This window comes from Zingiber officinale, chromosome 11B, assembly GCF_018446385.1.
Source record: "Zingiber officinale cultivar Zhangliang chromosome 11B, Zo_v1.1, whole genome shotgun sequence".
Classification (NCBI taxonomy): Eukaryota; Viridiplantae; Streptophyta; class Magnoliopsida; order Zingiberales; family Zingiberaceae; genus Zingiber; species Zingiber officinale.
Window position 1 is genome coordinate 50,709,551 of NC_056007.1, and position 144,179 is coordinate 50,853,729.

General features: G+C 40.6%; 1 pseudogene; it reads left to right on the forward strand.

Moving 5' to 3' along the window:
• Positions 1-9,521: 9,521 nt before the first annotated feature.
• On the forward strand, positions 9,522-100,069 carry LOC122033911 (annotated as a pseudogene).
• Positions 100,070-144,179: the final 44,110 nt, after the last annotated feature.

Sequence of the window (144,179 nt, forward strand, 5' to 3'; positions counted from 1 at the left end):
GAAGACTGGGCCACACTCATATTAGACTCATTTCTAAAATGAGTCAAAACGGCTTAGTCAGAGGATTGCCCAAATTAAGAAATCTAGAAAATACAATTTGCCATCCCTGTCAACAAGGAAAACAAACTAAGTCAACCCACAAGTCAACCAATCTAGAAAGAACCAACTCCTTACTTGAGCTCCTTCACCTAGATCTATTTGATTCACATGGAGCCAAGTCACTAAGCAAGAACCAGTATTGCTTAGTTATAATTGATGACTACTCCAGGTTCACCTGGGTAAAATTTCTAAAAACAAAAGATGAAACTTTTGAAGTCCTTAGTAATTTTTGTAAATTAACATAAAATTAAAAAGATACTAAAATCAAAAGGATTAGAAGTGATCTTGGGGGGGGAATTTGAAAATCATAGATTTATCCAATTTTGTAAAACCAACGGATACAAACACGAATTTTCATGCCCTAGAACCCCCCAACAGAACGGGCTAGTAGAACGAAAAAATAGAACCTTACAAGAAGCCGCTAGAACCATGCTAAACGAATATAATCTAAATCATCAATTTTGAGCTGAAGCAATAAATACGGTAAACTATATTCAAAATCAAATTCTAATTAACAAACTTTATAATAAATCCCCCTATGAAATTTATTATAATAAAATTTCCAACTTAAACTACTCAAAAGTATTTGGATGTAAAGTTCATATTTTAAACACTAAAGACTACTTAGGAAAATTTACACCCAAATCAAACCAAGGAATCTTCTTAGGGTACTCTACAACCAGTAGGGCCTATAGAGTCTATAATCAAAATACCCTAAAAGTTGAAGAAACAACTAATATAATATTTGATGAAGAAAATAATCTACCAAATATAGATCAAAATATTAACATTAACCCAAGAATTATAGAAGACGATGAAATGCAACTTAACACTAGTAAACCAGAGGAACTAAATCCTAACACAAATATAAGACCAACAAGAATAGGTACTTCTCACCCACCTGACCAAATTTTGGGTGACCCAAACTTAGGAGTTAGAACTAGATCCTCGTATAGGAACCTAAGTCAGATTGCCCTTATTTCAAAGATTGAGCCTAAGACTATAGAAGAAGCCCTACCCGACCCAGACTGGATCATTGCTATGCAGGAAGAGCTAGCACAATTCGAAAGAAACCAAGTCTGGGAACTTGTACCTAAACCTATAGATAAGTCCATAATTGACACCAAATGGGTATTTAGAAACAAATTGGATGATCATGGTGAAATAGTTAGAAACAAGGCTAGACTAATAGCCAAAGAATTCAGTCAAGTTGAAGGTTTATATTACGACGAAACCTATGCACCAGTAGCTAGACTCGAATCTATTAGGATGTTGCTAGCTTATGCAGCACATAAAGGATTTAGATTATACCAAATGGATGTCATGTCAACCTTTTTGAATGGACTTATTAAAGAAGAGGTATATGTAGGTCAACCCCCAGGTTTTGAGGACTTAGATCATCCAAACCATGTATTTAGATTAAAAAAAGGCCTTATACAGACTAAAACAAGCACCTAGGGCATGGTATGAACGATTATCTAATTACCTAATATCAAAGGCCTTTAACCAAGGTCAAATAGACCAGATTCTATTCGTCAAAACTGTTAGGATCTTCGGATGGCTAGAGAAGGGGGGAGTGAATAGCCTCCTCTGAAACTTAACTAAATTCTTCAATCAAATCGTTAGCGCAGCGAAAATATGCACATGAAAATCTAATACAAGGAAAAGAAAGACACACACCACTAACACCAGTATGTACGAGGTTCGGGGATAACTTGCCCCTACTCCTCGGCGTGTCCGTAAGGTGGACGATCCCTTGATCTTTCGGTAAATCACACCCTGGATAGATACCGGCTAAAGATTTCTCCTTCTCGGTGGAGTAACCTCTCCACAAAGTCACAGAAGATATGTAAATAAAGCACAAGTCTTACAGATCAGTGGCTAAAGAGAATGAAGAAAAACGCTCACAGCCACGCGAAGACAACAGTTAAGCAGAGCATAAGAAGGAAGCACAACCAAGAACTCAAAGCTCAGCACCCTTGCTTGATCGACCGAGAGTTCTCTTCTCGAACCTCTCTTCATCCTTCTTCTTATGCCTCTGCTTCCACTGCGTTCAGCCTGTCCCGAATTGCTGTCAACCTGCACCGAATCCCTGCTGCAAGCTACGACGTCGCCAATCACTCTTCCTCCTCCTCTGGTTCTCTGAACTCACACCAATAGAACCCATGGTCTTCACTGGGGTCTCTGAGCTCGAACCAATGAGCAAGAGTCAAGCTGATTCCCAACTGATCGTAGCCAGATCACAGCCTGATTGCAGCCAGTAACCGTTGATGCTCCAATTACACCATTTGCAGTGAAACATAGTAGAAAGAACCCTTTGTCTTATTCTTCTAATGGAGCTTAATTTGAATTTAAGCATTGGCATGATACCTGCAACCTGCAACTTAAAAAGCTAACAGCATATGGTTAAATCAGATGGATCAGAAGTTGCAGAGAAACAGCAGAAACTTCAGACAGTATTGTGGATCGGTCAACAGATCGATCCACAGCTTGTTGGACCGATCAGGCTATGGCCTGATCAGTCCAGGAGAGCTCTGATCGGTCTGTGGTGTAACACCCATGGGGTCCTTAGCAAAATTCTAGAATATGTTATCATGAATAAAGAAAAAATATATATGTTTTAGTTAAATTTTGCTCCTAGCCGAACACTTAAACAAATAAAATAAAAATAAAAATATATAAGGTCTAGGACTTGAACTCTAGATCTCTCATTAAATGCCTGAATAAGATAACCACTAGACCAAGAGAAATTATTGTTAGAAAAGAGAGGGAAACCATAATTGAATGTAAGAAGAAAAGGCTCTTCTCTTAGAAGGAGAAGTGAGAGTTGTCTTCTTCCTCTCTAATGAAGAGATGCTCTAGAATATTCTTTTCTTACTCACCAAGAAGGGATGTATCTAGACTTTTCTCTTAATTATGAAGAGAGTAAAGGAAAGGAGGAAGAAAAATATATTTTTCCTTCCTCCTCTCATGATGAATAAAAGGAGGAAATTAAAATGAGTTGGCATTTTTCCTCATTCACCTTCCTACTCCCTCCTCCTCCACCGTGACCTCTTCTTCACCATTTCCTCTTCTTGCCAAGACCAAGGAGCAAGGAAGCTTCCCCTCTCTAGGAAGGATCCACAACAAAGGTTAAATCTCGAAGGAAAACAAGCACAAGGATGTGAGTATCCCCTCACTGCAGTACAAGTAGCTTCGGTTTAAAATGTTTTTCGAAACTCTAAAAATTTTCTTGAAAGAATGTGGTCAAGATAAAGAATAGGTAGTCACTTAGGGTTAACAAGTGATAAGAGATGCTTCATGTTATAGAAAAAGAAAAAAGAGAAATTTAGAGCCTTATTGCATGTTTCGGCCAAGGATGGAAGAGAGGACCTAGAACAAGTTTTCTTTGATCACATGCTTAATTTTTCTACTCTATGATATATGAATTTCACATGTTGTTAGTTAAGTCTTCATTCTTCATGTTGTGAAAAAAAAAAAGAGATACCTTTCTATATGGTTCGGCCAAAATTGATTATAAGGCCTTAGGTCAAGAATTTTAGATAGAAACCATACTAGCTGTACCTCTTTGTGATGTATGAATTTTTACATGTTTATAACCAAGGTTTTTATGCTTCTTATGGAATAAAATGGTATGAAACCCTACTGATATGTTTGGCCAAATTGAAATAAATGTGTTAGGGTTAAAGTTTTGAACTCAAATATGCTTAGATCATGAAATACAATACCTTGTATGCACTTAGATTAAATGGGCTTGTTATATGTTTAAGTTTTATGTTCATATGGAACCAAATGATATAAGAACCCTACTGATATGTTTCGGCCAAATTGAGATAAATGGGTTAAGGTTAGAGTTTTGAACTCAAACATGCTTATTCATGAAGTATAATGCCTTGTATGTGCTTAGATCAAGTTTACATGTTATGTGGATAAGTTCTATGCTTCATATGAAACCAAATGATATAAGAACCCTACTGATATGTTTCGTCCAAATTGAGATAAATGGGTTAAGGTTAGAGTTTTGAACTCAAACATGCTTATTCATGAAGTATAATGCCTTGTATATGCTTAGATCAAGTTTACATGTTATGTGGATAAGTTCTATGCTTCATATGGAACCAAATGATATAAGAACCCTACTGATATGTTTCGTACAAATTGAGATAAATGGGTTAAGGTTAGAGTTTTGAACTCAAACATGCTTATTCATGAAGTATAATGCCTTGTATGTGCTTAGATCAAGTTTACATGTTATGTGGATAAGTTCTATGCTTCATATGGAACCAAATGATATAAGAACCCTACTGATATGTTTCAGCCAAATCGAGATAAATGGGTTAAGGTTAGAGTTTTGAACTCAAACATGCTTATTCATGAAGTATAATGCCTTGTATGTGCTTAGATCAAGTTTACATGTTATGTGGATAAGTTCTATGCTTCATATGGAACCAAATGATATAAGAACCCTACTGATATATTTCGGCCAAATTGAGATAAATGGGTTAAGGTTAGTATTTTGAACTCAAACATGCTTATTCATGAAGTATAATGCCTTGTATGTGGTTAGATCAAGTTTACATGTTATGTGGATAAGTTCTATGCTTCATATGGAACCAAATGATATAAGAACCCTACTGATATGTGTTGGTGCAGGTAGCACTAACGATTTAACCCAGGTTTTGATGAATGACAAATCAGGTTAAGTTAGTTTGTTGTTGTCTGACACTTTGATCGAGTGTGCAGGAGAAGTCCAGACAGGTCGACGGGCTGACCGGATGTCTGGCACGAAGTCCAAGCGGGTCGACGGGCTGACCGGACGCTTGGCGAGAAGTCCAGCTAGGTCGACGGGCTGACCGGATAGCTGGCGAGAAGTCCAAGCGGGTCGACGGGCTGACCGGACGCTTGGCGAGAAGTCCAGCTAGGTCGACGGGCTGACCGGATACCTGGCGAGAAGTCCAGACGGGTCGACGGGCTGACCGGACATCTGGCAGGTAAGTGAGGTAAGTCACTGGAGGGGAGTGACTGCGAGGACGCGTTCCCGGGAAGAGAACATTAGGCGTCGATCCGGCTTAGATCTATTTCGGATATCTAAGTCGAGATCGTGACTAGATTCAGGTCTCGGAAAGACAGAATCTAAGTCATACTTCTTATACTGAACTCATAAACTGTGCTAACACTTTATTTTGCAGGATCTATTTGTCTCAGACTAACCTTGTTTTACAGGAAAGCTGTTCGCTGGAAAAAGGTGGTCCGGACGCCCGGAGGGGATCCGAGCGCCCGGAGGTCCGGGCGCCCGGAAGGGATCCGGGCGCCCGGGAGGCAAACTTCATCCAAACTCGCGCGTCGCCACGTGGAGCATCTCGGTTTGAGCAGCTACGTCACATTCCAGGCGCCCGGAAGGAATCCAGGCGCCCGGAGCAACATATAAAAGAAGCCCCAGGCAGGAGCTTCAGAATCAACTCAGAATTCAAGATCTGCTGCTCTGTGCTCTTGCGACGTCACGAAGAGCTCTCCGACTCAGTGCTGGTTTTGTTTTAATTCTATTGTCGGTATTTTCTTTATCTATCAATTCTTGTACTTAACTCTGTAATATTTGAATTGATAGTGATTGCCCAACGAAAGTACTCACGGAGTACGGGCCTTCGAGTAGGAGTCGTCACAGGCTCCGAACGAAGTAAAAACCTTGTGTCTACTTTACTTTTCCGCTGCGCTTATACTCGTTGTTTTTCGAATCGATATTCACTCCCCCCTCTATCGAATCTAACGGTCCTACAATATCTTTCGGCCAAATTGAGATAAATGGGTTAAGGTTAGAGTTTTGAACTTAAACATGCTTATTCATGAAGTATAATGCCTTGTATGTGCTTAGATCAAGTTTACATGTTATGTGGATAAGTTCTATGCTTCATATGGAATAAAATGAGGTTGAAACCTACTGATATGGTTCGGCCAAGATGGATTAATTGGGTTAGGAAAGAGTTTAAACCTAACCAAACATGCTTATGTATTTTCATGATATGTAGCCTTGATATATAAGTAGATTAAGCTTTCATGCTTTATCATGTGATGAAAATATGCTTTACGATATGTTGCATTTCTATGTCTTATGATAAGATGTGCCATGTTTATGATATGATATGATAGACTTATGACATGATAGGCTATGGTCATGATATGATATGCTAGACGCATGATATGATATGCCATGTTCATGATATGTTATGCTAAGTTCATGAGATGATATGCCAAGTTTGATGATAAGAAAATAACATGTTATACTTTATGTTATGATAAGAACATATTATATAATGCATGTGTGAATGGCTTATGTAAGAACAAAAGCCTAAAGAGTTGCTTCCCTTAAGTTGGGACCAAGAGCATTCTTCATGTTATGAAAAAGAGTTGCTTCCCTTAAGTTGGGACCAAGAGCACTCTTCATGTTATGAAAAAGAGTTGCTTCCCTTAAGTTGGGATCAAGAACACTCTTCATGCTATGGTAAAGAGATGCTTCCCTTAAGTTGGGGATCAAGAGCTCTCTTCATGATATGACAAGAATTATGACATGCATGATATGATGAGATATTATATGCATGATATTTTACTTTGTATGGCTTGTACCAAGGGTGGGCTCCATAAGCGCCCCGGGGTCGACGGACTATGAACGGACCTCGTTAAGGGATGGACTCCTCAGTACGCCCCTAGGTCGACGGACTACGAACGGACCTAGATCCCTAGTAGGTTCGGGGCTAGCTACCCTATCCTAGGGATTGCGCGCATTTATGTTTACATGTGGTACAAGCCGGGGCCCTTCTCATGATGATGATATGATATTCAAGTATGTATACTATATGTTTTGAAAGAAGCATGATGCATATGTGCATTCCATGATACATGTTTTAAAAATATACATATTGCATCTACATGCACATATTATGAAATTATGTTTATGCACCTTTATGAATAGGTATGAGTTATGATACATGTTTACATGATATGATAGGCTTCATGATATGTGCTTACAGAATGTGATATGAATCATGATATACACTCACATGCTATACTCTGATATGTTATGCTTCTTATGTGATATGATATATTATGTTCTGTTTTCCCTCATGTTATGTTATGAGATGTTATGGTTTTTACATGATAAGATATGTTCTATGTTATGATTCTCCATGCTATGTTATGCTATGCTATGGTTTCTACATGTTATGTTATGTTATGTGTTTTTCGGATTTATGGGTAGGCAAGGATCTCACTAAGCCTTTGGCTTATAGCTACACGTTTTCCTTGTACTGTAGATAAAGGCAAGGAATGGATTGTTTAAGGGGAGCAGAGCAGGAAAGGCAATGAGGATGTGTGTGGAAGTGCTGGTGGATAGATCTATTTAAGTTTTTGAATTATCTAAGTTATGCATGTGAACAATGTTGGACCTATGCTTATGATAATGTTCAGCTAGTATGATATCCTACTCATGTTATGTTGGTACGTTTGACTTCACATGCCATGTTAAGAGAACTAGATGCATATGGTATATGTTATGATATGAAAAAAAAACAATTATATATATATGTCTTCCGCTGCCACGAATCCATATGCATTAGTATAATTGATGTCCATGTTTTAGTGACGTCCGTCCCTCTGGGGTGGCCTTAGTGCTACCTGGAAGGGCGGGCGTTACAGTTTGGTATCAGAGCAGGTCTACCTTCCACTACACACACATCAAGCCTTTATCCTGCCGCTCCAAGTAAGAATTTTATGCTTAAATTTTATTTTGATGTGATATTTATGCTTGATCTATTTCTTTATGATGTTTGATAATATGCATGCTTATTATCTTATTTATTTAGTTATCACATTTTTAGCTTAGATATATATGATGGTAGATTAGGAACAATAACAACCTTAGGGTAGCCTGGTCATGAATAACGATAACTTATATTAGTTTATTGTGATTTATGAAGATAAAGCATGGTTAGAACACGAAATACCCGAGCAGATGAGACGGTACCTCCACCCGATCTGATGCATGTGATTACCGAGCTCCAGCGTCAGGTCACAGAACAGCAACAAACGATCACTGCATTGATGAATCAGCAAGGGAATCCTGTTACCCCACCAGGGAACCCGAATGCGATACCTATTATACCTGCGGCTGTACCAGTACCTCCGGCACCGGTACCACCGGTAGTTCCTATTCCAGTGGTCCGACAAGAGGCATACCTGATTCAGTGGCAGAGGCTGAAGCCAGAAGCCTTCTCCGGAAACTGTGAGCCATGGGATGCTCAGGCGTGGCTTAAGACTGTGGAAAGCATCGTGGAGCTTTTAGATTGGCCCGAACACGAGAAGGTTAAGTGTGCATCGTTTTGCCTTACAGGCGATGCCAGAATGTGGTGGGACCGAGTCAAAGCAAGGAGATAGGTGAATCAGATGAGATGGACAGACTTCGAGACTGAATTCCTTGAAGAGTTCTTCCATATGCGGGTGACCAATAAACACTACGACGAGTTCACCGAGTTCCGGCAAGGTGACCTATCAGTGAATGAGGCCGTGAAGAAATTTAACTGATTAGCACGCCTATGTCCAGAGCTGGTCAGTACAGAAAGAGAAAGGGTCAGACTTATGCTGAAGATGCTCAGACCCGAAATAGCCCTAAATGTGGCCGGCGGCGTTAATAGACCACCGAGGAATTTATTAGCAGTGCTCTGATCACTGAACACTATCAGAAGGCGATGAATGAGGGTAAGAGTCAAGCTCAGAAACCTCAACATATCAGAACCAACTGGAAGGGAAACTCCAACGGTAAAAGAAAACAATGGAACAGTTCTCAGGGTGGTTCAGCGAACAAGCAACCTATGTTTCCTCAGTGCACCACCTGCGGAAAGAAGCATCCGGAAAAATGCCGTGTGGGCACGAATAAGTGCTACAGCTGCGAATTGGAAGGACACTTGGCCAGAAATTGTCCTACTCAGATGCAGACACCTCAGCAACAGAATATTCAGAATAGAGGTGCCCCCTCACAGCTACATCTAATGCAAGTTGCACTAGAAGGCCCTCAGATTGGCTAAGGGAGACTGGAAGCCCCGCCAGCTATGACGAATGCCAGGATCCACTCCCTCACTAGAGAAGATGTGGCGAACGCTTCGACTGTTGTCACAGGTCAGATACTCATTTTCAATCAGTATGCTACTGTATTATTTGACACTGGGGCAACACACTCGTTTATCTCTACACCCTTCACAAGTAAGATAGATATGCCACCGCAAGCCTTAGATGGCAAATTTTTAACGACCCTGCCTTCAGGAGAAGTAATGTCATCCACTCATATGCTGCGAGCCGCACCTATCCGAATCGTAGACAGGGAACTATACTGTGATCTGATAGTGCTGGATATGCAGGATTATGATATAATATTGGGCATGGATTTTTTGAGCAAATACGGAGCTTCGATTGAGTGCCGTAAAAGAAAGGTGGTCTTCCGGCCCGAGGCAGAATTGATATTTGAATTTAGCGGAATGCCAAGGGGAGAGACTGAGAAATTCCTATCAGCTCTGGAAGCACGGAAGCTATTGGGCAATGGATGCACGGGGTTTCTAGCACATGCGGTCGATGCAAGTAGAGCAGAGGATCAGAAGCTAGAGAATGTCAGAGTTGTATGCAACTTTCCAGATGTCTTCCCCGATGAACTGCCAGGGTTAGCACCTGACAGAGAAATTGAATTTGAGATCGAATTGATTCCTGGTACTAAACTGATCTCTAAGGCACCCTACCGTATGGCGCCAACTGAATTGAAAGAGCTACAGGAACAGTTACGGGAGTTACTTGACAAGGGACTTATTCGCCCTAGCCACTCTCCATGGGGAGCTCCCGTACTATTTGTGAAGAAAAGGGATGGATCTATGCGAATGTGCATAGATTACCGAGCGCTGAATAAGGTAACAATCAAGAACAGGTACCCTTTATCTCGGATTGATGACTTATTTGACCAATTGAAAGGTGCCACCGTCTTCTCCAAGATTGATTTGAGATCTGGCTATCATCAAGTGAAAGTGAAACAAGATGATATACCAAAGACGACCTTCCGAACGAGATACGGACATTATGAATTCGTAGTAATGCCCTTCAGAGTTACAAATGCTCCTGCCCTATTCATGGAATTGATGAATCGAGTGTTCTCGGAATATCTCGATAAATTTGTGATAGTCTTCATCGATGATATTCTTATCTACTCGAAGACCCAGGAAGAGCACGCTGAGCACCTGAGCATAACATTACAAATTCTCCGGGAGAGACAATTGTATGCCAAATTCTCAAAGTGTGAATTTTGGCTTGACCAGGTGTCATTTTTGGGTCACGTGATCTCTAAGGACGGAATTATGGTAGACCCAAGCAAGATAGAAGCCGTGAGTAACTGGAACAGACCAAAGAATGCCAGTGAAATCCGAAGTTTCCTCGGACTAGCCGGCTATTATCGAAAATTCGTAGAGGGTTTTTCCAGAATTGCAGCCCCCATGACGGCCCTCACCAAGAAGAACAAGAGGTACGAATGGACGGAGGATTATGAGAGAAGCTTCGCGGAGTTGAAGAGAAAATTGACTAGTGCTCCAATTCTCACTCTTCCAGAAAGTAACGAGGGATTCGATATGTACAGCGATGTTTCCAGATTGGGACTCGGAGCTGTACTTATGCAGAATGGAAAAGTCATTGCGTATGCCTCTCGACAACTCAAGGAGCATGAAAAGAATTATCCCACACATGACTTAGAGCTAGCCGCTGTAGTCTTTGCTCTCAAGATATGGAGGCATTATCTATATGGGGCCCAGTGTAAAATTTATACAGATCACCAGAGTCTGAAATATTTCTTTACACAGAAAGACCTAAACATGCGACAACGGAGATGGCTCGAGCTAGTCAAGGATTATGACTGAGAGATCTTCTATCATCCGGGAAAAGCAAACAAGGTAGCAGATGCGCTCAGTAGGAAGTTCTGAGTTACCGGAACTTTTTTTTTAAGTTCGAGGATGAACTTTTATGAGGTATGGAAGACTGTAACACCCATGGGGTCCTTAGCAAAATTCTAGAATATTTTATCATGAATAAAGAAAAAATATATATGTTTTAGTTAAATTTTGCTCCTAGCCGAACACTTGAACAAATAAAATAGAAATAAAAATATATAAGGTCTAGGACTTGAACTCTAGATCTCTCATTAAATGCCTGAATAAGATAACCACTAGACCAAGAGAAATTATTGTTAGAAAAGAGAGGGAAACCATAATTGAATGTAAGAAGAAAAGGCTCTTCTCTTAGAAGGAGAAGTGAGAGTTGTCTTCTTCCTCTCTAATGAAGAGATGCTCTAGAATATTCTTTTCTTACTCACCAAGAAGGGATGTATCTAGACTTTTCTCTTAATTATGAAGAGAGTAAAGGAAAGGAGGAAGAAAAATATATTTTTCCTTCCTCCTCTCATGATGAATAAAAGGAGAAAATTAAAATGAGTTGGCATTTTTCCTCATTCACTTTCCTACTCCCTCCTCCTCCACCGTGACCTCTTCTTCACCATTTCCTCTTCTTGCCGAGACCAAGGAGCAAGGAAGCTTCCCCTCTCTAGGAAGGATCCACAATAAAGATTAAATCTCTAAGGAAAACAAGCGCAAGGATGTGAGTATCCCCTCACTGCAGTACAAGTAGCTTCGGTTTAAAATGTCTTTCGAAACTCTAAAAATTTTCTTGCAAGAATGTGGTCAAGATAAAGAATAGGTAGTCACTTAGGGTTAACAAGTGATAAGAGATACTTCATGTTATAGAAAAAGAAAAAAGATAAATTTAGAGCCTTATTGCATGTTTCGGCCAAGGATGGAAGAGAGGACCTAGAACAAGTTTTCTTTGATCACATGCTTAATTTTTCTACTCTATGATATATGAATTTCACATGTTGTTAGTTAAGTCTTCATTCTACATGTTGTGAAAAAAAAAAGAGATACCTATCTATATGGTTCGGCCAAAATTGATTATAAGGCCTTAGGTCAAGAATTTTAGATAGAAACCATACTAGTTGTACCTCTTTGTGATGTATGAATTTTTACATATTTATAACCAAGGTTTTTATGCTTATTATGGAATAAAATGGTATGAAACCCTACTGATATGTTTGGCCAAATTTAAATAAATGGGTTAGGGTTAAAGTTTTAAATTCAAATATGCTTAGATCATGAAGTACAATACCATGTATACACTTAGATTAAATGGGCTTGTTATATGTTTAAGTTTTATGCTCATATGGAACCAAATGATATAAGAACCCTACTGATATGTTTCGGCCAAATTGAGATAAATGGGTTAAGGTTAGAGTTTTGAACTCAAACATGCTTATTCATGAAGTATAATGCCTTGTATTTGCTTAGATCAAGTTTACATGTTATGTGGATAAGTTCTATGCTTCATATGGAACTAAATGATATAAGAACCCTACTGATATGTTTCGGCCAAATTGGGATAAATGGGTTAAGGTTAGAGTTTTGAACTCAAACATGCTTATTCATGAAGTATAATGCCTTGTATGTGCTTAGATCAAGTTTACATGTTATGTGGATAAGTTCTATGCTTCATATGGAACCAAATGATATAAGAACCCTACTGATATGTTTCGGCCAAATTGAGATAAATGGGTTAAGGTTAGAGTTTTGAACTCAAACATGCTTATTCATGAAGTATAATGCCTTGTATGTGCTTAGATCAAGTTTACATGTTATGTGGATAAGTTCTATGCTTCATATGGAACCAAATGATATAAGAACCCTACTGATATGTTTCGGCCAAATCGAGATAAATGGGTTAAGGTTAGAGTTTTGAACTCAAACATGCTTATTCATGAAGTATAATGCCTTGTATGTGCTTAGATCAAGTTTACATGTTATGTGGATAAGTTTTATGCTTCATATGGAACCAAATGATATAAGAACCCTACTGATATGTTTCGACCAAATTGAGATAAATGGGTTAAGGTTAGAGTTTTGAACTCAAACATGTTTATTCATGAAGTATAATGCCTTGTATGTGCTTAGATCAAGTTTCCATGTTATGTGGATAAGTTCTATGCTTCATATGGAACCAAATGATATAAGAACCCTACTGATATGTTTCAGCCAAATTGAGATAAATGGGTTAAGGTTAGAGTTTTGAACTCAAACATGCTTATTCATGAAGTATAATGCCTTGTATGTGCTTAGATCAAGTTTACATGTTATGTGGATAAGTTCTATGCTTCATATGGAATAAAATGAGGTTGAAACCTACTGATATGGTTCGGCCAAGATGGATTAATTGGGTTAGGAAAGAGTTTAAACCTAACCAAACATGCTTATGTATTTTCATGATATGTAGCCTTGATATATAAGTAGATTAAGCTTTCATGCTTTATGATGTGATAAAAATATGCTTTACGATATGTTGTATTTCTATGTCTTATGATAAGATGTGCCATGTTTATGATATGATATGATAGACTTATGACATGATAGGCTATGGTCATGATATGATATGCGAGACGCATGATATGATATGCCATGTTCATGATATGTTATGCTAAGTTCATGAGATGATATGCCAAGTTTGATGATAAGAAAATAACATGTTATACTTTATGTTATGATAAGAACATGTTATATAATGCATGTGTCAATGGCTTATGTAAGAACAAAAGCCTAAAGAGTTGCTTTCCTTAAGTTGGGACCAAGAGCATTCTTCATGTTATGAAAAAGAGTTGCTTCCCTTAAGTTGGGACCAAGAGCACTCTTCATGTTATGAAAAAGAGTTGCTTCCCTTAAGTTGGGATCAAGAGCACTCTTCATGCTATGGTAAAGAGATGCTTCCCTTAAGTTGGGGATCAAGAGCTCTCTTCATGATATGACAAGAATTATGACATGTATGATATGATGAGATATGATATGCATGATATTTTACTTTGTATGGCTTGTACCAAGGGTGGGCTCCATAAGCGCCCCGGGGTCGACGGACTATGAACGAACCTCGTTAAGGGATGGGCTCCTCAGTACACCCCTAGGTCGACGGACTATGAACGGACCTAGATCCCTTGTAGGTTCGGGGCTAGCTACCCTGTCCTAGGGATTGCGCGCATTTATGTTTACATGTGGTACAAGCCGGGGCCCTTCTCATGATGATGATATGATATTCAAGTATGTATACTATATGTTTTGAAAGAAGCATGATGCATATGTGCATTCCATGATACATGTTTTAAAAATATACATATTGCATCTACATGCACATATTATGAAATTATGTTTATGCACCTTTATGAACAGGTATGAGTTATGATACATGTTTACATGATATGATAGGCTTCATGATATGTGCTTACAGAATGTGATATGAATCATGATATACATTCACATGCTATACTCTGATATGTTATGCTCCTTATGTGATATGATTTATTATGTTCTGTTTTCCCTCATGTTATGTTATGAGATGTTATGGTTTTTACATGATAAGATATGTTCTATGTTATGATTCTCCATGCTATGTTATGCTATGCTATGGTTTCTACATGTTATGTTATGTTATGTGTTTTTCGGATTTATGGGTAGGCAAGGATCTCACTAAGCCTTTGGCTTATAGCTACACGTTTTCCTTGTACTGCAGATAAAGGCAAGGAATGGATTGTTTAAGGGGAGCAGAGCAGGAAAGGCAATGAGGATGTGTTTGGAAGTGTTGGTGGATAGATCTATTTAAGTTTTTGAATTATCTAAGTTATGCATGTGAACAATGTTGGACCTATGCTTATGATAATGTTCAGCTAGTATGATATCCTACTCATGTTATGTTGGTACGTTTGACTTCACATGCCATGTTATGAGAACTAGATGCATATGGTATATGTTATGATATGAAAAAAAAACAATTATATATATATGTCTTCCGCTGCCATGAATCCATATGCATTAGTATAATTGATGTCCATGTTTTAGTGACGTCCGTCCCTTTGGGGTGGCCTTAGTGCTACCTGGAAGGGCGGGCGTTACATGTGGACCGATCAGGCTATAGGTGGATCGGTCCACAGACCGATCCCCTATACTCTCTCCCGAACTTCATTTCCCCCTGATCGGTCTCCAGACCGATCAGTAAATCTCACAGAGTGTTACTGATTGGTTACTGATTGGTCTACAGACCGATCAGTAATTCTCACAGTGAGTTACTATTGGTTACTGATCGGTCTGGTGACCGATCAGATAACCATAGTATCACTGGATCAGTCAACAGACCGATCAGATATCCTTAGTATCACTGGATCGGTCAACAGACCGATCCAATGCCTATGTAGGTAGATTTAGAGCTTCCCAGCCCTAAACCCTAAAGCCTTCCTGGTCTAGAGAACGAGCTACCGAGCCCTCTCTGACCTAGTCCGGAGAACGAGCTACCGAGCCTTCTCCGACTTCGTCCGGTCCAGAGAACGAGCTGCCGAGCCCTCTCTGACCAAGTCCTTGGACTTTTCCCTTCCACCTGATCAACATTGATCAGTAATCAATCTGAGTTTAATTAATATCTAATACAAACTTAAATCAGTGTCAACATTAAAACAACAGCCAGGTCAGACCGTATCAACAATCTCCCCCTTTTTGTTGTTTGACAACACGATTTAAGTTTAGATCAGAAATGCTCATATTTCCCTAATTTTAGGGGAATCAAGATCCTCCCCCTAAGACGAATACAACACTAAGGAAGTCAATAATCCTCAAGGTTATCCTCTACCCTAAAATAAAAACTTCATTCATCTCTAAACTTAGTCATCTTCTCCCCCTTTGTCAAACACCGAAAAGGTGTGAATTAGGTAATAAGACTCAAAGGACTCCCTCTTAACCCATACTGTCTCTTTCTTAATCCACATAGAATTCCCTCTAAGTGTAATATCGGACAGTAAATAAGAGACAATCAAGATATGGCATATGAAAAGTATATAAATAGTCAATAAGAACTCAAAAATAAAAAGAAGCAAGTAATAGAAAAACGAGTAGCATAAACAGCTAATATCCAGGTCAGACACAGTATCTATCAAACAGTATCTGAAACATAGGCAGTCAAAATGACCAACATAAAACAAAGTGTATCGATCAACATCCTCAATATGAGGAGCATCATCATCATCTGTTGGAGGAATGAATCCCTGAGGCGGCATGCCCGAGGGTGGATAGCCCGAGTAATACTGCAGAGGTAGGTAGCTGGCCATCCATCCCAGAAGCACCTACTGCGTCGCTAACTGCTGACTGCGTAGACCATCGTAATGCTGGTCAATCCGAATGCGCAGCCCATAGAGCTCAGCAGCCAGTAGCTCATCGTGCTGATCAATGCGGCTCTCTAGCTCAGCAATCTGCCAGCGCAGATCAGGATCTGCCTCTCCATACTCAGCAGCAGCAGGAGGAGGAGCAGCAACGGGAGCAGCATCAACCTGTCGTGGAGGTGCCCGTGGTAACTCACCCAGTGCTCTCCCGTCCTTCCAACGAACCGCCCTATTCTGTCCTATGATGCCAGACTTGGAAAATGCACGTTTTCCAAGTCTGCAGTCCTGCCTCACCATCTTGTCTATCCTTCCTTTGGAGACATCAATTTGTAGGGTCTCGAGTCAATCCGTAATTATATGCCCATAAGGCATATAAACTGTGAAGCTGTTAGGCTCACTATAGGAGATGATAGAAGAGTAAATGCTCGACATGATGTCAAAATTGAGATGCCAACACAATCCATAGAGCATCAGGCAGTGATATGGTCGGATCTCTGACAAGGGCTTGGATGTGATTGGCAGAAGGCAATTTGTGACAATCTTAAAAAGAATGTAATCTGGGGCAAATAGTCTCAGGGCTGCAAAGGTAGGAAAATCAACATCTAACTCATCCTGTCCACCCGGTCTAGGATGTTCGAAGAAATACTCATAAATGGAGTCAGATGAGACATCAAATGGAGAAGGTAAAGGGTCTGGTAAATCAGGATATATGGAAAAGATATTTCCTGAACACCTTCGGCTGGCTAGATAGTTAAAGAAGGCCGAGAAAGAGAAATCAACAGTTTGCTTAGCAACTCTAGTTCTATAATTAACATCATTAGTTTGATGAAGATTATTATAAAACTCGGATACTAATCGTAATTGATGTCCCGTTCTAAGTAGACTAGAGAATCAAGTTTGTAATAGGCAATTATTTCTGACACAGATGGACGGAATTCATCCATGAATTTTTGATCCACAGACCTACAAGGAAGCAGTTTGAAGGTTCTTTGTTTAAAGGCTTCTTCAAAGTGATGGTTTGGAAATCGTCCAGAAACGGATGGTTGAGGTCGGGAGGGAGCCTTAGATTTGGATTTCTCAGTTGACGACTTAGAGGTTCCCTCACCAGCTTGTTTCTTCCTAAAGGTTTAAAAAAAAGGATGTGACATGGACGGGGCAAATAGGTGAGCACAGAAAGCACCAACAGCCGAGAACCAAGCCAATAACACAGATATGATGAGAAATGAAAAATGAAGTGCCAAAATGAGTAGAGCTCGGGGGTATGTGCCATATCTCTCGGAGAACGAAGAGAAGAGTTAAGACGTAGGAGGGTGTCGGCTAGGGCTTCGGCGTGCAATGGGAAGAGAAAGGATCGGGAAGAGTTAAGAGGGATGGGATCGATCCAGGTGTTGATTGATCGGACGGCTGTCCGATCAGGATCTCCCTTGGTCTCCTGAATACCCTGATCGGTCGGTGGACCGATCAGGGAATCTCCCGATCGGTCCCTGGACCGATCAGGATCCTCGCTTGGTCTCCTGAATACCCTGATCGGTCAGTGGACCGATCAGGGAATCTCCTGATCGGTCCCTGGACCGATCAGGATCCTCGCGTACCAGAGTAATCTGATCGGTCCCTGGACAGATCAGGGAGAGTATCAGCAAGCAAACAGAGAGTTCTGGATCGGTCGATAGACCGATCCAGCCTCTTCTGATCGGGCTGTAGACCGATCAGTGTCTGACAAATTGAAAATTCAGGAATTTCAGTAATCTAAAATTCGAAGAAGTTTTAGGGTTTCTAAAAACTCAAGATTCAGAACTCAATAAGTTCAGAAACTTCCAAATTCAGAACCTAGTACCTGAAGAATCTACAAACATGAATATTTCCGAAAGATAAGCTTTTACAATCTGAAATTGCTTAGAACCCGAAAGTTCCAAACCTTTAAAAACTTAGATCAACTCCAAACGCATAGAGTTCAGACGTTTTTGAATCTAAAAGTTTCAAAACCAGAAAAACTTCTGAAACTATGATCTATAGTGGACCAAGGTATTAATCAAGACTTAGGCTCTCTATTACCTGGTTCAAAACATATCCTTGCTATGATCAGTTTCGAGTTTGTCAAAATATATCTAAATTTCTATCATTACTTCAACAACTTGTCCTATTTTCAATCAAAATCATGAAAGGTATCGATCAAAGGTATCAATCAACACATCATCCATAGTTAGATAATTTCTAGGTAAAGGTCCAACCAAGTTTCCTTGGTTGGAATATATGAGTAAGATCTAGGAACCAAATACACATGAATTATGTAATGGTCTTCCCCATACTCAATTTATGTCTCTTCAACCTAATTATTCAAGAGATTCATGATACATTTTGAATAATTTGGCTGATCCTAGCATCTCACCCCATTTCTAGCAAACAAAAATAATTTGTTAAACCTTATAGTTTGTGTGAGATGTCCCCAAGTTTCCCAAATTAATTTCCCAATTTCTCTTGTCATTTTAATTGTCCTTATTGATCATGATGAAGTCCTAATGGCCTATTGAGCCAAACACATTCTCAATTCTCTCCTTAAATGACTAAATTTATTTTCCGGAAAGAGTTTGGTGAAAATATCGGCTAGGTTTGATTTTGACTCAACATATGTGAGCGCAATGTCTCCCCTAGCTTCGTGATCTCTAATGAAGTGATAACGCACTTCAATGTGTTTGGTCCTTGAATGATGGACTGGATTTTTCGTTAGGTTTATTGTGCTGATGTTGTCACACAACACTTGCACTCCCTTATACGAAAGCCCGTAATCTTCTAGGGTGTGGATCATCCACAACAATTGTGATACACTCTCTCCCATGGCAATGTATTCAGCCTCGGTCGTGGAGAGAGCAACGCAATGTTGCTTCCGACTTGACCAACTAACCAATGATGAACCTAAAAATTGGCAACCCCCACTAGTGCTTTTCCGATCCAATTTGCACCCAGCATAATCGGAGTCGGTATAACCTATCAAGTCAAAAGACTCCGTACGAGGGTACCATAGACCTACTCTAATTGTGCCCTTAAGGTATCTCAGGATTCTCTTAACTGCAATTAAATGAGATTCCTTGGCACAGACTTGATATCTAGTGCACATGCCCACAGCAAAAAGTATGTCCGGTCGACTAGCTGTGAGATATAGAAGACTACCGATCATGCTTTTATATTGCGTTAGATCAACTGGTTTTCCATTCTCATCATTGTCAAGGCGAGTGTTTGTCGCCATTGGAGTGGATACTTCCTTAGAGTCACTCATTTTGAATTTCTTGAGCATCTCTTGAGTGTATTTCGTCTGATGGACATAAATGCCATCTCGAGTTTGTTTGATTTCAAATCCAAGGAAGAATGTCAATTCTCCCACCAGACTCATCTCAAACTCACTTTCCATGTGAGTGATAAATTCATTCAAATAGCCCTTGTTATTTGAGCCACAAATTATGTCATCGACATACACCTGGGCTACAAATATGTTTTCACCATCTCTACGCAAAAATAGTGTTGGATCTATTTGACCTCTTACAAAACCCTTTTCTAGTAAGTAAGTTAACAACCTTTCGTACCAAGCTCGAGGTGCTTGTTTAAGCCCATAAAGAGCTTTCTTGAGCTTGTACACGTGGTTTGGAGCTTCGGTATTCACAAACCCCGGTGGTTGTTCAACATAAACCTCTTCTTTAATGAAACCATTTAAGAAGGCCGATTTAACGTCCATTTGATAGAGCTTGAAGCCTCTATGTGTAGCAAAAGCTAGCATCAAACGAATGAACTCTAATCGGGCCACGGGAGCATAAGTCTCATCATAATCGAGGCCTTCGACTTGACTATAGCCCTTGGCTACAAGTCTTGCCTTGTTTCTTACGACTTCTCCATTTTGGTTTAACTTATTTTTGAAGACCCATTTGGTTCCAATAATGGTGGTCTTCTTAGGTCTAGGAACTAAGTCCCACACTTGGCTCCTTTCAAATTGACCTAACTCATCTTGCATAGGTATGATCCAGTCAGGATCGTGCAATGCCACATCAACTATTTTTGGTTCGATTTCTGAGATCAAGGCGACCTCATTAGACTTATTTCTAAAGAATGATCTAGTCCTAACCCCTTGTTGGATGTCTCCAACAATCTAGTCTTGGGGATGACTAGAGGCCATCCTGGATTGCCTTGGCGTCGGCGGTGCCTCATGAGTGGTCTCACTAGGCACAGGCAAAGACTCAGTATCAGGCAAAGGATCAGCCTGAGCCCTTTGTTGCCTTTGCTCATCGTCATCGGAGTCAACTTCGACTCTTTCTATGTTTTGATTATTCAAACTTAGCCTTCTAAGTTCAAATTGAATTTCTCCTACATCCCTCGATTGATCATTTGATTTAGGGATTTCTTCAAATGCTACATCCGAGGACTCTTCAATCTATTTAGTCCTATTATTGTAGACTCGATAGGCTTTGCTGATGAGAGAGTACCCGACCAGTATCCCTTCATCAGCCTTAGCCGTGAACTTTCCAAGATGATCCTTGGTGTTCAAGATAAACACCTTACAACCAAACACCCTAAGATGTTTAATTGTAGGGGGTTTTCCAAACCAAAGTTCATGGGGAGTCTTTCCTAAAAACCTATGTATCAAGACTCGGTTTTGCATATAGCAAGCTGTATTTATAGCTTCAGCCCATAAGTAGCTCGGTAGTGAGTACTCATTGAGCATGCCTCGTGCAGCCTCTTGCAAGACTCGATTCTTTCTCTCCACAACCCCATTTTGCTGTGGGGTCCTTGGAGTAGAGAACTCATGCCTATATCCTTTTTCTTGAAAAAATTCTAAAAATCTATGATTTTGAAATTCTCCACCATGATCACTTCTAATTGTTTTAATTGTTGTTGATTTTTTATTTTCAGTTCTTCTACAAAAGGAAACAAAAATATCTATGGTTTGATCCTTAATTTTCAAAAAGAAAGTCCATGTATATCTAGTAAAGTCATCAATGATCACTAAGCAATATCTACTTCCATTCAATGAAATGACATTACTACAATCAAATAAGTCCATATGCAATAAATCTAAAGCAGTAGAGGTACTTACAGCGCTTTTACCTTTATGAGATGCTTTTGTTTGCTTACCCTTTTGACATGCATCACATAATTTTGTCTTTTGGTACTTGATGCTTGGTAGGCCTCGTACTAATCCTTTGTTGGCCATCTTTCGAATATTCTTCATGTTTACGTGGGCCAACCTCCTATGCCAAAGTCATGATTCTTCTTCTTTTGACATGAAGCACTTAGCATAGGCATTAGTAGCACTTTTAAAAGATACTTGATAAATGTTATCTACCCTTATGCCTAGTAGTACCGTTTCAAGTGTGTCAATGTGTTTGATCAGACATTGACTTGAATGAAACTCAATTGTGTAACCCGTATCACATAATTGGCTGACACTTAGGAGATTAAAGGTCATCCCCTTGACTAGAAGGGCATTCTTGATTTGGAGATATTCGGATATATGAATGTCTCCAACTCCTATAACCTTAAGGCTACCATTATTACCAAATGACACATTACCTCTATTTTTGTTTTGAAGGGTGGTAAAGAGTGACTTGTCCCCGGTCATGTGTTTGGAGCATCTACTATCAACAAACCAAGTTGATAGATGCTCCCCCTTGACCAATGCCTACAAGACACGAAAAATAGATGTTTTAGGTACCCAAATCTTGGGACCTAATGCATCTACAATGAAAGACCTAGGAACCCATACCTTGGTCACAACCTTTCTAGTCTCATGAACCCTAGAAGCATGTGATCTATGAATTTGGGTTCTAGACACTAGTGAAATGAAACTAGACTCCTTAGGTTGATATCCTAACCCAGCCTTGTTGTAGACCGCCCTTTGGGCATTTAGAATCATATCTAAGGTCTTAGAGCTAGTTGAGAATTTTTCAAGCATTTTCTTGAGTTTCTCAACTTCACCCTTTAAGGCTTTGTTTTCATCCTCAAGGACCTCTAGATGTAGGTCATCAACCTCATCTTCCCTAAGGGCCCTCAAGTGCTCTACTTCACCTTTTAATGATTTAATTTGAATTTTTGATTTCTTAAGCAAAGTAGATAAATGTGCAATGGTTTTATAACATTTCTCTAAATGAGGAGAGGTTACCTCTTTATCATCCGAAGATGATGAAGCCATGGTTGAGGTGTCACTTGTGTCACCATCACTCCCGGAATCAGGTTCCTCCCTTGCCATGAACGCTAATTGACGTGTGCTTTTCTCCTTCTTCTCTTCCTCCGATGAGCTTGAGGAGGATTCATCCCAAGTAGCCTTGAGAGCTTTCTTCTTCTTGGCCCTTTCCTCCTTCTTCTTGAGTTTTGGGCACTCGCTCCGATAGTGTCCTTTCTTGCTACACTCATAACAAGTAATATTAGTTTTATCAACATTTTGATCGATAGGTTTACCTTTCCCTTTGTATCTCCGGCTTCTTCTCATGATTCTCCTTACAAAGTTGGCCATCTCGCTTGATGATGATCCACCTTCATCATCGGACTTGGAGGAGGATGAGGATGAAGGAATCTCTTTTTTCTTCTTCTTTTCTTTCTTCCTTCTTCCATCTTTGCTCTTTTCTGCTGCAACTAAAGCAATACCTTTCTCTTTTTGACCCTTGTTAGCAAACTCATGGAGTTCCATTTCACAAAAAAATTCATCTACTTTAACAATTGAAAGGTCCTTGGAGACCTTGTAGGCATCTATCATAGATGACCACAGGGCATTCCTAGGAAAGGCTTTGAGACCATACCTTACGAGATCGCGATTCTCTACACGTTCATCTACGGAATGAAGACCATTGATAATTTCTTTGAACCTTCCGTGTAGTTCACTTACCGTCTCGTTCTCCTTCATGGTGAGGTTTTGTAGTTGGTTTAAGAATAAATCTCTCTTGGCGATCCGAGAGTCTCGAGTTCCTTCTTGGAGCTCGATGAGCTTGTTCCACAAGTCTTTTGCGCTCGTGAATGGACCTACCTTGACGAGTTGATCCTTGGCTATCTCACATTGTAGAGTGACCACTGCCTTGGCATCAGCTTGTCCTTTGCGAGTTTACTCGGTGGACCACCTTGATGAGTCAAGTTCCTTACCTTCTTCGTCCTTCGGAGGTGTAAACCCTTCCTTGATGGAGAACCACATTGAGATGTCGGTATTGAGATAATATTCCATGCGGCTCTTCCAGTATTGAAAGTCTGCTCCGTCGAAGTAGGGTGGATGATTGGTGCTAAACCCTTCCTTCATAGCCATCTTCTTGCTCTTTAGGGTGTTAATCCGGATGAAGAGCACCTTGCTCTGATACCACTTGTTAGGATCTTCGGATGGCTAGATAGGGGGGGAGTGAATAGCCTCCTCTGAAACTTAACTAAATTCTTCAATCAAATCGTTAGCTCATCGGAAATATGCACATGAAAATCTAATACAAGGAAAAGAAAGACACACACCACTAACACCAGTATGTACGAGGTTCAGGGATAACTTGCCCCTACTCCTCGGCGTGTCCGTAAGGTGGATGATCCCTTGATCTTTCGGTAGATCACATCCCGAATAGATACCGGCTAAAGATTTCTCCTTCTCAGTGGAGTAACCTCTCCACAAAGTCTCAGAAGATATGTAAATAAAGCACAAGACTTACAGATCAGTGGCTAAAGAGAATGAAGAAAAACGCTCACAGCCACACGAAGACAATAGTTAAACAGAGCACAAGAAGGAAGCACAGCCAAGAACTCAAAGCTCAACACCCTTGCTTGATCGACCGAGAGTTCTCTTCTCGAACCTCTCTTCATCCTTCTTCTTATACCTCTGCTTCGACTGCGTTCAGCCTGTCCCGAATTGCTGTCAACCTGCACCGAATCCCTGCTGCAAGCTACGACGTCGCCAATCACTCTTCCTCCTCCTCTGGTTCTCTGAACTCACACCAATAGAACCCATGGTCTTCACTGGGGTCTCTGAGCTCGAACCAATGAGCAAGAGTCAAGCTGATTCCCAACTGATCGCAGCCATATCACAGCCTGATCGCAGCCAGTAACCGTTGATGCTCCAATTGCACCATTTACAGCGAAACACAGTAGAAAGAACCCTTTGTCTTATTCTTCTGATGGAGCTTAATTTGAATTTAAGCATTGGCATGATACCTGCAACCGGCAACTTAAAAAGCTAACAGCAGATGGTTAAATCAGATGGATCAGAAGTTGCAGAGAAACAGCAGAAACTTCAGACAGTATTGTGGATCAGTCAACAGATCGATCCATAGCTTATTGGACCGATAAGGTTATGGCCTGATCGGTCCAGGAGAGCTCTGATCGGTCTGTGGACCGATCAGGCTATAGGTGGATCGATCCACAGACCGATCCCCTATACTCTCTCCCGAACTTCATTGCCTCCTGATCGGTCTCCAGACCGATCAGTAAATCTCACAGAGTGTTACTAATTGGTTACTGATCGGTCTACAGACCGATCAGTAATTCTCACAGTGAGTTTCTGATTGGTTACTGATCGGTCTGGTGACCGATCAGATAATCATAGTATCACTGCATCGGTCAACAGACCGATCAGATATCCATAGTATCACTGGATCAGTCAACAGACCGATCCAATGCCTATGTAGGTAGGTTTAGAGCTTCCCAGCCCTAAACCCTAAAGCCTTCCTGGTCTAGAGAACGAGCTACCGAGCCCTCTCTGACCTAGTCCGGAGAACGAGCTACCGAGCCCTCTCCGATTTCGTCCGGTCCAGAGAACGAGCTACCGAGCCCTCTCTGACCTAGTCCAGAGAACGAGATACCGAGCCCTCTCCGACTTCCTCCGGTCCAGAGAATGAGCTACCGAGCCCTCTCTGACTTCGCGTGCCAAGTTTCCATACTTGGACTTTTCCCTTCCACCTGATCAACATTGATCAGTAATCAATCTGAGTTTAATTAATATCTGATACAAACTTAAATCAGTGTCAACATCAAAACAACAGCCAGGTCAGACCATATCAACAAAAACAATAGAAAAAGACTTTTTTGTTGCCTAAATCTATGTTGACGACATAATTTTTGGCTCAACCAATACCAAACTATTAAAAGAATTTGTTAATTTAATGGAAAATGAATTTGAGATGAGTTTGGTGGGGGAACTCAATTTTTTCTTAGGTTTACAAATTAAACAAACCAAAGATCGAATCTATATTTACCAAACCAAATATGCTAAAGAACTAATTAAAAAATTTGGCATGGAAAACTCAAAAATTATAAATACTCCAATGGCAACAAATAGCAACATTGATTCTGACCTAGATGGAAAACCAGTAGACCCAAAGTACTATAGAAATATAATAGGTAGTCTACTCTACCTAACTGCAAGTAGGCCCGATATCTTATTTGCAGTAGGTATGTGCGCAAGATATCAATCCTGTGCAAAAGAGTCACACCTAACATATGTTAAAAGGATACTTAGGTACATTAAGGGCACCCTAAATGTAGGACTTTGGTACCCTAGAACTTGTACCCTTAACCTTATTGGCTACTCTGATTCAGACTATGTCGGGTGCAAGTTAGATAGAAAAAGTACAAGTGGAAGCTGCCAAATTCTAGGTCAGTGCCTAGTAAGTTGGTCAAGCAGAAAGCAACATTGTGTTGCTCTATCCACTACTGAAGCTGAATACATAGCACTAGGAGAATGTGTCTCCCAACTTTTGTGGATGATGCATACACTAAAATATTATCAGCTAGAATACAAAAATATAAAAATTTTAATTGATAATATAAGTTTAATTAACTTAACCAAAAATCCAATTCACCACTACAGGACCAAACACATAGAGGTAAAACATCATTTTATAAGAGATCATGTGGCTAAGGGTGAAATTGTACTCAGCTATGTTGAGTCCAAGTCGAACCTAGCTGACATTTTCACTAAACCCTTACCTGAACTAGAGTTCAGTGCACTTAGAAGGCAAATAGGAATGTGTTGGGTAGAATAGGTTCTGATTTTCAAATCAGCTTCGTACAGTTTTCAAAATCATTGTATGTTTTTAAAAATTCTAGGAAAATGTTGTTTTTAAAATTCTAATTTTACTAGACTTTCAAAAATTATGGAATTAGCTTAGGCTCTACCCTAGAAATCTTGCTCCCCTAGAATTCAGCCAGAGCATCTCACAAACACCTAGGCTTACCTTGCTTGTGTTTGAAAAACATAGAACGGCGTGAGATGCATAGGGTACAGCCTGGACTCAAGAATGCTTATATCTGTGCATCAATATGAGTCTGGGCGTTAAATACCTAGTTAACATTAATCAAGTCAAGTCTTCCAACACTAGTCAAATCTAACTGTATCTATTGACTTAACTTGACTAACCAAGTGAAAGCTATTACCCTTTAGGTAATCAGCTAGTAGCTAACTGGTTAGACATGTGGCCATGAACCCAAGTACTTGATTTTTATTTTTTTTGGCATAACATTAGGGCTCTGATACCTTACTTAAAGCGAAATTAACTAATTAACAATCAATCTAACTCAACTCATGCTTGGACATTAAGGATTAACACTCCTCCCTAGCCCTCAAAAGCTTTAAATTAATAATTTGACTAAAAGAAAAAATTCTTTCAAATTTAAACCTTAAGCTAAATTTTCAAAACCTTAAACTTTCAAATCATTTTTTTTACTTCTTTGAAAATTCTGGCTAAGTATTTTTAGACTAAGCTTACAAAATTCTGGTCATTTTAAAAGCTAAAGTATTTTGAAAATTTAACTAAGTACTTTTCAAAGTCAACTTTTTAGCTTTTTGAAAGAAAAATTGCTCCTTAAACCTTGGTTTCACTTAGCTAAAGAATATTATACAAAACCAAGAGTTACCTTTGTCTCTTATTAAAAGCCTAATGGTTCAAAATTGCTTAAAATTATTTTTTGCTATACTACAAAAGAAAACTCTTTCTCCAGCAAAATTTAACTTTTTTTTTAAAACCAAACTTCGAGCTCAAACTGTCTTAACTTAGTGAATTTGATTTACAAGAAAAGTTACTTTTAGAAAGTTAAGATTTTTTTTCCTAAAAATCTAAGATTTTTTTCAAACATGCTTAGTTTTTGATGAATGGCAAAGGGGGAGAGTAGGGAAATTCAAAAGAAAGGTTAATAAAATTTTTTAAGAATGCCTTTATTAAGGGGGAGCCTGACAAAGTTTAAGTGTTTAGCTTAACCATTCGTGCATTTAAAATCAATTAAGCTTGCTTACTTAAACTTTATGTATCTATTTTACTTAGCTTTGAATTTCAGTTGTCATAATCAAAAAGGGAGAGATTGTTGGTGCGGGAAGCATCCGACGATCGACCGTTGTTTTGATAATGGCAAAGAAATTCAAAGTTAAGTTGTTTTGTGATCTAATGCACTTGATTGAGTGTTTTAGGAAAGTCCTAGCAGCGGTTAGGCAGGTGGAAAAGCCTAAGGGGTGGTAACCCTAGATCATAGGGGGTGGTAACCTATGCGGAAAGTCTTGGCAGGTCGAGAGCTTCAGGCAAAAGTCTTAGGGGAGGTGTGTTAGCTAGAGCCCTAGAGCCAATCATTTGATGATTGTATTTTGGACTTGTTGTATCATATTCTATATAAATAAAGGCATTTGGTTTTTGGTTATTATACTTACTTGTATTGGTGCCAAATAAACTAAGTATAATAACGTCCTTGAGTAGACGGTTCTCACCTATATCAATCGGTTAGTTGAACCAATAGTGAGATGATATAGGGAACACTACTCTTAATCATTCCTAGTCGAGTATTAACATTCAGGGACAATGTTAATGCAATAAGACTAGCATGTAGGTCAACTCGATGACTTGATCTCACAAGTCATGGATATAGAGATATCAAGTTGACACATGGGTATGCATTGGAGAATGTATACTGAATGACCCGCCATGAGAAAGTATCATGGATCATTATATGAGTGTCATATACTTTCTCATGTGGCTATTAGTATGACTACTAGTCCTTAGAACTGAAGTCACCATGGTTCCCTACATAAGGAGTTATGTACTTTGGTTTCGTCAAACGTCACCCTTAACTGGGTGGACTATAAAGGCGATTACTGGGTATTTAACAAATTATGCGGTGGGATGTGAGTGATGTAGATGGGATTTATCCCTCCTATATGACGGGAGAGACATCGGTATTCTTGATAGAGTGAGACCACGAAGTGCATGGCCATGCCCAAATGAGTCAATATGAGATATTGAGTTCATTTGATTGAGTGAGTCTACTTTGAGTTCAAGATTTAGATTGATTAGAGGATGACACGGTCTATGCCTCACATTGATCAATCTAGATGTCTAGGATAGAAGGACACTTGTCATATATTGTGAGGAGTCACAATTAGTAGTCACAAGGTGATGTTGGATCTCAACATTCTTGTAACTTGGGTGGTAATGATGTATTGCTAGATACCGCTCATTACTTATGTTTCTACATGAGTTTAGGGGCATTGCCAACGTTACAAGAACCTATTGGGTCACACACAAAGAACAAGTGGATGGAGATTAGGTTCATATGATGAACCAAGAGGATTGGATTCATTTGATGAATCAAATTGGATTAAGAGTAATCCTAATTGGGCTAATTGAGTTGGACTCAAGTTGATTCATGTGTTTAATGAGTCTAATTTAGATTATGACTCATTGAATCAATTTAATTAAATGAATTAGATTCATTATATTAAATTGGCTTGAATTAAATGGTTGGATTAGATCAACCATGAGAGAGATTAAGTCAAGTTTGACTTGACTTGAGAGGAAGATGAAGAGTCAAGTTTGACTTGACTTTATGTCACCTCATTGGTGAGTTGGCATTAAGTGGACCAATGATGATGCTCCACATCATCATGGTTACTTAAGTGAAGTGCCACCTCATGGGAGTTACCAAGAGTTGTGACTCTTGGTATCCCATGGAGGTTACAAACCACTTAATTAGATGAAAAGAGTTTCATTTTGCAAGTGTAACTCTCATTCAAGTGATCTTCCTCCTCCTAAGCTCTCTTCTTGCTCCTTCTCTTCTCTTGGTCGTAGGTTTCAAGCAAGGGAGAAGAAAGGAGAGTGAATCTAATCCAAGAAGAAAGGTTAGTGAAAGTCACATAGAGATTTTAGAGGAGTGTGTTCTCTTCTTTTCCTTTCTTCTTCTTACAATCCTACCCGAGAGCCCTAGAGAGTGCTAGCACACTTGTGGTGCTCTCTTCTCCATCCTTTTGTGTTAGAGAACACATCTTGTTCGTGTGGATACTTCTAGAGGATTGTCTACGTTGACAATCACGAGATCCGGCGTACCTTGGACGAGCGGGATTCGCGAAGGGCTTCGCTTCAAAGGTATAAAAGATTTTCTCCATGTAGATCTAAGTGTAGATCTAGGTAAACTCGTATTCGTATGTTTTCAAAAAATTTTCTTCGCACGAATCCGTTGGCTACGGGGTTTCCGCGACGCGAAAAAGTGATTTTCGCGGCCCGAAAAACCCAACAGTGGTATCAGAGCCAAGTTCAAAGATGAATATGAGTTTATTTTGTGTTTTATGAAAACTTTTCAGTTCTGTAATATTCTGTAAATTTTTTATTTTTATAGTTTTTCTGGGTATTTTTCTCGTAGAAGCGAAGCACAAGTGTTTCGACACTTGTAGGCTTCGACTACCGAGAAGAATTTTCCAAAACGGCCAAGTTTCGTCCCAAATTTTTTTGGGACAGTGGGCTAAGGCGCTGTTAGATTGCAATGGAACCCTCGCGATGGTTAGATCGCGGGTAGGGGCGCTGCTCCTGGCCCCACAAGGGGATTCGTTCCGCGATTGCGCCCGAAAACCGCTAAACGGAACCGCCGGGAAATTGTATTCGTAAAAATTGTAAAAATTATAGAAAAATTACAGAAAATTATAGAAATATATAATTTTGAATTATATATTATTTTTGTGATAGTCATGGCCCAAAGACCCAATATGATTGGATAATTTGTGTTGTAATTCATAATACGGCTTGCGTGCCGTGATGTGATGTGCGTGTTGTATTTTATTTTTTTCGCGACCTGCGCGTCGTGCCTTTCTATTTTATTCTTGTTGTAAATTAGATTTAGACTCGAATGTAAATCAAGTTTCAAAATGTAATGTAAATTTTGAGGCGGTGGAAGGTCCACTCGAGACGGAGTTACGAGGAGGGCGCGAGCAACACGAGGTGGTCAAAGGAAGGAGCTTGAGAAGCTGTTGACCTTAGGTTGACCATCCGATCTTCTCATTGGCTTGAGAAGATCGTAGTAGGGCCATGACATAATGACAAAATTATTTAATTAATTGCTTTTGTGTGTATGTGATGCATGCTAGTTAATTAAGTAATTAATTAGTGCCTAACGATTGGATTAGATCTAAGTCATGCACATGATGCACCCTTTGATTAGATTAGATCTATCGAGTATATGATATGCATCATCGTTTAGATTAGATCTAAATCGCGTCAACTCGTAATGCCTACCATGCTGTGATACCTACCACTACCTCGATCGCATGTTGTTGTTGAATCTGCCAAAGCAGAGCAACACATACTATCTTGGTAGGGTACGGAGGGATAATTTGGGTCCCGCCTATCAACGCATGGATGAGTATAACTCAATTAGATTGAGTAACTAGTTAACTCAATTAGATCGAGTTTAACTATAGGCATTATCCAATGGTTGGTAGATAGGTCAAAATCACGTTTATATTAACTCTTGGGCGTATTAGCCAAAGCTAACTCGAGTTTTAATATAAATGCGGATTTTGATTCTATAAATAAGAATTGCATAGAGATGTAATTGGTAATCGTTACCTACCGATCATACTAAGTCTTGGGCGTATTAGCCAAAGCTAACTCAAGGGTTAGTATGATGTGGATCTTGTCCCACATGAATCATAGAATTCAGTGGGAGCATCATTTAGTTAAAGGCCTAATTAAATGATTAAGAATATGATATTTATTTCTGCATTTATTTCTGTTGTAGATTACCATGACGTCGAATACGAACACCTTCTCTCTGCGATCTGTCCTTAAGAAGGACAAGCTCAACGGAGCAAATTTCCTGGACTGGTACAGGAACCTGAGAATAGTTCTCACCCAAGAACGTAAACTGTACATTCTGGAGCAGCCCATTCCGGAGGCTCCTCCTGCCACTGCCACGCGAGCAGACCGAGATGCTTACAAGAAGCATCAAGATGACGCATTAGATGTGTCCTGTCTTATGCTTGCGACCATGAACTCTGAGCTTCAGAAGCAACATGAGTTGATGGGCGCTTACGATATGGTTGAACATCTTTGTCACCTATATCAAGGACAAGCAAGGCACTGGAAGAGGAACTCCAAAGAATACCTGGAAGATCTTAAGAAGAAGAGAAATAAGATTTCTACTTCAGGTATACATGTTATAGAAATCAACCTCTCTATTTCTTCATTGTGGGTATTAGATACCGGATGTGCTTCGCACATTTGTACTAATGTACAAGCACTGAGAAATAGCAGGGCATTGACGAAGGGTGAGATAGACCTACGAGTAGGCAATGGAGCACGGGTTGCTGCTATTGCTGTAGGAACTTACCATCTATCTCTGCCCTCTGGGCTTGTACTAGAATTAGATGATTGTTGTTATGTGCCTGCTTTAACTAAGAACATTATATCTGTTTCTTGTTTGGACAAGAAAGGTTTTTCGTTTATAATAAAGAACAAATGTTGTTCTGTCTATTTAAACGAAATGTTCTATTGTAGTGCGCCTCTGATAAACGGACTCTATATTCTAGACCTTGAGAGCCCTATCTATAACATTAGTACCAAGAGGTTCAAGTCAAGTGACATGAACCAAACCTATCTCTGGCACTGTCGCTTAGGTCATATAAATGACAAGCACTTATCCCAGCTCCATAAGGATGGTTTGCTGGACTCATTTGATTTTGAATCTTATGAGATATGCGAGTCATGCCTACGAGGCAAGATGACCAAGACTCCCTTTAGTGGGCACAGCGAAAGAGCGACTGATTTGTTAGGACTCATACATAGTGATGTATGTGGCCCTTTCAATGTCGCTGCTAGAGGCGGTTATAGGTACTTCATCACATTTACTGATTACTTCAGTAGATATGGTTATGTGTACTTGATGACACATAAGTCTGAATCCTTTGAAAAGTTCAAAGAATTCAAGAATGAAGTACAGAACCAGCTTGGCAAGAGTATTAAGATACTTCGATCAGATCGAGGTGGAGAATACCTTAGCCATGAGTTCCGTGACTACCTAGCTGAGTGTGGGATTCTATCCCAACTCACTCCTCCTGGAACACCACAGTGGAATGGTGTATCCGAAAGAAGGAATCGTACCTTATTAGATATGGTACGATCTATATGAGTCACACAGATCTTCCAACATATCTATGGGGATATGCTCTAGACACGGCAGCTTTCATTCTCAACCGAGTTCCATCCAAGGCCGTGATAAAGACACCATATAGGATATGGACTGAGAGAGATGCCCAGGTGTCTTTCATGAGGATTTGGGGTTGTGAGGCTTACGTTCGACGTCAAGTCTCAGACAAATTAGGACCCAAATCCGACAAGTTCTTTTTCATTGGATATCCCAAGGAAACTAAGGGATATTACTTCTGCATTCCCAGTCAGCACAAGGTAGTTGTGGCAAAAACTGGGGTCTTTCTAGAAAGGGGCTTTTTTTCTAGAAAGACTAGTGGGAGCGCGTTCGATCTTGAAGAAGTTCAAGATGCGAACAATAGCACTGATGCCTCGATGGAAATTGAACTGGAACCACAAAGTGTTGTGGATAATTTTGTTCCACAAGGAGTTGAGGAACAATAACCAGTTCAAGTAGACATACCTCTTCGCAGGTCTGATAGGGTACGTCGTCAGCCTGAGAGATACTCATATCTCTTGTCTGACAGTGATGACATTGTGCTCATAGAGGATGAGCCTACCACCTATCAGGAAGCTGTGATGAGACCAGATTCTGAGAAATGGTTAAAGGCCATGAGATCCGAAATGGAATTCATGTACACCAACCAAGTATGGACTTTGGTTGATCCACCTGAAGGGGTAAAACCCATAGGGTGTAAGTGGGTCTTTTAGAGAAAGACTGACATGGATGGACTTATATATAAAGGTCGCTTGGTAGCTAAAGGTTTCAAGCAGATTCATGGTATTGACTATGATGAAACCTTTTCTCCAGTAGCGATGTTTAAGTCCATTCGGATCATGCTTGCTATTGCAGCCTACCATGACTATGAGATATGGCAGATGGATGTCAAAACCACGTTTCTGAATGGAAACCAGCTCGAGGATATGTACATGACACAACCTGAGGGTTTTGTAGATCCACAGCATACTAGCAGCAGCATAGGTCCATTTATGGACTAAAGCAAGCTTCTCGAAGCTGGAATCTTCGATTCGATGATGCGATCAAACAGTTTGGTTTCATCAAGAACGAAGATGAGCCATGTGTCTACAAGAAGGTTGTAGGGGATATAGTTGTCTTCCTCATATTGTATGTGGATGACATACTACTCATTGGGAAGGACATCCCTATGCTTCAGTCTGCCAAGACCTGGCTAAGGAGTTGCTTCTCAATGAAGGACTTAGGTGAGGCATCCCACATTCTAGGGATTCAGATCTATAGAGATAGTTCTAAGAGATTACTTGGCCTAAGTCAGAGTACATACATTGACAAGGTACTCCTACGGTTTGCCATGCAGAACTCCAAGAAGAGATTTCTGCCGATGTCACATGGCGTGAGTCTTTCGAAGACTCAAGGTCCCTCTTCTAGAGAGGAGAGAGACCGCATGGATCAGATCCCTTATGCCTCAGCCATAGGATCGATCATGTACGTCATGCTATGTACTCGACCTGATGTCTCGTATGCTTTGAGCATAACGAGCAGATACCAGTCAGATCCAGGTGAAAGTCACTGGATAGCGGTCAAGAATATTCTTAAGTACTTAAGAAGGACTAAAGAATATTTCTTGATATATGGAGGCAATGAAGAGCTAGATGTAAAGGGTTACAGTGATGCTAGCTTCCAGACCGATCAGGATGACTATAGATCGCAGTCGGGGTTCGTATTTTGCATTAATGGTGGTGCTGTCAGCTGGAAGAGTTCGAAGCAGGACATACATCAGAGGCAGCAAAGGAGGCAGTTTGGATCCGCAAGTTCATCACTGAACTTGGGGTGGTTCCTAGCATTGCTGACCCCATTGAGCTCTATTGTGAGAACAATGGAGCTATAGCACAGGCGAAGGAACCTCGCTCACACTAGCGGACCAAACACATACTACGGCGCTTCCATCTCATTCGAGAGATCATCGAGAGAGGAGATGTGAAGATTTGCAGAGTACCTATAGAGGCTAACATCGCAGATCCCTTGACCAAGGCTTTGGCACAGAGGAAGCATGATGGTCACACTAGGTCATTGGGGCTTAGAGCCTACACTGATTGGCACTAGTGCTAGTGGGAGATTGTTAGCTAGAGCCCTAGAGCCAATCATTTGATGATTGTATTTTGGACTTGTTGTATCATATTCTATATAAATAAAGGCATTTGGTTTTTGGTTATTATACTTACTTGTATTGGTGCCAAATAAACTAAGTATAATAACACCCTTGAGTAGACGGTTCTCACCTATATCAATCGGTAAGTTGAACCGATAGTGAGATGATATAGGGAACACTACTCTTAATCATTCCTAGTCGAGTATTAACATTCAGGGACAATGTTAATGCAATAAGACTAGCATGTAGGTCAACTCGATGACTTGATCTCACAAGTCATGGATATAGAGATATCAAGTTGACACATGGGTATGCATTGGAGAATGTATACTGAATGACCCGCCATGAGATAGTATCATGGATCATTATATGAGTGTCATATACTTTCTCATGTGGCTATTAGTATGACTACTAGTCCTTAGACCTGAAGTCACCATGGTTCCCTATATAAGGAGTTATGTACTTTGATTTCGTCAAACGTCACCCGTAACTGGGTGGACTATAAAGGCGATTACTGGGTATTTAACAAATTATGCGGTGGGATGTGAGTGATGTAGATGGGATCTATCCCTCCTATATGACGGGAGAGACATCGGTATTCTTGATAGAGTGAGACCACGAAGTGCATGGTCATGCCCAAATGAGTCAATATGAGATATTGAGCTCATTTGATTGAGTGAGTCTACTTGGAGTTCAAGATTTAGATTGATTAGAGGATGACACGGTCTATGCCTTACATTGATCAATCTAGATGTCTAGGATAGAAGGACACTTGTCATATATTGTGAGGAGTCACAATTAGTAGTTACAAGGTGATGTTGGATCTCAACATTCTTGTAACTTGGGTAGTAATGATGTATTGCTAGATACCGCTCATTACTTATGTTTCTAAATGAGTTTAGGGGCATTGCCAACGTTACAAGAACCTATTGGGTCACACACAAAGAACAAGTGGATGGAGATTAGGTTCATATGATGAACCAAGAGGATTGGATTCATTTGATGAATCAAATTGGATTAAGAGTAATCCTAATTGGGCTAATTGAGTTGGACTCAAGTTGATTCATGTGTTTAATGAGTCTAATTTAGATTATGACTCATTAAATCAATTTAATTAAATGAATTAGATTCATTATATTAAATTGGCTTGAATTAAATGGTTGGATTAGATCAACCATGAGAGAGATTAAGTCAAGTTTGACTTGACTTGAGAGGAAGATGAAGAGTCAAGTTTGACTTGACTTTATGCCACCTCATTGGTGAGTTGGCATTAAGTGGACCAATGATGATGCTCCACATCATCATGGTTACTTAAGTGAAGTGTCATCTCATGGGAGTTACCAAGAGTTGTGACTCTTGGTATCCCATGGAGGTTACAAACCACTTAATTAAATGAAAAGAGTTTCATTTTGCAAGTGTAACTCTCATTCAAGTGATCTTCCTCCTCCTAAGCTCTCTTCTTGCTCCTTCTCTTCTCTTGGTCGTGGGTTTCAAGCAAGGGAGAAGAAAGGAGAGTGAATCTAATCCAAGAAGAAAGGTTAGTGAAAGTCACATAGAGATTTTAGAGGAGTGTGTTCTCTTCTTTTCCTTTCTTCTTTTTCCAATCCTACCCGAGAGCCCTAGAGAGTGCTAGCACACTTGTGGTGCTCTCTTCTCCATCCTTGTGTGTTAGAGAACACATCTTGTTCGTGTGGATACTTCTAGAGGATTGTCTACGTTGACAATCACGAGATCCGGCGTACCTTGGATGAGCGGGATTCGCGAAGGGCTTCGCTTCAAAGGTATAAAAGATTTTCTCCATGTAGATCTAAGTGTAGATCTAGGTAAACTCGTATTCATATGTTTTCGAAATTTTTTCTTCGCACGGATCCGTTGGCTAAGGGGTTTCGGGGTTTCCGCCACGCGAAACCAGTGCTTCGGCAAAACCCCCAGGGGGTTAACCCTAGGTGGAAAGTCCTGGTGTCGTGAACCAGGTGAAAGACTGGACCAGCCGAGAAGCGGAAGTCCAGCAGAAAGTCCGGAAGCTTCGAACACTAAGCAAAAGTCCAGTCAATCTGGAGGATCGCACTGGCAACAGGTAAATCTCCTGAGTGGAGTAGGTGAGGACGCGTTCCCCATAGAGGGAACAGTAGGCGTCGGGTCGACCTAGGGTTTCCGGTTAGAAATCCGAAGTCAGACCCGGACAGTGTGACGACTGTCAAGTTTATCTATAACATTATTTCTGTGCTAACTTTGTTTTGCAGGGTTTGTGTTTGGGACTAACACAATTTGCAGGAACAAAGGAGCAACTTAAACCTCGGATGAACAGTGTCCGAGGCACCTCCATGGGACTTGGAGGCGCCTCGGGTGCTAGCCGAAGCCAGTTGTCCAGAGGAGTTGGAGGCGCCTCGGAGGAAGATGGAGGCGCCTTGGACCAGGCGTTGGAGGCACCTTGGAGCAGCTTGGAGGCGCCTTCAGAGGGATGAGGTGCGACCAAGTTTGCGCTGATCCACCCGTGCGACTCGGCGGCCTGGAGGCGCCTTGGACAGGCTTGGAGGCGCCTCCAGCACTGTTTAAAAGGGGACTTCGACCAACAGCTCTTGATAACTTGGCACAACGATTTCCAAGCCTTCTTTCTTCAACGTGCTGCTTCAAAAGGCGCCTAGAAGTGCTGCTACAAGATCTCGACGACCCGAAGCTCCGAAATACTGTTCTTGTCGTCGGTATAATTAGTCTTATTGTTGCTTTCACTTCAATTGTACTTCAAAGTTGTAATTCTTCTTGTGATACTATAGTTGCTTCCCATCGAAAGCGGTCAACGACCGCGGGCCTTCGAGTAGGAGTCGAGATAGGCTCCGAACGAAGTAACCTCTTGTGTCTTCTGTGTGTTTGTGTATTTTACTATTTCCGCTGCTTTATTACTTGTGTTTTACGAAATCGACTATGAAAGCCACGAGCGCTATTCACCCCCCCCCAGCGCGTTCGATCTAACATGATATGTAGGAGAGGGAGAAGTGGTTTAAGGAGATAAGGAACTTTATCACTTATGAGACAAGCAATGTTGGAAGAAATTGGAAATAGAAGTGTTGTGCTGATTGACATGAGTAAAATCATTCTACACAAATAAGGCATAGGGCCAGTAGTAACCCGGCATTATGAGTCCATTTTTAATTATGGTGTAGTGCAAATTAATTTTCTCCGATAAAAAAATAACTATGAGATTGTGGAGTGATATGTCATTTGCATCTTTAGATTTATAAAAAATTTATAGAATCAAGCTAATTACCTTTAAGATTAATCGTTTTAAGAATAGATACTTAGATTATAAAAAATAAAATAAAGACTTTACTTGACTCATAAATGTTTAATTTAGCTTAACAATCTAATAACGTTTTTTTAGAAAAAAAAATAAATATCTCTTAATAAATATAAAAATTAGGTACGTATTTTAATTATTATTTTTTTATTTAAAAAAAAACCACATCTACCAAAATATATGACTTAACTAGAATAGTTTTGCCATCCACGTGGCAAACATAGAGTTCGGTTGAGAGAAAAACGCAATCAAAAAATTAAACATAAAATAAAACTAATTCCCTAACGAGAAACTGATAAGTTGCTTAGTTATCGGAGGAAATAGAAAGGCGGAAAAGAAGAGCTGAAGACCTCGCTCCTGCAGTTTTCGAACGGAAGACCCTATAAAAGATGACAGAGACTGCCAAGCAATGCATTCGTTGCTCAGCAAAATTTTAAGCCTTCTTGCCCAACACTTGTTCGTTCGTCCATGAACTGCAGCCCCCTTCCTCTTGTCAGCAGTCATCCCAGGGATGTTCCTGTTTGCTCCGCCACAAGATCGCAATTTGCTTGGCTTCTCTTGGTCTCTGCTCGATCGGTCAAACAAAGATGCAACTACTGTCAGTTCGTGGTTGTATTGATCGAGTTATGAGCGACGGTGTGGAAGACGATGATGCTACTCTTGTCCTTAGGAGGCCAAACTCTTGGTCAAAGCAAGGCCGCTCAACCTCTGCTTGAAGAAGAAGACAAATCCTCCTTCGCTATCTGTCCAGCCTGCTGCTCCTGAAAATCCAAAGCCTTCTTCTTCTTCTTCTTCTTCTTCTTCTTTACCTCAATCCATGAAACCGACTTCCAATGGCGAAGAAGCTGATGATTCAGAAGATGAAAAACCGCATCTTTGAGGTTGCAGTCCAAGACTCTAGACAAAAAGGGCACAAATAGTAAGACAAGTTCTTACAGAGCTGGAGAAAAGCGACCTCGTAATGAAGAAATTAATGATTCAGAAGATCAAAAACCCCTTCTTTTGAGGTTGCAATCCAAAGCTCTAAATGGTTCCGCCAAGAAGGGCACGAATTGCAAGACGAGTGATCCCAGAGTTGGAGAAAGGCGGCCTCATGGCGACACCAATCCTGCTGAATCTTCACCCATTAAGAAAGCAAAGCTTTTAGGAACCTCTGTGAAAGTTAAACAGGAAGATGATGGCGATCGCAAACCAACTGCACAAGCAATCATGAAGTCGCCGTCCTTCTCAAAGCTATTGAAGACGCCCCCTGGATCACATAAATGGACTACCTTGGAGCACAACGGCGTTGTATTTCCTCCTCCATACAAACCTCACGGGATCAAAATGCTCTACGAGGGACGACCAGTCGATTTGACTCCTGAACAAGAAGAGGTTGCCACAATGTTTGCTGTCATGAAGGACAGATTACGCCCGGAAAACCCAATTCATCGAAAACTTCATGCACGATTGGCGACTGATACTCGGAAAAGATCACTTCATTAAGAGGTTTGAGGACTGCGACTTCACTCCAATATATGAATGGTACCTCGAGGAGAAGGAGAAGAAGAAGCAGATGACTGCAGAGGAAAAGAAGGCTATGAAGGAAGAAAAACTGAAGCAAGAAGACAACTACACTTGGGCTATCGTCGACGGTATGAAAGAGAAGGTTGGGAACTTCAGAGTGGAACCACCAGGGTTGTTCTGCAGCCGAGGAGAGCATCCAAAGATGGGGAAGCTAAAGATGAGGATCAGGCCAAGAGACATCACAATCAACATAGGCAAAGAATCACCAATTCCCGAATGCCCGATACCAGGAGAAAGATGGAAGGAAGTGAAGCATGATAACACTGTCACTTGGTTGGCATTCAGGAACGACCCCATAAATTCGAAAGAGTTCAAGTATGTGTTTAAGGCAGCCAGTAGCTCATTGAAAGGGCAGAGTGACAAAGAGAAGTATGAGAAAGCGAGGATGCTCGACGACTACATACAAAGTGATCCCGTCCGGAAGCTGAGTCAGATGGGGACGGGCCTTGCTGTACTAAATGTTGACGGAAAGTCGTTGAGAGGCTGAATCAGCGAGGTACCTCGTGGACAGGTGCACAAGGGCGGTTGTACGGGAAGGAAAACTCAGGATGACGGCGTTATTGCTTTGCACACACTCAGACGAGTCACACGGTCGATAGAGACCAGAAACCAGGGAAAAAGTCCCCGGGTCAGGTCCTCCGACGCTCAAGTCAGGTACTTTTTCTCCAGAAATCACAGAGAAAGCACGAAAAGAAAGAACTAGTGAGAAATGACGAGTGAGCGTACCTGCGTAAGGGACAAAGCATCCCTTTTTATACTGCAGCTGAGGTTTTTGGTGTTGGTTGCTACTCGGAAAGCCTAACGGTTCCACTGTACAAAAATCTTGTACAAAGGTCTGAACTTTTTCCTAGCTATTATGTGTTCTTTTAAATTAAACTCGGATCGCCAGCGGAACTTAACACGTTTGATCCTAAGTTTAATTTATTTGTTCTTTTAGGTTTAGACTTGGATCTCCTGCGGAACTTAACACGTTCGATCCAAATCACCTAGGTTATTAATTCCATTAAATATTAATTTCCAAAATTGGCTTCCAGTACTGACGTGGCGAGGCACATGACCTTCTTGGATATGGGAACAACCACCACCGACTAGACAAAGCCTTTTAAGGAAAGCTAATATTTAATTTCCTTAAATAACTCTAGGTTAACCAAAAAGAACAATCGAAGCACAAGTTTGAAAAGAAAACACAAAAGAACACAACATCGAAAATAAATTTGAAATACTAGAATCGCATGCCTCTTGTATTTGGTATTTTTACAAAGAAGTAAAACTAGTATGATGCGGAAATTAAATACTAGTATACCTTTTCTTTTGCAAGCAAAAACCTCTAGGTCTTTTGCCATATTCCTCTTCTAACCTCGGACGTTGTGTGTGCAACGATCTTCCGAGATGAGAAACCACCAAAACACCTTCTTCTCCTTTCTTCAAGTTTCGGCCAAGCACAATGCTTCCCAAAAGATGAAGATCTTTTCCCACCAACCAAGCTCCAAGGGATGTAAGCTTTCTTTCCTTCTTCTCCAAGCTAGAATCCGGCCACCACTTGATCTCCAAAGAAGATGTGAGGTTCGGCCACAAAGGATGGAGAGAAGAGAAGAAGAGGAAGAGGCTGGCCACATCAAGGAAGAAAAGAGGGAGAAAATAATACAGGTTGTTTTTCATGAAGTAACCCGACACTACCCCTCTTTTATAATCTTTGGTCTTGGTAAATAAGGAAAATTTAATAAAAACTTCCTTAATTCTTTTGCCATTGAAAAAGAAAATTTATTTAATTAAAAATAATTTTCTCTTCTCCAATTTATTTGGTCGGCCACTCTTCTCCCCAAATCAAGGAAAGTTTTAATTAAAACAAAAATTAAAACTTCCTAATTTGTTTCCGGAAATTTATAAAAATTTCTCCAATAATTTTTATCCCTTCATGATTGGTTTATAAAAAGGAAATTTAATAAATTAAAATATTTCTTTTAAACATGTGGATAAAAAGAAAGTTATCTCTAAAAATTAAAATCTCTTTTAATCTATAAATAAGGAAAGATATCAAATCTTTTCTTAATCTTTTGTAGAAACTTATAAAAGAGAATATTTAATTTTTTAAACTCTCTTTTAAATCATGAACATGGTTAAAAGGAAAGTTTTCTTAAAATTTAAAATCCACCTTTTAACCAACAAATAAGGAAAGATTTCAAATTTTAAACTCTCTTTTAATCATGTGGATGATTTACAAATAAGGAAAGTTTTTACCAAAAATTAAAACCATCCTTTTAATCTACAAATAAGGAAAGAGATTAATCTCTTCTCTTAATCTTTTGTAGAAAGCTATAAAAGGAAATTTTTAATTTTTAAACTCTCTTTTAAAACCATGATATCCACATAAGAAATAATATTAATAAAAATCCTTTTTAATATTCTAGTGGCCGGCCACCTAAGCTTGGAACCCAAGCTTTGGCCGCCACCTACATGGCCGGTCCTAGCTTGGGTTCCAAGCTAGCTTGGCCCGCCCCATTGGTGGGTATGTGGTGGGTATAAATCTCTATACAAGAAGCTACGATAGGGACCGAGAGGAGGAATTGGTTTTGGTCTCCGGATAAAATTACATCCGAACACACAACTTAATTTTATCAATAATAATTCATTCCACTATAGAACTATTATTGAAATACCGCACCAATCCCAAATTACATTTTGGGCTCCTTCTTATTATAAGTGTGTTAGTCTACCTGTGTTTAAGATGTTGAATGTCCACTAATTAAGTTAGTTACTGACAACTTATTTAATTAATATCTTAGTCCAAGAGTAGTACCACTCAACCTTATCGTCATATCGGACTAAGTCCACCTGCAGGGTTTAACATGACAATCCTTATGAGCTCCTCTTGTGGACATTCTCAACCTAGATTACTAGGACACAATTTCCTTCTATAATCAACAACACACACTATAAGTGATATCATTTCCCAACTTATCAGGCTTATTGATTTATCGAACTAAATCTCACCCATTGATAAATTAAAGAAATAAATATCAAATATATATGCTTGTTATTATATTAGGATTAAGAGCACACACTTCCATAATAACTGAGGTCTTTGTTCCTTTATAAAGTCAGTATAAAAGAAACGACATCTAATGGTCCTACTCAATACACTCTAAGTGTACTAGTGTAATTATATAGTTAAGATAAACTATTACCTAATTACACTGCGACCTTCCAATGGTTTGTTCCTTTCCATCTTGGTCGTGAGCTACTGTTTATAATTTATAAGGTACTGATAACATGATCCTCTGTGTGTGACACCATACACCATGTTATCTATAATATAAATTAATTGAACAACTACATTTATCATAAATGTAGACATTTGACCAATGTGATTCTTATTTCTAGATAAATGTTTATACCAAAAGCTAGGCTTTTAGTATACATCCTGACAATTGGAATCTGGCAAATGTCAGGGACTGCCGGGTGTCAGGCTGTCTGGCGGTGGTCGACACGTGGCATTCTCTCATAGGCCAGCGGAGGAACCAAGAGGAGTATGAGCCATCCCACTGCTAGAATATTCCCTGACATGTGATGATTGCTCTCTGACAGGTGGTTACGATTCCTTGCAGGCCTATTTGTCATGTAGTGTCTGGACTCCTGACCCACCTTCGTCTACGTCATTTAAACTCTATACATATTGCCGATCTACAGATTCCCGGCCTGCACACTGAGTTGGCCCCCCAACCTGCATCTACTGGCTATTATCCAGGGTATGACGTCCCCACCTGCACGCTGGGTCGGATCCCCAACCTACATCTGTTGGCTATTATCTATGGTGTGAACGTCCCGACCTACACGTTGGGTCAGCTCCCCGACCTGCATCTGTTGGCTTGAATCCCTGGCCTGTGCCCGTCTGTTGTTATCCGTGGTATGCTTGTCCCAACCTATACGTATGATCTTCCCAATCTGCATGTTGGGTCAGATCCCTGACCTGTGTCCGTCTGTTATCCATGGTATGCTCGTCCCAACCTGTACGTATGATCTTCCCGACCTGCATGTTGGGTGGGATCTCTGACCTTTGTCCGTCTGTTATCCATGGTATGATCGTCCCAACCTGTACGTATGATCTTCCCGACTTGCATGTTGGGTCAGATCCCTGACCTGTGTCTGTCTGTTATCCATGGTATGCTCGTCCCGACCTGTACGTATGATCTTCCCGACCTGCATGTTGGGTCGGATCTCTGACCTTTGTCCGTCTATTATCCATGGTATGATCATCCCGACCTGTACATATGATCCTCCCGACCTGCATGTTGGGTCGGATCTCTGACCTGCATCCGTTCAAAGTAAATCGTATTCGGTATATCCATCCGATCAATAAGCTGGTCTTGAGTCGCCCTCAATCTCTGGTTGCACCTGACCCTTGTGAGCGGTCCTCCATTGAATTTGGTCCTGGTAGGGTCGGGTCCTTTTCCAATTCCCTTTAGAGACCGGATCCGTCCCCGGACCCGGTCCAACTTGTGAATTAGTCATTTGACCAGTACTTCACTTGAAGTTTTGACTTTGGCCACGTGCACCGGAATCTTGACCTCCTTGTAATTCTGACTTTTGACCCCCGTGGTGACATTGTCACGGAGGCAAGACTTTTGACCTCCAAGCTGGCTTAACTTTTGACTAGTCACGAGGGCTAGACCTCTGACCTCCATGCTGGCATAACTCTTGACCCTTTTATGGCTTACTGACCCATACACATCTCTGTGCTCTCTGCCTCATGCTTTACCTATCTTACCCACCTTTATGTCCTGTCGCCTGGGATACCCTATCTGCGTATGGCTTTCCTGCTACCTTACCCTGTAATCTTTATGGTTGCCTGGGGTACTGCGCCTACATAATTGCTTTAGTGGTTGCCTGTGGTACGGTGCCTGCGCAATTGCTTTAGCGGTTGCCTGGGATACTGCACCTACATAATTGCTTTAGTGGTTGCCTGTGGTACGGCGCCTGCACACTTGCTTTAGTGGTTGCTTAGAGTACCGTGCCTGAGTAATTGCTTTGTCTTGAGTACTCAATCTCCTCTTTAAAAAGGCCTCAATACGCTCCCTTCTCGTATCCTTCCTTTCCTTTGCTTTCTTCCTGCTTTTCGTCCCTCTGCCTGCTCCCGGTTTCTACTTGACACAATGCACTCGTCCTCCTCCGACGAGGTTGATCAGCCAACCCCCCAAATGCGGATACATCAACACACCCAACAGCTTGCAGAGAAGGAGCGCGAACAGAAAAACCTGACCGTGGAGTTAGACCGTCAACTTGCTTCCTGGCGGGACGCAGACACCTTGTATCGCCTTGCCAAATCTTGCGTTCACGTAGAAAAGGCGAGGAAAGAAAAATACCAGTCTGACCTGCAACACCAACTTAGCCTCCAGGTGTTAGTTAGAGCCCTAGAGCCAATCATTTGATGATTGTATGGACTCATTGTATCATATTCTTGTATATTAATAAAGGCATTTGTTTGGTTATTATACTTATTTGTATTAGTACCAAATAGACTAAGTATAATAGCATCCTTGACTAGAAGGTTCATACCTATATCAATCGATTAGTTGAATCGATAGTGAGATGATATAGGGAACACTACTCTAAATCATTCCTAGTCGAGTATTAACATTCAGGGACAATGTTAATGCAATAAGACTAGCATGTAGGTTAGCTCGATGACTTGATCTCACAAGTCATGGATATAGAGATATCAAGCTGACACATGGGTATACATTGGAGAATGTATACTGAATGACCCGCCATGAGAAAGTATCATGGATCGTTATATGAGTGTCATATACTTTCTCATGTGGCTATTAGTATGACTATTAGTCCTTAGACCTGAAGTCACCATGGATCCCTACATAAGGAGTTATGTACTTTGGTTTCGTCAAACGTCACCCGTAACTGGGTGGACTATAAAGGCGATTACTGGGTATATAACAAATTTTGTAGAGGGATGTGAGTGATGTAGATGGGATCTATCCCTCCCATATGACGGGAGCGACATCAATATTCTTGATAGAGTTAGACCACGAAGTGCATGGCCATGCCCAAATGAGTCAACATGAGATGTTGAGCTCATTTGATTGAGTGAGTCTACTTGGGGTTCAAGATTTAGATTGATTAGAGGATGACACGGTCTATGCCTCATATTGATCAATCTATATGTCTAGGATAGAAGGACACTTGTCATTATTTTGTGAGGAGTCACAATTGGTAGTCACAAGGTGATGTCGGATCTCGGCATTCTTGTAACTTGGGTAGTAATGATGTGTTGCTAGATACCGCTCATTACTTATGCTCCTAAATGTGTTTAGAGCATTGCCAACGTTACAAGAACCTATAGGGTCACACACTAAGGATAATTAGATGGAGATTAGGTTCATATGATGAACCAAGAGGATTAGATTCATTTGATGAATCAAATTGGATTAAGAGTAATCCTAATTGGGCTAACTTGAGTTCGACTCAAGTTGATTCATGTGTTCAATGAGTCTAATTTAGATTTTGACTCATTGAATCAATTTAATTAAATGAATTAGATTCATTATATTAAGTTGGCTTGAATCAAATGGTTAGATTAGATCAACCATGGAAGAGATTTGGTCAAGTTTGACTTGACTTAAGAGGAAGTTTAAAAGTCAAGTTTGACTTGACTTTATGCCACCTCATTGGTGAGTTGACATTGATGTGGACCAATGATGATGCACCACATCATCATGGTTGCCACCTCATGGAAGTTACAAAGCCATTCTCTTTAATAGATTCATATTAATTGCAATTAATGCAATTAATTTGTGAGTTTTCACAAGGTAGAGTGGCCGGCCACTTTGGGATGAATGTGGATTTCAATTTTCTTTCAAGTGGTGTATCTTCTTCTTCCTCCTCTTGAAGCTCTTCCTCTCCCTCTCCTCCTTGCTTGGACGAACCTTACCAAGGTGCTAGCACACCTTTGTGTGAGGTTTTCTCCACCTACGTGTCCGTGTGGATACATATAGAGGTTGTCTACTTTGACAACTTGAGATCCGGCAACTCCTTGGACGAGCGGGAACGCGAAAGGGCTCGCTTCGAAGGTATAACTCTCATCTAGTGTAGATCTAAAGTTTTACAAACTCATACAAGAAAAAGGTTTTTTGATAATTTTTGTTTACGAATCTTTGCACGAGATCCATGGCTTTGGGTGACTCGGGGTTTCCGCGACGCGAAAAAGCGGTTTTCGTGGCTCGAAGAACCCAACAGTGGTATCAGAGCCACGTGCAAAGACTTGTACGAGTTCATTTGTATTTTTATGAAAAATATACCTTCTGTGATTTTCTGTAAAAAATGAGTTTTTAGAGTTTTTATGAGTAATTTTTCCGTAGAAGCGAAGCACAAGTGTCTCGGCACTTGTAGGCTTCGGCTACCGGAAAGTTTTCTTTTAAACGGCTTCGTTTTGCCCCAAATCCGTTTGGGACAGCAGGGTCGGGTGCCATTAGATCGCAAAGGAGCAACTCACGATGGTTAGATCGTGGGTAGGGGCATTTCCTCAACCCATAAGGAATTTGCTCCGATTGCACCGAAATCGCTAAAACGAACTCCGGAAGATTTTTCCAAACGGCAATGTCTCACCCAAATTGTTTTGGGACAGCGGGTTTAGGCGCTGTTGGATCGCAAAGGAACCCTCGCAATGGTTAGATCATGGGTGGGTGCTGCCCTGGCCCCGCAGAGATCCGTCCACGATTGCCCCGCTTAAACTAGGGACCGCCGGAAAATTTTACTCATAAAAATTGTAAAAATTATTTTTAAAATTACAGAAAAATTATGAAAAATATATAATTTTGAATTATATATTAATTTGTGATAGTCATGGCCCAAAATACCCAATAAGATTTGATTTGTGTTGTAATTCATAATACGGCCTGCGTGCCGTCATATGATTGTGTGTGCTGTATTTTTATTTTTTTCCATGGCCTGCGCGTCGTGCCTTTCTCTTATTCTGGTTGTAAATTAGATTTAGACCCGAATGTAACTCGAGTTTCAAATTGTAATGTACAAATTTGAGCGGTGGAGGGTCCACACAAGACGGAGTTCCGAGGCGGGCACGAGCAACACAAGGTGGTCAAAGGGAGGAGCTTGGAGAAGCTGTTGACCCTAGGTTGACCATTCGATCTTCTCATTGTCTTGAGAAGATCGTAGTAGGGCCATGACTAAATCAAAAATAGATTAATTAATTGCTTGTGTATGTGATGCATATTTAATAAGTAGTTAATTAATTAGTGCCTTACGATTAGATTAGATCTAAGTATTGCACATGATGCACCCTTGCGATTAGATTAATCTAAGTCGTGCACAAGATGCATCCTTTTTCGATTAGATTAGATCTCGATCGAACCAACTCTAAATGCCTACCGTGCCATGATATTTATCACTACCTCGATCACATGTATTGTTGAATCGCCAAACAGAGCAATACATATTATCTTGGTAGGGTACGGAGGGACAATCTTGGTCCCACCTATCAACGGGTGAATACAAACTCAATTAGATTGAGTATTCCTAGTTACTCGGTTGGATCGAGTCAACTATAGGCATTATTCCAACCGGTTGGAAAAGATAGGTCAAAATCACATCTATATTAACTCGGATTAGCCAAAGCTAACTCGAGTTTTAATATAAATGCGGATATTGATTCTATAAACAAGAGTTGCATAGAGATGTAATTGGTAATCGTTACCTACCGATCATCTGCTAAGCCTTGGGCGTATAGCCAAAGCTAACTCAAGGGTTAGTATGATGTGGATCTGTCCCACATGAATTATAGTATTCAGGGGAGCATCATTTAGTTAAAGGCCTAATTAAATGATTTTAAATAATATGATATTTATTTGCAAATTTTTCTCGTTGTAGATAAACCATGACGCCGAACACGAATCCTTCCTCTCGCGATCTCTCTGAGAAGGACTGAACGGAATTTCCCTGACCTGCACAGAATATTCTCTCAGAACGAAGGGAACGAGAATGTTCTGGAAGTTCCGGGCTCACCGAGGCGATCCCAATGCCCATGTATTACAAAGATGCTTACAAGAAGCATCAAGAGCGATTAGATATGTCTATGTCTGTCTAATGCTGCGACCATGAACTACGACTCGAGCTCGAAGCTACGAGTATGAGCATCTTGCAACGATAGGACAAGCGAGGCATGAGAATTTGAGATCTCAAGGAGGATGAGAGATTTGAGATGTCGATCGTAACTCAGCCTGGGTCCTTATGTACTCAAGATGATTGGGCATAGAGAACCTACAAAGACTGGGTTCCCACTTGGCCAAGAGCGGGCCACTGACTTGAGCTATAGTCAATTCGTTCTCAACTATAACATGAGAGGAGATTGACAAGCCACCTAGAGCTACTTAGTATGTTACTAACCGAGATTAACCTTAAGAAGGTTGCCCATTCGATGGTCCACAAGGGCAAGCCCAAAAGGAAAGTCCCAAACCAAGGGCAAAGGCAAGGCACTGAAGCCAAAGGAGGGGTCGCCAAGGATGCTACTGCCCACTGCTGTCGACCGCACTGGAAGAGGAACTGCAAGGTATACTTGGAGGATCTTAAGAAGAAGCGAAGTGAGACTTCTACTTTATATATGTTATAGAAGTCAATCTATCTATTTCTACATCATGGGTATTAGATCGGATGCTTCTCACATGTACTCGATATGCAGCAAGCAGCAGCATTGGCAAAGAGGTGGACTGAGTAGGCAATGGAGCACCCAAGCGTGTAGGAACTTATCGCATCTCGCCCTCCGGCATGTACTAGATTTAGATGATTGTTGTTATGTGCCTGCCTTACTAAGAACATAGTTTCAGTTCTTGTTTAGACAAGAAAGGATACTTTTATAATAAAAGATAAATGTTGTTTATTTAAAAGATATGTTCTATTGTAGTGCACCACTAATAAACGGACTCTATATTCTAGACTATGAGAGCCCTATCTATAACATTAGTACCAAGAGGTTCAAGTCAAATGACATGAACCAAACCTACCTGCACACCTAGGTCATATAAATGCTATCCATTATCGCCATAAGGATGGTTTGACTCATTTGATTTAGAATCATATGAGACATGTGAGTCATGCCTACGAGGCAAGATGACCAAGACCCCCTTTAGTGGGCATAGCAAGAGAGCAACTGATTTGTTAGGACTCATACATAGTGATGTATGTGTCCCTTTCAATGTTGCTGCTAGAGGCGGTTAAAGATACTTCATCACATTTACTGACTTCAGTAGATATGGTTATGTGTACTTGATGACACATAAGTCTGAATCTTTTGAAAAGTTCAAAGAATTCAAGAATGAAATATAGTTGGCAAGAGTATTAAGATACTTCGATCAGATCGAGGTGGAGAATACCTTAGCCATGAGTTTCGTGACTACCTAGCTGAGTGTGGGATTCTATCCCAACTCACTCCTCCTGGAACACAACAGTGGAATGGTGTATCCGAAAGGAGGAATCGTACCCTATTAGATATGGTACGATCTATGATGAGTCACACAGATCTTCCGACATATCTATGGGGATATGCTCTAGGCACGGCAGCTTTCATACTCAACCGAGTTCCATCAAAGGCCGTGATAAAGACACCATATAGGATATGGACTGGGAGAGATGCCCATGTGTCTTTCATGAGAATTTGGGGTTGTGAGGCTTACGTACGACGTCAAGTCTCAGACAAATTAGGACCCAAATCCGACAAGTGCTATTTCATCGGATATCCCAAGGAAAATAAGGGATATTACTTCTACATTCCCAGTCAGCACAAGGTAGTTGTGGCAAAGACTGGGGTCTTTCTAGAAAGGGACTTTGTTTCTAGAAAGACTAGTGGAAGCGCGTTCGATCTTGAAGAAGTTCAAGATGCAAACAATAGCACTAATGCCTCGATGGAAATTGAACTGGAACCACAAAGTGTTGTGGATGATGTTGTTCCACAAGGAGTTGAGGAACAACAACTGGTTCAAGTATACATACTTGCGTGTCGAGGCACCACTGACGAGATATTCTTTCTCTGTCGACCATGATGACATTGTGCTCATAGAGGATGAGCCTACCACCTATCAAGAAGTCGTGATGAGACCAGATTCGAGAAATGGCTAAGCCATGAGATCCGAGATGGAATCCATGTACACCAACCAAGTATGGACTTTGGTTGATCCACCAAGGGGTAAAACCCATTTGTAAGTGGGTCTTTAAGAAAGACTATGGATGGACTTATCTATAAGGGTCGCTTGGTAAGGTTTCAAGCAGATTCATGGTATTGACTATGATGAAACCTTTTCCACCAGTGGCGATGTTTAAGTCCATTCGGATCATGCTTGCTATTGCAACCTACCATGACTATGAGATATAGCGGATGGATGTCAAAACCGTTTTTGAATGAACCTACTGAGGATGTGTATGACACAACCGAGGTTTTGTAGATCCACAAATATACTAGTAGAGTATGCAAGTGATAGGTTCATTTATGGACTAAAGCAAGCTTCTCGAGCTGGAATCTTTGATTCGATGATGCGATCAAACAGTTTGGTTTCATCAAGAACGAAGATGAGCTTGTGTCTCACAAGAAGGTTGTAGGGACATAGTTATCTTCCTCATATTGTATGTGACATACTACTCATTGGGAAGGACATCCTATGCTTCTGTCAAGACCTGGCTAGGGAGTTGCTTCTCAATGAAGGACTTAGGTGAGGCATCCCACATTCTAGGGATACAGATCTATAGAGATAGATCTAAGAGATTGCTTGGCCTAAGTCAGAGTACAATTGACAAGGTACTCTTCGCTTGCCATGAGCATTCCAAGAAGGATTACGCCAATGTCACATAGCGTGAGTCTTTAAGACTCAAGGTCCTCTTCTAGAGAGGAGAGAGATCGCATGGATCGGATCCTTATGCCTCGCCATAGGATCGATCATGTCATGCATGCTATGTACTCGACCGATGTCTCGTATGTTTTGAGCATGTGACGAGATACCAACAGATCCAGTGAAAGTCATCGATAACAATCAAGAATATTCTTAAGTACTTACCTAATATTTCTTGATATGGAAGCAATGATTAGCTAACTGTGAATGTTCAGATGCTAAAGATGATTACCGATCGAGGTTCGGGGTTTGTTTTGCTTAAATGGTGGTGCCGTGAGTCGGAAGAGTTCAAGAGACACAATAATTCTAGAGGTATGAGTATATCCGCGTGACAACAAAGGAGGTTGATACAAAGTTCATCGAACTTGGGTGGTTCTAGCATCTCTATTGTGACAACAATGGAGCTATAGCACAGGCGAAGGAACCTCGCTCACAGCAGCGTGCTTCCATCTCATTCGAGAGATTATCGAGAGAGGAGATGTGAAGATTTGCAGTACCTCTCAGAGGCTAACATCGCAGATCCCTTGACCAAGGCTTTGGCACAGAGGAAGCATGATGGTCACACTAGGTCATTGGCCTTAAAGCCTATATTGATTGGCACTAGTGCTAGTGGGAGATTGTTAGTTAGAGCCCTAGAGCCAATCATTTGATAATTGTATGGACTCATTGTATCATATTCTTGTATATTAATAAAGGCATTTGTTTGGTTATTATACTTATTTGTATTAGTGACAAATAAACTAAGTATAATAGCGTCCTTGAGTAGAAGGTTTTCACCTATATCAATCGGTTAGTTGAACCGATAGTGAGATGATATATGGAACACTACTCTTAATCATTCCTAGTCGAGTATTAACATTCAGGGACAATGTTAATGCAATAAGACTAGCATGTAGGTCAACTCGATGACTTGATCTCACAAGTCATGGATTTAGAGATATCAAGTTGACACATGGGTATGCATTGGAGAATGTATACTGAATGACCCGCCATGAGAAAGTATCATGGATCGTTATATGAGTGTCATATACTTTCTCATGTGGCTATTAGTATGACTACTAGTCCTTAGACCTGAAGTCACCATGGATCCCTACATAAGGAGTTATGTACTTTCGTTTCGTCAAACGTCACCCGTAACTGGGTGGACTATAAAGGCGATTACTAGGTATGTAACAAATTATGCAGAGGGATGTGAGTGATGTAGATGGGATCTATCCCTCATATATGATGGAAGCGACATCAATATTCTTGATAGAGTGAGACCACGAAGTGAATGACCATGCCCAAATGAGTCAATATGAGATATTGAGCTCATTTGATCGAGTGAGTCTACTTAGATTTCAAGATTTAGATTGTTTAGAGGATGACACGGTCTATGCCTCATATTGATTAATCTAGATGTCTAGGATAGAAGGACACTTGTCATTATTTTGTGAGGAGTCACAATTGGTAGTCACAAGGTGATGTCGGATCTCGACATTCTTGTAACTTGGGTAGTAATGATTTGTTGCTAGATACCGCTCATTACTTATGCTCCTAAATATGTTTAGAGTATTGCCAACGTTACAAGAACCTATAGGGTCACACACTAAGGACAATTAGATGGAGATTAGGTTCATATGATGAACCAAGAGGATTAGATTCATTTGATGAATCAAATTGGATTAAGAGTAATCCTAATTGGGCTAACTTGAGTTCGACTCAAGTTGATTCATATATTCAATGAGTCTAATTTAGATTTTGACTCATTGAATCAATTTAATTAAATGAATTAGATTCATTATATTAAGTTGGCTTGAATCAAATGGTTAGATTAGATCAACCATGGAAGAGATTTGGTCAAGTTTGACTTGACTTGAGAGGAAGTTTAAAAGTCAAGTTTGACTTGACTTTATGCCACCTCATTGGTGAGTTGGCATTGATGTGGACCAATGATGATGCACCACATCATCATGGTTGCCACCTCATGGAAGTTACAAAGCCATTCTCTTTAATGGATTCATATTTATTGCAATTAATGCAATTAATTTGTGAGTTTTCACAAGATAGAGTGGCCGACCACTTTGGGATGAATGTGGATTTCAATTTTCATTCAAGTGGTGTATCTTCTTCTTCCTCCTCTTGAAGCTCTTCCTCTCCCTCTCCTCCTTGCTTGGCCGAACCTTACCAAGGTGCTAGCACACCTTTGTGTGAGGTTTTCTCCACCTACGTGTCCGTGTGGATACATATAGAGGTTGTCTACTAAATGAGATCACGCAACTCCTTGCAGAGAAGGAGCTCGCTGAAATATATGTCTAGATCTAAAGTTTTACAAACTCGCTTTACAAGAAAAAGGTTTTGTATCGTTTTGCTAAATCTGCGTTCACGCAGACATGGCGATGAAAGATAAATACCGGTCTGACCTGCAACACCAACACCAGGATCGTCTGCAGCGAGAACATGAGGCCGAGTTATCCCTCTTCCGTACGTGCCTTGATGATAAACAAGATACCATCGCTCGGCAACAAACCGTCATCAGATCCCTTCAAGCAGAGTTGGCCCGAACTTATAACGTCCCAGCGGCTCTTGACCCCCAGGATGTTCCTTCCCAGGGATGTGTCCACAGACCTTAACTAACTCTTGTGGCTCCTGTCTGGGCTTTGATTGTCTCGGTGACTCCTGCCTGGGCTTTAGCTGTCTCGGTGGCTCTTGTCCGGACTTCAGTTGTCTCAGTGGCTCCTTTCCGGACTTTAGTTGTCTCAGCGGCTCCTTTCCGGGCTTTAGTTGTCTCCGTGGCTCCTTTCCGGGCTTTAGTTGTCTCAGTGACTTCTAACTTGTAGGACGTTCATTTCTGTAATAGTGTCTGTATCCCTTCTTGTTAGTTAGAGCCCTAGAGCCAATCATTTGATGATTGCATGGACTCATTGTATCATATTCTTGTATATTAATAAAGGCATTTGTTTGGTTATTATACTTATTTGTATTAGTGCTAAATAGACTAAGTATAATAGCGTCCTTAAGTAGAGGGTTCATACCTATATCAATCGATTAGTTCCTAGTCGAGTATTAACATTCAGGGACTTGTGAGATGATATAGGGAACACTATTCTAAATCATTCCTAGTCGAGTATTAACATTCAGGGACAATGTTAATGCAATAAGACTAGCATGTAGGTCAGCTCGATGACTTGATCTCACAAGTCATGGATATTGAGATATCAAGCTGACACATGGGTATACATTGGAGAATGTATACTGAATGACCCTCCATGAGAAAGTATCATGGATCGTTATATGAGTGTCATATACTTTCTCATGTGGCTATTAGTATGACTATTAGTCCTTTGACCTGAAGTCACCATGGATCCCTACATAAGGAGTTATGTACTTTGGTTTCGTCAAACGTCACCCGTAACTGGGTGGACTATAAAGACAATTACTGGGTATATAACAAATTATGTAGAGGGATGTGAGTGATGTAGATGGGATCTATCCCTCCCATATGACGGGAGCGACATCGGTATTCTTGATAGAGTGAGACCACGAAGTGCTTGGCTATGTCCAAATGAGTCAATATGGGATATTGAGCTCATTTGATTTAGTGTGTCTACTTGGAGTTCAAGATTTAGATTAATTAGAGGATGACACAGTCTATGCCTCAGATTGATCAATCTAGATGTCTAGGATAGAAGGACATTATCACATATTGTGAGGAGTCACAATTAGTAGTCACAAGGTGATGTTGGATCTCGACATTTCTTGTAACTTGGGTAGTAATGATGTGTTGCTAGATACCGCTCATTACTTATGCTCCTAAATGGGTTTAGGGCATTGCCAACGTTACAAGAACCTATAGGGTCACACACTTAGGACATTTAGATGGAGATTTGGTTCATATGATGAACCAAGAGGATTAGATTCATTTGATGAATCAAATTGGATTAAGAGTAATCCAAATTGGGCTAATTGAGTTAGACTCAAGTTGATTCATGTATTTAATGAGTCTAATTTAGATTATGACTCATTAGATCAATTTAATTTAATGAATTAGATTCATTATATTAAGTTGGCGTGAATCAAATGGTTAGATTAGATTAACCATGAGAGAGATTGAGTCAAGTTTGACTTGACTAGAGAGGAAGAGGTAGAATCAAGTTTGACTTGACTCTTTGCCACATCATGAGTGAGGTGGCGAGATGTGGACCAAAGGTGTTGCTCCACATCATCATGGTTTGCCACCTCATGGAGGTTACAAGCCTCCATTGCATTTAATGTGGCCGGCCACATTAAATGAGTGTAGGTTACTCATTTGCCACATCATTAGTGAGGTGGCAAGAGGTGGACCAATGGTAATGGTCCACATCTTCATGGTGTGCCACCTCATGGGAGTTACAAGACACCTCTTAATGGCCTCCACTTAATTGTAATTAAGTTGAAATGGGGGTTACACAACCAAATGTGGCCGGCCACTTTAGTGAGGGGAAGAAAATGAATTTTTGATTCAACTCCTCATTTACTCCTTTCTTCTTCCTCAAGCTCTCCCTCTCCCTCTCCTCTTTGCTTGGTCGAATCTCACCAAGGTGCTAGCACACCTTTTGTGTGAGGTTTCTCCACCTATGTGTCCGTGTGGATACTTCTAGAGGACCGACGCTTGACGGTCTTGAGATCCGGCAACTCCTTGGAAGAGCGGGAACGCGAAAGGGCACGCAACAAGGGTAAAGTTCTCAACACATAGATCTAGGAGTAGATCTAAAGTTTTTGAAACTCGTATTTGTATTTCGTTCGGTTTTCCTTGCACGGATCTACGGCTTTGGATGATTCGGGGTTTCCGCGACACGGAAAGCAGTTTTCGCGGCCCGAAAAACCCAACAGTGGTATCAGAGCCACGTGCAAGGCTTGTACGAATTTAATTTTTACTTTTATGAAAACTAAAGTTTCTGTAATTTTCTGTAAAATTGTGATTTTTGGGTTTTTATGAGTATTTTTCTCGAGTAATCGAAGCACAAGTGTTTAGTTGCTTGTAGGCTTCGGCTACCGGAAAGATTTTTCCAAAACGGCTTCGTTTCGCCCCAAAATTTTTTTGGACAGAGGGCTTGGGTGCCATTAGATCGCTTAGGAGCAACTCGTGATGGTTAGATCGCGGGTAGGGGTACTGTCCCTAATCCTGCAAGGGGATTTGCTCCGCAATTGCACTCGAAATCACTAAAAACGAACCCTCCGGGAAGATTTTTCCGAAACGGCAATGTCTCGGCCCAAATCGTTTTGGGACACCGAGTTTAGGCACTGTTGGATCGCAGCGAACCTCGCGATGGTTAGATCGCTGGGCCTGGCCCCGCAAGGGATCCGCTGCCCAAACCGCTAAACGGGTCCGCCGGGAAATTTTACTCGTAAAATTATAAAAATTATTTTTAAAATAACAGAAAATTATGAAAAATATATAATTTTGAATTATATATTAAATTTTGTGATAGTCATGGCCCAAAAACCCAATGTGATTGGATTGTGTTGTAATTCATAATACGGCCTACGTGCCGTTATGTGTTTGCGAGTGTTGTATTATATTCACGACCTGCGCATATTCTTGTTGTAAATTAGTTAGACTCGAATGTAACTCGAGTTTCAAATTGTAATGTACAAATTGGAGCGGTGGAGGGTCCACACGAGACGGAGTTCCGAGGCGGGCACGAGCAACACAAGGTGGTCAAAGGGAGGAGCTTGGAGAAGCTGTTGACCATAGGTTGACCATTCGATCTTCTCATTGGCTTGAGAAGATCGTAGTAGGGCCATGACTAAATCACAAATAGATTAATTAATTGCTTGTGTATGTGATGCATATTTAATAAGTAGTTAATTAATTAGTGCCTTACGATTAGATTAGATCTAAGTCGTGCACATGATGCACCCTTGCGATTAGATTAATCTAAGTCGTGCACAAGATGCATCCTTTTTCGATTAGATTAGATCTCGATCGAACCAACTCTAAATGCCTAACCGTGCCGTGATACCTATCACTACCTCGATCACATGTATTGTTGAATCTGCCAAAGCAGACCAATACATATTATCTTGGTAGGGTACGGAGGGACAATCTTGGTCCCGCCTATCAATGCATGGGTGAATACAAACTCAATTAGATTGAGTATTCCTAGTTACTCAGTTGGATCGAGTCAACTATAGGTATTATTCCAACGGTTGGAAAAGATAGGTCAAAATCACATCTATATTAACTCTCGGGCATATTAGCCAAAGCTAACTCGAGTTTTAATATAAATGCGGATATTGATTCTATAAACAAGAGTTGCATAGAGATGTAATTGGTAATCGTTACCTACCGATCATGCTAAGCTAGGCTCTAGCAAAGCTAACTCAAGGATTAGTATGATGTGGATCTTGTCCCACAAGAATTATAGAATTCATCATTTAATTAAAGGCCTAATTAAATGATTTTAAAAAGAATATGATTTGCAAATTTTCTCATTGTAGATAACACTGCGTAACTGAACTTTTCTCCTCGCTCTCCTTAGAAGGACAAGCTCAACGAGCAAATTTCCTGGACTAGTACAGAACCCCGAGAATAGTTCTCACTCATGAACGAGCATGACGCTCGGAGAAGCCCATTCCCGAGGCTCCTCCACCCACCACGCCACGCGGACCAGAGATGCTTACAAGAAGCATCAAGATGACGCATTAGATGTGTCTAATGCTCGCACAACCATGAACTCGAGCTAAACATGAGTTGATGTGTGCTTACGATATGGTTGAACATCTTCGCCAACTATATCAAGGACAAGGTAGAGGCAGAAGAGGAACTTCAGGATACCGAAGATCTTAACAAGAAGAGAAATAAGATTTCTATCAGTATAAATGTTATAGAAGTCAACCTCTATTTCTTCGTGGGTATTAGATATATCGGATGTTTCACATTTGTACTAATGTACAGATTCGAGAAATAGTAGAGCATTGACAAGGGCGAGATACCTACCAGTAGGCAATGGCAACCGGAGGTTGCTGCTGTCAGAGAGACTTATTTTCTATCTCGCCTCTCGGGCTTATACTAGAGTTAGACGATTGTTGTTATGCGCTGCATTAACTAAGAACATTATCGCGTTTTCATTGACAAGAAAGGATTCTCGCTTATAATAAAGAAAAATGTTGTTCTGTCTATTTAAACGATATGTTCTATTAAATCAGATCTCTATATTCTAGACCTTGAGAGCTCTATATATAACGTTAGTACCAAGAGGTTCAAATCGAACGATATGGACCACACCTATCTCCTGCATCGCCGCCGCTTAGGTCATATAAATGACAAGCGCTTATCCCACTCCATAAGGATGGTTTCTCGGACTCATTTGATTTTGAATCATATGAGATATGCGAGTCATGCCTACGAGGCAAGATGACCAAGACTCCTTTAGTGGGCACAAGAGAGCGAGAGCGATCGATTTGTTAGGACTCATACATAGTGATGTATGTGGCCCTTTCAATGTCGCTACTAGAGGCGGTTATAGATACTTCATCACATTTATCGATGACTACAGTAGATATGGTTATGTGTATTTGATGACACATAAGTCCGAATCCTTTGAAAAGTTCAAAGAATTCAAGAATGAAGTACGGAACCGACTTGGCAAGAGTATTAAAATACTCGATCAGATCGAGATGGTGAATACTTAAGCCATGAGTTTCGGACTATTTAGCCGAGTGTGGGATTCTATCCCAACTCACTCCTCCCGAACACCACAATGGAATGGTGTATCCGAAAGGAGGAATCGTACACTTATTAGATATGGTACGATCTATGATGAGTCACATGATCTTCCAACATATCTATGGGGATATGCTCTAGACATCGCAGCCTTCATACTCAACCGAGTTCCATCAAGGCCGTGATAAAGACACCATATAGGATATGGACCGGGAGATGCAGTGTCTTTCATGAGGATTTGGGGTTGTGAGGCTTACGCTCGACGTCAAGTCTCGGACAAATTAGGACCCAAATTCGACAAGTGCTATTTCATCGGATATCCCAAGGAAAATAAGGGATATTACTTCTACATTCCATCAAGACAAGGTAGTTGTGGCAAGACTGGGTCTTTCTAGAAAGGGACTTTGTTTCTAGAAAGACTAGTGAGAGCCGTCGATCTTGAAGAAGTTCAAGATGCGAACAATAGCACTAAAGCCTCGATGGAAATTGAACTGGAACCACAAAGTGTTGTGGATGATGTTGTTCCACAAGGAGTTGAGGAACAACAAGCTCAAGTAGACATACCTCTTCGCAGATCCGATAGGGTGTCGTCACCGAGAGATACTCATTTCTCTGGTCCGACCATGATGGCATTGTGCTCATAGAGGATGAGCCTACCACCCATCGAAGTCGTGATGAGACCAGATTCCGAGAAATGGCTAGAAGCCATGAGATCGAAATGGATTCCATGTACACCAACCAAGTATGGACTTTGGTTGATCCACCAAGGGGTAAAACCCATTAGGTGTAAGTGGGTCTTTAAGAGAAAGACCGACATGGATGGACTTATCTATAGGGTCGCTTGTAGCTAAAGGTTTCAAGGATTCATGGTATTGACTATGATGAAACTTTTCTCCAAAGAGTGATGTTTAAGTCTATTCGATCATGCTTGCAGCCTACCATGATTATGAGATATGGCGATGGATGTCAAAACCGCTTTTCTGAATGGAAACCTACTCGAGGATGTGTACATGACACAACCCGAGGGTTTTGAAGATCCACAAGATACTAGCAGTATGCAAGTCGCATAGGTCCATTTATGGACTAAAGCAAGCTTCAGGGGAATTGATCGATTCGGATGCAATCAAATAGTTTGGTTTCATCAAGCGAAGATGAGCCTTGTGTCTACAAGAAGGTTGTGGGATATAGTTGTCTTCTCATATTGTATGGATGACATACTACTCATTGGGAAGGACATCCCTATGCTTTCACAAGACCTCGGCTAGGAGTTGCTTCTCAATGAAGGAATTAGTGAGGCATCCCCGCATTCTAGGGAATACAGATCTATAGAGATAGATCTAAGAGCTTGGTAAGCTGAGTACATTGACAAGGTATCCTTCTTTGCCATGCGTAACTACAAGAAGGGATTCTGCCGATGTCACATGGCATACCTTTCGAAGACTCAAGGTCCCTCTTCTAGAGAGGAGAGACGCTTGGATCGTCAGATCCCTGACCTCGCCCTATAGGATCGACTGTGCTCGTATGCTTTGTATGCTTTCGAGCATGACTACACCCAGATACGAAGTGAAAGTCATCGACAAGCGGTGAATATTCTTAAGTACTTAAGAGGACTAAAGAATATTTCTTGATATATGAGATAATAGGCTAAAGTGTTGTTACTAGGATGCTAGCTTCACCGACCGTGATGACTATAGATCACTGACTGGGTTCTTATTTTGCATTAATGGTGCCACACCGTGAAGAGTTCGAGCGGGATCGATGGTCGATTCTAGAAGCCAAGAGTACACAGTCAGCATTGGCACGGACGACAGAAGTTGGATCCAGTTCATAATCGAACTTGGGGTGGTTCCCAAATTGTCTGACATTGAGCTCCTATTGTGACAACAATGGAGCTATGGACAAAGTAAGGAACCTCGCACACCAATGGACCTACTACACTCGGCGCCCATCTCATTCCGAGAGATTATCGATAGAGGAAATGTGAAGATTTGCGAGTACCTATAGAGGCTAACATCGCAGATCCCTGACCAAGGCTTTGGCACAGAGGAAGCATGATGGTCACACTAGGTCATTAGGCCTTAGAGCCTATCTTGATTGCCAGTGCTAGTGGGAGATTGTTAGTTAGAGCCCTAGAGTCAATCATTTGCTGATTGTATGGACTCATTGTATCATTTTCTTGTATATTAATAAAGGCCTTTGTTTGGTTATTATACTTATTTGTATTAGTGCCAAATAGACTTAGTATAATAGAGGTAGAGAGTTCATACCTATATCAATCGATTAGTTGAACTGATAGTGAGATATAGGAACACTATTCTAAATCATTCCTAGTCGAGTAACATTCTGTGACAATGTTAATGCAATAAGATTAGCATATATGTTAGCTCGATGACTTGATCTCACAAGTCATGGATATAGAGATATCGTCAACATGGGTATACAGAATATATATACAATGACCCGCCATGAGTATCATGGATCATTATATGAGTGTCATACTACTCGTGTAATATTATACTATTAGTCCTTTGACCAAGTCACCATGGATCCCTACATAGGAGGTAGGTACTTTGGTCACGTCAACGTCACCCGTGAATCGGGTGGTGCGACTATAACGTTCGGGTATCTAACAAATTATGTAGAGGGATGTGAGTGATGTAGATGGGATCTATCTCTCCCATATGACGGGAGCGACATCGGTATTCTTGATAGAGTGAGACCACGAAGTGCATGACCATGCCCAAATGAGTCAATATGGGATATTGAGCTCATTTGATTTAGTGTGTCTACTTGGATTTCAAGATTTAGATTGATTAGAGGATGACACGGTCTATGCCTCAGATTGATCAATCTAGATGTCTAGGATAGAAGGACATTGTCACATATTGTGAGGAGTCACAATTAGTAGTCACAAGGTGATGTTGGATCTCGACATTTCTTGTAACTTGGGTAGTAATGATGTGTTGCTAGATACCGCTCATTACTTATGCTCCTAAATGTGTTTAGAGCATTGCCAACGTTACAAGAACCTATAGGGTCACACACTAAGGACAATTAGATGGAGATTAGGTTCATATGATGAACCAAGAGGATTAGATTCATTTGATGAATCAAATTGGATTAAGAGTAATCCTAATTGGGCTAACTTGAGTTCGACTCAAGTTGATTCATGTATTTAATGAGTCTAATTTAGATTATGACTCATTAGATCAATTTAATTTAATGAATTAGATTCATTATATTAAGTTGGCTTGAATCAAATGGTTAGATTAGATTAACCATGAGAGAGATTGAGTCAAGTTTGACTTGACTAGAGAGGAAGAGGTAGAATCAAGTTTGACTTGACTCTTTGCCACATCATGAGTGAGGTGGCGAGATGTGGACCAATGGTGTTGCTCCACATCATCATGGTTTGCCACCTCATGGAGGTTACAAGCCTCCATTGCATTTAATGTAGCCGGCCACATTAAATGAGTGTAGGTTACTCATTTGCCACATCATTAGTGAGGTAGCAAGAGGTGGACCAATGGTAATGGTCCACATCTTCATGGTGTGCCACCTCATGGGAGTTACAAGACACCTCTTAATGGCCTCCACTTAATTATAATTAAGTGGAAATGGGGGTTACACAACCAAATGTGGCCGGCCACTTTAGTGAGGGGAAGAAAATGAATTTTTGATTCAACTCCTCATTACTCCTTTCTTCTTCCTCAAGCTCTCCCTCTCCCTCTCCTCTTTGCTTGGTCGAATCTCACCAAGGTGCTAGCACACCTTTTGTGTGAGGTTTCTCCACCTACGTGTCCGTGTGGATACTTCTAGAGGACCGACGCTTGACGGTCTTGAGATCCGGCAACTCCTTGGAAGAGAGGGAATGCGAAAGGGCACGCAACAAGGGTAAAGTTCTCAACACATAGATCTAGGAGTAGATCTAAAGTTTTTGAAACTCGTATTTGTATTTTGTTCGGTTTTCCTTGCACGGATCTATGGCTTTGGGTGATTCGGGGTTTCCGCGACACGAAAAGCGGTTTTCGCGGCCCGAAAAACCCAACACTTCTCTTATATAATTCGTAAATAATAACTCAGCTGTTGAGTTTGTGTAGCGAATGCTGGTTTTGTATTGAATATTTTGTACGCTCCCTAAACTATGCTGTTGTACTAGCCTGTGACTTAGCTTTGATGTTTATTAGTTGGAGAGGCTCATCCTTCTGGGTAGTCCCTCCTGCTTGATTCCTTTTGCCCATTTGGTCTGTTGTGAAAACCACTTGACTGCTTGACCTGATCATTTAAAGATGCTTCGGTCAGCGTGAGACATGCCCGCCTGACTGTGAGACAACCGCGCGCCCCTCATGATTACCTTAACCCTTCGACTTCCAAGTCGAATTCGCCTTTATTATGACTCCGATTCCCATGCGCCTTCTCCAGATTTGAGAGAATCCTTTCACCTTCCTCGTCCGTATAAAAGGTTCGGGGGTATTTCACCCTTCCTATCCACCTATTCTCTTTATCCCTGTGAACGTGTTCATGGAATCCCCCGAATTGTCTGCTTTGCGTCGGCGGCTGGCTCTTACCGAGAAGGCTTTACATGACATGACCTTGAGCCGGGATCTACAGACCTCTCTTTGCAGGGAACTAGAAGAGTTATGGCGAGCGGCCAAATGCAGGACTCGGGCAGAAATGGCTCTGAAGATGAAAGCGCAAGCAGACTTTCACGCTCAACTCCATCATATCCTCTATTTGAAGTTGAAGCATGAGGATGAGGTGACATCTTTAAAAGAGGAGAATCGACTGCAAAACGACACCATTAATCAACTGCGGACCGCTCTTGACCATGCCCAGGTAGAACTGGCTCGAGCTAGAGCCTGCTTAGAGGAAGGACCTCAAGCGTCTGGATCAGATAGCGATTGAGCACACTACTAAATGTTTCTTTCTACGAATCCCTCTTTATGAAATGAAGTCAATTTTCTACTTTATGACTGTATTCCTTTCTCCTGTCTGTGCTTGTATCTCTATCTATAAAACGTCTAAATTCTTTTAGTCTTACTAGAAAATAAAACAAAAGCATTTCGCGTACCTCACTTTCTTCTTACCCCGGGCCAAAGCAATAGTGAACCGTAGTACCTGTAAGGCATGTGGTACTTTGCTTTATATGTAAGAGATAAAGATACTGACCGAAAAAATGATTGAACCAACCAGAAAGGTTGTTAAGCGTGAGAGCAGAGCTCACTTATAACTTGCACTGAGGCAAGAGTCTGGAATAGCTGACCGAGAAGGTCGTTGGGCGTGAGAGCAGAGCTCACTTATAACTTGCACTGAGGCAAGAGTCTGGGATAGCCGACCGAGCAGCTTGGTCGTTGGGCGTGAGAGCAGAGCTCACTTATAACTTGCACTGAGGCAAGAGTCTGGGACAGCTGACCGAGCAGCTCCTTCCGTAAGCCAGCTACACGTTGCCACCGAGCTGAGCTATCCGCTTACCAGGACACACGCAGCCGACCTGGAGTTTCAGTTTTCTGATCCAGATGAAAGGTTGCCGACCAGGGATTCGAAATCTCGGCCCGGAATCGTTCGAAGAGCATCCTCTGTCATCAAAAAACATTATTAGTAGTGTTGAACAGATAGTCATATTGCCAACCCGAGCCTTGCAGAGTTTGAATTTATTTCCCGCAACTTTCTTTCAGGGCGTGAGAGGTGGCTCACTTATAACTTCAGACCGAGTCAAGAGTTCGAGATAGCCGACCGAGCCGTTGGGCGTGAGAGCAGAGCTCACTTATAACTCGCACTGGGCCGAGAGTCTGGAACAGCCGATCGAGCAACTCGGTCGTTGGGCGTGAGAGCAGAGCTCACTTATAACTCGCACCGAGGCAAGAGTCTGGAACGGCCGCGAGCAGAGTCTGCATCGATCAATATATATATATATATATATAATATAGATAGATATAGAGATCAATTGCAGGCGTGAGGAGTAGAGTTTTGGCTCAACTATATGTTGCAACCAGGGGCTCGATCTTGTGATCTGGGCGTGAGAGCAGAGCTCACTTATAACTTGACCGAGGCAAGAGTCTAAGACCTGGAAAGGTCATTGGGTGTGAGAGCAGAGCTCATTTATAACTTGCACTAAGGCAAGAGTCTGGGACAGCCGACCGAGCAGCTCGGTCGTTGGGCGTGAGAACAGAGCTCACTTATAACTTGCATTGAGGCAAGAGTCTGGGATAGCCGACCGAGCAGCTGCTTTCCTAGTCCAGCAAAACGTTGACAACCTGCTGACTGATCCATCAACCAGGACACGCGCAGCCGACCTGGGGTCTATTTCTTTGATCCGGAAGATTGTTGCCGATCTGGGAGTTGAACTCCCGACCCGGAATCGTTCGAAGAGCATCTGTCATCAAAAAACATTATTAGTAGTGTTGAGGGGATGACCATATTAACACTTTACCTAGCCCGGGCCCTGCTGTGTTTGAATTTCTTTCCCGCTACTTTTATTTCACAATTCCCCATAAAGCCTGGAGTAAGCGTTTCCGTACGCTTACTTCATATCATGATTTCTTTATCACATCCATCATTAATATAGCTCCTTGAAGGTTGACACCTTTCCTCTGCCTTTATTGCTTATGCAGAGTGACGCCGCCCACCCCACTCCTCTTTATACATGCTTTCTCATAAGAGCACGTCCTTTGATGATCGGACGGTTAAGCACTTCACCCAAAAAGATACTCCTCTTTTCGATATTCCCTAGGAACAATCCCTTTATAAACCCTAAAGGTCGTCCGCAGCCATTGCCTTGCGCATTTTGAGTGTTCGCTTCCTATCATTTTGACTTCACCGGCGTCCGCTCCTTTCCTCTCCTAAGCTGCTCCGTCTAGCGTAACTTTCTTCTCCTCTTCGACTAATTTCACCCTCAACCCCCCTTACTCTGATAATGGCTGATGGTAAGACCACTCTTTTGTATTCCTGCTTCATTTCCGATATGGATAACCACGACCTATCGGTGATTAGCTTGGACCTGCATCTTGATGACACTTACGAACACCGAGTTCCCACATCGCAGGAGCATCCGGCTAACCCTCCGGAAGGCTTCGTGACTATTTTTAGAGAACAAATTTTAGGAGTTCTTCGTTTTCCCATCCATCCATTTATCTCTTCCTTGAGCAAATACTTCGGCGTTTGTATTTCTCAGTTTGCTCCTAATTTCTTTAGGGCAGCTTGTGGCACCATCATTCTCTGTTGTGTATATGAGCTTCCCCTGACCGTTCATCTCTTTCATCACTTTTATTCCTTCAAACGCTCAGAGCCGGGCGTATTCATGGTACAAGCTAGGCCCGGCTACAAGTTCTTCCATGACATGCCTTCCTCAAACAAGGGGTGGAAATCTCGCTTTTTCTTTGTTAGACTACCTCAACCACTGGTCGGGCCCACACAATGGTGCTCAGACCTTCCTGACGACCTTCCTACACACCAGCATCACCCTACTTGTATGCCTGCCTCCGAAGCACTCCAAGGCGTACTTGTTAACTTTTCTGTGTTATTATTGGAAGGCTTTCTATATTTATTTGGGCTCAGCCCTGTTCAGAAGGACATCGGGGCTCCGTTTGGTAAGACCCCGTTTTCCTTTCATCCATTATTCGCTAAATGAGGTATCTTTTTTCCTTATCGCAGAGGCTGCCATGTACCGAGCCTACTCATCCGATGTTAAGCGCCGGTCCTCCTCTTATTTAAAAAATCTAGGCGAGGAACTTAGGTGGGGTGTCGCATCTTCTTCCCGATCTGGCCCTACTTCGCAATTCGCTCCTGCTACATCTCCCGTTCTGCCGGCGGCGACCCAGGAAGGAACTTCTTCAGTGCCTCCCCCAAATGCAGTTACAGCTGAAGACTTGATCGCTATAGAACAAGCTGAGCTAACCCTGACAGGGCAAGTTGAGGAAGCCTTTGGAGAACAGGCCGAGGAAGCCACCGTAGAGAAAGTTGAGGAGATGCAATTGGCAATTCCCCGACCGGCTGAGCGCTTGAAACTTCAACGCAAGCGGAAAAGAGTGACTCCCGCTATTCAAGCGTCACCTCCACCTGTCCCCCCTAGCCATCGCTCATCTGCTACTCCCCGCCCCTTGAAAATTAAGGCGACTACTCCGGCCCGAGAGAGTGCCCTGGGGCCTGAAGTTCCCATCGCGTCGCCCCACGTATCAGTTATGGCTCCTGGTCGGGATATAATTCCTGAACCGGCCTTTTTTCAGGCACCAGCTTCTTCGGGTCAGCTGCGTCTACCCTCAGCGGATCAACCTCAGAGCTCTACCACTCCATCTGCCCCTCTTCCCTTGGGTGCTCCCGCGTCTACTTCTAGATCTCGGAGGAAAACCTGCAAAAAATATTCCTTTACTGATTTTTGGCGCGTGCCTTCCTCCACAGGCTCAGGGGTAGGCGCAGAAACTACTGATGGGGCTCCTCCCCTTACTGCTCTGATCGAGTTAGAGGGCAATTTAGCGGCCTCTTGGCGCAGCGGCAATCGCAAATTTTGGAAGAATGCTCCGTTGGGGGGGCTAGATCATGTGACTTGTCAAATGGTTGTTGTAAGTCTCTTTACACCTCCGCCTCCTTGCTACAATCTTTCACAACCTATCTTCTTATACCTGACACCTAACACCTGACCCAGGCCTATTCTGCCAACTTGAGTGCTCTTCAGTACACCTGTAGCTTACAGAGGGACAATGAGGCGTTGAAAGCTCGTCTGGAAGAAATAGAGCTGCCCCTAACTCCTCGCGATCCACTCAACCCAACTCCTGGAGATCTGGCCCACTATCTTCGCTTGATTGGAGAGTCTGCCAGCTCGGCCCGCGATATTTCTCATGCGGCTTTCAATAAGATCAAGGCCCTGGAACTAGCTTTGCAGACCAGTGAGTCAGAGTTGACCTCCGAGGTAGAAAAGCGCCAAGAGCTAGAGGCTGAGCTGGAGAAGAGGGATGCCCAATTGGCTAACTTGCAAGAGACTCGTGAGAATCTTCAAAAGACCTTGGCAGAGGCCCAAAATCAACTGGCTTCTAATGCTGACCGGGAGAGGACACTTCAAAGCCAATGGGAAGCCAGCCAAGCAACTCTCAAAGCTATGCAGGCCGACCTTCTGAAAGCTCAAGAGGAAGTCTCCCGAAGTCATGAAGCCCTGACTCAAGCCCGCGCCAATATGGAGAAAGCCGAGACACAGCTAGCCGATTATCAAGCAGGCGAAGTGGGTCGGTTGAGGGCCTACAGACAAGCATACGTTACCTCTCCTTTCTTCATGAAGAAAATGGGGGATTTCATGCACTTCCTGGTATGCTGCGGCGTGGGTTGAGGAGCTCGTCAGATGCTCGCACAGAATATGATCCTTGCTGTCCCTTCAGAAGATTTTATAGATATAGATCGCATCATGGATGAAATTCCTAATGGGTCCCTCCCCTCTTTCAAGGATGATGACAACCTCTTCCTCCTGCCTGAGCCTCCGGCTGACCCTGCTCTTGGCCCTACCGAGCATATGGCTGGTCCCGCCGAAGATAATCCTCCCCCTCTTGACAACAAACCTTAATCCAGTTATATGTATTGCTTGCTTAAGTACTTCTTGATGTACAAATCAACTTTCTTGATAACTTACTGCTTTTTCGTTATTCCGACATTCTTATCTTCCTCGTGATAACCCATGCCCGCGGATTTTCGTTTGTCTGTAATGTGGCCCCATTGCTGATAACCTTGCTTGCTGATAACCTTACATACTTCCCTCCTGGACTGACCTCAAAGCTCTGCTTATAACTCGGCCGCTTACTTTATATCCCATTTGTCTTAGACCGAGGATCTCCCTAGTTCCACAACCCGCATCTTTTTGGCCAATCTTCAGCCTCGGCCTTACCCCCGACCTACGTGTCATCCCCGGCCTGAGTAATCACAGACCAGCCATAGTTTACTCTGACCCACATCTTATTCCCGGTCTGGATAATTGAGGGTCAAAAGTAGAGGTCACACACAGACCGAGGCACTTCTTGATCCAGGTCTGAATACGTAGACCGAGAAATCTGATAATCATTCTATGTTTAAGAAAGCCTGAGCACTTAACCACTGCAGATACCTTTTCCCGAGATCCTCCTCGTATATCACGCTGGTGTTCTTCCAAATATGCCCCTTGGCGTTACTTCCTAAGCGGATCCTACGATTTTCATTGTTCCCGCCCCTTATTCTGCGCCGATGGATGATAATCTGACAAAATTACCCCTTTGCTAGGCGTCTATAAATATTCTCCTCGCCTTCGACTTACAACGTTTGACGCCTCTTTTCTTCTACCTTTTGCTTGCTTCATTCTCGCGTCTGCTGTTTTAGCCCAGATCCTTTTTCGCTTAGTGCTTCCTCTTTTCGCTTCCGCTTCCCATGGCGTCCCCTTCTTTTCTTTCTTCTTTGGTGTCTATACTTTACCTCGACTCTTCCTCCTTCGATGAATGCGCTCGAGATGACTTACGTTACACCTATGGGGTCGAAGATGACGTGCAAGTGATCATCCCCACTGGAATACATCGATTCTCTGATCCCCCTATTAGTTCCAGCACCTTTTTCAGAGAACAATTTGTGGCTGGCCTCCGCATTCCTATCCATCCCTTCTTTACCAACATAGGCCGTTATTTTCAGATTCCTCTAGGGCAACTGACACCCAATTCAATAAGAATCCTTTGTGGCTTTGTAATCCTGTGTGAAGTGTGCGAGATATCCCGGTCCGCCTACATATTTCATTGCTTCTTCACCCTACAACACCGAGAAGAAGGCACATTTCATTTCCAGCCCCGTCTTCGAACTAATTTTTTCTCATCCCTACCGCCTTCTGACCCGAGCTGGAGAGGCCAATTTTTCTTCATTGCCTTTCCCCGTGATGTGAACTGGCCCCTGCAATGGCGACAATTACCTCCTCCTCCTGAACTGGGAGAGTTCCATCTAGACACTTCTTATTTGGAAGCCTCGTCTCGCCTGGCTGGCTGGCGTATTAGTCTAATGCGCCTATTATCTGAGGAATTGTTGTCCTATTTTCACCTGAGTCATCTAACCCAAGAGATGCCTCGCTCCCTGGATAAGCTTTTCTTCCTGCTTTGTTATCACCGCATAAATATTTTATTTCTTCTGGGGGCCTAGGGAAAATAATTCCACTCTTTACCTGGTGCAGCTGAAATCATGACCTATGCTTCGGAGGTTCATCTCCTCCCTCTAAGTGACATGGAGATAATGAGGCGAGGGTGGATTATCCTGGAGAGAAGAGCATTTCCCCACTCATCTTCAACCTCCATCGGTGAGGCTTCCTCGGCCCTTCCTCCGCGCAGACCCATTCGGCGAAGGTCTCCTGCTGCTCTACCTTCCTTGCTGGCCCCTCCTACTCGCTCTCGGACGACTCGAGCCCCTCGATCGGCCACTCCCTCTCGCCCCCGGGCTGTTCATCCACCTCGGCCGGCTACTCCCGTTCGTCCTCGGGCTCCTGCTCGCCCTCGGACCCCAAGTACAACCCGGCCTACTCCACCAACACCACTGCCCCCTGTTAGTGCTCCTAGATCCACTTATATCCTTGGTCGGGGCCTTAATGAAAGGATCATGTGCCTTGGCGGAAGAACGGGAAACATTCCCCTTGCCAGTCCCGCTTTCAGGGAGGCTTCTCAAGCGGCTCGCAGGGCACGTGCCTCAAATGAACGCACGAGCCAAAATGCCCCACTTCCCTCTAGAGGCAGAGCTCGGTTGTCCTCCGATGATTCTGACTCTGACGATCAGCCCCTATCTCAAAGACGTCGGCGCCGAACCCCTCGCCCGATGTCCGACTCCGCCCCCTCATCGATTCCTACATCCCTACAGGCGACTCCACTTTCAATTCCAGGCAATGTGGCTGATCCTCCTGTGTCATCCAATAATCAGGCTGAGCCCCCACTTACTCACCCGACCACCTCACAGGACACTCCGGAAACTGAAGCTGGCCCCTCAGAACGACCTTCTGCTACTCCGTCTGCAGTATCTCCTCAAAGACCTTCTTCAGCTCCTTCCGGTGCAGCCACCGAACCTTCAGCTCGTCCCAGCTCAGCTGCAGGTCCCTCAGGACCTCCTCCGCTTATTTATCAGGACTACTGCACTACTTTTCCTTCTGAAGCACAGTTATGGTCTCAGACAGACGTTCCCACCAACTCTCTGAAAATGAAAGGTCGTCTGGCCACTCTATGGGAAGAAAGTCTGCGACATATGGATTCTCTACCTCCTCTGGCCCAAATGGATCAATTTCAGAATTATATATCAAGGTAACCCCAAAAACTTCCCAACTGTTGTTTTTCCTGCTCTTATCAGATACTTCTTGCATATTTCAGGCCTGTGCAGAATCTTTGATAATGAACCATTCCTTCCATGCCATCCATCATCAGAATAAGATGTTACGAGACTATGTTGCTGAACTGGAATTACAACTAAATGACCCTGCCCAGGCCAACCATGCCCTGCGAGCGGAGATAAAATCTTTGACCAGCAGGAAAAATAGTCTCGAAGTGTCTTTAGCCCTAACTGAGCACGAACTTGAAGAGCTTCAGGAGAAGCAAAGTCAGGCTGATAATGTACACCAACAAAGTATGAAACAGCAGACTTCAGAGCATCAAAGAGCTATGGACCAGTTAGCTCAAAAGCTACGTGCTGCTTAGGCTTTGGCGCAGGCTCAAGATCAAAAGTTGAAATCACAGGAGGCCCTTTTGAAATCTCAGGAGACCCAATTGGCTTCCCAAGCAATAGAATTAGCCACTGCCAGAAGTGAACTAGTTTAAGCTAAGGCCACCACAGAGGGTGCGTCAACAGCTCTTGCCCTTTACAGAGAAGGGGAAAACGATCGCTGCCTGCGACACCGAGCCGAGTATCTGCATTCTCCAGAATTTTGTGCACAGGTGGGACATCGCTTTTCCACATCTGCTATCTATGGGGCTAGCGGGGCTTTGCGACAACTTCATGAGCAGGACTATTTAAAGTCCATTCCGCCTCCTGAATTCTTAGACCACGATTGGATCATCAAAGAGATTCCAGATGAGATATTTGCCCCTTTTGACTGACATTTTTTTTTTGACTTTTTGTACATAATGATTCAAAAACTACTTGTAAACTACTTTGCTGTTCACCTTCCAATGCTTGCTTTAAATTGTTTAGCTTTTGCCTCAACATTTTACATATAATCTGCTTTCACATTTCTTGTTTTTTCTAATCTACCTTTCTTTGGTCTACTAACCCAACCCGTAAGATAAATCCCAGCTCAGCTTATCCCTCGATCTGCACTTCTCGGCCTATCTCTTCAAACTCGATAAGGTCGCAGATAATTAGCGCTCCAGGGCCGATCCAGCTTCTTACCACGTTCATCTTGTAAATAATAGGCTCCAGAGGCTAGCTTTTTAATGACCTTATAAGGTCCGTCGCATTGTGGTGCTAGCTTGGTCACGTCCCCCACTGGCTTGATTTGCTTCCAGACCAAGTCTCCTTCTCCAAAGAATCGAGGAATTACTCTTCTGTTGTAATTCTGTCTCATTCTTTGTCGATAAGCCTCCAGCCGAGCCACCGTTCGGTCGCGGGTCTCGCTAATAAGATCCAGCTCAGCTAACCGTCGTTCTACGTTTCCTTCATTGTATAATGTCCTTCTGACCGACGGTACCCCAATTTCTATGGGTACCACTGCCTCATTGCCATAAACTAAGTGAAACGGTGTCAAACCTGTGCTTTCCCGGGGTGTTGTACGATAGGCCCACAGAATACTTGGCAGCTCTTCCACCCAATTACCTCTGACATGATCTAGCTTGACCTTCAAACCCCTAACTATTTCTCTATTAGTTACCTCGGTCTAACCATTGCTTTGAGGATAAGCTACCGACGTGAATGCTTGCGTTATGTCAAATCCCTTGCACCAAGCCTGTATTCTTTGTCCTTGAAATTGCCTTCCATTGTCTGACACCAGCTTGTGAGGAATACCAAATCTGCAAAGGATGTTCTTCCATAAGAATTGAATGATAGCATCTTCTGTGATCCGTGACAGGGCTTCTGCTTCTACCCATTTAGAAAAATAGTCCACGGCCACCAATAAAAAGCGTCTTTGACCTGGTGCCATCGGAAATGGTCCCACGATATCCATGCCCCATTGATCAAAAGGGTAGGACACTATGGATTTTCTCAATAGGGTCGTAGGTTGATGTGCCAGGTTCTGATGTCTCTGGCAGGACAAGCATTTATTCACCAACTTGTGAGCATCCCTCTATAGAGTATGCCAGAAATACCCGGCCAGGAGCACCTTGCAAGATAATGTTCGCCCTCCTACATGATTGCCACAACATCCCAAATGTATTACTCGCAAGGCCTGGTCGGCTTCCTCCATACTTAAGCATTTAAGTAAGGGTCGAGAGAAGGACCTTTTGTAGAGCTGGTCTCCGATCATGACATAAGCATGAGCCTGTCTCCTCATCAATCGAGCTTCTTCCGGGTCGTTGGGTAAGATACCTTGCCTGAGATACCTGATCACAGGTGCCCGCCAATCAATAGTTGCTTCTGCATTGTTTTGCAAATCTATCTGGGCTATGAGAAAGGCTTGTGCTTGTTGGTGCAACATCCCTCAGGTCAAGGTTGACCTGGTTGACCAAGCTGAGTCTTAGTTTGAGTTTAGATGTTTGACAATAAGAAATTGATTGAAGAAAAGTCAAGTAGGTCAAGGTTGACCGGATACTTGACTGGGAAGTCCTAACTGGGATGTTAGGTAGAATGGAAGTCCTGATGAGTGAAGCCAGGCAGAAGAAAAGTCCTAGTAAGTGAAGCTAGGCAGATTGAAAACCCTAGTGAGTGAAGCTAGGTGAAAGTCCTGGTGAGTGAAGCCAGGTGAAAGCCCTAGTGAGTGAAGCTAGGCAGATGGAAAACCCTAGTGAGTGAAGCTAGGTGAAAGTCCTGGTGAGTGAAGCCGGGCAAGGAAAATCCAGATGGATCGAGGATGATCGGACATCGGTGTTGGGAAGTCCAAGTAGGTCAAAGGATTGATCGGATACTTGGCACGAGGAAATATAGATAGGTCAAAGGGATTGACCGGACATCGATGGAAGTCCAAGTAGGTCAAGGAGTGACCGGATACTTGGCATGAATAGAAAAGTCCAAGTGGGGCAAAGGATTGACCGGACACTTGGTGGGAAGTCCTAGCAGTCAAGGGTGACCGGATGCTAGGCATGATGTACCAACAGGTCAAGGTTGACGGATGTTGGTTTGAGAGGCTTGGGACTTGGTTTTGGGCAAAACCATGTTGGATCGATCGCTGGATCGATCGACAGAGATGGATCGTGGATCGATCCAGCCTTCCTAGCGAAAGAGCCTCGGATCGATCCGTGGATCGATCCGGATGTCCTAATCAATCTGGATCGATTGGGACGCGCCGCTTGCGCGATAAGCCGGATCGATCCATGGATCGATCCAGCGTTCCCGCAGCACGAGGCGCCGGATCGATCCGTGAATCGACGGATCCGACCACCGCGTCGGGTTTATAGCCGCAGCGAACGTTGTCTCGGATCTCTTCACCGATTCACTCCGGATCTCTCGCCAGACTCCTCCACAAGACTCACAAAGCTCGGATCGCCGGTTCTTGAAGGATCTTGGAAGTTCTCCAAGTCAAGAGGCGGATCAAAGCCAAGAAGAGAAGCTAGGGTTAGGGTTTATACTCATTGTAAGCTTGTATTTCTTGTATCCTTTCTCTCTTCTTGTATTGAGTCTTGTAGGGCTTCTCCGCCTTGGTAGTTACCATAAAGGAGAGTTTTATTAGTGGAGGGTGTGTGTGTGTGATCCTTGGATTAGTCACCTCTTGTGAGGTGGATACCAAGTAAACCAACCGTGTTAGCGTTGTGTGATTGTTTCTTTGTATTTCGCTGCACATCTTTGAAGGAACAAGCAACGCCGAGCCACCGAGCGAACGCGATGAGCTATTCACCCCTCTAGCTACTTTTGGTCCTAACAAGTGGTATCAGAGCAAGGCCGCTCTTCACCGGAATCATCGCCGGAAGGGTCAAGCATAACAAGAAAAGCTAGAGGGTGAAGAAGTTGGAGCAAATTCTTTAAGTTCAAGACTTTATCAAGCTCAACTTCAAGATGCAATTCCAAGATGGACTTGGATTTGACACAAGGTGGCTCCACCGTACACATCCACAAGCTTCGATTCTTGGAAATCAAGAATCGAAAATTTTCTTATGATGGAGATAGAGCAATGGTTTGCTCTAATGGAAGGCTTCAAGGCTCCAAGAAATTCAAAGGGCAAAGTTCTCAAGAGGAGCAAGTGGAGCCAAGAGCAAGTCCAAAGGTGCAAGGCCAATGACAAAGTGACCAAGCTTTTGGTCAATTTATTGCCAAGCACCATCCTTTGCAAAATTGGAGAATTTGAAGATGCAAAGGAATTATGGAGCAAATTGGCCAAGCTTCATGAAGAGATCCCCTCCACTGCACAAGATCATGAAGAATCCAGAGAGGGTGACTCTTTGGAGCAAGACCAAGAGGAGGACTCCGAGGTTGAGAGATGCTCAACCTCCGAAGAAGAGGAAATCCAAGAAGCTTCATCCTCAAGGGAATGCACCGAAGGGAACAAGGAGGGAGTATACTCCTTGTTTCATATTCAAGATGATGAAGCCTCCACCTCTAGGATTGAGGGGGAGCAATCCTTGGTGACACCGGATTAAGAAGAAGGAGAAGCTTCTACATCCGGGTCAAGTGAAGAAGAAGAAGATGGTGCCACCTCCAACATTCAAGAAATATCAAATGGAGGAGCAAGTGTCATCCCTACACAAGAAGGTAAAAATAGTTCAATTAATAATAAAAATCATATTATATGTTTTGAATGTAGGGAACATGGGCACTACAAGAGCAAGTGTCCAAACTTGGCCAAGAAGAAGGGTCAAGTGGCACCAAAGGGCAAGGAGAAGCCAAAGGAGACCATTCCCGGAACAAAGAAGAGCAAGGAGCACATTGTGTGCTTCTCTTGCAATCAAAAGGGGCATTACCGGAGTCAATGCCCTAAGGGGAAGAAGATGGTCAAGGCTCAAGGAGGGAGCTCAAGTCAAGGGGGAGCTTCTAAGGTAAAAAGGAAGGTAACTTTTATTGAGCCTACCCCTTTACATCATGGTAAAAAGCATGATAGTTCTAATTTTTATCATTTTAATGCAATTTACCATAAGAATAGAAAGCATGAGGGCTTTAAGGAAAAGCATGTGGCCCTACATGCCAAAACTACCCAACCTAAGGTAAGGAATGTAGGTAAAAGTCTAGGCAAGAACTCTAAGGATTTTAGCTACAAGCCTAGAAACAAAAATGCTCATGGACTTAATGGAAAATCAAAAACTAAGGACTTAGTGATGGAAAATCAAGTCTTGAGGTCAAGACTTGACAAACTAGAAAAGACCCTAAAAAGGATGGAAAATATCCTTAAAGGGCAAAATGAGCAAAACCTAGGTTTAGGACAACAAGGGTCATCCAAGGGCCATAGAGGTTTGGGATACAAACCTAAAATCAAAAAGGATGTACCTACTTACCATAGGGTTCCATATAGCTATGGAACAAACCCTAAGTCTAGAAGTCAAGTCAAGGATACAAGGGAAGTCATCCCTAGAAGTATCTTTGCAACAACAAATGTGACTAAGACCTCTAAGAAGTCTAAGAAAGTCACTAACAAGGTCACAAGGGAGGCTATCCCTAGAGTTGACCTAGAAAAAGTGACCAAGGCTTCTAAGAAGCCAAACAAGGTCACTAGGAAGGTATCTAGGGAAGTTATCCCTAGTGAATACTTAGAGCATCCAAGGAGAACCAATAGGTTTTGGGTTCCTAGGAGCATCTTCTCTACCCCATAGATGGGTTAGAGAGTGTCAACTCTAAAAAGAAGGGTAGTTAACCCAACTTTGAAGAAATTGACACTCAAGGAGCATTTTCAAGGTTTTGTTAACCTTTGAAAATGAAATGGAATTATTATTTACTCCTTGAAAGAGTAAAATGTGCCTAATGGTGGAAGAATTGATTTTAATCTTAAATGGCGCATATTGGGAAATTCATAAGAACTACCAAGTTGAGATTTTAGTATGTTCTTAGGAAATTTAAGGCGATCCGGGCCTTAATTTAAAGGTGCTACTCTTGTGGAAAAATGAAATATGCCAACATTTGAGGAATGCTTATTTTCAATTGGCATGCATTAATCAAGGGAATTAGAAATGCCAATTTAGGCTTTGGCATTTTCATGAAGCACTTTAGGGCAATCTAGGTTTAAGTTGTAAGTTTAGCTAAGATTTTAAGGATACTTAGATAGTTAATCTAGGTATATTTTATTTATGCTAAATCTTTCCATGATTGTTTGCCCATCATATGCCATGACATCATGTCTATTTTTGCATTCATGTTTTATTATGCAAAATCCAAAAATACTATGTCATGACATTCATACATCATGTAGTTATAAGAATCTTTCTTCTGAAAATTATTTCTTTTTGATGTATGCCATAACATTATCATGCATTAGTTTAATTCCTTGTAATTAAGGACAAATGGCATTTAACAACACTGATTAACAAGTGACATCCTAGGTGGATGTCTAATATCTCTAAAATGCCTAGATAGATATGCATGATCCTTAGATTAGGGCAAAAACCAAAATCTACATCTCACAAAGACTATAAGGTGACTTGTATGTGCTTTAGTGCACATTAGATACAAGTGAGATATTAGGATGATGAACAAAGCTCAAGATGTTGATTTAGTGCATTCTTTTGAGTTTTTAGATTCATCAAAACACATAGTTATGTGTTTTCCCATTATTGGGAAAGCTAATGTACAAGTCATGTGCATTATGCCCAAGGAACATGATGGGATATTGGTTTTGAAAATGTTTTTAAAATGCTTTTGGAAAACCATGGTGAAGGCTATCTTTTGACAGTAATCACCATTGAATAGTTAGACACAAACTTGAAGAAAACGCTAAAGTTTTAGCAAGTTTTCAAGCTTGTGTCAATCTTTGAAAATATGATGTATTTTCATAGAAAACTATTTTTCCATGATTAAGTATGCCCTAAATAATGTCTACACGAAATTTTATGATTTTGGATTTTGTAGAATTTTCTAGGGTTTCAAGTTGACTGAAATGGAATTTCAGCAACTATCGGACCTCGATCGATCCATGGATCGATTGAGTGCCATCGATCCATGGATCGATTGCAAGTCTCCCCCGCAGAAGCTCGGATCGATCACCGATCGATCAGTAGTCTGAATCGATCGGTGGATCGATTCAAAAGGTTCAATCGATTGAACCCAACTCCAATCGATCCAAGTTGCTGATTTTGGCCGGGAAGGCCTGTTTCAGCATCTTTGAACCTCTTTGAGTCTAGGTAACCATTCCAAACCCTTAAATACATTTGTATACATAAAGGGTGTTTTCATGTGAAAACAAGGATGGATTGGTTAAGGAAGGCCTCATTGAAGTTTAGGTTGAGGTTTGTTTCAAATTTTGAGTATTTGAACCTCAAAACTTCTAAATTTGGGTTTCCTAAAGGTTTAGGGATTCCAAGTCATTGTTGGTGCAATGACAGAAGTTACCACCATGTCTTTAGGGGGAGGGACTCTTTAAAGACATGAAAAATTATTTTTCATGAACCTTGGAAGGTGGTTAACCTTCTTTAAAGAAAATGCTCATGTATGAGCTTTTGAACTTGAAATGGGGAGTGGATATCCTCATTATTTCAAGTGGGAACTCAAGTGGTTAGAAAATGCTCAAGGTTGGGTATTTGTCTACATTGAGGGAGAAGTTAAGGATAAATGAAGGGTATGGGACCTTCATTATCGTGTTGATCACAACGAGTGATGTTGTGAACAACGATGAGCAACTCTTCAGGGGGAGAGTCGTCAACAAATGGATTTGTTGATGTGTACCCAAAATTGGGGCATGGGTTGATGTGTGCCCAAAGATGGGTTGATGTGTGCCAATAGGGGGAGAATGAAAGGACCTGTGAATGGGTGTAAGTTAGGCTTTCATTACCTAGAGGGAGGGTGCCCTCTTAGGGGGAGAATGAAGAGCTTAATTTATGTGTTCATCACCTAGTGGCATGAAGATTGAGGCTATAGGATTAGCCTAACTTACATGTGGTATTGTAAGTGTTATTGTGGTATTGTCAAACATCAAAAAGGGGGAGATTGTTGGTGCAACATCCCTCAGGTCAAGGTTGACCTGGTTGACCGTGAGTCTTGGTTTGAGTTTAGATGTTTGACAATAAGAAATTGATTGAAGAAGAGTCAAGTAGGTCAAGGTTGACCGGATACTGGGAAGTCCTAACTAGGATGTTAGGTAGAATGGAAGTCCTGGTGAGTGAAGCCAAGCGGAAGAAAAGTCCTAGTAAGTGAAGCTAGGCGATTGAAAACCCTAGTGAGTGAAGCTAGGTGAAAGTCCTGGTGAGTGAAGCCGGTGAAAGCCCTAGTGAGTGAAGCTAGGCGGATGGAAAACCCTAGTGAGTGAAGCTAGGTGAAAGTCCCGTGAGTGAAGCCGGGCAGGAAAATCCAGATGGATCAAGGATGATCGGACATCCGGTGTTGGGAAGTCCAAGTAGGTCAAAGGATGATTGGATACTTGGCACGAGGAAATCTGAGATAGGTCAAAGGGATTGACCGGACATTTGATGGAAGTCCAAGTAGGTCAAGGGAGTGACCGGATACTTGGCATGAATAGAAAAGTCCAAGTGGGGCAAAGGGATTGACCGGACACTTGGTGGGAAGTCCTAGCAGTCAAAGGAGTGACGGATGCTAGGCATGATGTACCAACAGTCAAGGTTGACCGGATGTTGGTTTGAGAGGCTGGGACTTGGTTTTGGGCAAAACTTGTCGGATCGATCGGATCGATCCAGAGATGGATCGATCCGGGATCGATCCGGGCCTTTCCTAAGCGACAGAGCCTCGGATCGATCCGTGGATCGATCAGATGTCCCAATCGATCGCTGGATCGATCAGTGACCTGCGCGATAGCGCCGGATCGATCCATGGATCGATCCGAGTTTCTGATGAGGCGCTGGATAGATCCATGGATCGATCCAAAGCCTCCCCGATCGATTGGGAACATTCGAATCGATCGGGATCCGACCGTTGCGTCGGGTTTATAGCCGCAGGCGAATGTTGTCTTCGGGATCTCTTCACCGATTCACTCCAGATCTCTCGCCAGCTCCTCCACAGCACTCACAAAGCTCAGATCGCCAGTTCTTGAAGGATCTTGGAAGTTCTCCAAGTCAAGAGGCGGATCAAAGCCAAGAAGAGAATCTAGGGTTAGGGTTTATACTCATTGTAAGCTTGTAAGCTTGTATTTCTTGTATCCTTTCCCTCTCTTCTTGTATTGAGTCTTGTAGGGCTTCTCCGCCCTTGGTAGTTACCATAAAGGAGAGTTTTATTAGTGGAGGGTGTGTGTGTTGGTGTGGATCCTTGGATTAGTCACCTCTTGTGAGGTGGATACCAAGTAAACCAACTGTGTTAGCGTTGTGTGATTGTTTCTTTGTATTTCCGCTGCACATCTTTGAAGGAACAAGCAACGCCGACCACCGAGCGAACGTGACGAGCTATTCCCCCCCCCCCCCCCTCTAGCTATTCACCCCCCCCTCTAGTTTCAGTTTCTTTGTAGGATTTCTCGAATGTAAATGGTTCACCAATTCTTATCCCTCAATTGCCAAACATGTAGAAAGTTGCCGGTTCTCTCTTGCAATAGACAACCGGCTAAGGACTGAGAAATGTATCTAAATAGGATTAATTAGACATTAACCTATGTTGTCCTTACACAGAAGTGCACCTATTACTATGCCTTCCTCGGATATCAACGTAGAAGCCCACGACTTATTAATCTATCAAGATACAAGAAACTAATCACAAAATCCATCCTACTCTCTTGAATATTCCTATTTCCTCTTCAAGATTGTCTCTCAAACGTCCTTACACGGGCTTGCACGTGGATCCCTCGGATGATCGAGTGAGAGTTTATCTTTACAAAGTCCATAAGAAATCCAAACAATTAATCAAGAATGAGAATTAAGCACGAATCACCATTAATCATTCAAGATCTAATCGATACAAGCAAGATAATGTCATTGAAACAAGAAAATGGCAAATCCATAAGAGATTACATCAATCCATCATACAAATACTCCCTTCATCCTAAAATACAAGATCTACTCCATGAATCGAGGAAGAAAACCAGAAGAAATAAAGAATACAAGCATTTCTTAAATCCCCAATCCAAGAAACCAAGAAAAGGGGGAAAGAGAAAACTTATCTACGAAGAAACTTCGTCTTCGGATCCAATCCTCGCTCCGGAGCCGAAATCGTCAAGAGCTCCCCTTGAATCTCCCAGAAATTCTCCCAAGATTGGGAGGAAACCACCAAATCTTGCCTTCTCCCAAAGGGGAGAGATCCCCTTCAATTCATGAAGGAGGGTTTAAATAGAGGAGGAATCGGCCACACGGCCCGTGACACGGTCGTGTGAGATTCACACGGCCATGTCCGCCTTCTTCGCCAGTAGGCTGCAGACTGACTCCACACGCCGGAACCCTCTCTCTCACCTGGAAATACTACACGGCCGTGTGGTGCACACCACGGCTTTTTGGTCTCGAAACCTACTAGATCCACTACGCCATGTAAGGCTTGCGTTGGCTATCAATCTTGACACGCCATGCGAGGTTCACGGCCATGTCATCTTCCTCTTCTGGTGCCAAACTCCCACGCTCCGAGCTCCATACAGGTGGCCGTGTGAGGCACACGCTTGCTTTCTCCTTCGTTTCTCCAAGGCTTGCCCAAAGATAGATTCTTCACCAAATCGACTCTTGTGTACAGAAAATGCAAAAAGCGGATCTCCGAACCAAAAGAGTAAATATGCTAAAAGGAAAACTGGAAGTATAAAATGCATAGATCAAGCATGCTCAAAATATGTAAATGTGCGTAAAACATGCATAAAGAGTATATAATCTACGCACATCACACCCCCAGACTTAAACCTTTGCTTGTCCTCAAGCAAAATCTGCATCTAGATTCATATGTTCTACAACACATTCATAAAACCCAGTGCACTTTCCTAACTCTATCAAAAGTTTCATTAACAAGCATGATCATAGAAACAAGTAAAGTATGGTTCAAGCATAAGAATCTTGTGCGCAGTGTAAAAGTAACTCAACACCCTTCAAGTTTCAATCCATGTCCTAGTCAAGTCGTCATCAATTTGAATTTCTAATGTTTCTGTGAAAGACAAGTAACCATGATAGGCACTTACTCACCATTCACTTGGTTCTTATTTCTCAACTAACCCAAGGTCTCAAAGGTGTGCTCAATCTCAAGAGAAGCTAAGCAGTCATTTCCCCAGTAACCTAACTCGGTCTCAAAGGGGTGACTTGCTAGATTCCACTCATGACAACTATTTTTTATATCCTTTTTTTTTTTATAAGTATTTGCATTGTGCAAAACTTATTCACAAATGTACTTTTAGCACACATGTTGGGATATTTTGATTTTTCCAAATGAGCTTTAATGATTTGAGCCTCATCCAGTAACCAAAATGAAAGTTGAGAAATCACCATGGAAACCAAGTACTAAGCAAACAAGATGAATCATGACTATTTCAATGACATCAACTATTCAAGCATCAAGCACAAGTGTAGTGAAGATAAAATCCTTAAGGTTGAACCAAAACTAAAACTCATCACCATAAGATTCTTAGCTTATTAATGCTTCCCAAGATAGAAAAAAGAACTACACAAAGTTTACTACTAGCATCATTCGAACATCATGAATCAAGACAATAATCATGCTAACATTTCACTTGAATCCAAGAAAGCATATAAGTGAAGATTTGATGTTCTCAAAATTTTTTTTTTTTTGCCATGATTATTGCAAAAAAAAGCAAAATAAAACAAAAAGAAATGAAAATAAGAACCAACAAGAAAAAATAACAAAAACTAAAACACCCCCCAGACTTAAACTTTTCATCGTCCCGATGAAATCAGTATGGTGGAGGAGGTGGAAGATCAGGAAAATCGGGGAAGGAAGATGCAAAATCTTTAACAAACCATTTAACTTCGTTTCTGAAAAAATTATGATATTCAAACAATTTATCAATATCATCCTGCACAAATCTCATACAACCTCTAAGATCTTCATGAAATTCCATTTTAGCCCTATAAGCATTCATCATTTTAGAAATCTTATCACACAATTCTCTTTCACTCTTGAAACAATCTTGTAGCTTTTTAAATAGTTCCTCCTCCATAAGCTTCTTATCTTCAAGAAATTCATTAGTTGAATCTAAATCACTATGAATATTCTTTAAAGCAGAATTAAGTTCTTGAAACATAAAACTATGAATCTCTTGGTTACCCTTAGAAACATTTTTTGGAGTAAAAGTTGACAAAGCTCTAGATTGTTGCCTAGCTAACTTTAAACACCAATTCTCTTTATTATGAATTGTAGTAAAATCATGATTGGGCAATTTTAAAGGGAAACCATTTTTAATGACTAAACTAAATTCATGCTCTTCATGCTTAATCATCTTCATTGCTAAACATGAATTGAAATCCAACGTACAAGAACTCTCCACCACCTCTAATTCACTCAAATCACATCCTACTACTAAGGCCAATTGAGTAAGTAATCCCCCCAAAATAATAGGTGTGGTAGAATTTGATTTCCCTAATTTTGCCAAATGTCTAAGAAAGAAATAACCAGAATTAATTGGAACATTTTCGACCATTGCCCACAAACAATACAAATCTACAAGTCTTACCGATCCCTCTTTGTCCTCCCTTCCAAATATAGTGTTTTTCATGACCAAATAAGCATATTTAAAAATAGGATTGATAATTTGGAAAACTCTGGAATTATGAGGATCAAATAACGGTTGTTCAGAAATTTGTTGCAAAAAATGTGAATTCTCAAATTGGGGCAAAATCACACACACATCATTCTTTGGCAACTCATAACAAGTATTAAAATCTCCCAACGTCCATTCATAATTTTCATTAAACAACCGAAATTTACACTTCCCCCCACCTTGAACATTATCAACTTCTATTGAGCTTAAAAATTCAAAAACAATTCTAGGATAAGTAGGATATTTCATGTTCACTAAACCACTCCATCCTATCCTTTCAAATAGCCAAACTAAATCATCCTTAAACCCCAAAGTTTCTAAAGTTTCAACATCAAGAAACCTAGTGCCTAAAAGAGGTCGTTTACATAAAGACGAATATCTATACCGTTGCTCATCACTAGAGAAATCAATACCAAAGTCATTAGAAATACCTTTAAAGCAAACATTCCTCTCCTTTCTTGCAACCACCTTCTCCTTCCCTTTTCTTGTGGCCGAAGTCTCCTCAATCACGTTTTCCATGGAAGAAAATCAAATCTCCTAGTGTGCCGCCCCCACCCCGTGCCCTAATTCCTTAAGAAGATGTGGATCAGGCCGTGTGATATCACACGGCCATGATCATTTCTCATCGCACGGCCGTGTCGGTGACACGGCCCCCTTCCCTTTCTTCTCTGGATTCCAGACACGGGTCGTGTCTGAGACACGGCCTAAACCTCTTCTTTCACGGGTTTCTTCGCACGGCCGTGTCTGGGACACGGCCTCTTTATCTTTCTCCTCGGGATTCTTTACACGGCCGTGTTTGGGTGGCACGGCCCAAGCACTTCCCTTCTCTGCAACCTTTGCCTGGCCGTGTATAGAACACGGCCGGGCTTTGTTTTGCACCTAATCCTGAAAACAAAATCAAAAACAAGTAAAAACCAACAAAATGAACTTATACTAGCTAAAAGAATTCAATCTGGAGGGCGAGGTTCAGAAAAATACAACCTTTGTACCTCTTCTATTTTCGTGCCATGAATATATTTTTTCAGTCGTTGACCATTTACGTTAATTATCCCAAAATCTTTGTTCCAAATATCTACAGCTCCAAAAGGATAAACCTTCTTTACCTCGTATGGACCCGTCCACCTCGACTTAAGCTTCCCAGGAAAAAGTTTTAATTTTGAATTGAACAACAAAACCAAATCTCCCACATTAAAGTCTTTACGAAGAATGTGTTGATCGTGCCATTTCTTTGTCCTTTCTTTGTAAGATTTAGCATGCTCATATGCATCCATCCTTAATTCATCAAGTTCGTTCAACTGAAGCTTCCTTTTCTCCCCTGCTTCTTTTAAATCCATATTCAAATTTGCAATTGCCCAATAAGCCTTATGTTCTAGTTCAACTGGAAGATGGCAAGGCTTACCATAAACTAATCGAAATGGGGTCATCCCAATAGGAGTTTTATAAGCAGTTCGATATGCCCATAAAGCATCATCTAGTTTCAACGCCCAATCCTTCCTTGAAGTAGATACAGTCTTTTCCAATATGGACTTAATTTCCCGGTTAGATATCTCAGCTTGCCCATTAGTTTGAGGATGATAAGGTGTTGCTACTTTATGCTTCACTCCATATCTTCTAAGTAAGTTTTCAAACTGTTTCTCTATAAAATGTGATCCTCCATCACTAATGACTGCCTTTGGTACCCCAAATCTTGGAAAGATAATACTCCTAAATAATTTGATAACTGTTCTCGCATCGCACGTAGGAGATGCCACAGCTTCTAGCCATTTGGACACATAATCTACTGCCACAAGAATATACCTATTCCCATATGAAAGAGGGAAAGGTCCCATGAAATCAATTCCCCAAACATCAAATAACTCAACCTCAAGAATGTAATTTAACATCATTTCATTTCTTCTAGTTATATTCCCAGTTCTCTGACATTGGTCACAAGATTGAACAAACAACTTAGCATCCTTGAATAAGGTTGGCCAATAAAATCCTGCTTGAAGAATTTTCGTAATCGTTTTTGAACTACCCAAATGTCCTCCATAGGACGAAGAATGGCAATGAAACAGGATATCTCTCACCTCTTCTTCAGGTATACATCTTCGATAAATCACATCATTGCATTTCTTGTACAGGAGAGGTTCATCCCAAACATAATTCTTAACTTCTGAAAAAAACTTCTTCCTTTGTTGATGAGAAAAATCCGGAGGTAACACTCCACTAGCAAGGAAATTCACAAAATCTGCGTACCAAGGAGTTTTCACACTTGATAAAGCTAGTAAGTGTTCATCCGGGAATATGTCATCAATAGGCAAATCAACATCCACCTCATTTTCTGACTTTTGAGATATTCTAGACAAATGATCCGCTACTACATTTTCAGCTCCTTCTTATCCCTAATCTCAAGGTTGAATTCCTGCAAAAGTAAAATCCACCTGATTAACCTAGGTTTAGCGTCCTTCTTTCCAAGTAGATACCGGATAGCTGCATGATCAGTATATACTATTATTCTTGATCCCACTAGATAAGATCTAAATTTATCAATAGCAAATACCACTGCCAATAATTCTTTTTCTGTAGTAGAATAGTTTACTTGGGCTGCATCAAGTGTTTTACTTGCATAATGGATCGCATGCAAAATCTTATTTCTTCGCTGTCCCAAAACTGCTCCTACAGCGAAATCACTAGCATCACACATTATTTCAAAAGGAAGATCTCAATCAAGTGCTTGAATGACTGGAGCTGTTGTAAGAGCACTCTTGATTTTATTGAAGGCTTCAATACATTCGCTATCAAAACAAAACTCAACATCTTTAATCAACAGATTAGTTAATGGCTTGGAAATCTTTGAAAAGTCCTTAATAAAGCGTCTATAGAAGCCAGCATGTCCTAAAAAACTCCTAACTCCTTTTATATTGATGGGTGGGAGTAATTTGTCTATTACTTCCACTTTTGCTGGATCTACCTCAATACCACGCTCTGAAATTTTATGCCCCAAAACTGTTCCTTTCTTAACCATAAAATGACATTTTTCCCAGTTCAACACTAGGTTTGTATCTTCACACCTTTTTAGAACAGTAGAAAGATTTGACAAACAAGAATCAAAGTCATTCCCATAAATGGAGAAGTCATCCATGAAAACCTCCATAATTTTTTCTATTAAATCTGAAAAAACCGCCATCATGCACCTCTGAAAAGTGGCTGGAGCATTACAAAACCCAAATGGCATCCGACGATAGGCAAAGGTACCATAAGGACAAGTAAAAGTAGTCTTCTCCTGGTCTTGAGGATGAATCGGAATTTGAAAAAATCCAGAATATCCGTCCAAGTAACAAAAGTAAGAATGTTTAGCCAATCTTTCAAGCATTTCATCAATAAATGGTAAAGGGAAATGATCCTTCCTTGTTTCTTTATTCAACTTCCGATAATCAATGCACATTCGCCACCCCGTCACTGTTCGTGTTGAAATTAGCTTATCTTCTTCATTCTTGATAATAGTCATTCCTCCTTTTTTTGGAACCACGTGGACTGGACTCACCCATTCACTATCCGAAATTGGGTAAATAATCCCTGCATCAAGTAGTTTGATCACTTCCTTCTTTACTACCTCTTTTAAATTTGGATTTAGTCTCCTTTGATGCTCAATTGAGTTCTTGTACCCCTCTTCAAGTAAAATTCTATGCATACAGAGAGATGGACTAATCCCTTTTATATCATCTATTGTATATCCAATGGCCTTTCTATGCAACCTTAACTCATCCAACAGTCTCTTTGTTTCAAACTCATTTAACTGAGCATTAATTATAACTGGATAAGTAGAATTCGGCCCAAGAAATTCATACTTAAGATTTGGGGGTAATGGTTTAAGTTCAAGTTGAGGTGGTACTATTTCTGGAAAAACTGGCTCTTGTTCTATCAACATAGTCTCCTCCTCAGCCAAGCTTTCTTCTAACAACTCTTCACTGTCTAAAGACACATCTTCCTCCTTATGATCACCAAGACATACCCCCTTTTCTGTTGAAAATGCTTTTTCACCAAACATTTTTGATAATGATGCACTACACCAAGGAAATAATGTTTGGAAATCATTTTGATTCAAGATAAGCCCTTTTTCAACATCATCCTTTTCTCTAATGATATCCATTGTCAAGAATGAACTATCTTGCTCTGCCCAATCATTGGAATTTTGCGTAATTCTGCCAACTATCTCAAAAGTTTCTTCTAGATTTTTTTTCAAAAATGATCCTCCAGATGCTAAATCCAGTTGATTCTTATTTGAGAAAGAAAGCCCAACATAGAACAAATGCATAATTAACCATTTCTCAATTCCATGATGTGGACATAACTGCAGAAGAGAAGAATATCTTTCCCAGGCTTGGTACAATTTTTCTCCATCCAATTGCTTAAAATTTAAAATTTGACTTCTCAAATAAGTAGTTTTCCTTGGAGGGAAATATTGGTCAAGGAATTTTTGCTCTAACTCATCCCATGTTCTGATACTTTGAGACTTTAGAGAATTATACCATCTTTTTGCAGCACCCTTCAGACTAAAAGGAAAAGCAAGCAGCTGAATAATATCAGATGAAACTTCTTCATATTTCAAAGTACAACAATATCTATAAAACTCCATCAAATGGGAATAAGGATTTTCAATCTCCAATCCTCCAAACTGAGTTTTCTGAACCATGGAAACAAAAGATGGTTTGAGTATAAAATTTCTTGCTTGTATGTTAAGGTAAACAATTGCTCCCATTTGTTTTGCAGACTTCGGAGCTCCATAATCTCCTAGTGACTTGCACACCATGTTTAGATATTCTTGTTCTTGATCCGCCTTTGCAGAATTCTTCTTTTATGGAAAGTTCTATCAATCTCAGGGTCAAAAGGAAAGAATTCCCCTACAAAGTTAGATCTTTGCATACACAAGAACAAGATAGCAGATAGCAATTTGACGAAAAAGAAAAATAGAAGAATCAAAATGAGAAATTATTTGTACAAAAAATTAACAAGAAGTGAAAGTAAGTTATACAAGAAAGTAAACAAAAATCTAATGATTAGTTACAACTATGCAATATGAAAGGAAAACAAATGTTATGTTTAGTCTAACTCAATTGATAATTCCTAATGTTATAGCGGGGTCAATGGCCAAAACTTGTTCGCCTCCCGCAGAAGTGTGAAATGCAAGTATAATATAAAAGATTATTATCGTATCCACAGACCGAATAAGCACTAGAAACGTCTCAATGCGAATTAGCTAAACAACTATCCAATCTTTTCAAAAGCAAAGTAAAGGTAAACAAATCTAATCTTAAAGATCAACAAACAAGAATTTAGTGTTTTGGGTTATGATAAAGGGAGATTCTAGGAGTTTCGGTTTCTTTGTAGGATTTCTCGAATGTAAATGGTTCACCAATTCTTATCCCTCAATTGCCAATCATGTAGACAACCGGCTAAGGACTGAGAAATGTATCTAAATAGGATTAATTAGACATGAACCTATGTTGTCCTTACACAGAAGTGCACCTATTACTATGCCTTCCTCGGATATCAACGTAGAAGCCCACGACTTATTAATCTATCAAGATACAAGAAACTAATCACAAAATCCATCCTACTCTCTTGAATATTCCTATTTCCTCTTCAAGATTGTCTCTCAAACGTCCTTACACGGGCTTGCACCTATCACGTGGATCCCTCGGATGATCGAGTGAGAGTTTATCTTTACAAAGTCCTTAAGAAATCCAAACAATTAATCAAGAATGAGAATTAAGCACGAATCACCATTAATCATTCAAGATCTAATTGATACAAGCAAGATAATGTCATTGAAACAAGAAAATGGCAAATCCATAAGAGATTACATCAATCCATAATACAAATACTCCCTTCATCCTAGAATACAAGATCTACTCCATGAATCGAGGAAGAAACCTCGAAGAAATAAAGAATACAAGCATTTCTTAAATCCCCAATCCAAGAAACCAAGAAAAGGGGGAAAGAGAAAACTTATCTACGAAGAAGCTTCGTCTTCGGATCCAATCCTCGCTCCGGAGCCGAAATCATCAAGAGCTCCCCTTGAATCGCCCAGAAATCCTCCCAAGATTGGGAGGAAACCACCAAATCTTGCCTTCTCCCAAAGGGGGAGAGATCCCCTTTCAATTCATGAAGGAGGGTTTAAATAGAGGAGGGAATCGGGCGCCACACGGCCCCGTGACACGGTCGTGTGAGATTCACACAGCCATGTCCAGTTCCTTCTTCTAAATGCAGTAGGTGACTCCACACGGCCGTAACCCTTCGCCATCTGGAAATACTACACGGCCATGTGGTGCACACGGCCACACGCTTGGTCTCGAAACCTCACACGCGCTGTAGATCCACACGCCATGTAAGGCTTACACTCCTGGTTGGCTTTCTGACACTACGTCAGCGAGGTTCACACTGCCATGTCATCTTCCTCTTCTCTGGTGCCAACTCCACACGCCCGAGCTCCATACTGTAGGGTCGTGTGAGGTACACTCAACTCGTGCTTTCTCCCTTCGTTTCCTCCAAGGCTTGCCCAAAGATGTAGATTCTTCACCAAATCGACTCCTGTGTACAGAAAATGCACAAAAAGCAGATCTCCGAACCAAAAGAGTAAATATGCTAAAAGGAAAACTGGAAGTATAAAAATGCATAGATCAAGCATGCTCAAAATATGTAAATGTGCGTAAAAACATGCATAAAAGAGTATATAATCTACGCACATCACCGCTGAGCCATAAGAACCAATCTGTAAACCAACTTCTCGAGTGCCGTGTATCGGTACTCGACCCCTTTAAATAAATGGCTGAAGAAATACACTGGTCGTTGTATATTGTCATGTTCTTTAACGAGCACTGCCCTTACAGCCTCAGGGGTGGCTGACAAGTACACCCATAAAGGTTCTCCTACAACTGGCTTAAAAAGAGAGGGTAGGGTCTCCAGATACTTCTTCAGCTCTTCAAAAGCTTTAGTGCATTCTTCATCCCACTGGAATTTGGAGGCCTTCCTTAACACCTTGAAAAAAGGAGCGGCCCGGTCCACAGATCTGGAAATGAATCTCGTCAGGGCTGTTATTCTGCTGACCAGCTTCTAGGTTTCTTTTAAATTCTGAGGAGGTTGCATATCCTTGAGCACTTGAACTTTTTTCGGATTGGCCTCTATCCCTCGCTCGGTCACCAGGTAACCCAAGAATTTTCCTCCTTTAGCCCCGAATAAACATTTCAGGGGATTGAGTTTCAGCCCATATTGTCGAAGAGTCCTGCATGTTTCTTCCACATCCTTGATCAAATTTTCGACCAATGGGGATTTGATGAGTATATCGTCTACATAGACTTCCACATTTCGCCCGATCTGCTCTCGGAAGATTTTATCCATCATTCGCTGGTATGTGGCTCCGGTGTTCCTGAGGCCAAAGGGCATGATAGTATAACAGAAAGTACCATCAACCGTAATAAAACTAACCTTCTCTTGGTCTTCCCGGGCTAGAGGTATCTGATGATACCCTTGGTAGGCGTCCAACATACATATTCTTTCACATCCGGCCGTGGAATCTACCATTTGATCGATCCAGGCGTAGAATAGCATAATCTGGGTGTTGAGGTCGTCTATATATATCTCCACTTATTATTGGGATTCTTTACCAAGACTACATTGGAGTGCCGGGATGGAAACCGAACCTCCCGGACTTGAGTTGATCTACCTCGGCTATTATTATTATTTACGTCACCGAGAAATTTCTTTTTTTGCTTCATGGTGGGGAGTCGGGTAGTAGATGCAACTTATGCTCAGCACTTCCCTTAGTAGACTAGGCAAAGACATCCGATTGTGGATTAAACACCTTCAATCTTCTTTAAGAGATGGCCGCCACCGGGTCGACTTTCGTCCCGATCCATGTAGTTGTACTTCTTCCCAAGGGATGGGCTCCTCGCTATAGGAAGAGGATCCTTGAACAACATGAACGCCTCCCATCCCGAATCCTCCGATATTTCGGCTTCTACGGATTATGTCGATATAGCAACGCGAAACCTAACTCTCCTTCAACCCACCTCTCGCCCATAGGAAACTTGATTTTTTGGTGAAAGGCCATAAATTCATGCAGGCGGGCCTTCCTAGAATAACATTGTAAGAAGAAGAGGAGTCTACTACTATAAATGTGCTCCTCATGCTCCTGAGGGCTCGGTGCCCAAAGATATTGCCGACATCGCCCATAGGCTCACTTCATTGCAGTAAACCCACAGATGTAGAAAAGTTGTGCGGGTGTATTAGATTCTTCAAATGCAGTCCTGAATAGAATGTTAACTGAGCTCCCTGTATCGACAAAAACCCGAGCAACTCGACTATTGGCGATGATGGCTTTGATGATGAGCGCATCGTCATGAGGCAACTCAAGACCCTCTAGGTCTGCAGGCCCAAAGCTAAGAACATGGCCAGCAGCTTGCTCCTGACTGCATCCGACAGCATGAACCTCCAATCGCCTAACGTGAGACTTACGTGCTCTCCCTGAGTCTCCGTCGGTCGGCCCTCCAGAGATCATGCCTATCTCTCTAACAGCTGCATTACCTTTGTTCTCGACCTCTCACGATCCTTCTGGTTCCTTTCCCCGACCAGGCTGCTGAGTGCTTATTCCCGCTAGGTCGAGACGAGATGATCCGGCTTGCCCTGCCATCCTTTGTTCTTCCATCATCTTGATCAACTGAGGCGCTAGCTTAGGCGGGGGCAAACCCATCTCTGCAGCTCGTTTAGAGTCTCGAGCAAACTGAAAACAACGATTAGTATCATGTGTGCGGGATCTATTATAGGTGCAGTACCGATTACTCCCTGGTCCTGGTCGGGGGATATGTACAGCAGCAACTCGAGGAGCAGGTCGAATTTCCGGCCCGGGATGAAAGGCAGGTCTGGCTTCCCGGACTCGTGGTAGAGGTTGAGGGGCTGGTTGAGGCGCTCTTCTTTCTTGCTTGTTATTGGAAGGAAGTGGTCTTTCGGCCTTCCTTCGAGCTACTTGTGCTTCTTCCACCTTGATGTAGGAAGCAGCTTTTTCCACCATCTCATCAAAATTCCGAGCGGAATTTTTGATGAGATCTCTGAAGAATTCTCCCTCTCCCAATCCATGAGAGAAGGCGCTCATAAGAATCTCTAAAGTGGCAGTGGGGACATCCTGAGCCACTTGATTAAAGCGGTTGATATAACTTCTCAGGGGCTCAGTCGGCCCCTGCTTTAGGGCGAAAAGACAATGATCTGTCTTCTGATATTTCTTGCTGCTAGCGAATCGGCGCAGGAAAGCTATCTTGAAATCCAAGAAGCAAGTGATGGACCCTTGAGGCAACCCATCGAACCATTTTAGGGCTGAACCAGATAAAGTATTCAGGAAAGCTCTGCATTTAACAACATCGCTATATTGGTGCAGCAGGGCTGCGTTTTTGAATTTTCGCAAATGATCTTCCGGATCTTTGCTCCCATCATACTCTCCGATCGATGGGGCTCTATAACCCTTAGGCAGTCTTTCATTTAGAATCCTGGTTGAAAAGGTACTTTCTCGTCTGGATCTTCGGGGAATACCTCAGGTATGACTAGGGCCTTTCCTTTCATAGAATCCCGAGGCTGTGAACTCTCAGCTACAGATGCTTGAGGTTGCTCCTTCTTTAGGCTTTGCACTTGGGGCTCTGGCTGATAATATCCTATGCCCGGCTCACGATAAGGATGTTGAGGAAACACCTCAGGCTGCTTTCTTTTGGAACCCCGATCTGAAATAGGCAGGGGCTCCTTGGAAGCATCAGCAGGGGCTTGTCGTGGTCGCGAGATAGTTGCCTGTCTTTCTGAGGCTGCCAATCTTTTGGCCTCCTTGAAGAGTTCATACTCCCCAGCGGTCATAGTAACGTGAATGCGGCTAGACTCCTCCATCGTCACGTTCCGGATCAGGTTGTTGTGTTCCCATAGACGGCGCCAAATTTGATCCCGTCCGGAAGCTGAGTTAGATGGGGGCGGGCCTTGCTGTGCTAAATGATGACGGTAAGTCGTTGAGAGGCTGAATCAGCGAGGTACCTCATGGACAGGTGCACAAGGGCAGTTGTACGGGAAGGAAAACTCAGGATGACGGCGTTATTGCTCTGCACACACTCAGACGAGTCACACGGTCGTTAGAGACCAGAAACAAGGGAAAAAGTCCCCGGGTCAGGCCCTCCGAAGCACAAGTCAGGTACTTTTTCCTCAGAAATCACAGAGAAAGCACGAAAAGTAAGAACTAGTGAGAAATGATGAGTGAGCGTACCTGCGTAAGGGACAAAGCATCCCTTTTTATACTGCGGCTGAGGTTTCTGGAATCTGGCAAATGTCAGGGACTGTCGGGTGTCAGGCTGTCTGGCGGTGGTCGACACGTGGCATTCTCTCATAGGCCAGTGGAGGAACCAAGAGGAGTATGAGCCATCCCACTGCTAGAATATTCCCTGACATGTGATGATTGCTCTCTGACAGGTGGTTACGATTCCTTGCAGGCCTATTTGTCATGTAGTGTCTGGCCTCTTGTCCCACCTTCGTCTACGTCATTTGAACTCTGTACATATTGCCGATCTACTGATTCCCGGCCTGCACACTGAGTTGGCCCCCCAACCTGCATCTGCTGGCTATTATCCAGGGTATGACGTCCCCACCTGCACTCTGGGTTGGATCCCTGACCTACATCTGTTGGCTATTATCCATGGTGTGAACGTCCCGACCTACACGTTGGGTCAGCTCCCCAACCTGCATCTGTTGGCTCGAATCCCTGGCCTGTGTCCGTCTGTTGTTATCCATGGTATGCTTGTCCCGACCTGTACGTATGATTTTCCTGATCTGCATGTTGGGTCAGATCCCTGACCTGTGTCCGTCTGTTATCCATGGTATGCTCATCCCGACCTGTACGTATGATCTTCCCGACCTCCATGTTGGGTCGGATTTCTGACTTTTGTCCGTCTGTTATGTAACGCCCGCCCTCCCTGCTAACCCTAAGGGACGGGGCTACGATACTCTACGTACATACTACAACGAAAGACTTAAAAATAATTTTTTTCTTAGATTAATAAAACCGAACTACACTAATATGGTTTCCATAACATGATAACAAGATAAATAAAAACATAACATCAAGTCACCCATATAGTACTACAATTTACGAAACCAAAGCGTAATTCTTAAAAGGTTCTTAAAGCATATTCTTATTTGGTTGCCTAGCCACCGCCACACACATCTCCTTGCCTCTCCTGTTGCTCCTTTAGCTCATCCAGCTTTTTCCTTTATCTGCGGTACAAGGAAAGTAAGCTGTGAGCACTCATGGCTCAGTAAGTTCCTTTCCTACTCACTAAAACCAAAAATCATTACATAATCAAAGAATATATCAACATAACATGATCTCAACTAGTCATGGCATATCATCTCTTAAAGCATAGCATGAAATATAACATAATCATATCTAATCATGGCATCTCATCCCTTAAAGCATAGCATGGCACATATCATAGTCATATCTAATCATGGCATATCATAAATCATAGCATTATCACAACATGATCATAAAGTATATGCAATATGATTTTGAAAACATGTATCCGAAAAACATGTATATGTCTCATGATCCTTAAAACCATTTCTTCTTACATATATACTTGAACATAATATCAACATATTCAGGGCCCCGGCTTGTACCATACATACATAACATAAATGCGCGCGTCCTAAGTATATCCAAGGTAGCAAGTCTTGAATCATACTAGGAACTAGGTCAAGATCACAAAGCATGGCCTAGGGGCATACTTAAAGAGTCCATCCCTTATCAGCCTAGATCACAAAGCAAGGCCTAGGGACGTACTAAGGAGCCCATCCCTTATTAGCCTAGATCACAAAGCAAGGCCTATAGACTGATTAGGAGTCCACCCTTGGTACAAGCCTTACAAAGTAAAGTAGCATGTATAAAAATGCATCATTTAGTCACATAGCATAGCATAAAAGTATGCATCACTTAGGCATACATTATGTCATAAAAGTATGCATCACTTAGGCATACATCATATCATAAAAAGTATGCATCACTTAGGCATACATCATGTCTTAAGAAAGTATGCATCACTTAGGCATACATCATATCATAAAAAGTATGCATCACTTAGGCATACATCATGTCTTAAGAAAGTATGCATCACTTAGGCATACATCATATCATAGAAAGTATGCATCACTTAAACACATAGTATATCATTAAAGCATGCATATTTCTATCCACATATCATATCATAAAAACATTCATATTCTAAGCACATAGCATATCATTAAAGCATGCATATTTCTACTCCCATAGCATATCATAAAAGTATGCATATTCTAAGCACATAGCATATCATTAAAGCATGCATATTTCTAAGCACATAACATATCATTAAAACATGCATATTTCTAAGCACATAACATATCATTAAAATATGCATATCTCTATCCACATATCATATCATAAAAAGGTATAAATCACAAGCATACATGGTTAAGCATAAGGGTGTATCATGTGATTATACTATCATAAGAAACATGGTAACATAGTTAACTTGGGTTCTAAGCTTCCTAAACCCTTGGGTTCCTATCATGGAACCCCTTAGGTCTCAATTTAGGTAAAAACAACCTCCAAGCATGTGAAACCTAAATTATCATTACATGAATTTCATAGGAAGCATTATAAGTATGATTTACTTGGTTTCTAAGTTCTCCAAGACCTTAAACTCATGTGGCCGAACCCTATCAGTATATAAACAAGGTCCCAAATGTCATGAAAGCATGGAAACCTTAACCCATATTTATAGCATTTTTTCCAAGTAACATAGTAAGCATATTAAACTAGTTCCTAAGTCCTTCAAGCCCTTAATCATATGTCATGGTCAAACTTTTAACAAGTGATCATGAGGGATAAAAACAAACATACAAGCATGTGAACTTGAACTAACATCATGTATAAATTCATAACAAAACATTATACAACATGTATGGCCGAAACTTACCCTAGCCTCAATTAGGTCATTAAACAACATATAGCATGGGAACTTTGTCTTTCTATTTATCATATTCCATGTAAAGTGACATAATCATATTTAATTCTTGTTCTAGGGTTTCTAGAGCATCTATTCCTTCATGGCCGAAACATACAATGGTTCATTTAGGTCATGGAAAAATTATACAAGCATGTGACACAATCAACACATTATCCTATTTTCATAAGAAGCACTTTTAACACATTTGGTTTCATTTCTAAGGCCTCTAGGTCTTTTAAACCCTACTTGGACAAAACTCAAAAGTATGTAAACTTGCTTCAAATAGTCTAAAAGCATAAGAAATCATACAAGTTTCATAGCATGTATAAAGACAAGCATAATAAACATACATGTGAATTGTGTCTTAGGCTTCCTAGGTTTCTTTCCCTTTATCTTTTATTTTTCCTCATGGCCGAAACCTACTAATCTTTAAACTAGGTTTTAAGTGGCCTAAAGCATGGAAAACCTAAGTAAGTTTCATGGCAAAAATTACTAAGAACATCATATACAAAGTTGGTCCATAAACAAGCTAGGACCCTTGTGCTCTTACATGTCATATATCATGTAACTAATTTTCTATACTCAATTTAAACATAAGAGCATTAAACAACTTTCATATCATAATATCACAGAGGTCTTGAGCACATTAGAATTTTGTTTAAGCTTTTCTAAACTATCCATCTTATCATAGCCGAAAATCTCACATAAGAGTTCATGAATTTCTAGCAATGTTCAACATGCAATTCTTTACGAGAACTCTATATTCTATCTTACAAACATGGTTACTTAAATTTAAAGGTCTACCTAACCCTAAACCCTTTTCTTGGCCGAAACATATGAATGGATTTTCCTTTGGTTCCAAGTAACTTTCAAGCAAGAAAACCAATAAAAGACCCTTAATTGTTCATAGAGGAAATCTTGTACTAGTTTGGTTAAACAATGTTTTCTGTAACCTCTTTAAAATATTTTTGGCCGAAATTCTAGGGTTAGGTACTTCTCTGATCAAGCATCATTTAGGTATAAAAATATGAAGAAAATCCTTCCTACATAGCATAGAAAACATATCATGAAATAAGGACTTGTTTAAACCTTCCTAGATTTGAAAACCCTTTCTTTAGCCGAATTTTCTTAAATTCTTTCTTAGGTTTTCTAATCCTTATAAAATCTGAAAATCACATAAAAAGCCTTGTACCACAGGTGAGGGGAAGCTTACATCCTTTTCGCTTGTGGATCTAAGGTATAGTGACGGAAGAAGTAGCCTCTTCTTCTAGTTCCTTTCCCTTGATTCCCTTGCTAAGTCCTCCTTGTATCTTTAGCTTTCTTAGGAGAAAACCCTTAGCTTTGGGGCCGAAGATGGAGGAGAGGGAGTGGGTGTTCTCGGTGAGGAAGAGGGAGGATGAGGAAATGAGAGAAAAATAACTTTCTCTTTTCTTGCTCCCTTTTATGTTAAGGGGGAAGAGGTAGCAAAATTGATTTTTGCTTTCCTTCTCCCTTAACCCATTTTCTATTTTTATTTTATTTATTTTATTTCCTAATTTATTCTCACCATTCATGATGAAATAAGGGGAAATGAATCCTCTTAATTCCCTCTTTAAATTTTCGGCAAAATGAAGAGAGAAAGAGGGAGAGAAAGAAGGAAGGCAAGTTGCCCTTCTCTTGCTCTTTTCTTATTTTCTTTTGGCTAGCTTTTATTCTTACCTTTATCATGAGTTTCCCTCCTTTGCTATCAACATCTTCTCTCTATCCCAATTGGTTTCTACTAATTAATTCTATGAAATATAATATAAGAGGTTCATGGTTCAATCCTTGACCTTCTCTTCTTTTTATTTCATTTTATTTCTTTTTGCTTCAACTCACTTCCTATTATTTTTCTAAGGAAAAATCCCACATTCATATATTTATCTTACAAGCTTAGTGGGTATTACATGTTATCCATGGTATGATCGTCCCGACCTGTACGTATTATCTTCCTGACTTGCATGTTGGGTCAGATCCCTGACCTGTGTCCATCTGTTATCCATGGTATACTCATCCCGACCTGTACGTATGATCTTCCCGACCTACATGTTGGGTCGGATCTCTGACCTTTGTCCGTCTATTATCCATGGTATGATCGTCCCGACCTGTACGTATGATCCTCCCGACCTGCATGTTGGGTCGGATCTCTGACCTGCATTCGTTCAAAGTAAATCGTATTCGGTATATCCATCCGATCAATAAGCTGGTCTTGAGTCGCCCTCAATCTATGGTTGCACCTAACCCTTGTGAGCGGTCCTCCATTGAATTTGGTCCTGGGAGGGTCGGGCCTTTTCCAATTCCCTTTAGAGACCGGATCCATTCCCGGACCCGGTCCAACTTGTGAATTAGTCGTTTGACCAGTAATTCACTTGAAGTTTTGACTTTGGCCACGTGTACCGGAATCTTGACCTCCTTGTAATTCTGACTTTTGACCCCCGTGGTGACATTGCCACGGAGGCAAGACTTTTGACCTCCAGGCTGGCTTAATTTTTGACTAGTCACGAGGGCTAGACCTTTGACCTCCATGCTGGCATAACTCTTGACCCTTTTATGGCTTTGACTCCATGCCATATCATCTCACAGACCCCACATCGATACACCGTATCACAAAGCATTCGGACAAACTATACAAGAGATTTCACTAGCAAAGATCCAACAAAGCAACAGATAGCAATGGTGACCTACCTGATAGATAAGCTGGCTTTCAGGGCAAGGCAATGAGAAGGATGATGAAGGGACTGATTGTGGGCCCAGAAAGTATGAAACAAAAACTAAATAAAGCGGTAACCACTCACAGTGATCTCTCGAAGAAATCACTGAAGAACCGTCAGAGATGTCGTTGCTGCTGTCGCCGAGAAGATCACCTCACGGAACCTCCTCGAACTCTTTCACGAACCAAATCCCGACCTCTAGACGTTCTCTGACGCTCACACACGATCACCTCACAGCTTGGCAATGCTCTCTAATCACCTTCGCAAAAACCTTCTACCCTCACTTCGGATCTGTGCTTGGACGCTCCTCTTATAGGAAGGTTGAGGAAGACGAAGGAGAAAGGACGCCCCTTCGTCTCCCTGGCGTTTGCAGCAGCGAAAGGGACGAACCCTTTCGTCTCCTGTAACGCCCAACATCTCCTACTCGTCCAAGTCAATCCATAAGGTTATAAGGTCACATAGACCATGTCAGTCACATAGACTACAAGGTGATCATGTCACGAAAACCAGAGCAAATTAGTCACACAGACCAAATAAGTCACATAGACTTTATGAGGATCATGTCAGGAAGACCAGAGCAAATTAGTCATAAAGACCAAATAAGTCACATAGACTTTATGAGGATCAAGTCACGAAGACCAAATTAGAATATCAATTCCATACATTAGGGAAAATGGTTCATGCGACAGCAAGCACAGTGAGCATTCAATTGCTAAGAAGATTGTCACACCTTACTTAGCTACTCCACAGAACGAATCAGAGACATATGTCCATAGAATGAATCAGGGACATAAATGACTTGCCTTTACCCCAAATTAAATTATTTATATCATTATGAATATCTCTAATCCCTCATATTGACCATATGTCAAGAGCATGTTCAACATCTCCAATCAAACAAATTATTCACAATTATATTTTATGTACTGAACTAAAAATGTAACCGGTATCAGTGAATAAATGTCACAGATGTAAATAAATCTTAATCTTTCTTTTTAGCTAGAATCTATTCATTCTAATCAGTCATTTTCCTAGTTATGCTCCATAGACCGAATCATCCATAACCAATAGGAAATATACTAAAGTAGCAGACACTGATCAAAACTTCAAGTAGATAGCTAAATAGTCACTTAGGGTAAAATCAAGATTAACTTATAATCTCAAGGGTCTCACATAGTAGAGAAGCAGGGGTCCATTCTCCTACTACCCTTCTTGTCGTCATAGCACATGTGGTATAAATCACATGCTACGATGTTATTATCTTTTCCAAAAAGAGCGCATGTTTTTCTCAAAATTTAACATCGTATAAATTTTGATCTAGATATTCCCAATGTCTAATCCTGAATTCAACATATGAATTCTAATCTGGCCTCAAGCATATTCAATAAATGGTGGGTGCATTTACTCCAATCATTACACAAATGATCTCATCTTAATACAAATATCAAGGCAACCTTAACTTATGGGTATGTCTCTATTCACAACTACATAAGTTGTCCCATAAGAAACGGTCTTACCTCTATTTGTACTTAACAAATAGAGATGATTGTCCATGTGAGTGGACTAATCTCAATCTGCCAACATGCTTATCGAGACTTTTATTCGAATGTAACAAAGACATATACACTGAATAAATCATGACATTTTTCATTTATCAAAATGTCTTTACAATTAGTTACATTCTTCGAAGTCCCAAAGACTTCACATGTCCATAAAATGACTCTTTAGTCAATGACTTAGTAAAAGGATCAGCAAGTATATTCCGTGTAGGGATGTACTCAAAAATTATCTTTTTCTTGTCAACAATATCCCTTACAAAATTATACTTAATTTCTATATACTTGCCTTTGTTATGATATTTGGAATCTTAGAAAAAGCTATAGCAGCTTGATTGTCACAGTACACGGTAACAGGACTCCCACTATCCTCAGCAATCTTCAGATGCTTCAGGAACTTTCTTAGCTAGATAGCCTCTTGCACAGCCGCTGCACAAGCCACATACTCAGCTTTCATTGTCGACAAGGCTACACAAGCCTGCTTCTTGCTGTTCCATGAGATGGCGCCACCATTCAGCAAGAAGACATAGCCGGATGTGGATTTTCTATCATCAAGGTCCCCTGCCCAATCTGCATCTATGTAGCCACTTAGGCTCATTTCTGATCCTTAGAAGCAGAGGCAATAATCCGTTGTTCCTTTGAGATATCTAAATATCCTCTTCACCGCTTTCCAGTGTTTCGATCCTGGGTTTGACTGGAAACGACTCACTAAGCCAACAGCATAGCTTATATCAGGACGAGTACACAACATAGTGTACATCAAACTACCAATGTCACTGGCATATGGTTTCTTCTTCATCTCGATTATTTCCTCAGAAGTCTTAGGATACATACTTTTGCTCAAAATAGTACCCTTCGCTATAGGCGTCTGTTCAACGTTGCAATTTGACATATTGAAGTGTTGCAGCATCTTAGTGATATAAGCTTCTTGAAACAAACCCAAAAGCCTCTTTGATCAGTCTCTAATGATCTTCACTCCTAAGATGTACTCTGCTTCTCCCAAATTGTGATTTGGCGAAGCGTGCGAAAAAAGCAAGTGTCATACATTATGTGGAGTTAAGGTTGCAAGACACATGTCAACCCCCTAGGAAAGGGCATTTATGATGGAAGTGACGGAAAAATCATGAGGAGGGATATGCGAGGAGGCGGGCCTTGCCTCAAGAAGGTCATACCTTGGGAATTAGAAAGTCCAAGCAGTAGCCTCGGGAAGTGGAAAAGATGTCGACGGGAAAGCTTATCAGAATTCTGCGCCTCTGCATTTCCTCAAAACCATAGTAAGGTTTAAATTTAATTAAAAACCTTATGAAATGCACTTTGTGATTACAGGAATATTAGGCTAAGTCCATTATCCCATATCCCATTAAGTCGCAAGTGCTACCAGCCAAATCAAATCTCTGGTCAGACCTCTAGATGGTTTCCTAGTGAGGATATCAAATACTGGTCAGGCCTCCAGATGGTTTTATGGTCAGGCCTTCAGGTGGTTTTCTAGTCAGGCCTCCAGATGGTTTCCTAGTCAGGTCTTCAGATTATTTCCTGATTAAGACTACAGATCAGAATTTCGGGGTACATCTCCAGATCAGAATTCCTAGGTACATCTCCAGATCAAAATTCCTGAGTGCATCTCCAGATCAGAATTCTAGGGTATAGATCTAGATCAGAATTCATGTGTAGGTCTTCAGATCATGTTCTTGATCTCCTGACCAGGAGGCCTAACAACCTCTCGGTCAGGATGTCAGACTCTCACCCCAATACGAGTTATAAGTGAGCTTACTCTCACGAACAACGACCTCTCGGTCGGGATTCCAAACTCTCGCCCCAGTGCGAGTTATAAGTGAGCTTGCTCTCATGACCAACGACCTCTCGGTCAAGATTCCATACTCTCACCCCAGTGCGAGTTATAAGTGAGCATGCTCTCATGCCTCCAGACTCTCGCCTTGATGTGAGTTATAAGTGAGCATGCTCTCACGCCTTCAGACTCTCGCCCCAGTATGTTATAAGTGAGCTTGCTCTCACGACCAACGACCTCTCGGTCAGGATTCCAAATTCTCGCCCCTGTGCGAGTTATAAGTGAGCATACTCTTACGCCTCCAGACTCTCACCCCAGTGTGAGTTATAAGTGAGCTTGCTCTCACGACCAACGACCTCTCGATCGGGATTCCAAACTCTCATCCCAGTGCGAGTTATAAGTGAGCTTGCTCTCATGACCAACGACCACTCTATCGGGATTCCAAACTCTCGCCCCAGTGAGAGTTATAAGTGAGCATGCTCTCATGACCAACGACCTCTCGGTCAGGATTCCAGACTCTCACCCCAGTGCGAGTTATAAGTGAGTCTGCTCTCACGACTAATGACCTCTCAGTCGGGATTCCAGACTTTCGCCCCCGTGCGAGTTATAAGTGAGCATGCTCTCACGCCTCCAGACTCTCGCCCCAATGTGTGTTATAAGTGAACATGCTCTCACACCTCCAGACTCTCGCCCAGTGCGATTTTGTAAGTGAGCTTGCTCTCACGACCAACGACCTCTCGGTCGGGATTCCAAACTCTCACCCAAGTGCGGGTTATAAGTGAGCATGCTCTAACGACCAACGACCTCTCAGTCAGGATTCCAGACTCTCGCCCTAGTGTGACTTATAAGTGAGCATGCTCTCATGACCAACGACCTCTCGGTCGAGATTCCAGACTCTAGCCTAGTGTGAGTTATAAGTGAGTTTGCTCTCACGACCAACGACCTCTCGATTGGGATTCCAGACTCTCGCCCCAGTACGAGTTATAAGTGAGCCTGCTCTCACGACCAACGACCTCTCGATCGAGATTCTGGACTCTCACCTCAACGCCAACTACCATTAAGTATATTTTCATATCCAGCAATTCAGGGAATCACTCAAGAGGAGAAGTGCCAAAGGGAAGAAAGAAACATAAAAGAAAGACATGAATCAAGATCCACAACATAGCCTGATTGACATTTATTTGATAAAGTTCAGAAGGCATTCTTCAAAATACATATGGTCACGCTAGGAGTCCAAGTAGTGCCAACTTCCCTTTCAATTAGTAGGGTCAAGTGGATACTAATAGCTGGATCGATTTGCCCGACTTGCCCGCTCCAATTGGGCTCATACCCGGGTCAGTTCAGTCTTGATACACTGGATAGAGCAATGTTGCTGGGTGATAATTTCATCTTTTAGCCGACTTTCTTCTCGGAGAAGAGTTAGAGAGTCCTCATGATTTATCTTCAAATAGGTGATAAAGTGAGCCTGGCTCTCTAGATATGCATGAGCCTTGTGCTTCAAGGTCGCCTCAGCTCGGGTCCGGGACTTAGCGGCTAATCAAAGTTCTTCCATTTCTCGACGAAGGGAAGACTGAAGGTCCCTGCTCTGTGTCATATCCAATAAGGTCTCATCTTTCTAGGCAAGTAACTGAGTCAGATGAATGAGTTGTTGGTGTAAAGATGATATTTCATCAAGCTCCACTAGGGATTCCATAGCAAGAAGGATTACAAGGAAAGCGTAAGGGTATGAAAGGGATCAGATCTTCTTAAAGAGATAGAAGTGAAGGGGTGTCATCGGGGCATGTAATCGACACATAGGAAATGGTATCGCATTCAAGGACATGATGTGTATTCCAAGACCTGGGGATTGATGCAGTAGCACAAACATCCGAGAAATGGCGCAGCCTCCGAGAGCATGGTAAATTCCCAAGGGCCTGGGAAAAGGGAGAAGTAGTTAACATCGTAAGGCTGAGGGAAACTAGATTCTGGTCTAGTAAGTCAGACCCGAGCCTCCTTCGACTAGACTTGGGGGGAGGCTTGTGATATGGTGTATGGTAGTAGGGTCTGGTTGGGGAGACATGGCAATTAGAAGTCAGGGGACGTGGCAGTCATAAGTCAAGGGATGTGGCAGTCATAAGTCAAGGGACGTAGCAGTCAGAATTCAAGGGACGTGACAGTCAGAAGTCAAGGGACGTGGCAGTCATAAGTCAAGAGACGTAGCAGTCAGAATTCAAGGGACGTGATAGTCAGAAGTCAAGGGGTGTGACAGTCAGAAGTCAAGGGGACGTGGCAGTTAAAAGGCAAGAAGAGGTGAAAGCCGATATATGGAGTGGGACTGCCTGGGGCTAGCCGATGTATGAAGTCAGGGAGGAGTCCACCGGTCGGGAAGCCAGACTTGGGAGAAGGAGCGCGGTCGGGGCAGGAAGCACGGTCAGGACCAAACCCAACCTGGTTTTACTGATCAGGGGTTGCCCAATTGGCCTACATGAACAGATCTATCACCCTAGGTGAGGTCAGAGTCATAAAGGCCGGTCGTAGGGGCCCGACCAGTCTGTTCATCAGCACCCAACAGACTAACCAAGGTTGTTTCACTCGCACCTGGGCAGGATAGAAGGCACTACGCAACAATAGGCTGAGGAATCGTAACTACCTGTCAGAGAATATCTGCTGTATGTCAGGGAATATTCTAGTGGTTGGAATCACCTGTAAGTGGAACCTTCCTCTAGCCTTTAGGAGAAGGCCATGTGCCCTCCACCTCTCGACAAGTCCTGACATCCGACATCCTTTGATAGGGGTCAGTCTCCAGAAGGTACGTATCGTCATATAAAAAGGGATGTTCCCTCCCTCGTGCAGGTATGCTCACTCACACATTTGTCTACTTTTCTTCTTCCTTCGTACACTGTCCTTCTGGGGGAAAAGTACTTGATTTGAGCGTCGGAGGGCCTGCTCCGAGGACTTTTTTCTTGGTTCTTGGTCTCTAACGTTCCGTGTGTTTGTCTGAGTGTGTGCAGGGGTCTAGTACCACCTACGCAGGCCCAGTAGTTCTTTCGCGCGCTCACCGTATCATAGTCTTCTGCCCATCAACGCCCACAATATTTCATCCGGTCTTCGTCTGACTCAGACTCTAGACAGAATTAGGGAAAATGGAGATGGATAAACAAGTAAAAGAGGATCTGAAGATAGTTGCACTTGGAACAGCGAAAATCAATTACCTTGACCCAAGGATATCGATTGCGTGGTGCAAGAGGCATGAAGTGCCCATGGAGAGGATATTCAACAAATCACTGCTTGCAAAATTTGCTTGGGCAATGGACGTTGATCCCGACTTCAGATTCTAGGACATGGTCGCCCTGATCGATGCTTATGCAGCAAAGACAAGTTTTGAGCCATTCAATTTTCAATTTCAGTAAATTTCAACAGTACTAGAAGTCTCTTCTCCCACAAATGCGATGACAATTGTGCCCTTGCGTGCCTAATTATTTTTTTTATTTTTCTTTTGTAGAGAAAGTTATAAATATAAATTAACTGTCCAAAGTTAGATTTCCTCAAAGCAGTGCACTTGGAGGTTGGCCAAATTATTATTCAATTCGAACTCAATTTCTAGAGATGAATTCTTGAATACTTCAAGCACAATTTGAATCCAATTATATGTTTGTTCTGAGACAAACTTGAACCACAGTTGAAGATCATGCACTTTAAATTTTTTTTTTTAGAGTTAAAGGCTTGGGTTGTCTCGATAAATGATGGTCAATAGCTATCCTATAAATTTTCTGAAGAATACAATAAAATTGTCTATAACTTATAGAATGTTTGTTGCTAAAGAAGAATCTATGGTTCGTTTGACTTAAAGACAAGGTAGTTGTAATTTGCACTTTTAGTTAGATCGTGTCTTTTGGCGACATCCATTTAAGGTTATCCTTGGTATATTGATCTACTCAGACTTATTCGGTCCTCATGTACACCACAACTCTCATTTGCCACATGTGTGCCACATGGACTCCACATCATGCACATGCGTGTCATTGCTTGTTTTCATGTACACTGCAGTATATGAGCACATTCACCCCTACTGTCACAGGGATAATTCCTACCTTAGAAATTTCCTGCATGGCGACGAAGAATCACACTTAATTCAACCTAGCAATGCACTACTGAAGTACTAAAGAATACAAAAGACAAAGGTATTAGACAAGCACCAGCAACAACACATCAACGTACAGGAAAAAGCTCCCAAGCTTTTGTATTAACACCAAAGGATTACAAGTAGTCTCTCTTGACAAATTGCTCATACATTCCTCTCATGTCCCTTTGCCATTGCCCAACCATATCTATTTATAATTCATAGGCAGAAGTTGGTTTGGCGGTTACAAGAGGTTGCATGGTAGATTCATCAACCACCATGTCACATGTCCCAAACTGTCATCCACATCATTTGTTGCATTGGCACCATGTCAAAGGTCAGCATGTACCCTTGTGATTGGCCCATGGTTCTGCTTCATGGGCTTGGGTCGAATAGTCACCTTGCTGCATCATCCTTTATGCTGCATTACATGCACCCCCTGCATGCCATGACTCACGTTTTTCTGCATGCCATACTTAGCCAAATGCCTAAATTTTGTGTGTCCAACCTTTGCATCTGTTCACAATTGTCAAGTCGACCTCCCATTGGACTTGTGCTTGGATAGCCCCTTGCGTGTTGCCACAAATCCACCCGCCGCTTGGCATGCCTTGCGTATATGCCCAATATGCTGGATCCAAGGAGCAACGAGTCAATCCTTGCGCCGAACCATGTCATCAAGTTAGGGGGCTAACAAACCACCCCCACCAGAAGAACTCGACACCCTCATCAAATGCTTCTATAAGTATACTTGAATTTGCTTCTTAAATTGCCAAAGGACAACGTCTCTTTCCCATGTAGCCTCTGATTTGGGTCTTCCCTTCCAAAGAACCAAGATTTATGTCCTTGTATTCTTCTTACTCATTCCAAATATTCTATGGTCTAGGATTTCCTCAACATCATTACTGAATTGCTTCCTTACAATTGGTGGAGCTCTTTTTGCACTACTTCTTGATGGATCCATTTCATCTGCATGAAACTTCTTCAAGAAACTTACATGAAATGTAGAATGTACCTTTAGCCTTTTAGGCAAATTCAACCTATAAGCTACATTCTCACATTTCTCCACAAATTTGAAGGGTCCGTCATACTTGCCAATTAGCCCTAGACGTGCATTCTTGCTACTAATTCTCTTCCAGATTTGAGGAATGAGTTTCAGCAATACTAAGGGTCTTCGCTTCTTATCAGCAAACCTTTTCATTCTTTTAGCCACTTTTTTTAGACTGTCTTGGGCTTCCTCGAGTAGTTCCTGCTTTTCCCTTGCATATCTATAGGTTGCTGGACATTTTCCTCCAGACTTTTGCTTGGTTATCTCCGTAGGAGTTGTTAGCTGCTCACCCAACACTATCTCAAAGGGACTCTTTTCCGTGGCTGAGAACTTATGCAAATTGTAGCAAAATTGTACACTGTTTAACAAACTCAACCAATTCTTCTAACTTGCTGTAACATAATGCAGCAAGCATTCCTCAAGTACATGGTTGATCCTTTCAGTCTGTCCATTAGTTTGTGGATGATTTGCAATAGAAAATTTTAGATCAATCCCCATCATATTAAATAAGGACGTCCAGAATCTCCCCATAAACTGAGTGTCCCTATCACTCACAATTTCATTAGGCAAATCAAAAAAGTTTACCACATGACAGTAGAATAACTCCATAGTAACATTAGAAGGACCGCAATGAATACCGCATACTTTAAAAATCTGTCTATCACCACCATGATGGAAGGCATGCCATCTGTTGGAGTGTATACTAAAAGCCTAGTTTTTGTATAAACATTTATAAGAATCACATTGGTCAAGGGTCTACATTTATATATACCAAATGTAGATGTTCAATTAATTTATATTGTAGATAACATAGTGTGTAGTGTCACACACAGAAGATCGTGCTATCGGTTCTTTATAAATTAAAAAATAGTAGCTCACGACCAAGATGGAAAGGAACAAACCATTGGAAGGTTATAGTGTAATTAGGTATTAGTTTATCTTAACTATATAATTACACTAGTACACTTAGAGTGTATTAAGCAGGATCATTTAGGGGTCGTTTCTTTTATACTGACTTTATAAAGGAACAAAGACCTCAGTTATTATGGAAGTGTATGCTCTTAATCCTAATATAATAACAAGCACATATATTTGATATTTATTTCTTTAATTTATCAATGGGTGAGATTTAGTTTGATAAATCAATAACCCCGATAAGTTGGGAAATGATATCACTTATAGTGTGTGTTGTTGATTATAGAAAGAAACTGTGTCCTAGTGATCTAGGTTGATAATGTCCCCAAGAGGAGCTCATAAGAATTGTCATGTTAAACCCTGCAGGTGGACTTAGTCCGACATGATGATAAGGTGTGAGTGGTACTATTCTTGGACTAAGATATTAATTAAATGAGTTGTCAGTAACTCACTTAATTAGTAGACATTCGACATCTTAAACACAGGGAGACTAACACACTCATAATAAGAAGGAGCCCAAAAAAAAAATAATTTGGGATTGGTGCGGTAGTTCAATAATAGTTCTTTAGTGGAATGAATTATTATTGATGGAATTAAGTTGTGTGTTCGGGGCGAACACGGGAAACTTAATTTCATCGGGAGACCAAAACCAATTCCTCCTCTTGGTCTCTATCGTAGCCTCTTGTATATAGAGATTTATACCTACCACATACCCACTTTCTTAAACATCCTAATAGGGCCGACCAAGCTAGATTGGAAACCAAGCTAGGGGCCGGCCAAGACCAAGTGGATAAGCCAAGTTGGTGGCCGGCCAAAGCTTGGATCCTAAGCTTAGGTGGCCGGCCACTAGAAAATTAAAAGGAATTTTTATTAAAATTATTTCTTATGTGGATATCATGGTTTTAAAAGAGAGTTTAAAATTTAAATCTTTCCTTTTATAGCTTTCTACAAAAGATTAAAAAAAGATTTGAAATCTTTCCTTGTTTGTAGATTGAAAGGATATTTTAATTTTGAGAAAACTTTCCTTTTTTAACCTTGTTCATAATTTAAAAGAGAGTTTAAAAATTAAATATTCTCTTTTATTAGTTTCTACAAAAGATTAAGAAAAGATTTGATATATTTCCTTATTTGTAGATTGAAAAGAGATTTTAATTTTTAGAGATAACTTTCATTTTTAGAAATTATCCACATGTTTAAAAGAAAGATTTTAATTTATAAAATTTCCTTTTTACTAACCAATCATGAAGGGATTAAAATTATTGGAGAAATTTTTATTTTTCCAGAAACAAATTAGGAAGTTTTAATTTTTATTTTAATTAAAACTCTCCTTGTTTTGGGGAGAAGTGTGGCCGGCCAAATAATTTGGAGAAGAGAAAATTATTTTAATTAAATAAATTTTCCTTTTCATGGCAAAAGAATTAAGGAAGTTTTTATTAAAATTTCCTTATTTGCCAAGACCAAGGATTATAAAAAAGGGGATAGAGGTGCCTTCATGGTGAATAACTCTATTCTTTTCTTCCTCTCTTTTTCTCCTTGGTGTGGCCAGCCCTTAGAGGTTCTCCCTCTCCTCTTCTCTTCTTCTCTAGTGGCCGGTTTTATACCCTCTTGGAGCTCTTGATGGTGGCCGGTTCAGGCTAGGAGAAGAAGGAGAGAAAGGAGGTTTTGTTTCTTGCATCCCTTGGAGCTTGGTGGTGGTGGCCGGACCTCTACTTCTCATGGAGAATTCTTGGTGGCCGAATCTAGCTTGGAGAAGAAGGAGCTTGGTGGTTCTCGTCAGAAGATCGTTGCCCACATAACGTCCGAGATAAGAAGAGGAATACGGTAGAAGATCAAGAAGTTATTTTACTTACAAAGAAAGGTATAACTAGTAATTGTTTTCCGCATCATACTAGTTTTCTTTGTATAGTTATTTATGGAAATACCAAACACAAGAGGCATATGATTCTAGAGTTTTCGAAATAGTTTTTTCGAGTTTGTGTTTTCTTCTTTTTCGAATTTGTGATTCGATTGTTCTTTTTGGTTAACCTAGAGTTATTTAAGGAAATAAATATTAACTTTCCTTAAAAGGCTTTGTCTAGGCGGTGGTGGTTGCTCCCATATCCAAGAAGGCCATGTGCCTCGCCATGCAGTCCTGGAAGCCAATTTTGGAAATTAATATTTATAGAATTAATAACTTAGGTAGATTTGAATCAATAGTGTTAAGTTCCGCTTGCGATACAAATCTAAACCATTAAGAACAGATAAGTTAAATTTGGAATCAATGATGTTAAGTTTCATCTGCGATTCCTAATTTAACTTCTAAAGAACACAATAGGTTATTTAAGGAAAGGTTCAACACTTGTACAAAAAAAATTTGTACAGTGGAACCGGTACGTTTTCCTAGGACTAACCAACAATTAGTATCAGAGCTAGGGTATGCCTCTATGTGTTTTGGTTTTCAAATTAGGTTATGCACCTGTCATACATAATTTAGGCAGGATAATAGTAGGATGTGTTAACTTTGTGGTTGCAGGCTTCAACTATTATGGCTTATAGTTGTTGTGTGTGATTGGACCTTTGGACATGTCAAGGGCATTATTTTGTGTGTGCATGATTGTATGTAACTAATACAGCAGGAGCTGTATTAGCCCTAGGATTTTTAGAATTTTATTACCGATCTAGATTACATGTGCATTCCCTCATGGAATATAGGATCGATATATGTAAAATTCTATTTTTGTCGCGGATTAGATTCTTGCGAGGCGTGTTACTTTTGGAGCACCAGAGGCGCGGTGGATTAAGAAGCAAGATGGATGCAATGACTTGACCCGATGGCGGTGGCTAAAGATGGCAACAGCTAGGGTTGGAGCACACGGAAGACAGTGACAGAAAAGGCCATAATAGTTGGAAAAATAATTTCTATATTTATTGCTTTTATTTACTGTGATGTGTGTGTGAATGTAATGTATGCTAGCATAGGTTAAAATTCCTCACCATAAATAACTAAGTGGGAGAGGGATTAGTATATTAATCCCACGGTCTCCATTACTGGTTTGTAAGTGATGCAACAAGCTTGCGTGTTGGCTCTGAGTGTCTCCCTCCACAACGGATGAGTTTGTTTGCGGATCACTAGATCAAACTTCCTTAATGGATGGTTATAGGAAGTTATTTAGGATGTGTGTGATCTTCTCCAACTGAAGGGGCAAAATTTTATTTAATGGACTTAGTATCAAGTAATGGTATACACTTAGACACATTTAATAGTATCCTCCCCAACGGAGTCACTGCTATCACTTGTGTGACCAAAGGGAAACCAACTATTAATTTGTCATAAAACTAGGGTGACAAGATAATAAAATTAATGGGTTAAAACCCCTCTTACAAATGATTGATTTTGTATACGTCCACACTAACGTGGCATACAAAATTAACGGTGTTTGAGATAATTTTATTTGTCATACAGTTAGGTTGACAAGATAGTTAATGGGTAAACCCTCCTCGTACAAATGATGATTTTGTATACGTCCACACTAACGTGGCATGCAAAATTCACGGTGTTTTGAGGTGTTGGTAAATTTAAATAGTATTGTTAGAGGAATCAATATTATTTTAAATTTAGAGTCTTGACCAAATATTTGATCAAAGACAGACCAATTATTAATTTTATTTGTCATAGGTTGACAAGATAATAAAATCAATGGATGAAATCTCCTTTTAGAATTTGTATACGTCCACACTAACGTGGCATACAAAATTCACGGGGATTTTGAGATGTTGGTCTTGACCAAATATTTTTGTGATTTTTAGGTTTTCAAATGTTAGTCAATCCCCTAGTTATTATACTATAGAATAGACTTAGTTGTCCCAATTATTATGATTGGAAATAAGACTTGGACATTAAGGTAGACTATCCTCTTAGAACTAAGAACAATATAGGTGTATTTGGTTCATTAGTTGTTGAAACATGTTTAGTGGTGTTATCTACCGGTACCTGGTGAGTAGATACGGGAGCCACTATCATGTCTGCAATTCATTACAAGGGCTCCAGGAAACCCGACAACTATATGAAGAGAAATCACCGTCTATATGGGCACTACTGTAAAAGTAGCAGCTATTGCAGTGGGAGATGTTAATCCTATGATAGGAATAAAATATGGATTATTAGAAATTATCTTTACGTACTAAGTTTAGAAAGAACCTGATTTCAGTTTCTAAACTCTTAAATAATAGATATTCTGTCTATTTTGATAACAAACTTGTTATCAAGAAAAATAGGGAAGTTATCTGTTCTGGTACGTTGGTTGATAATTTATAATCCAATAACTCCCACGATGCAATAAATGGAAATTAATAACACATTTTCTAACTTTAAGAGAAAGTAACCTTCGGAAATGAACCAATCATATTTTTGGCATCCAAGGCTAGGTTATATTAACTTGAGTAGGATTTAAAGGATAATAACCAATGAACTCTTGGGTTCGTTGGTAGTGGAAATCTTTCCAACCTGAGAGTCTTACTTGGAAGGAAAAATAACCGAGAAGCTTTTAAGTCTAAGGGATATGGAGCCAAAGATATAAAGGAATTGGTTCATTCCGATTTGTGTGGTCCTATGACTATCCAGACAAGAGGTAGTTTCGAATAGCTTGTCTATTTTATAGACAACTATTCGAGACACAGATAGATTTACTTGATACACCGTAAGTCTAAGTGCTTTGATTAGTTCAAAGAGTACGAGGCTGATGCGGAGAAATGTCAAAGAAAAAATATCGAGATACTACGGTGAGATCGTAGCAGCAAATACCTCTTGGGAGAATTTAGGAGTCACTTATCAGAAGTAGGGATTCAATCCCAACTAACTGCACTTGGTACATCCCAACAGAATGGTGTAGTAGAAAGAAGGTATAAGGCTCTTATGGAATAATTAGAATGATGATGAGTTATTTAGAAAATTACCAAATTCGTTTTAAGGATATACACTGAAAATGGAAGTGAACATAGTACCTTCTAAGTCAGAACTCTCTACTCCCACAAAATTGCAGAATGGGCATAAGTCTAGTCTGAAGCATATTCGGATTTGGGTGGTCTAGCACGTGAGATACATTGAAAAGTTGGACATGAGTTCACTTGTTTGTGAGTTATCCTAGAAAAATGAAAAGAGGTTTGTAGTCCTTAAAATCGGAAGGTCATAGTTGGCACCAATGCCCGATTTTAGAAAAGGACTATATTATGAACCATAAGCCCATAAGTAAATTTGTTCTTAAGAAAATAATAAAGGATATGTTTAATCTAGTACCAACTGTACAAGATGAAATATCACAATAAACTGCAACACGTATCACAATTGATACACAAACAGTGCCTCGTCGTAGTGGGAGAGTTGTGAGGCAACTTGAGAGATTCATGTTTTTGGGAGAATCTTCGGACTTGATCCTGAGTAAATATGAACCTGATCCCCAGACATATGACGAAGCACTCCAAGATAAAAATGCAACATCTTTGCAAAAAGCAATGAATACAGAATTAGAATATATGTATTTTAATAAAGTCTGGGAGCTTGTAGAATCACCAAATGGTGTAAAAGCCATTTAGTGAAAATAAGTCTACAATAGAAAAAGAGGGATAGACAGGAATGTAGAAACTTTCAAAGCAAGGCTTGTTGGAAAAAGGAAACTTTTTACCGGTAGTCATACTTAAGTCTATCCGGATTCTTTTATCTATTATGAGATTTGGCAAGTGGATAACAAGATAGCTTTCCTTTATGGAAGTTTTGAAGAATGCATCCATATAAAGCAACCAGAGAGGTTCATTGCAAAGGGCAAAGAGCATCTAGTGTGTAAACACAATCAGTCTATGAACTGAAGTAAAGCTTCAAGGTCTTGGAACATTCGATTTTATCCGGACCTATGGATTTATTTAATAATCGAATGAGTCTTGTGTATACAAGAAGTGTGATGGAAACATAGTGGTATTTCTTGTACTATACATAGATTACATTTTTGATAGTTGGAAACAATATTAAGGTGTTATCGGAAGTAAGGGTATGGTTGTCCAAGCAATTCATTATAAAGAACTTAGGAGAATGAGCACATATTCTTGGGAACAAGGTTCGCAAGAAAAGAATGTTGTGCTTATCCCAAGCTTTATATAAAGAGCTCGTTTTAGCATGCAAGACTCCAAGAAAGGTTTTCTACCTTTTAAGCATGGAATGTCTTTATCTAAAGAGATGTCTCTGATGACATCAAAGGAGATTGAGGACATATAGGCAGTTCTTTATGCTTCAATAGTTGGACAGCCTAATGTATGTTATGCACGAGATCAGATATCTTTTTTGCCATGGGCATGGTTAGCAGATATCAAAGTAACCCTGGACAAGGACATTGGTTTGCGGTAATGCATATATTGAAGTACCTTAGAGGCACTAGAGATTATATGCTAGCTTACAAGGCAGATAATTTGGTCTCTGTAGGTTGCACGGATTTTGACCTCCAATCAGATAGGGATAATAGTAAGTTGAACTCAGGGTTTTTGTGTTTACTTTAGGAGGTAAAGTCATAACTATGGAAGAATGATAAGCAAAAGTGCTTTTTCGGACTCAACCATAGAAGCTGAGTTAGTGGCAGCCTCTGAGGCAATCATAGAAGCTAAATGACTCAGTAACCTCAAGATGGACTTAGATATGATTTCTGGTTTGTCCAAAGATTATTACAATTTATTGTAATAATGGTGGTACAGTAGCAAACTCGAAGAAATCATGAGTCTATAAAGCAAGTAAACACAAAAGAGTGCAAGTACCACCCAATACGAGAATCGTATAAACGAGGAGAAGTTGTTGCAGCCTAGATTGCATCAAATGATAACCTATAGATTCTTTCACTAAGGCCCTTAAGGCAAGAGCTTTTGATGGGCATGTTGAATGGATGAGAATCAGATGTATGACAGCATAGTCTTTTAGTATAAGTGGGAGATTGTTGGAGTGTATACTAAAAGCCTAGTTTTTGTATAAACATTTATAAGAATCACATTGGTCAAGGGTCTACATTTATATATACCAAATGTAGATGTCAATTAATTTATATTGTAGATAACATAGTGTGTGGGGTCACACACAGAAGATCGTGTTATCGGTTCTTTATAAATTAAAAAACAGTACCTCACGACCAAGATGGAAAGGAACAAACCATTGGAAGGTCGTAGTGTAATTAGGTATTAGTTTATCTTAACTATATAATTACACTAGTATACTTAGAGTGTATTGAGCAGGACCATTTAGGGGACGTTTCTTTTATACTGACTTTATAAAGGACCAAAAATCTCAGTTATTATGGAAGTGTATACTCTTAATCCTAATATAATAACAAGCACATATATTTGATATTTATTTCTTTAATTTATCAATGGGTGAGATTTAGTTCGATAAATCAATAAGCCCGATAAGTTGGAAAATGATATCACTTATAGTGTGTGTTGTTGATTATAGAAGGAAACTATGTCCTAGTGATCTAGGTTGATAATGTCCCCAAGAGGAGCTCATAAGGATTGTCATGTTAAACCCTGCAGGCGGACTTAGTCTGACATGATGATAAGGTATGAGTGGTACTACTCTTGGACTAAGATATTAATTAAATGAGTTGTCAGTAACTCACTTAATTAGTGAGCATTCGACATCTTAAACACAGGGAGACTAACACACTCATAATAAGAAGGAGCCCAAAAAAAATGTAATTTGGGATTGGTGAGGTAGTTCAATAATAGTTCTTTAGTGGAATGAATTATTATTGATGGAATTAAGTTGTGTGTTCAGGGCGAACACGGAAAGCTTAATTTCATCGGGAGACCAAAACCAATTTCTCCTCTCGGTCCCTATCATAGCCTCTTGTATACAGAGATTTATACCCACCACATACCCACCTTCTTACCCATCCTAATGGGGCCGGCCAAGCTAGCTTGGAACCCAAGCTAGGGGCCGGCCAAGACCAAGTGGATAAGCCAAGTTGGTGGCCGGCCAAAGCTTGGGTCCCAAGCTTAGGTTGCCGGCCACTAGAAAATTAAAAGGAATCTTTATTAAAATTCTTTCTTATGTGGATATCATGGTTTTAAAAGAGAATTTAAAATTTAAATCTTTCCTTTTATAGCTTTCTACAAAAGATTAAGAAAAGATTTGAAATCTTTCCTTATTTGTAGATTGAAAGGAAATTTTAATTTTGAGAAAACTTTCCTTTTTTAACCATGTTCATAATTTAAAAGAGAGTTTAAAAATTAAATATTCTCTTTTATTAGTTTCTACAAAAGATTAAGAAAAGATTTGATATCTTTCCTTATTTGTAGATTGAAAAGAGATTTTAATTTTTAGAGATAACTTTCATTTTTGGTAATTATCCACATGTTTAAAAGAAAGATTTTAATTTATAAAATTTCCTTTTTACTAACCAATCATGAAGGGATTAAAATTATTAGAGAAATTTTTATTTTTCCGGAGACAAATTAGGAAGTTTTAATTTTTATTTTAATTAAAACTCTCCTTGTTTTGGGGAGAAGTGTAGCCGACCAAATAATTTGGAGAAGAGAAAATTATTTTAATTAAATAAATTTTCCTTTTCATGGCAAAAGAATTAAGGAAGTTTTTATTAAAATTTCCTTATTTGCCAAGACCAAGGATTATAAAAAAGGGGGTAGAGGTGCCTTCATGGTGAACAACTCTATTCTTTTCTTCCTCTCTTTTTCTCCTTGGTGTGGCCAGCCCTTAGAGGTTCTCCCTCTCCTCTTCTCTTCTTCTCTAGTGGCCGGTTTTATCCCCTATTGGAGCTCTTGATGGTGGTCGGTTCAAGCTAGGAGAAGAAGGAGAGAAAGGAGGTTTTGTTTCTTGCATCCCTTGGAGCTTGGTGGTGGTGGCCGGACCTCTACTTCTCATGGAGAATTCTTGGTGGCCGAATCTAGCTTGGAGAAGAAGGAGCTTGGTGGTTCTCGTCTCGGAAGATCGTTGCCCACATAACGTCCGAGATAAGAAAAGGAATACGGTAGAAGATCAAGAGGTTATTTTACTTACAAAGAAAGGTATAACTAGTAATTGTTTTCCGTATCATACTAGTTTTCTTTGTATAGTTATTTATGGAAATACCAAACACAAGAGGCATATGATTCTAGAGTTTTCGAAATAGTTTTTTCGAGTTTGTGTTTTCTTCTTTTTCAAATGTGTGATTCGATTGTTCTTTTTGGTTAACCTAGAGTTATTTAAGGAAATAAATATTAGCTTTCCTTAAAAGGCTTTGTCTAGGCGGTGGTGGTTGATCCCATATCCAAGAAGGTCATGTGCCTCGCCATGCAGTCCTGGAAGCCAATTTTGAAAATTAATATTTATGGAATTAATAACTTAGGTAGATTTGAATCAATAGTGTTAAGTTCCGCTTGCGATACAAATCTAAACCATTAAGAAAAGATAAGTTAAATTTGGAATCAATGATGTTAAGTTCCGTCTACGATTCCTAATTTAACTTCTAAAGAACACAATAGGTTATTTAAGGAAAGGTTCAACACTTGTACAAAAAAATTTTGTACAGTGGAACCGGTACGTTTTCCTAGGACTAACCAACAATTGGTATCAGAGCTAGGGTATGCCTCTGTGTGTTTTGGTTTTCAAATTAGGTTATGCACATGTCATACATAATTTAGGCAGGATAATAGTAGGATGTGCTAACTTTGTGGTTGCAGGCTTCAACTATTATGGCTTATAGTTGTTGTGTGTGATTGGACCCTTGGACATGTCAAGGGCATTATTTTGTGTGTGCATGATTGTATGTAACTAATACAGCAGGAGCTGTATTAGCCCTAGGATTTTTAGAATTTTATTTTCGATCTAGATTACATGTACATTCCCTCATGGAATATAGGATCGATATATGTAAAATTCTATTTTTGTCGCGGATCAGATTCTTGCGAGGCGTGGTACTTTTGGAGCACCAGAGGTGCAGCGGATTAAGAAGCAAGATGGATGCGACGACTCGACCCAATGGCGGTGGCTAAAGATGGCAACAGCTAAGGTTGGAGCAAACGGAAGACAGTGACAGAAAAGGCCATAATAGTTGGAAAAATAATTTCTATATTTATTGCTTTTATTTACTGTGATGTGTGTGTGAATGTAATGTATGCTAGCATAGGTTAAAATTCCTCACCATAAATAACTAAGTGGGAGAGAGATTAGTATATTAATCCCACGGTCTCCATTACTGGTTTGTAAGTGATGCAACAAGCTTGCGTGTTGGCTCTGAGTGCCTCCCTCCACAACGGATGAGTTTGTTTGCGGATCACTAGATCAAACTTCCTTAATGGATGGTTATAGGAAGTTATTTAGGATGTGTGTGATCTTCTCCAACTGAAGGGGTACAATTCTATTTAATGGACTTAGTATCAAGTAATGATATACACTTAGACACATTTAATAGTATCCTCCCCAACGGAGTCACTGCTATCACTTGTGTGACAAAAAGGGAAACCAACTATTAATTTGTCATAAAACTAGGGTGACAAGATAATAAAATTAATGGGTTAAAACCCCTCTTACAAATGATTGATTTTGTATACGTCCACACTAACGTGGCATACAAAATTAACGGTGTTTGAGATAATTTTATTTGTCATACAGTTAGGTTGACAAGATAGTTAATGGGTAAATCCCTCCTCCTACAAATGATGATTTTGTATACGTCCACACTAACGTGGCATGCAAAATTCACGGTGTTTTGAGGTGTTGGTAAATTTAAATAGTATTGTTAGAGGAATCAATATTATTTTAAATTTAGAGTCTTGACCAAATATTTGATCAAAGATAGTCCAATTATTAATTTTATTTGTCATAGGTTGACAAGATAATAAAATCAATGGATGAAATCTCCTTTTAGAATTTCTATACGTCCACACTAACGTGACATACAAAATTCACGGTGATTTTGAGATGTTGGTCTTGACTAAATATTTTTATGATTTTTAGGTTTTCAAATGTTAGTCAATCCCCTAGTTGTTATACTATAGAATAGACTTAGTTGTCCCAATTATTATGATTGGAAATAAGACTTGGACATTAAGGTAGACTATCCTCTTAGAACTAAGAACAATATAGGTGTATTTGGTTCATTAGTTATTGAAAATGTTTAGTGGTGTTATCTACCGGTACCTGGTGAGTAGATACGGGAGCCACAATCATGTCTGCAATTCATTGCAAGGGCTCCAGGAAACCCGACAACTATATGAAGAGAAATCACCGTCTATATGGGCACTATTGTAAAAGTAGCAGCTATTGCAGTGGGAGATGTTAATCCTATGATAAGAATAAAATATGGATTATTAGAAATTGTCTTTACGTACTAAGTTTAGAAAGAACCTGATTTCAGTTTCTAAACTATTAAAGAATAGATATTCTGTCTATTTTGATAACAAACTTGTTATCAAGAAAAATAGGGAAGTTATCTGTTCTGGTACGTTGGTTGACAATTTATAATCCAATAACTCCCACAATGAAATAAATGAAAATTAATAACACATTTTCTAACTTTAAGAGAAAGTAACCTTCGGAAATGAACCAATCATATTTTTGGCATCCAAGGCTAGGTTATATTAACTTGAGTAGGATTTAAAGGATAATAACCAATGAACTCTTGGGTTTATTGGTAGTGGAAATCTTTCCAACCTGAGAGTCTTACTTGGAAGGAAAAATAACCGAGAAGCTTTTAAGTCTAAGGGATATGGAGCCAAAGATATAAAAGAATTGGTTCATTCCGATTTGTGTGGTCCTATGACTATCTAGACAAGAGGTAGTTTTGAATAGCTTGTCTATTTTATAGACAACTATTCGAGACACAGATAGATTTACTTGATACACCGCAAGTCTAAGTGCTTTGATTAGTTCAAAGAGTACGAGGTTGATGCGGAGAAATGTCAAAGAAAAAATATCGAGATACTATAGTGAGATCGTAGTAGCAAATACCTCTTGGGGGAATTTAGGAGTCACTTATCAGAATTAGGGATTCAATCCCAACTAACTGCACTTGGTACATCCCAACAGAATGTTGTAGTAGAAAGAAGGTATAAGGCTCTTATGGAATAATTAGAATGATGATAGGTTATTTAGAAAATTACCAAATTCGTTTTAAGGATATACACTGAAAATGGAAGTGAACATAGTACCTTCTAAGTCAGAACTCTCTACTCCCCCAGAATTACAGAATGGGCGTAAGCCTAGTCTGAAGTATATTCGGATTTGGGTGGTCTATCACGTGAGATACACTGAAAAGTTGGACATGAGTTCACTTGTTTGTGAGTTATCCAAGAAAAATGAAAAGAGGTTTATAGTCCTTAAAATCGGAAGGTCATAGTTGGCACCAATGCCTGATTTTAGAAAAGGACTATATTATGAACCATAAGCCCATAAGTAAATTTGTTCTTAAGAAAATAATAAAGGATATGTCTAATCTAGTACCAACTGTACAAGATGAAATATCACAATAAACTGTAACACGTATCACAATTGATACACAAACAGTGCCTCGTCGTAGTGGGAGAGTTGTGAGGCAACTTGAGAGATTCATGTTTTTGGGAGAATCTTCGGACTTGATCCTGAGTAAATATGAACCTGATCCCCAGACATATGACGAAGCACTCTAAGATAAAAATGCAACATCTTTGCAAAAAGCAATGAATACAGAATTAGAATATATGTATTCTATTAAAGTCTGGGAGCTTGTAGAATCACCAAATGGTGTAAAAGCCATTAAGTGAAAATAAGTCTACAATAGGAAAAGAGGGATAGACAGGAAAGTAGAAACTTTCAAAGCAAGGCTTGTTGGAAAAAGGAAACTTTTTACCAGTAGCCATGCTTAAGTCTATCCGGATTCTTTTATCTATTATGAGATTTGGCAAGTGGATGACAAGATAGCTTTCCTTTATGGATGTCTTGAAGAATGCATCCATATAAAGCAACCAGAGAGGTTCATTGCAAAGGGCAAAGAGCATCTAGTATGTAAGCTCAATCAGTCTATGGACTGAAGTAAAGCTTCAAGGTCTTGGAACGTTCAATTTAATCCGGACCTATGGATTTATTTAATAATCGAATGAGTCTTGTGTATACAAGAAGTGTGATGGAAACGTGGTGGTATTTCTTATACTATACGTAGATTACATTTTTGATAGTTGGAAACACTATCAAGGTGTTATCGGAAGTAAGGGTATGGTTGTCCAAGCAATTCGTTATAAAGAACTTAGGAGAATGAGCACATATTCTTGGGAACAAGGTTCGCAAGAAAAGAATGTTGTGCTTATCCCATGCTTTATATAACGAGCTCGTTTTAGCATGCAAGACTCCAAGAAAGGTTTTCTACCATTTAAGCATAGAGTGTCTTTATCTAAAGAGATGTCTCCGATGACATCAAAGGAGATTGAGGACATATAGGCAGTTCTTTATGCTTCGACAGTTGGACAGCCTAATGTATGCTATGCACGAAATTGGATATCTGTTTTGCCGTGGGCATGGTTAGCAGACATCAAAATAACCCTGGACAAGGACATTGGTCTGCGGTAAAGCATATATTGAAGTACCTTAGAGTCACTAGAGGTTATATGCTAGCTTACAAGGCAGATAATTTGGTCCCTGTAGGTTGCACGGATTTTGACCTCCAATCAGATATGGATAATAGTAAGTTGACCTCAGGATTTTTGTGTTTACTTTAGGAGGTAAAGTCATAACTATGGAAGAATGATAAGCAAAAGTGCTTTTTCGGACTCAACCATAGAAGCTGAGTTCGTGGCAGCCTCTGAGGCAATCATAGAAGCTAAATGACTCAGTAACCTCAAGATGGACTTAGATATGATTTTTGGTTTGTCCAAAGATTATTATAATTTATTGTAATAATGGTGGTGCAGTAGCAAACTCGAAGAAATCATGAGTCTATAAAGCATGTAAACACAAAAGAGTGCAAGTACCACCCAATACGAGAAATCATATAAACGAGGAGAAGTTGTTGCCGCCTAGATTGCATCAAATGATAACCTATAGATTCTTTCACTAAGTCCCTTAAGGCAAGATCTTTTGATGGGCATGTTGAATGGATGGGAATCAGATGTATGACAGCATTTATGGCAGCATTGTCTTTTAGTATAAGTGGGAGATTCTTGGAGTGTATACTAAAAGCCTAGTTTTTGTATAAACATTTATAAGAATCACATTGGTCAAGGGTCTACATTTATATATACCAAATGTAGATGTTCAATTAATTTATATTGTAGATAACATAGTGTGTGGGGTCACATACAGATGATCGTGTTATCGGTTCTTTATAAATTAAAAAACAGTACCTCACGACCAAGATGGAAAGGAACAAACCATTGGAAGGTCGTAGTGTAATTAGGTATTAGTTTATCTTAACTATATAATTACACTAGTACACTTAGAGTGTATTGAGCAGGACCATTTAGGGGTCGTTTCTTTTATACTGACTTTATAAAGGAACAAAAATCTCAGTTATTATGGAAGTGTGTGCTCTTAATCCTAATATAATAACAAGCACATATATTTGATATTTATTTCTTTAATTTATCAATGGGTGAGATTTAGTTCGATAAATCAATAAGCCCGATAAGTTGGAAAATGATATCACTTAGAGTGTGTTGTTGATTATAGAAGGAAACTGTGTCCTAGTGATCTAGGTTGATAATGACCCCAAGAGGAGCTCATAAGGATTGTCATGTTAAACCCTGCAGGTGGACTTAGTCCGACATGATGATAAGGTATGAGTGGTACTACTCTTGGACTAAGATATTAATTAAATGAGTTGTCAGTAACTCACTTAATTAGTGGGCATTCGACATCTTAAACACAGGGAGACTAACACACTCATAATAAGAAGGAGCCAAAAAAAAATATAATTTGGGATTGGTGCGGTAGTTCAATAATAGTTCTTTGGTGGAATGAATTATTATTGATGGAATTAAGTTGTGTGTTCGGGGCGAACACGGAAAGGTTAATTTCATCGGGAGACCAAAACCAATTCCTCCTCTCAGTCCCTATCGTAGCCTCTTGTATATAGAGTTTTATACCCACCACATACCCACCTTCTTACCCATCCTAATGGGGCCGGCCAAGCTAGCTTGGAACCCAAACTAGGGGTCGGCCAAGACCAAGTGGATAAGCCAAGTTGGTGGCCGGCCAAATATTGGGTCCCAAGCTTAGGTGGCCGGCCACTAGAAAATTAAAAGGAATTTTTATTAAAATTATTTCTTATGTGGATATCATGGTTTTAAAAGAGAGTTTAAAATTTAAATCTTTCCTTTTATAGCTTTCTACAAAAGATTAAGAAAAGATTTGAAATCTTTCCTTATTTGTAGATTGAAAGGAGATTTTAATTTTGAGAAAACTTTTGTTTTTTAACCATGTTCATAATTTAAAAGAGAGTTTAAAAATTAAATATTCTCTTTTATTAGTTTCTACAAAAGATTAAGAAAAGATTTGATATCTTTCCTTATTTGTAGATTGAAAAGAGATTTTAATTTTTAGAGATAACTTTCATTTTTGGAAATTATCCACATGTTTAAAAGAAAGATTTTAATTTATAAAATTTCTTTTTACTAACCAATCATGAAGGGATTAAAATTATTGGAGAAATTTTTATTTTTCCGGAAACAAATTAGGAAGTTTTAATTTTTGTTTTAATTAAAACTCTCCTTGTTTTGGGGAGAAGTGTGGCCGGCCAAATAATTTGGAGAAGAGAAAATTATTTTAATTAAATAAATTTTCCTTTTCATGGCAAAAGAATTAAGGAAGTTTTTATTAAAATTTCCTTATTTGCCAAGACCAAGGATTATAAAAAGGGGTAGAGGTGCCTTTATGGTGAACAACTCTATTCTTTTCTTCCTCTCTTTTTCTCCTTGGTGTGGCCAGCCCTTAGAGGTTCTCCCTCTCCTCTTCTCTTCTTCTCTAGTGGCTGGTTTTATCCCCTCTTGGAGCTCTTGATGGTGGTCGGTTCAAGCTAGGAGAAGAAGGAGAGAAAGGAGATTTTGTTTCTTGCATCCCTTGGAGCTTGGTGGTGGTGGCCGGACCTCTACTTCTCATGGAGAATTCTTGGTGGCCGAATCTAGCTTGGAGAAGAAGGAGCTTGGTGGTTCTCGTCTCGGAAGATTGTTGCCCACACAACGTCCAAGATAAGAAGAGGAATACGGTAGAAGATCAAGAGGTTATTTTACTTACAAACAAAGGTATAACTAGTAATTGTTTTCCGCATCATACTAGTTTTCTTTGTATAGTTATTTATGGAAATACCAAACACAAGAGGCATATGATTCTAGAGTTTTCGAAATAGTTTTTTCGAGTTTGTGTTTTCTTCTTTTTCGAATTTGTGATTCGATTGTTCTTTTTGGTTAACCTAGAGTTATTTAAGGAAATAAATATTAGCTTTCCTTAAAAGACTTTGTCTAGGCGGTGGTGGTTACTCTCATATCCAAGAAGGCCATGTGCCTCGCCATGTAGTCCTGGAATCCAATTTTGAAAATTAATATTTATGGAATTAATAACTTAGGTAGATTTGAATCAATAGTGTTAAGTTTCTCTTGCGATTCAAATCTAAACCATTAAGAATAGATAAGTTAAATTTGGAATCAATAATGTTAAGTTTCGTCTGCGATTCCTAATTTAACTTCTAAAGAACACAATAGGTTATTTAATGAAAGGTTCAACACTTGTACAAAAAAATTTTGTACAGTGGAACCGGTACGTTTTCCTAGGACTAACCAACACCATCAACCTTTGGGAAGCCACTAATGAAGTCCATAGAAACTGAAACCCAAGGTTTCTCTAGAATAAGCAACGATTGAAGTAGTCCCGCTTCCTTCTTTCACTCTGTCTTGTCTTGTTGGCACACAAGACAAGTTTTGACATAGCTTCCACGTCGTTTTCCATCTTTGCCAAAATGTAAGAATGGGTCAAAAGAGCAAGCATCCGCTCAACACCCAGATGTCCAGCCCATTGTAGGTCATGAGCTTCTTTTAGCAACTCTCTCCGCAGACCACCCACTACAAGTATGAAGATTCTCCCCCTGTAAATTAGGAGATCATCCTCAATCCTATACCACCGTATGATCCCATCTCTTACTTCCTGCACCAATTTCCTATAAGTTGTGTCACTTACAGCAACAGCCTTGATTATTTCCAACATATCCGATTCTACTCTTGAGATAGAGTAGAAAGTTTCAAAAACTTGCTTCCGACTCAATGCATCCGCTACTTGATTATGCCTTCTAAGTTTATGCTCCCAAGAAAATTCATATAAACCAAAAATTCTTGCCAACGAGCCTACTTTGTTGGACCCCGTGGGTGTTTTGATGTGATCAACCAAGTTGGTTAGGTCCTGCTTTGTGTTTGATCCCTATTTCTGAGTGTGCAGGAGCACAACAAGTCGAGCGGAAGACGTAGCTAGCAAGAAGGACAGCACGGGAAGGGAGCTGACGGGCTCGGTGCGTCCGAAGGACGAGAGAGCTGCGGAAGAGTACACCGGTGAGCGAGAAGAACATGTGCGGTGTTCAATGGGTGTTAAGCCGAGGAGGAAGACTGCTCGAGGAAAAGACCGGGAATTGGGTTCGGGTGAGCCCTATTCTGGTTGGCCGCAATTACCCAAGTTATCGGAGCTTCGGAAGCTGAAACAAAGTCAAAAGGAGCTAAAGAGTGAGTTGTAGGCACCTTAAAGGAAGTGCTGGAGGCGCCTGCGCAGTCCTCCACCTTGGAGGCGCCTTCAACAAGTGTTGAAGGTGCCTTCAACGATGGAGGCACCTTCAACACTGTTGGAGGCGCCTCCAAGCTGGTCAAAATGACCGTTCGAGCACCGGATAGAATTCTATCCACTCACCAAGTTGGAGGTGCCTTGAACCTTATTAGAGGCGCCTTGGACCCTCGGGATAGACTTTCCAAGAGCTATATAAAGGCCCATGGAGCTAGGAATTAAAGATCAACTTAGTATTCAACTCTATAATCAATTCCTAGCAACTAGTGAGCATTCTAAGTGTGTAAAAAGGCTTCTCCGCCTACAGTGAAGGAGACTTTGCTAGTGCAATCTTTGACTGCCTTGGATTAACTACTGTCTTGGTTGTAACCAAGTTAAACTTCGGTCTCCTCTTTTATTTCTACTTTAATTTTATTATTGTTGCTGTATTTTTTAGTTGAAAGCTTTGAGGAGGGTATAGTTTAATTTTGCAGGCAATTCACCCCCCCTCTTGCCGGCCTTCACTGCACCAACAATTGGTATCAGAACGAGACCGCCTCAGAAGGACTAACCACCGTCTGAAGCACAACAATCAAGACGATGGCCGGAGTGAATATTCATCCCCCGAAGTTCGACGGAGACTTCACGACGTGGAAACGCCGGATGGAGGTATTTTTCAAGACAGAATTTGATATTTGTTTAATCATGAAATATGTCTATGTAGTTCCAAAAGCCAAAGAAGAATTCAACTGGACAAAGAAGGAGCAGGCAGAATTCGTGGCCAACGGAAAGGCGGAATTCCACCTACTCAACGTGTTGCCGCCCCAGGAGGTAAGTCAGATCGGGAGCTACGATTCGGCTAAAGACCTCTGGGACAATTCCTAGAGCTTCACGAAGGTACCTCGGAAGCTAAGCTAGTGAGGCACGACATCCTCCGGACCCAGTTAACGAACCTTCGGATGAACAGCGACAAGAAGGTAGCGCAACTCCAAGCAAGAATTAAGGAGCTAATAACTCAACTAAGCAATCTTAGAGAAGAAGTATCGAACCGGGACTCGATCCGGTACTCGCTCAACGCCTTCCCCAGAACTCCAGAATGGGCGTCCTTAGTAGATGCGTACTACATCTCTAAGAACTTCGAGGTAAGTACTTTAGAAAATTTATTTTCAACTTTTGAACTTCACAAATCTCGAGTTACATAGACCAGTGGAGTAGTGAAGACTAGTCAGAACATTGCCCTAAAGGCAAGATCAAATGACTCTGACTCCGAAGCCTCAATCGACCAATCGGAAGTGGCACTACTGGTAAAACGTTTCAATAAGTTTTTTAATTCTAATAAATTTAGATCGCAGACAAAGAGGCATCAGCAAAGAAAAAGAACGATTCGTTGTTACAACTGCAACGAAGAAGGGCACATCAAAGATGACTATCCAAAATTAAAGAAAAAGGAGAAAGAGAAGGAAAAGACAAAGTACAAGAAACCAGAATCCTCCAAACACAAGAACCTGAAGGCCACTTGGTCAGATTCGTCTTCTTCAGAATCAGACATAGAAGCCTTCTCTGGGTTAGCACTAATGGCTAACCATCATCTGGAAGAAGAGTCAAGCTCAAAAATGAGCATAGATGAAGGGGGAGGAATTTCAGACGAAGAAAGCGACGATGAAGGGGGAGCATCACCGAGTCAGGTAAGTCATGTACGTAATCTAACCCCTACTAAATCATTTCAATTTATTAAATCTCTTTCTAAAGATTTATTCAAATTAGAAAAAGAAAATGCTGAATTGAAATTGAACCTAGCAAAAGCATGCCCACTAGAAATGTATGATAATCTAAAATTAGAAAATGAAAAATTAAAAGTTAAAATTGAGAAATTGAAGAATAATGATGCATGCTTAAATAGATTTCCAAAAATCAAAATTAAGAATTTATGGAAAATTGGATTGGTATATTAGAAAGCATCAGGGACAACTTAGGAAAGTCCCCAGAAATTATGTATCCCCTAAATTTTTGAATAATCCTATAGGAAGGAACCTCTATTGGATTCCAAAATCTATGCAAAATTAAATTTTTTTTAAGGCTTTCAGAAGAAAAATTAAATGTTAAAATTTCTTTATGAAGCTTTGTCTAAGGAAGTGGTTGTTGCTCCAATAGCCAAGAAGATCTAGTGTCTCCCCACGACCTGAAAGCTAAAATATTGAAATAAAATGTTTAATTAACTTTCTAACAAAGCATTAAAACTAGAACTAAATAATGCTTTGAAAGTTTTTCAAACATTTTTTGGAAAATTTTAAAAATTCATTTTTACTTAGAAATTATTTTTTAAAAAAATCTAAAAATTCAGTTTAATTAGAAATTTTTCATTTTTGCTTAGATAATTTTGGAAAAATTCATCTTGCTTAGAAATTTTTATAACTTAAAAATTTGCTAAATATTTTTTTTCCTCCTATTATAACCCCGTTTTTGCTATGATCAAAGGGGGAGAGAAAGGTACAAGTTTAGGGGAAGAGAATTTTTTTTTCAAAACTATGATACTTAAAAATATTTTTATTATTTGCCTTTTTTTTTTGAAAAATTCTGTTTAAACTCTTAATTAAGTAGTTGCAATTTTATTTATTACAAACTTATGCTTAACATGTTAGTTTAGTAATTTTCTTTAAAAATTACTATTTGTCTATTTTTACCCTAACTTGAACTTGGGTTGATGCACATCAAAAAGGGGGAGATTGTTGGACCCCGTGGGTGTTTTGATGTAATCAACCAAGTTGGTTAGTGTTGGGTCTTTCGGGCCGCGAAAACCGCTTTTCGCGTCGCGGAAACCCCGAATCACCCAAGGCCAACGGATCCGTGCAAGGGAAAAAGCGAACGAAAATACGAATACGAGTTTCAAAATCTTTAGATCTACTCCTAGATCTATGTGTTGAGAACTTTACCCTTGTTGCGTGCCCTTTCGCATTCCCGCTCTTCCAAGGAGTTGCCGGATCTCAAGACCGTCAAGCGTCGGTCCTCTAGAAGTATCCACACGAACACGTAGGTGGAGAAACCTCACACAAAAGGTGTGCTAGCACCTTGGTGAGATTCGGCCAAGCAAAGAGGAGAGGGAGAGGGAGAGCTTGAGGAAGAAGAAAGGAGTAAATGAGGAGTTGAATCAAAAATTCATTTCCTTCCCCTCACTAAAGTGGCCGGCCACATTTGGTTGTGTAACCCCATTTCCACTTAATTACAATTAAGTGGAGGCCATTAAGAGGTGTCTTGTAACTCCCATGAGGTGGCACACCATGAAGATGTGGACCATTACCATTGGTCCACATCTTGCCACCTCACAATGATGTGGCAAATGAGTAACCTCCACTCATTTAATGTGGCCAACCCACATTAAATGCAATGGAGGCTTGTAACCTCCATGAGGTGGCAAAACAAGATGATGTGGAACAACACTATTGGTCCACATCTTGCCACCTCACTCATGATGTGGCAAAGAGTCAAGTCAAACTTGACTCTTCCTCTTCCTCTCTAGTCAAGTCAAACTTGACTCAATCTCTCTCATGGTTGATCTAATCTAACCATTTGATTCAAGCCAACTTAATATAATGAATCTAATTCATTAAATTAAATTGATCTAATGAGTCATAATCTAAATTAGACTCATTAAATATATGAATCAACTTGAGTATAACTCAATTAGCCCAATTTGAATTACTCTTAATCCAATTTGATTCATCAAATGAATCTAATCCTCTTGGTTCATCATATGAACCAAATCTCCATCTAAATGTCATAAGTGTGTAACCCTATAGGTTCTTGTAACGTTGGCAATGCCCTAAACCCATTTAGGAGCATAAGTAATGAGCGGTATCTAGCAACACATCATTACTACCCAAGTTACAAGAAATGTCGAGATCCAACATCACCTTGTGACTACTAATAGTGACTCCTCATAATATGTGACAATGTCCTTCTATCCTAGACATCTAGATTGATCAATATGAGGCATAGACCGTGTCATCCTCTAATCAATCTAAATCTTGAACTCCAAGTAGACACACTAAATCAAATGAGCTCAATATCCCATATTGACTCATTTGGGCATGGCCATGCACTTCGTGGTCTCACTCTATCAAGAATACCGATGTCGCTCCCGTCATATGGGAGTGATAGATCCCATCTACATCACTCACATCCCTCTACATAATTCGTTATATACCCAGTAATCGCCTTTATAGTCCACCCAGTTACGGGTGACATTTGACGAAACCAAAGTACATAACTCCTTATGTAGGGATCCATGGTGACTTCAGGTCTAAGGACTAGTAGTCATACTAATAGCCACATGAGAAAGTATATGACACTCATATAACGATCCATGATACTTTCTCATGGCGGGTCATTCAGTATACATTCTCTAATGTATACCCATGTGTCAACTTGATATCTCTATATCCATGACTTGTGAGATCAAGTCATCGAGTTGACCTACATGCTAGTCTTATTGCATTAACATTGTCCCTGAATGTTAATACTCGACTAGGAATGATTAAGAGTAGTGTTCCCTATATCATCTCACTATCGGTTCAACTAACCGATTGATATAGGTGAGAACCATCTACTCAAGGACATTATTATACTTAGTTTATTTGGCACCAATACAAGTAAGTATAATAACCAAAATCCAAATGCCTTTATTAATATACAAGAATATGATACAATGAGTCCATACAATCATCAAATGATTGGCTCTAGGGCTCTAACTAATAGTTAGGTCTTGCTTTGTGTTTGATCCTTGTGTCTGAGTGTACAGGAGCGCAGGAGCGCAGGAAGTCGAGCGGAAGACGCAGCTAGCGAGAAGGACGGCACGGGAAGGGAGCTGACGGGATCGGTGTGTCCGAAGGATGAGAGAGCTGCAGAAGAGTACACCGGTGGGCGAGAAGAATGTGTGCGACGTTCGAGGGATGTTAAGCCGAGGAGGAATACTGCTCGAGGAAAAGACCGGGAATTGGGTTCGGGTGAGCCCTATTCTGGTTGGCCACAATCACCCAAGTTATCGGAGCTTCGAAAGCTGAAACAAAGTCAAAAGGAGCTAAAGAGCGAGTTGTAGGCGTCTTAAAGGAAGTGCTGGAGGCGCCTGGGCAGTCCTCCACCTTGGAGGCACCTTCAACAAGTGTTGAAGGTGCCTTCAACAATGGAGGTGCCTTTAACACTGTTGGAGGCGCCTTCAAGCTGGTCAAAATGACCGTTCTAGCACCGGATAGAATTCTATCCACTCACCAAGTTGGAGGTGTCTTGAACCTTATTGGAGGCGTCTTGGACCCTCGGGATAGACTTTCCAGGAGCTATATAAAGGCCCATGGAGCTAAGAATTAAAGATCAACTCAGTATTCAACTCTATAATCAATTCCTAGCAACTAGTGAGCATTCTAAGTGTGTAAAAAGGCTTCTCCGCCTACAGTGAAGGAGACTTTGCTAGTGCGATCTTCGACTGCCTTGGATTAACAACCGTCTTGGTTGTAACCAAGTTAAACTTCGGTCTCCTCTTTTATTTCTACTTTAATTTTATTAATGTTGCTGTATTTTTGAGTTGAAAGCTTTGAGGAGGGTATAGTTTAATTTTACAGGCAATTCACCCCCCCCTCTTGCCGGCCTCCGCTGCACCGACATACTTAGGGGACAATTTATTTTGAGTGGCAAAGAAAGTGTTAGCAACATTATTAGTTCTTGTTAGCTAGAGCCTTAGAGTCAATCATTTGATGATTGTATTTTGGACTTGTTGTATCATACTGTATATAAATAAAGGCATTTGGTTTTTGGTTATTATACTTACTTGTATTGGTGCCAAATAAACTAAGTATAATAACGTCCATGAGTAGACGGTTCTCACCTATATCAATTGGTTAGTTGAACCGATAGTGAGATGATATAGGGAACACTACTCTTAATCATTCCTAGTCGAGTATTAACACTCAGGGACAATGTTAATGCAATAAGACTAGCATGTAGGTCAACTCGATGACTTGATCTCACAAGTCATTGATATAGAGATATCAAGTTGACACATGGGTATGCATTGGAGAATGTATACTGAATGACCCGCCATGAGAAAGTATCATGGATCGTTATATGAGTGTCATATACTTTCTCATGTGGCTATTAGTATGACTACTAGTCCTTAGACCTGAAGTCACCATGGTTCCCTACATAAGGAGTTATATACTTTAGTTTCATCTAACGTCACCCGTAACTGGGTGGACTATAAAGGCGATTACTGGGTATGTAACGAATTATGCAGAGGGATGTGAGTGATGTAGATGGGATCTATCCCTCCTATATGACGGGAGAGACATCGATATTCTTGATAGAGTGAGACCACGAAGTGCATGGCCATGCCCAAATGAGTCAATATGAGATATTGAGCTCATTTGATTTAGTGAGTCTACTTGGAGTTCAAGATTTAGATTGATTAGAGGATGACACAGTCTATGCCTCACATTGATCAATCTAGATGTCTAGGATAGAAGGACAATGTCATATATTGTGAGGAGTCACAATTAGTAGTCACAAGGTGATGTTGGATCTCAACATTCTTGTAACTTGGGTAGTAATGATGTGTTGCTAGATACCGCTCATTACTTATGCTTCTAAATGGGTTTAGGAGCATTGCCAACGTTACAAGAACCTATAGGGTCACACACAAAGGGCAATTAGATGGAGATTAGGTTCATTTGATGAACCTAAAGGATTAGGTTCATGTGATGAACCAAATTGGATTAAGAGTAATCCAAATTGAGCTAATTGAGTTGGACTCAATTTGGTTCATGTGTTAAGTGAGTCTAATTTGGACTTAGACTCATTTAATTAATTTAATTCAATGAATAGAGATTCATTAAATTAAAATTGACTTGAACCAATGGTTAGATTAGATCAACCAAGGGAGAGAAGTGGTCAAGTTTGACTTGACATAAGTAGGAAGATGAAGAGTCAAGTTTTGACTTGACTTTGACTTGACCAATGCCACATCATCAAGGCTTCTTCATTTGGTCAAGTTTGACTTGACCAAATGCCACCGCATGGGAGTTACCAAGAGTGGTGACTCTTGATATTCCATGGGAGTTACAAGCCAAAAATGTGGCCGACCACTTTTATTCATGAAAAGTAGTTTCATTTTTCATGGGTAACTCCATCTTCTTCTTCCTTGGTTCTCTTCTCTCCCTCTCCTCCTCCACTACTGATCTCTAAGGTTGCTAGCACATCCTTAGAGATTTTTCTCCATCTCTTGCTTGTGTGGATACACATAGAGAAGTGTCTACTTTGACACTTTCGAGATCCGGCGAACTGAGGACAAGCGGGATTGCGAAGGGCTTCGCATCAAGGGTATTTCCTTTCTTCATGTAGATCTAGGAGTAGATCTAAGTTGTAAACTCGTATTCGTAAATTTTGTTCTATATTCTTCGCACGAGATCCGTTGGCTAGGGTGATTCGGGGTTTTCGCGATGCGAAAAAGCGATTTTCGCGGCCCGAAAAACCCAACAGTGGTATCAGAGCCAAGTGCGAAGCTTGTACGAGTTTAGTTTTTGTTTTTATCACAAAAATTCAGTTCTGTGATATTCTGTAATTTTATGGTTCTTAGAGTTTTTATGGGTATTTTTCTCGTAGAAGCGAAGCACAAGTGTTTCGGCACTTGTAGGCTTCGACTACCGAGAAGAATTTCTCAAAACGGCAAAGTTTCGCCCCAAAAATTTTTGGGACAGCGGGCTAAGGCACTCTTGGATCGCTTAGGAGCAACTCGCGATGGTTAGATCGCGGGTAGGGGTACTGCCCCTAACCCCGCAAGGGGATTTGCTCCGCGATTGCGCCCGAAATCGCTAATCGGGACCGCCGGGAAAAATTTACTCATAAAATCTGTAAAATTATAAAAAAAAAATTACAGAAAATTATAGAAATATATAATTTTAAATTATATATTAATTTTGTGATAGTCATGGCCTAAACGACCCAAATTGGATTTGGAAATGTGTTGTAATTCATAATACGGCCTGCGTGCCGTTATGTGATGTGCGTGCTGTATTTATTTTATTTTTATTTTATTTTCACGGCCTGCGCGTCATGCCTTTCTCTTATATTCTGGTTGTAAATTAGATTTAGACTCGAATGTAACTCGAGTTTCAAAATTGTAATGTAAATTTTGAGGCGGTGGAAGGTCCACTCAAGATGGAGTTACGAGGAGGGCGCGAGCAACACAAGGTGGTCAAAGGAAGGAGCTTGAGAAGTTGTTAACCTTAGGTTGACCATCCGATCTTCTCATTGGCTTGAGAAGATCGTAGTAAGGCCATGACATAATCACAAAATTATTTAATTAATTGCTTATATGTATGTGATGCATGTTTAATTAAGTAGTTAATTAGTGCCTAGCGATTAGATTAGATCTAAATCATGCACAAGATGCACCCTTACGATTAGATTAGATCTACATCGTGTACAAGATGCACCCTATCGATTAGATTAGATCAATATCGTGTATATGATACAACATCGACGTTTAGATTAGATCTAAATCACGTCAACTCTAATGTCTACCGTGCCGTGATACCTACCACTACCTCGATCGCATGCTGTTGTTGAATCTGCCAAAGCAGAGCAACACATACTATCTTGGTAGGGTATGGAGGGACAATCTTGGTCCTGCCTATCAACGCATGGGTGAGTACAACTCAATTAGATTGAGTAACTAATTAACTCGGTTGGATCGAGTACAACTATAGGCATTCTTCCAATGGTTGGAAAGGTAGGACAAAATCACGTTTATATTAATTCTCGGGCGTATTAGCCAAAGATAACTCGAGTTTTAATATAAATGCAGATTTTGATCCTATAAACAAGAGTTGCATAGAGATGTAATTGGTAATCGTTACTTACCGATCATACTAAGTCTTGGGCGTATTAGCCAAATCTAACTCAAGGGTTAGTATGATGTGGATCTTGTCCCACATGAATTATAGAATTCAGTGGGAGCATCATTTAGTTAAAGGCCTAATTAAATGATTAAGAATATGATATTTATTTCTGCATTTATTTCTGTTGTAGAATTGTCATGACGTCGAACACGAACATCTTCTCTCTGCGTTCTGTCCTTAAGAAGGACAAGCTCAACGAGCAAATTTCCTGGACTGAGAATCGAGAATAGTTCTCACTCGGGAACGTAAACTGTACGTTTTGGAGTAGCCCATTCAAGGCTCCTCCCCGCCACGCGAGCAGACCGTGATGCTTACAAGAAGCATCAAGATGACGCATTAGATGTGTCCTGTCTTATGCTCGCGACCATGAACTCGAGCTTGAAGCAACATGAGTTGATGGGCGCTTACGATATGGTTGAACATCTTTGTCACCTATATCAAGGACAAGCAAGGCACTGGAAGAGGAACTCCAAAGAATACCTGGAAGATCTTAAGAAGAAGAGAAATAAGATTTCTACTTCAGGTATACATGTTATAGAAGTCAACCTCTCTATTTCTTCATCGTGGGTATTAGATACCGGATGTGCTTCGCACATTTGTACTAATGTACAAGCGCTGAGGAAAAGCAAGGCATTGACGAAAGGTGAGATAGACCTACGAGTAGGCAATGGAGCACGGGTTACTGCTATTGCTGTAGGAACTTACCATCTATCTCTTCCCTCTGGGTTTGTACTAGAATTAGATGATTGTTGTTATGTGCCTGCCTTGACTAAGAACATAATTTCAGTTTCTTGTTTAGACAAGAAAGGATTTTCGTTTACAATAAAGAACAAATATTGTTCCGTCTATTTAAACGATATGTTCTATTGTAGTGCACCTCTGATAAATGGACTCTATATTCTAGACCTTGAGAGCCCTATCTATAACATAAATACCAAGAGGTTCAAGTCAAATGACATGAACCAAACCTACCTCTGGCACTGTCGCTTAGGTCATATAAATGACAAGCGCTTATCCCAGCTCCATAAGGATGGTTTGCTGGACTCATTTGATTTTGAATCATATGAGATATGCGAGTCATGCCTACAAGGCAAGATGACCAAGACTTCCTTTAGTGGGCACAGTGAGAGAGCGACTGATTTGTTAGGACTTATACATAGTGATGTATGTGGCCCTTTCAATGTTGCTGCTAGAGGCGGTTATAGATACTTCATCACATTTACTGATGACTTCAGTAGATATGGTTATGTGTACTTGATGACACATAAGTCTGAATCCTTTGAAAGGTTCAAAGAATTCAAGAATGAAGTACAGAACCAGCTTGGCAAGAGTATTAAGATACTTCGATCCGATCGAGGTGGAGAATACCTTAGCCATGAGTTTCGTGACTATCTAGCAGAGTGTGGGATCCTATCCCAACTCACTCCTCCTGGAACACCACAGTGGAATGGTGTATCCGAAAGGAGGAATCGTACCCTATTAGATATGGTGCGATCTATGATGAGTCACACAGATCTTCCAACATACCTTTGGGGCTATGCTCTAGACACGGCAGCTTTTATACTCAACCGAGTTCCATCCAAGGCCGTGATAAAGACACCATATAGGATATGGACTGGGAGAGATGCCCAGGTGTCTTTCATGAGGATTTGGGGTTGTGAGGCTTACGTTAGACGTCAAGTCTCAGACAAATTAGGACCCAAATCCGACAAGTGCTACTTTATTGGATATCCCAAGGAAACTAAGGGATATTACTTCTACATTCCCAGTCAGCACAAGGTAGTTGTGGCAAAGACTGGGGTCTTTCTAGAAAGGGACTTTGTTTCTAGAAAGACTAGTGGGAGCACGTTCGATCTTGAAGAAGTTCAAGATGTGAACAATATGTAACACCCACTAAGCTTTTAAGATAAATAAGAGAATGATGAATTTACCTTAGAAAAATATTAGTAGAATGTTGAACCAAAAAGAAATAAAAATAGGGAATGGTCAAGGATTGAACCTTGGACCTCTCATGATGTGAATGATAGGATTAATGGGTAATAACCAGTTGGGATAGGAATAATATATTGATAGCAAAGGAGGGAAACTCATGATAAGGGTGAGAGTAAAAGCTAGCCAAAAGAAAACAAGAAAAGAGCAAGAGAAAGGCAACTTGCCTTCCTTCTTTTCTCTCCCTCTTCTTCTTCTTTTGCCGTGACTTAAAGGAGGGAATTAAGGGGATTCATTCCCCTTGTTTCATCATGAATGATGAGAACAAATAAATAAATAAAATAAAAAGAAAAAAATGAAAAAAGGGCTAAGGGAGAAGGAAAGCAAAAACCAAGTTTGCTACCTCTTCCCCCTTAACATAAAAGAGAATATGTAAAGAGAAGATTTTATTTTCTCTCATTTCTCTCATTCTCCCCTCTCCCTCACCGAGAACCTCAGTCCCCTCTCCTCCATCTTCGGCCCCAAGCCAAGGTTTTCTCCTAAGAAAGCCTAAGATACAAGGAGGACTTAGCAAGGGAATCAAGGGAAGGGAACTAGAAGAAGAGGCTACTTCTTCCATCACCACACCTTAGATCCACAAGCAAAAAGGATGTAAGCTTCCCCTCACCTGTGGTACAAGGCGTTTTATGTGCTTTTCGGATTTTATGAGGATTAGAAAACCTAGAATAGAATTTAAGAAAAATTCGGCCAAAGAAGAGTTTTCAAATCTAGGAAGGTTTAAACAAGTCCTCATTTCATGATATTTTTTCAATGCTATGTAGGAAGGTTTTCCTTCATGTTTTTATACCTATATGATGCTTGGTCAGAGGAGTACCTAACCCTAGAATTTCGGCCAAAAATATTTTAAAGAGGTTAGGGAAATCATTGTTTAACCAAACTAGTACAAGATTCCCTCCATGAATTACTAAGGGTCTTTTGTTGGTTTTTCTTGCTTAAAAGTTACTTGGAACCAAAAGAAATCCACTCATATGTTTCGGCCAAGAAAAGAGCTTAGGGTTAGGAAGACCTTTAAATTTAAGTAACCATGTTTATATGATAGAATATAGAGTTCTCTTAAAGAATTGCATGTTGAATATTGCTAGAAATTCATGAACTCTTCATTAAGATTTTCGGCCATGATAAGATGGATAGCTTAGAAAAGCTTAAACAAAATTTTAACATGCTCAAGACCTCTGTGATATTAAGATATGAAAGTTGTTTAATGCTCTCATGCTTAATTAGGGTATAGAGAATTTAGTTACATGATATATGACATGTAAGATCACAAGGGTCCTAGCTTGTTTATGAACCAAATTTGTATATGATGTTCTTAGAAATTTTTGCCATGAAACTTACTTAGGTTTTCCATGCTTTAGGCCACTTAAAACCTAGTTTAGAGATTGGTAGGTTTCGGCCATGAGGAAAAATAAAAGAAAAAGGAAAGAAACCTAGGAAGCCTAAGACACAATTCACATGTATGTTTATTATGCTTGTCTTTATACATGCTATGAAACCTGTATGACTTCCTATGCTTTTAGGCTATTTGAAGCAAGTTTAAACACTGATGAGTCTCGGCCAAGTAGGGTTTAAATGACCTAGAGGCCTTAGAATTGAAACCAATTGTGTTAAAAATGCTTCTTATGGAAATATGATAATATGTTGATTGTGTCACATGCTTGTATAATTTTTCCATGACCTAAATGGACCATTGTATGTTTCATCCATGAAGGGATAGATGCCCTAGAAACCCTAGAACAAAAATTAAATATGCTCATGTCACTCTACATGAAATATGATAAGTAGAAAGCCAAAGTTCTCATGCTATATGTTGTTTAATGACCTAAAATGAGGCTATGGTAAGTTTCGGCCATACCCATTGTATGATGCCTTATTATGAATTTATACATGATGTTAGTTCAAGTTCACATGATTGTATGCTTGCTTTTAGCCCTAATGAATACTTGTTAAATTTCAGCCAAATTTCGGCCATGACATATGTTAAGGGCTTGAAGAACTTAGGAACTAGCTCAAATATGCTTACTATGTTACTTGGAAAAAAATGCTATAAATATGGTTTAAGGTTTCCATGCTTTCATGACATTTGGGACCTTGTTTCACACCTGATAGGGTTCGGTCACATGAAGTTTAGGGACTTGGAGAACTTAGAAACCAAGTTAATCATGCTTATAATGCTTCCTATGAAATTGATGTGATGATAATTTAGGTTCCACATGCTTGGAGGTTGTTTTTACCTAAATTGAGATCTAAGGGGGGGGTTCGGCCAAGATAAGAACCCAAGGGATTAGGAAGCTTAGAACCCAAGCTAACTATGTTACCATGTTTCTTATGATAATATAATCACATGATACACCCTTATGCTTAAACATGTATGCTTGTGATTTATACTTTCCACGATATGATATGTGCTTAGAAATATGCATGCTTTGATGATATGCTATGTGCTTAAAAAAAATGCATGCTTTCATGATATGCTATGTAGATAGAAATATGCATGCTTTGATGATATGCTATGTGCTTAAAATATGCATGCTTTCATGATATGCTATGTGGATAGAAATATGCATGCTTTGATGATATGCTATGTGCTTAAAATATGCATGCTTTTATGATATGCTATGTAGATAGAAATATGCATGCTTTGATGATATGCTATGTGCTTAAAATATGCATGCTTTTATGATATGCTATGTGGATAGAAATATGCATGCTTTGATGATATGCTATGTGCTTAAAATATGCATGCTTTCATGATATGCTATGTGGATAGAAATATGCATGCTTTGATGATATGCTATGTGCTTAAAATATGCATGCTTTTATGATATGCTATGTGGATAGAAATATGCATGCTTTGATGATATGCTATGTGCCTAAAATATGCATGCTCTCATGATATGCTATGTGGTGAAAATATGCATACTTTTATGACATGATGTATGCATAAGTGATGCATACTTTTTATGACATGATGTATGCCTAAGTGATGCATACTTTTTAGGACATGATGTATGCCTAAGTGATGCATACTATTTATGATATGATGTATGCCTAAGTGATACATACTTTTATGACATAATGTATGCCTAAGTGATGCATACTTCTATGATATGCTATGTGACTAAATGATACATTTTTATACATGCTACTTTACTTTGTAAGGCTTGTACCAAGGGTGGGCTCCTAATCAGCCCCTAGGCCTTTGGCTGTGTGATCCAGGCTAGTAAAAACAAAGGGTGGGCTCCTAATCAGTCCCTAGGCATTTGGCTGTGTGATCCAGGCTAGTAAAAATAAAGGGATGGGCTCCTTAGTACGCCCCTAGGTCTATGGCTGTGTGATCCGGACCTAGTTCCTAGTATGATTCAAGACTTGCTACCTTGGATATACTTAGGAAGCGCGCATATCTACGTGATTTATCTATGTGTGGTACAAGCCGGGGCCCTGATTATGTTGATATTATGTTCAAGTATATATGTAAGAAGAAATGGTTTTAAAGATCATGAGTCATACACATGTTTTTCGGATACATGTTTTTAAAATCATATTGCATATACCTTATGATCATGTTGTGATGATGCTATGATTTATGATATGCCATGATTAGATATGATTATGTTATGTTTCATGCTATGCTTTAAGAGCTTGATATGCCATGCCACCTTATGATGATACTATGATATGCGATGATTAGATATGATTATGTTATGTTTCATGCTATGCTTTAAGAGCTTGATATGCCATGCCACCTTATGATGATACTATGATATGCCATGATTAGATATGATTACGTTATGTTTCATGCTATGCTTTAAGAGATGATATGCCATGACTAGTTATGATTTTGTTATGTTGCATGATATGCATAAAGAGTATGATATGTTATGCCATGACTAGTTGAGATCATGTTATGTTGAGACATTCTTTGATTATACTATGATTTTCAGTTTTAGTGAGTAGGAAAGAAACTTACTGAGCCATGAGTGCTCATAGCTTACTTTCCTTGTACCACAGATAAAGGAAAAAGCTGGATGAGCTAAAGGAGCAGCAAGAGAGGCCAGGAGATGTGTGTGGCGGTGGCTAGGCAACCAAATAAGAACCTGCTTTAAAACTTTTAAAGAACTACGCGTTGGTATCATGGATTGTAGTACTATATGTGTGACTTGATGTTATGTTTCTACTAAGTTTGATATCATGTTATTGAGGCCATGATAGTGTAGTTCGGTTTTGATGAAAAGAAAACCAAAAGAAAAGTTTTTATTAAACCAAGAAAATTATTTTAAGTCTTCCGCTGTTATTTGTACATAGAGTATCGTAGCCCCGTCCCTTAGGGTTAGCAGAGAGGGCGGGCGTTACACAATAGCACTAATGCCTCGATGGAAATTGAACTGGAACCACAAAGTATTGTGGATGATGTTGTTCCACAAGGAGTTGAGGAACAACAACCAGTTCAAGTAGACATACCTCTTCGCAGGTCTGATAGAGTACGTCGTCAGCCTGAGAGATACTCATTTCTCTTGTTTACCATGATGACGTTATGCTCATAGAGGATGAGCCTACCACCTATCAAGAAGCTGTGATGAGACCAGATTCCGAGAAATGGCTAGAGGCCATGAGATCCGAAATAGAATCCATGTACACCAACCAAGTATGGACTTTGGTTGATCCACCTGAAGGGGTAAAACCCATTGGGTGTAAGTGGGTCTTTAAGAGAAAGACTGACATGGATGGACTTATCTATAAGGGTCGCTTGGTAGCTAAAGGTTTCAAGCAGATTCATGGTATTGACTATGATGAAACCTTTTCTCCAGTAGCGATGTTTAAGTCCATTCTGATCATGCTTGCTATTGCAGCCTACCATGACTATGAGATATGGCAGATGGATGTCAAAATCGCGTTTCTGAATGGAAACCTTCTTGAGGATGTGTACATAACACAACCTGAGGGTTTTGTAGATCCACAGCATACTTGCAGAGTATGCAAGCTGCATAGGTCCATTTATGGACTAAAGCAAGCGTCTCGGAGCTGGAATCTTCGATTCGATGATGCAATCAAATAGTTTGGTTTCATCAAGAATGAAGATGAGCCTTGTGTCTACAAGAAGGTTGTAGGGGATATAGTTGTCTTCCTCATATTGTATGTGGATGACATACTACTCATTGGGAAGGACATCCCTATGCTTCAGTCTGTTAAGACTTGGCTAGGGAGTTGCTTCTCAATGAAGGACTTAGGTGAGGCATCCCGCATTCTAGGGATACAGATTTATAGAGATAGATCTAAAAGATTGTTTGGCCTAAGTCAGAGTACATACATTGATAAGGTACTCCTTCGGTTTGTAATGCAGAACTCCAAGAAGGGATTTCTGCTGATGTCACATAGCGTGAGTCTTTCGAAGACTCAAGGTCCCTCTTCTAGAGAGGAGAGAGACCGCATGGATCAGATCCCTTATGCCTCAGCCATAGGATCGATCATGTACGCCATGCTATGTACTCGACCTGATGTCTCGTATGCTTTGAGCATGACGAGCAGATACCAGTCAGATCTAGGTGAAAGTCACTGGATAGCGGTCAAGAATATTCTTAAGTACTTAAGAAGGACTAAAGAATATTTCATGATATATGGAGGCGATGATGAGCTAGCTGTAAAGGGTTACAGTGATGCTAGTTTCCAGACTGACCAGGATGACTATAGATCTTAGTCAGGGTTCGTATTTTTCATTAATGGTGGTGCTGTCAGCTGGAAGAGTTCGAAGCAGGATACAGTAGCTGATTCTACAACAGAAGCCGAGTACATTGCTGCATCAGAGGCAGCAAAGGAGGCAGTTTGGATCTGCAAGTTCATCACTGAACTTGGGGTGGTTCCTAGCATTGCTGACCACATTGAGCTCTATTGTGACAACAATGGAGCTATAGCACAGGCGAAGGAACCTCGCTCACACCAGCGGACCAAACACATACTACGGCGCTTCCATCTCATTCGAGAGATCATCGAGAGAGGAGATGTGAAGATTTGCAGAGTACCTACAAAGGCTAACATCGCAGATCCCTTGACCAAGGCTTTGGCACAGAGGAAGCATGAAGGTCACACTAGGTCATTGGGGCTTAGAGCCTACACTGATTGGCACTAGTGCTAGTGGGAGATTGTT